The sequence below is a fragment of the Mobula hypostoma genome, chromosome X1 (assembly GCF_963921235.1).
Source record: "Mobula hypostoma chromosome X1, sMobHyp1.1, whole genome shotgun sequence".
Lineage (NCBI taxonomy): Eukaryota > Metazoa > Chordata > Chondrichthyes > Myliobatiformes > Myliobatidae > Mobula > Mobula hypostoma.
In genome coordinates, this window is record NC_086128.1 from 8,726,961 (window position 1) to 8,848,856 (window position 121,896).

The 121,896-nt window shown below is 44.3% G+C and overlaps 1 protein-coding gene and 1 long non-coding RNA gene across 4 annotated transcripts; one reads left to right on the forward strand and one right to left on the reverse strand.

Moving 5' to 3' along the window:
- Positions 1 to 60,061: 60,061 nt before the first annotated feature.
- LOC134340510 (uncharacterized) lies at positions 60,062 to 88,896 on the reverse strand. 2 transcript variants are annotated; one of them, XR_010016567.1, is made up of 4 exons: positions 88,779 to 88,896; positions 71,057 to 71,335; positions 67,327 to 67,456; positions 60,062 to 60,716 (listed from the first exon to the last, which is right to left on the reverse strand). It is a non-coding gene; the product is annotated as an uncharacterized LOC134340510 (long non-coding RNA). The 2 variants fall into 2 exon arrangements; XR_010016566.1 differs by having other exon boundaries at positions 88,765 to 88,863.
- Positions 88,697 to 118,982, forward strand: LOC134340508 (transmembrane ascorbate-dependent reductase CYB561). Of its 2 annotated transcripts, none has more exons than XM_063037823.1 (6): positions 88,697 to 88,908; positions 96,310 to 96,541; positions 104,296 to 104,394; positions 105,790 to 105,893; positions 109,473 to 109,630; positions 110,868 to 118,982. In XM_063037823.1, the coding sequence occupies exons 2-6, from the start codon at positions 96,334 to 96,336 to the stop codon at positions 111,067 to 111,069; spliced, it is 771 nt and encodes a 256-aa protein (XP_062893893.1). In that variant the 5' UTR covers positions 88,697 to 88,908; positions 96,310 to 96,333; the 3' UTR covers positions 111,070 to 118,982. The 2 variants fall into 2 exon arrangements, with proteins under 2 accessions (XP_062893893.1, XP_062893892.1); XM_063037822.1 differs by lacking the exon at positions 88,697 to 88,908 and adding an exon at positions 88,943 to 89,253.
- Positions 118,983 to 121,896: the final 2,914 nt, after the last annotated feature.

Here is a 121,896-nt window from a genome sequence, read left to right on the forward strand (position 1 = left end):
GCCTTGGTCTGATTCTATACTCCTCGGGAGCCCCCATCTGGTAGAACTGGGTTTTTTCTGTAAGATGTTTGGGGACAGGAAATTTCCACACCCTTGCAAAATGCTGGATTATTACAATGACTCCAATCCAATTAATGATTGAAAAAATTATTTTGGCAAAAAATGGTTTGCACTACTAAAATAAAATTCCTAGTTCTATTTCTAGGAGACCATTGGTGACACTAAATTGCCTTAATATTACAAAAGGGAAGTCAGCTCAACATCAAGTTTATTGCTGTCATAGGCATATTCATAGGGTATAAATACCACAATTTATTTTTTGCTGCAGCATCATAGTACTTTTAAAAATTGACATGTTAATAAACCTATGTGTGCAAAACAACAAAATAAACACTAGTATAAAAATAAGGGGAGGAAAATATAGACTGAAATAGTGTTAAGGTTTTAAGGCAGGTTCAAAAAATAATTGCAGTGGGGAGAAGCTGTTAAACCTTCAGGTACAGACACAAAATGCTGGAGGAACTCAGCAGGTCAGGCAGAATAAACAGTCAATGTTTTGGGCTGAGATCCTTCATCAGGACTGAAAAGGAAGGGGGAAGATGCCACAATGAGGTAGGGGGAGGGAAGGAGTACAAGTGGGGAGGTGAGGCTGTGAGAGGGAGGGTGGGGTGTGGAGTAAGAAATTGGGAGGTAATAGGTGGAAAAGGTAAAGGGCTGAAGAGGGAATTTAATAGGATGGTGGACCATGGACCAGCATGGAGTGTTGGGCCGGTGAAGAGAAGGGGCGAGAGGAAACCAGATTGGGTTATGAAAAAAAGGGGGAGAGGGGAGAAATCACCACATTAGAGAAATGAGAGGCTACCCAGATGGAATTAGGTATTGCTCCAACATGAGTGCGGCCTCTTTGTGGCAATAGAGAACATGGACAGACATGTCGGAATGGGAACGGGAAGGCAAATTGAAATGAGTGACCACAGGGAAATCCTGCCTTTTGTGGTGGATGGAGCAAAGTTGCTCGATATAGCAGTCCCCCAATCCACGTCGAGTCTTACAGAAACAACACTGGGAGCACTGGATACAGTAGGTGACCCCAACAGACTCATAGGTTAAGTGTCACCTCAACTGGAAGAACCGTTTGGGACCCTGAATAGTGGAGATGGAGGTGTAGGGGCAGATGTAGCACTTGTCCCGCTTAAAGGGATAAGTATCAGGAGCAAGATCAGTGCTGAGGGACGAGTGAACCAGGGAGTCATTCAGAGAGCTATCCCTACAGAAAGCAGAGTGGGAGGGGGGATGAAAAGATGTGCTTAGTGGTAGGATCCCTTTACTGATGCCCAAGTTACAGAGAATGATGTGCTGGATACGGAGGCTCATGGGGTGGTGGGTAAGGACAAGAAAACTTTATCACTGTCATGGTGGTGGGACGATGTGGTGAAGGCAGATGTACAAGAAATGAAGGAGATGCAGGTGAGGACAGCATCACTGGTAGTGGAAGGGAAACCCTGTTCTTTGAAAAAGGAGGACATCTCAAATGTTCGAGCATAGAAAGCCTCTTCCTGAGAACAGATGAGGTGTGAAAGCTTTGTGAGTTGTGGATTTTCAGGCTCCTGTATCTCCTGCCTGATGACAGCAACAGGAAGAAAGCACGACCCAGATGATGGGGATCCTGGTCAATTTCATGGTTGTGTGAAGGGAGGGGAGAATTGTTGCACCGGAGGATATCTCCTTCTTTCATAGTAGGTCTTCGTGCGCTTTCCTCACCAGTCCAGACAGTAATCTTTACCTGAAGGAAGGTCCATGTTGTTGACAAGATTAATTCCAGGACTCTCATTTCACCTAAGAGAAAACAAGAGTATCTATTATTATCAGTCTTACAAAGACTTAAAATCATCCATGTTTGATCAATTTCTCCCTGCTTAATCATACCAGATGGTGAAATGATACACAGCAAGTGTTACCATCTCCATTTGCCACAATCTCCCCCTTGCAAACCAGAGAATTTCTTTCCCTCCTACAGTAGGAGCATTTTCTTCAGTGCCTGTTTCCTCCTCTGGGGTCTGGGATACATTTGATAATCCTGGTCATCGGGATCCTTGGGGTGACAGTCTGTTCAGCTTGTACAAGGCTTAGGATAGCACAGTCAGTCACCCACGTAAGGTGTGAATTGGTGTCAATAAATGAATCTGTTGTTTCCAAAATGCATTCATTCTCTCGATCAGCCCTGGTGCTTGGGGTTAATAGAGTATGTGATATGAGTGCCTTTGTTGGCAGCTCAGTCCTCAGAAATGAGACCCATTGTCCAATTGTTTTTTTTCAGGGAATCCCATAGCAGCCTCTGCAGCCCCTTCAGTGTATGGCCATGATCAGTTTTCATATGGGGAATTGCAACTAAAACACCTGAATAGGTGTCAACCATAGTGAGCAAGTATTTAAATCATTGCTGCTGTGGCAGGGGCCCAGTGTAATCAATCTGCCATACCTGAGTGGGACCAGCCCCCCTTTAATGTGGGCAGTCGGCTTGTCGAGGAGTGCTCTCCTTTTAACCTGCCGACAAATATCACACACAGTAACAACCTTTAGTCATGTGTACAGGTGATCGTATAACTTGCTGTTTAGCCCATTCAGTAGTATCATGCACTCCTGATGGCCAGCCACGTTATGTGTCCATTGTCCCATCACACGGGATTCAGGGCTGCTGATCTGGTATCGTCATCATCATCATCAGATGCCATGCCCAGATTGAGCTTTGACTGCCATGGCCCACACACTCCTGTTTCGGGTCAAGTGGATCAATTCATTGGTATTCATTTCCAGTCCTCTGGCTGCTGTCTTCACCATCATTTGTCTTTGTCTTCCTCTTGCTTTCTTCCCTTCAATCTTTATTATTAAAGGTGGCAGATAAATATCTCTTTGGTGGGAGTCTACATGGAAGACGGTGATCTTCATCCATTGAGCTGCCTCCCAGATCTGTTTCCAGAGTGCCCACCCCGACAGCTCTTTCCCTGCACCTGCCAGTTACTCATCTGTCACCCACATGGTCATCCAGAAGTCTGTGTATACTGTCTGTGCAGCTGATCTGTTTTGTACTGCACTGGTACGGTGACTGCCGACAGTTCAGCTCGCTAGCTGGAACTACCCTCTCCCTGCTGCTGCAGAACTGTATCTGGGACTGGGTTCAGCTTTCCACCCCTGGACACTGGCTTTCCAGTGACTGGAGCCATCCGTAATCCTAGTGTGGCATTTGTCTGCTTCAGGCAGCTGTTTGTATGGCATGTCCCACGTAAGAGGACAGGCAGGCTCATTTATTCAGTTGGAGTTCAAAGGTTGTTTCTCTGGACAAGACACCTTCAGATGAAGGGAAAAATTAAGGGATTGCTTAGGGAGCTGGCACAGATGCAGTAGGCTAAATGGTCTCTCAAAGTTGTGAAGAAATATGAAAACTCAACTGCAGAATTCAGTGATGCTGGCAGTTTGAAAGGAGAAAGGAATCCAATCTGGGTATCATTCACAGAACATGTTAGCCCGGGATAAAGAAATAATCAGGAAAAGAGTAAGAGCCATTTGGAACACAAGGGCAATTTTGCACGGAGCCTGAAGGTCACTGGTATTCATAAAGGTAACTGATTTTGTAGTTGGAGAAGTCAGAGAAAAGTCACTTCCCGTAACCTTTAATGCCCTGACTAACCAAGAACCTATCAACCTCCGCTTTAAATTTACTCATTTGGGCCTCTACAGCCGTGCATGACAATGAATTCCAGATTCACCAACCTCTGGCTAAAGAAATTCCTCCTCATCTCTGTTCTAAATGGCCATCCATCTATACAAATAGAGGGTGCAATAGTTCAATCTAAAACCAGTGTATTACGACTAAACAATGGAGACTAGAATGGGATGAGGGAGGATTTGGCAAGTGTAGACTGGAAACACTGGTGGGACGGTTGAGGAACAGGGGAAGACTTTCAAAGAGATTTTTCTCAGTGCTCAACAAAAGTATATTCCAGTTAAAAGCAAGGACAGTAACGGTGGGGAGAGCCAGCCTTAGATAACTGAGGAGATAAAGGAAGGCATCAAACTAAAAGCTCATGCGTACAAAGTCGCCAAGAGTAGTGAGAAACTGGAAGATTGGGAAAACTTTAAAAAGCAACAAAGAACCACTCAGCAAGCAATAAAGAAAGGGAAGATAGAATATAAAGATAAACTAGCACAACGTATAGAAATGGATGGTAAAAGTTTTTATAATTATATAAAACAGAAAAGGGTGGCTAAAGGGAACGTAGGTTCCTTGGAGGATAACAAGGGAATTGATATTAGGTAATGAGGCTTAATTAGGCAGAGGCTTTGAATTTTGTGTCAGTTTTCACAGTGGAGAACACGCCTAACATGCCAAAGAGAGATGTTATGGATGCAATGGGAGGTGAGGACCTCAATACAATAGCTATCACTAAAGAGGCAGTGCTGAGCAAACTTGTGGGCCTTAAGATAGACAAGTCTCCTGGTCCTGATGGAGTGCATCCCAGGGTACTGAAAGAAATGCCAGAAGTTAGAGTAGAGGCTTTGCTGATAATTTATCAAACTTCTCTGGACTCTGGGCAGGTCCCAGCAGATTGGAAGACAGTGAATGTCACGCCACTGTTCAAAAAAGGATGTAGGCAAAAGGCAGGTAGCTATGGCCCAATTAGATTAACATCTGTTGTTAGGAAAATGCTTGAGGCTATCATTAAAGAAGAAATAGGCATCTGGAAAGAAATGGATCCACCAGCCAGACACAGCATGGATTCAGCAAAGGCAGGTCCTGTTTAACAAACTTACTGAGAGTTCTTTGAGGATATAATGAGCACAGTGGATAGAGGGGAACAGATGGACGTCATTTACTTGGATTTCCAGAAGGCGTTCGATAAAGTGCCACATAAAAGACTTATCCATAAGACAAGGCTGCATAGAGTTAGTGGTGATGTATTAGCATGGATAGAGGACTGGTTAACTAATAGAAAGCAGAGAGTTGGGATACGTGGGTGTTACTCTGGTTGGCAATCAGTGGTGAGCGGTGTACCGCAGGGGTCGGTGCTGGGCCTGTAACTGTTCACGATATACATTAACAATCTAGAAGAGAGGACCGAGTGTAGTGTATCTAAGTTTGCTGATGACGCTAAATTGAGTGGAAAAGCAAATTGTGCAGAGGATACAGAGAGTAATGGAATATCTGATTAATATTTAAATGGTAAAAAATTGCAGCACACTGCTGTGAAGAAGGACTTGGGGGTGCTTGTGCATGAATCACAAAAGGTTGGTTTGCAGGTGCAGCAGACGATCAAGGCGGCAAATGGAATGTTAGCCTTCATTGCTAAAGGGACTGAATTTAAGAGCAGGAAGGTTATGCTGCAACTGTGCAGGGTACTGGTGAGGCCACATCTGGAGTACTGTGTGCAGTTCTGGTCTCCTTACTTGAGGAAGGATATACTGGCTTTGGGGGCGGTGCAGAGGAGGTTCACCAGATTGATTTCAGAGATGAGGGGGGTTAGATTATGAGAAGAGACTGAGTCGCCTGTGACTATACTCGCTGGAATTCAGAAGGATGAGAGGAGATCTTATAGAAGCATATAAAATTATGAAAGGGATAGATAGGATAGAGGCTGGAAAATTGTTTCCACTGGTACGGGAGACTAGAACTAGGGGACATAGCCTCAAGATTCGGAGGAGTAAATTTAGGACAGATGAGGAGAAACTGCTTGTCCCAGAGTGGTGTATCTGTGGAATTCCCTGTCCAATGAAACAGTGGAGGCTACCTCAGTAAATATACTTAAGACAAGTTTGGATAGATTTTTGCATAATGGGGAAATTAAGGGTCTTGGGGAAAAGGCAGGTAGGTGGAGATGAGTCTATGGTCAGATCAGCCAAGATCTTATTGAATGGTGGAGCAGGCTCGACAGGCCAGATGGCCGACTACTGCTCCTATTTCTTATGTTCTTTTCTTGAGGCTGTGGCTTTCTCACCATAGGAACCATTCTCTCTACATACCCTCTAACTAAACCTTCCAATATTCAACAGGTTTCAATGAGATCCACCTTTATTCTAAGCTCCAGTGAGTACAGGCCCAGAGCCATCAAACACTCCTCATTTATACTTTTCATTCTATATTCCACTGTATTGCTGCCACAATACAATAAGTTTCATGACTTATGCCAGTGATACTAAACCTGATTCTGATTCAGATCCAGGTCATCAGAGGGTGAATCCAACATCTTTTCCATCATACAGAAACACTAGTGCAGCTCTTTGACATTTTCCCACTGAATCCCAACCTCAGGATGGGAGACTAACTCCTGGGAATCCTGGATGATTGTTTCCTTCTGTTCCTTTCAAGCTGGTATGTCAAAATTGAAGTAAGATTAATGATAACCTGAGCAAATCCTGACAGTGGTGATGGAATACAAATTCAAGGATGTTTCTTGATGTTCCTTCCAAACTTCCATCATAAAGAATTAACACCAATATTCTCAACATCAGTTGTTTCAAGTTATTGCTTCAAATTATAATCACTGAGTCATTCAATTCCTTCATTAAAGACTTAAGTTTCTCTTGCAAATTCAGCCACTTAATCATGTAAATGCATTCTCAAATTATCCCTTTCAATGATGTTTACTTGTTGGTGAATATGTATAATCAAATTCCTGTACCAATCTGCACTCTGCTGATAGAAGTGAGACAACAGTCTCTTCCTGATGAAGCAAGTCAACTGTCACATAGGGATTCTAGTAATATTATTTCCCCCCACTTAGAGCACTGCTCTTCTGGGAAACTTGACTTGCTTTCGCATAGTGATTCAATTACATTATAAATAGCAGCAGGAACACTGAGTATGCACTTCCATTCAATAAGATCATAGCTGAACTTTTATCTTGGTGTAACTTCTCTTTTCTAACTTCATATCCCTTAATATTTAAAAAAAAGCCTGAAAATTACTCAGCATGGAAACAGGCTCTTTAACCTAATTTATCTATGCCAACTGTGTTGTCCAACAAGCTAGTCCAATTGCTCCCTAAACCTCCCCTATCTATGTCATCAACACAAAATAATCTGCAGATACAGGGGTCAAAGCAACACTCACAACAAGCTGGAGGAACTCAGCAGGTCAGGCAGCATCCATGGTATTGCACAGATGCTGCCCAACCTGCTGAGTTCCTCCAGCGTGTTGTGAGTGTCTCTATCAATATACCTACCTGGATATCTTTTAAATTGTGCTAACATACCCACCTAAACTGTCGCAGTGTGCACTAGCAGAACTAGACCCCAGTGCAGAGGAATGACAGACTCTCTCTGTCATAGTGGTCCCGGTCCCGGTCCCGGTCCCAGCCCCAGCCCCAGCCCCGGCCCCGCATTTGGCAAGCTCACAACTCAACCCAAGAGCAGAGGAAAACCAGAATCCCAACAGAGCTTCAAAGGAACAACTGAATAACACCACAAAACAAATCATTCTCTACAACACAGTAACTTGAGACCCCTTTAAGTAATCATAGGATGTGTCAATCACATTAAATTGACAAGATTAATCAAAAGCACAAGGGTTTAACGGCTCTAGTTGAGATCATGGTTAGTAAATACAGGTGCTCGAGAAACTTAGATCAATGTTCTGTGGCAAGTCGCAGGGCCTGCGACAACACTACTATTTCTGACAGCTCATTCCAAATATGTATCACCCTTTACATGAAGCAGCTGCCCCTGATGTCCACTTTAAATCTCTGACCTCTGACATTTTAGCACCCCCCTGAATGGGGAGAAAGATTGTGCTTTCACCCTATCTACGCCCAATTTCTGATGAATAAACTGAGCTTCCATACACTTGAGCTGAATTTGAAATGCTGACTGCCCTCTGGGTGAAAATATCTCTTCACCCCAGTTCAGTGTAAGCATACACACACATCTACCGCCTCAGTTCACACCATCTCTAACACATTCCTACCTTCTTATATCTTGCTTTCAGTGTGGTCACAGTATTTAAACACATTGAGCTTGACATGTCTTTCTATCCTTTCCCTGTGGGTTTTGACTTTGTGCTTGCTGCCCCCATGTTTTATTTGTTTTTGAGGTGGCCAAGTGCAAGGCCAGTGTATGTGAGGAGCTCTGGTATGGTGGAGTGAGGGATGTGTAGTATTTGATAAAAAAGTTGATTGATTTCTTGTGGAGAAGCTGCCCTTTTTATTGGTTTTTCCTAAAATCTGGACTGCTCCCTCTGCAGCAGCACTTGAAGTACATTGAGAAGGGGGGGGGGGGGGTGTGGTATCGTAGGAAAAGAGGACCAGGGAGTATTTGACACTGCCTTAGAAAATGAGTGAATACACACAAAGTGAAGCAAGAACCAATACAGGAGACTAGGGCTACGTCCACACTACGCCGGATAATTTTGAAAACGCCGGTTTTGAGTAAAAACAACAGGCGTACACACTAAGCATTTTCCAAAATATCTCTGTCCACACTAACACGGATATTTGGACGAATCTCCTCCACTGGGCACGCGCAGGACACACAGAAAACAAGCGAAGAGAAAACGGCAACACACATCAAAGTTGCTGGTGAACACAGCAGGCCAGGCAGCATCTCTAGGAAGAGGTACAGTCGACGTTTCAGGCCAAGACCCTTCGTCAGGACTAACTGAAGGAAGAGTGAGTAAGGGATTTGAAAGTGGGAGGGGGAGGGGGAGATCCAAAATGATAGGAGGGGGAGGGATGGAGCCAAGAGCTGGATAGGTGATACGCAAAAGGGATACGAGAGGATCATGGGACAGGAGGTCCGGGAAGAAAGACAAGGGGGAGGGGGCCCAGAGGATGGGCAAGGGGTATATTCAGAGGGACGGAGGGAGAAAAAGGAGAGTGAGAGAAAGAATGTGTGCATAAAAATGAGTAACAGATGGGGTACGAGGGGGAGGTGGGGCATTAACGGAAGTTAGAGAAGTCAATGTTCATGCCATCAGGTTGGAGGCTACCCAGACGGAATATAAGGTGTTGTTCCTCCAACCTGAGTGTGGCTTCATCTTTACAGTAGAGGAGGCCGTGGATAGACATGTCAGAATGGGAATGGGATGTGGAATTAAAATGTGTGGCCACTGGGAGATCCTGCTTTCTCTGGCGGACAGAGCGTAGGTGTTCAGCAAAGCAGTCTCCCAGTCTGCGTCGGGTCTCGCCAATATATAAAAGGCCACATCGGGAGCACTGGACGCAGTATATCACCCCAGTCGACTCACAGGTGAAGTGTTGCCTCACCTGGAAGGACTGTTTGGGGCCCTGAATGATGGTAAGGGAGGAAGTGTAAGGGCATGTGTAGCACTTGTTCCGCTTACACGGATAAGTGCCAGGAGGGAGATCAGTGGGGAGGGATGGGGGGGATGAATGGACAAGGGAGTTGCGTAGGGAGCGATCCCTGCGGAATGCAGAGAGAGTGGGGGAGGGAAAGATGTGCTTAGTGGTGGGATCCCATTGGAGGTGGCGGAAGTTACGGAGAATAATATGTTGGACCCAGAGGCTGGTGGGGTGGTAGGTGAGGACCAGGGGAAGCCTATTCCTAGTGATGTGGCAGGAGGATGGAGTGAGAGCAGATGTACGTGAAATGGGGGAGATGCGTTTAAGAGCAGAGTTGATAGTGGAGGAAGGGAAGCCCCTTTCTTTAAAAAAGGAAGACATCTCCCTCATCCTAGAATGAAAAGCCTCATCCTGAGAGCAGATGCAGCAGAGACGGAGGAATTGCGAGAAGAGGATGACGTTTTTGCAAGAGACAGGGTGAGAAGAGGAATAGTCCAGATAGCTGTGAGAGTCAGTAGGCTTATAGTAGACATCAGTGGATAAGCTGTCTCCAGAGACAGAGACAGAAAGATCTAGAAAGGGGAGGGAGGTGTCGGAAATGGACCAGGTAGACTTGAGGGCAGGGTGAAAGTTGGAGGCAAAGTTAATGAAGTCAACGAGCTCAGCATGCGTGCAGGAAGCAGCGCCAATGCAGTCGTCGATGTAGCAAAGGAAAAGTGGGGGACAGATACCAGAATAGGCACGGAACATAGATTGTTCCACAAAGCCAACAAAAAGGCAGGCATAGCTAGGACCCATATGGGTGAAAACGGTATACTTAGTGCGCGTTTGTCCAGTTACAGAGTAGAAAAACTTTAAAGGAATTGCTCTTGGCTCTCGCGCAGGAGGACTTAAAACTTAAAAAAAAACAAATACTGGAGCGTATGGAGGCAGTCGACAGGGAGTTCATGGACAGTATGACCCAGCTGACGACGAGCATTGAAAAACTGACTAACTCTGTTGCATTAATAAAGCACCTTGTTAAATGTATAAAACATGTCTGCATCAGTGTTATCTTGTATTTCCATGCAATGTTACATTAGACTGTTACACATCTATTGTCAGAGAAGTACTTGTATAAATAGGTGAACCACCTTCATACAAGCAAGGACAGAAAACAGGGCAAAATGAGTATACTTATTTATTCAGTAAGCTATGGGTCAAAGTATTTGGTGAGTACATTTCTAACTCTTCTGGCTTCAGTCTCGTTGCCGTCTGTTCTGAAATTGTTAGGTTATGTGGGGGATTACGTTCAAGAAAACAACGAAATGCCGCAGTGCGGCAATCTGTTCCGGCACGTCATGACAGCGTTTTTAAATGGTCAAAAAAGCTCACTTTACAATTTAACTCTCACGCCGTTCACACCGACTGCGCGTTATAACAGCCGTACGGCAGTGCTTGCGCAGTACCAAGCAGAAGCAGAAAAGGCATTGTTATTGTGGTGTTGTCATGACAGCGTTTTTAAATCTCTCCATTTACCCCATACACACTACAACAGATATGAGGCGTTTTCAGATTTATTCACTCTGGAGATCGTTTCTGAAAATCTCCATTTTCGGGGGATGAAAACGCCGCTTTAGTGTGGACGGAAGGTCAAAACGAAGAGAAAAAGCTTCGTTTTCAAAATTATCCGGCATAGTGTGGACGTAGCCTCAGTCACCAGGAATGCAGTGTTGCAGACATCATCCTGATTGGGCATAGAGTGGAAGAATCTATTTATTTCCATTCAGTTCACTTAGAATGGGCATCTTTTAGCATAAACTCATTAACTCATAACTCATGAACTCATTTTAGCAAAAATCTCATGTTCACTAATGGACAAGGAGCCCACTTCCAAGAACTATAAGGAGTTGTGGATATTGAAGCTCTGCAGTGTTGAAATACTGTACTTGGTACAAGACTTTCTAAAACTGATATTCAGCCATTTAAACTTTCTAGATTGACTGTCTCATTGTTAATTGCTTTACACTTTGTGCATAACTCCAGTATTATGCGGTGCCTTTGGACAATGGAGTTGATAACTCTGCACACATTTTAGATAGCCTCGATCAGCCAACAGCTCCATGTCAGGTATGGAAATGTGGCAAGGAAGACCATTTTTCCTGCACAGTCAAGCATGAAGGATTTACGACTGGACCAATCAGAAGGCTGTCTCTTTGGGTGGTAATCAAAGGGACATCAACTTCCAGGGCTAGGATAGGATTCTTCATTCTAACATCAGATTCTTTATGGGGCAAGCATAAGTAAAACATAAATCATACCATCATCGTACTCATCTTATCACCACACCTGCGAAGCTGCTGTGTTCGGGGAAAGATAACTTGAGGTCTTGGAAGTGAGGAGGGTGTTGTGATCACTTGAGGGTCAAGTATCCCAAAAGGGTATTGGAATTGTTTGGCCCTACATGACTGAAAAGCTCTCTTTCAATTTGAGGATTGTTGTTCGCTTGTTTAAGATGCATGAAAGGGGTTTTATTTGTGGGATGTGGATGTCACTGGCAAAGCCAGTATTTACTTGTTGGTCCTTAATTGTACTTTTAACTGAAGATGAGACCGACTATATTGGTGAGTCTAGGGTTATGTAGGTCAGAATGGGTAAGAATAACAGATTTCCTTCCCTGCAAAGCAATAATGAACCATTGAAGGAAATAAAAGCACATTGTTGGAAACACTCAGCAGACCAGGCATCATCTATGGGAGGAGAGGAAAAAAATAATGTTTCAGGTAGGGGGAGACTAAGGGTTGTCTTGGTGTTTCTAACACATACGGACCAGGCTCATTTAATCTCAGGTGTACATACACTGAGAAGCGAGAACAAGAAATAGCATTTTGTCTCACCTGAAGGCTGAAATGGAAATGAGGACCAGGAGCTTGAAGATGTTCCCCCTTTCCACCACTAACCCCTAGTTATGATGATGGATGGAAGTTGAGTAGAACATGGAACGAGTTGGAGCTGGGGACATTCTCTAGGAAAAGACGTGACTGTGGATGTGTCGTAGTCAACACCTTGTCAAAGATTAGAAGAGAAATGGAATCCACTGAGGGGGAACAACATATTTGGTGAAAAAAATACTTTATTCAGACTCCTGACAAAGTCCAAGCACTTACAATTTGCACAGTATACTTTTGTTCTGCGTCCTGGACCCAGGTCCCCTGGAGTGTTACTTGGTGGTTCTCCAGTTTTTCCAGGCTTTGGTAAGGACATAAATTCTGTTTATGAACTTGTACTCCTAGGTCCCTCTGTTCTACTCCTAAAGAGAAAATGGCAGCATCTGTGGAAAGAGTACAACGAATGTTTCAGGTCAAAAACCTTGCATGAGACCAGAAAACAAATTATACTAAGAGTAGAAGGTTGGGGAAAATCACAAACAAGGGAAAACCTGCAGATGCTGGAAATCCAAGCAACACACACCAAATGCTGGAGGAAGTCTGCAGGCGAAATGTTGACTGTACTCTTTTCCATAAATGCTGCCTGGCCTGCTGAGTTCCTCCAGCATTTTGTGTGTGAAGGATGGGGAAAACATTGGATGTCTGTGAAAGAGTGAAATAATGGTGAGTCATTGACTAGACACTGCAGCTCCTCGGTCTATGTAATGTGTTGCTAAAGGTGTGAAATCAAGAATAATTGGATAGTGTTGCTGGGATGTGCTGAGAATACCAGAATATACAAATGATAGAAAAGTGGGCGAGGACTGGCAGCACAATTGGCCAATCCTAGAGCCAACAAATGATACAGCACAGGTCCAGACTCTACAAACAAATGACCCCTACAAACCATGGCCCCTACTCTGTGTGGAAACATTTCCCCTAGGGTCCATTTTACATCTTTCCCCTCTCACCCCAAATCTATATTCCCTATTTTTGGACATCCTCACTCTGGGGAAAAGATGGTTACCATCCACCTTATCGATGACTCTGATAATTTTAAATAATTCTATAATGTTGCACCTTGTTCTCTTCCATTCTAAGGAATAAAGATCTAGCCTGCCAACCTCTCCCCATAACTCAGTCTCTCTGGTCATGGCAACATCTTGAATCTTTTTTGCACTCTTTCCAGTTTGCTGTACCTTTCCTATAACAGGGTGACAGAAACTGTACTCCAAGTGTAGCCTCACCAATGAATCACACAACTGCAACATGGTTCCATTTCCTATTCTCAATGCCTGCAGTGAAAGCAAGTGTCCTAAATACTTTATTCTCCACTCGGCAACCTGTGACGCTGATTTCAATGAAATATGCACTTGTACTCCTAGGTCCCTCTGTCCCATCACACTCTCTAGTTCCTTGTAATTCATACTAGAGTACAAGTCCTGTGCTGGTTTGACTTTCAAAACTGTATAATCTCACATTTATCTGTATTGAAATCCATTGGCCACTCCTCGGCCCACTTCTATAAATGCTCAAGATCCCCTTATAATCTATGATAACCTTTTTTGCTATCAACAATATATCTTAATTTTGTGTGATCTGTAAACTTACTGATCATGCTTTTTCTAAAATACAAAATATATTCAAATTATTACATCTCAGCAATACACTGTTATACAATGTACATTACAATATAAAATACATTACAAAATATACAATACACTCCTAAAACACACAACAGTTTCAAATTAAAAATACATGTCCAAAATACACTCAAGCTCCTGAGGTGCCCACTGGTTCTGGAAAACCACCATTGTGCCTGAGGCCATCGTGTATTCATTTTCCAGCGACAGCCAGGCATGGATGTAACCCCAAAAGAGGGGCAGATGGTCCAGGCAGTGAGCAGAACCCCTGACTCGTGAATGTCAAGCTTGGAGCAAATGGACCAGGAGATCTCAGGAATGGCCTATTTCCCTCCATGCCAGGTGACTGAAGATCAGGAGTGCTGGGACTAAAGTGGGGCCAGAACTTGAGAAGCCCTTCAGATATTCAGATAGAGGCTGCAACCTCTCGCACTCCATGTACACGTGGTACACTGTCTCCTTGCGGCAACAGGAATGACAGGTGGCTGGGAGTCAGTACTGTTCTATACAACCCTTTTCCCAATGTAAAGAGAGAGAACATCTGCGCAGAGAGACTTTTAGCAGCAACCTCCCTCACTGCCAGATGGTAAACAGACCCCCACGATGTGTCCGGACTGCAAAAGGGTAAGGAAGTGAAGCATGTACAGGTGCGGCCCGTTCAAGAGCAATTTCGGCACATCCACAAAATGGCGTGGTAGGTATCTCTATGACGTTGTGTGGCTGTAGAAGCCAATTCGGAATCCATATATCTGGGGTTAGGGTGGATCTCCCTTAATGGAGACCGCATGTGCGTGACTTTGTTTAATGTGAAGAGCCTGACGCACACCTTGATAGATTGGGGTCAGGGTCCAGTGGCATGAAGGGCAAGACAACTGGGGACCTTCACTGTCACGTGATGTGTCACCATCTTCTGCCAGCTCCACCGCTGAGGTGTTGGTTGGATCGCTTTTTGTTTGAATCCACACCCCGGCCCCCAACCTTACCACCTACCGTCATGCGTGACCCTAGCAGGAGCGAAACTCCAGACAGCATAGCTCTTGGGATCTCAGGAACACACAGGCCCCTCCACCACAGCATGGTGACAATCCTCAGAGAAAGTAAAGGGTTTTGCAGCCGAGATAATTCCACACTCCAAGGCCCCCTCAAGCCCACAGCCGACTGCAATGGGATGGGTACCAGCCTCGCAACCAGAGCACTGCTCTCTGCTGTCACAGGAGCACTCTGACTGGAGGAACCCATACCCCAGACTCGGCATAGCTCCTGATAAAAACTGGGCAGCTCCCGCAGAGTGGCACGGCTGACGTTCACTATTGGGAGCCCCGTACTCCCCTGAAGGCAAGGCCCCCAGTGGAAAAAGCTGGGTTGCCAGCGCATGCCACCTCAGAGGGTGCACGGTGTACAGGTAAGAGAAAATCTGCAGATGCTGGAAATCCAAGCAACACACACAAAGTACTGGAGCAACTCAGCAGGCCAGGCAGCATCTATGGAAAAAAGTACAGTTGACACATCTGGCTGAAACCCTTCATTTTCACCCAAGGGTTTCAGCCTAAAACGTAGACTGTACTTTTTTCCATTGATGCTGCCTGGCCTGCTGAGTTCCTCCAGCATTTTGTGTGTGTTGCTCAGTGTACAGGTATGTCCCTGGGCCAGAGAGCCAAGTACACAATCGCACCAACAACAGACCACCCTCCACGATAGTGATACTCAGACCACAGCAGAGACCCAGTGTCTTCTGTCGTCCCAGAATAAGTCCACAAACTTCTTATGGGTCATAGAGACAAAGGCAGTGAGACCACAGTAATCGGCCGGTACTATGGCATAGAGGCCACCAGCTGGCTTATGACCAGCGCTTTTCCCCGCTTTGAAATTGCTCAAAGTAATCCTAGCTGGGCAAATACTTTGTCCAGTCCTTTGTCTAGTCCTGACCAGCGCTCTAGCTGGGCAGAGATTGATTCCCATCAGTTTGCCATCCAGGTTTCCTCAGTGGAATTCGGGTAGACCTCCAGCTGGAGGAGGTGTGTGGTACTCCACGGAATGGTCTTAGCTCTTTTGGCAGGGAGTCTGGTTAAGCCTTATTAGATTAGATTATGAGGACACTCCATCCTTGTTTATTGTCATTTAGTAATGCATGCATTAAGAAATGATACAATATTCCTCCGGTGTGATATCACAGAAACACAAGACAGACCAAGACTGAAAAACTGACAAAAACCACATAATTATAACATATAGTTACAACAGTGCAAAGTAATATCATAATTTGATAAAGAGCAGACCATGTGCATGGTAAAAAATAGTCTCAAAGTCCCGATAGCCCCATCATCTCATGCAGACGGTAGAAGGAAGAAAAACTCTCCCTGCCATGAACTTCCAGCGCCACAAACTTGCCGATGCAGCACCCTGGAAGCACCCGACCACAGCCGAATCTGAGTACATCCGAAAACTTCGAGCCTCCGACCAGCCCTCTGACACCGAGCACCGAGCACCATCTCTGCCAAGCGCTTCGACCCCAGCCCCGGCCGCCAAGCACAGGCAAAGTCGAGGACTCGGGGCCTTCCCTCTGGAGATTCTCGATCGCACAGTAGCAGCGGCAGCGAACCGGGCATTTCAGAAGTTTCTCCAGATGTTCCTCCGTGCTTCTCACATCCGTCTCCATTAAATCAGGATTGTGCACAGCATCCTACTTGACAAATAACAGATATTCATTCCAGAGTGGCCGCTGCACGCTGCATTCACATCGCAATTATTTCTATAATTAAAGAACAACTGTGGCACACAGGCCTCCATCTTGAGAAATAACCTTCAACCTTCACCATCTAAGCTAATATTAAATGCACCTAATTAGTTCTCTCTGGATTCCATTGTCTAGAAACTTCCAGACCAGTCTATCACGCAGGACCTTATTAAAGATTTTGCTGAAATCGGAATGGCCGTCATCCATTGTCTCTTCCTTAAATACTTATTTGGTTACTAATTCAAAATTCTGGAAGGTTCATCAAGCACTACTTTCCATGCACAAAGCCATATTGACTCCTAATCAGACTGTCTATGTGAATACCTGTGGATCTATCCTTCAGAATTCCCTCCAGTATCTTCCCCACCACTGATATCAGGCAGACTGATCTGTGGTTCCCTGGTTGTAATGAAAACTTTTTTATAATTCATTCCGTGTTCTCTTCAATTATTCTAAGGATACTTGCATATGTATTTGCAAACCAAGGGACGCACTGCACACATGTTGAAGGCCACAAATAAACTCTTTATTAGAATGATAACAAATATAACACAGAAGTAAAAACAAGTGATTAACGAGGTAGTCGTACAGAAAGCAACATAATCCATTTAATAATCTGATCTCTGCATGTCAGAGGGAACCACAAATCCTACAACCTTTCACGCCAAGTCCCCTCTCTCTCTGTTCCCTTGACGTACTCGTCCCTATCTCCAACACCGAACACTAGTCGTGACCCAGCCTGAGAGGATCTCTCCCCCAACTTGTACAAAGAACATGGCCTTTAAACTCATCAAGCTACCGTGTAACACAATTCTCAACCCAGTACATTTCATCAGCTGCATCCTCGTATTCCTTATGACCTTTGGCCATATTTAGTTAAACAGAGAAAATAGGTCTGTAAGGAGAAAAACATTCTTCACCAGTATCTCATCTCAATGATCTGTGTTCATGCACATCTCCAGGCCATCACGATATTCCAAGCTGACACCAGGTAGTTTTGAGGAAGTAGAGAAGTTACAGAAGGACCGATAAATCAGGAGAATGGGCAAAGGAAGTGGCAGATGGAATACTGTGTCGGGAAGTGTATGGTCATCCACTTTGGTAGATGAAATGAAAGGGTTGACTATTTTCTAAATGGAAAGAAAATACAGAAAAAAATCTGAGGTGCAAAGGGACTTGGGAGTCCTTCTGAAGGATTCCCTTAAGGTTAATTTGCGGGCTGAGTCTGTGATACGGAAGGCATATGTAATGTTAACATTCATTTCAAGAGGACTAGAATATAAGAACAATAGATCACCCATGATGAAATGGCGGAGCAGACTCAATGGGCCAAATGGCCGAATTCCACTCCTACTCGTATGTCTTATGGTCAGTAATCTCGGGATTGCTTCCTGTGCCACGTGCTAACAAGCTCAAGAATAGCACGATCAGGCATATTAATGCGTGGCTGAGAGACTGGTGGAGGGGGCAGGGCTTCAGGTTCATGGATCATTGGGGCCTCTTCTGGGGGAGGTGTGACCTGTACAAAAAGGACAGGTTACACCTGGACCCAAACAGGTCCAATATCCTAGCAGGCAGATTTAATAGAGCTGTTAGGGAGGGTTTAAGCTAATTTGGCAGGGGGATGGGAACTGGAGCAATAGGGCTGAGGAAGGGGAAAACACAAATACATCAAAGATAGCGTGCAACAGAGATGATAAAAGGACAGGCAGGAGATCAGGTATAATCACAGCCAGTGGGATGAGTTACAGAGCAATAGAGGTGTGGTGCAGTTAAAACAGAAAGCAACCAATACTGGACTGAAAGTGTTGAATTTGAATGCATGCAGCATAAGAAGTAAAATGGACGATCTTGATATTCAGCTACAGATTGGCAAGTATATCATCGTGGCCATCTCTGAAACTTGGCTAAAGGATGGCTACCATTGGGAGCCAAACGTCCAAGGATATACGGTGTATCAGAAAGATAGGTTAGTAGACCGAGGGATTGGTGTGGTCCTGTGTATAAGAAATAATAATAAATCATTAGAAAGGGATGACATAGGATAGGAAAGTGTAGAGTCTCTATGGGTTGAGTTAAGGAATGGCAAGGGTAAAAGGACCCTAATGGCAGTTGTATACAGGCCTACAAACAGCAGCTGGGATGTGGATTAAAATTACAGCATGAGATAGAAAAGGTGTGTCAGAAGGGCAATGTCATGATAATCGTTGGGGATTTTAACATGAAAGTGGATTGGGAAAACCAGGCCAGTACTGGACCTCAAGAGAGAGAATTTGTAGAATGTCTAAGGGATGGGTTTTTAGAATAGCTTGTTGTTGAGCCCACTAGGGGATTGGCTGTACTGGATTGGGTATTGTGTAATGATCCGGAGGTGATAAGAGAGCTTAAGGTTAAGGAACCCTTAGGGAACAGTGATCACAATATGATCGAGATCACTTTGAAGTTTGAGAAGGAGAAACTAAATTCCAATGTGTCAGTATTTCAGTGGAATAAAGGAAATTACAATGGCATGAGAGGGGAACTGGCCAAAGTTGACTGGAAAGGGACACCAACAGGAAGGACAGCAGAGCAGCAATGGCTGGAGTTTCTGTGAAAAATGAGGGAAGTGCAAGACAGATATATTCCAAATAAGAAGAAAGTTTTGAATGGAAGAAGGACACTACGGTGGCTGACAAGTGAAGTCAGAGCCAAAGTAAAAGCAAAAGAGAGGGCATACAAGGAAGCTAAAGCTAGTGGAAAGATAGAGGATTGGGGAGCTTTTAAAAATTTGCAGAAGGAAACCATGAAGGTCATTAGGAATGAAAAGATGAATTATGAAAGGAAGCTGGCAACTAATATCAAAGAAGATACTAAAAGTTTTTTTTTAAGTATATGAAGGGTAAAAGAGAGTCGAGGGTAGATATAGGACCAATACAAAATGACGCTGAGATATTGTAATAAGAGATGCAGAGATGGCAGAGGAACTGAATGTGTATTTTGCATCAGTCTTCACAGTGGAAGATATCTATAGTATACCGGACATTCAAGAGTGCCAGGGAAGTGAAGTATGTGCAGTGAAAATTACAACTGAGAAGGTGCTCAGGAAGCTTAATGGTCTGAGGGTGGGTAAATCTCCTGGACCTGATGGAATGCACCCTCGGGTTTTGAAGGAAGTAGCTGCAGAGATTGCGGCATTAACAATGATCTTTCAAGAATCAATAGATTCTGGCATTGTACCGGATGACTAGAAAATTGCAAATGTTACTCCACTATTTCAGAAGGGTGGGAGGCAGCAGAAAGGAAACTATAGATCTGTTAGCCTGACATCAGTGGCTGGGAAGTTGTTGGAATCGATTGTTAGGGATGAGATTACGGAGTACCTGGAGGTACATGAGAAGATAGGCCAAAGCCAACATGGTTTCCTGAAAGGAAGATCCTGCCTGACTAACCAACTGCAATTTTTTGAGGAAATTACAAGCAGGGTAGACAAAGGAGATGTAGTAGCTGTGGTGTACTTGGATTTTCAGAAGGCCTTTGACAAGGTGCCACACATGAGGCTGCTTAGCAAGATAAGAGCCCATGGAATTACAGGGAAGTTACTAGCGTGGGTGGAGCATTGACTGGTCGGCAGAAAACAGCGAGTGGGAATAAAGGGATCTATTCTGGCTGGCTGCCGGTTACCAGTGGAGTTCCACAGGGGTCGGTGTTGGGACCGCTGCTTTTTACGATGTATGTCAATGATTTGGACTATTGGATTAATGGATTTGTGGCTACACTTGCTGTTGAAACAAAGATAGGTGGAGGAGTGGGTTGTGTTGAGGAAACAGAGAGCCTGCAGAGAGACTTAGATAGTTTAGAGAAATGGGCAAAGAAGTGGCAAATGAAATACAATGTTGGAAAGTGTATGGTCATACACTTTGGTGGAAGAAGTAAACCAGCAGACTATTACAAGTATTTAAATGGGGAGAGAACTCAAAATGCAGAGATGCAAAGGGACTTGGGAGTCCTTGTGCAGGATACCCTAAAGGTCAACCTCCAGGTTGAGTCGGTTATGAAGAAGGCAAATGCAATGTTGGCGTTCATTTCTAGAGGTATAGAATATAAGAGCAGGGATGTGATGTTGAGGCTCTATAAGGCACTTGTGAGACCACACTTGGAGTAGTGTGTGCAGTTTTGGGCTCCTTATTTTAGAAAGGATATACTGACATTGGAGAGGGTTCAGAGAAGATTCACAAGAATGTTTCCGGGAATGAAAGGGTTGCCCTATGAGAAATGTCTGGCAGCTCTTGGGCCTGGAGTTCAGGAGAATGAGGGGAGGATCTCATAGAAACATTCCGAAGGTTAAAAGGCCTGAACAGATTAGATATGCAAAGTTATTTCCCATGATAGGGAAGTCTTGGACAAGAGGGCAGACTTCAGGATTGAAAGATGTCCATTTAGAACAGAGATACGGAAAAATTACTTTAGTCAGAAGTTAGTAAGTCTGTGGAATTTTTTGCCGCAAGCAGCTGTGATGACTGGAAGAATTGGATCAGCTCATGATTGAATGGCGGAGCAGACTTGATGGACCAAATAGCCTATTTCTGCTCGTATATCTTATGGTCTTAAAACTTCCATTTTATTTTGGTATATACCAAGAAGGAATCACATTTAACTCTTTCCTTACACTGGCTTGTCTTTGCCACCCTTAAACAATGGAAAAACATTAGCCAGCTACCAGTCTTTGTGAATCTCACCAATTTGTTGACTCTACAATTTGTTCTCTAGCCTCTCCCAAAGTCTGAGGATGCAATCAGTCAGGCCCTGGAGATTTATCTACCTTAATGCTTTTTGTGGCTGCAAATCCCTCCTCCCTAGTTACATTTATTTTCCTTCAAAACATCCCCACTAGTTCCCCTTAACTCTTGAGCAGCCATGATTTTCTCTTCAGAAAACACAGGAGAAATCACACCCATCTGCAGTTCAAGACACAGGCAGGTCTCTAAGGAGACCAACTCTCTTACTAACCACCCTTTTACAACACAAAGAAAAACAAATCATTTGTGAGGTAGCAGTACAGAAAACAACATAATACTTATCCACAAGCTGACCTCTGCAATATCGGAGGGAACCATCGACCCAACAATCTTCCATGTTCAAGTACAATGTCATTCAACCATACGCATGTATACAACGAAATGAAACATTGTTCCTCTGGAGCCAAGGTGCAAAACACAGCACATACAGTCACAAGTTTTTTTACTTCCAGAGCACCTAGATGTGACTCAAGTAGCAGCAGTACTCTCAATGGATACAATTAAATATTCCCATTTCAGCCTGATACAGCTAAAAAGCACAACTGCATCCAAGATCAGTACAGTCAACGAAGATTTCTTAATGCATTTAAGTGAACTATCGCTGCTTAAAACCAACGGAAGCATCACCAATTGTGGTCGGAAGCGCCCACGGAGGACACCTCGGAGAAAGCGCGGGCGTAGATCGGGGTTACAAGAGCGTTTAAGGAAATGGGGTTTTAATCTCCCTGTACCAACTATCTTGCTGGCGACCGTGCAGTCTCTGGTGAGTAAAATCAATGATCTCAGAGCTAGGGTGCTGAATCAGAGGGACATTAGGACCGTGTCCTTTGTTTCACAGAATCCTGGTTAACCCCTTCCATACTAGATGCAGCAATCCAGATCAATGGGTTTACTATATACTGCCAGGATAGATCCATAGAGTCTCTCAAAAGCAGAGGTGGAGGAGTATGCCTCATGATCAACTCTTCTTGGTGCACAAATATATCAGTGCTGTCCCAATTCTGCTCACCAGACCTGGAATATCTAGCAGTAAAGTGCCATCCTTTTTACCTACCACAGGAGTTCTCAGGGTCATTTTCAAAGGCTCAAAGGTTCAATTTAATGTCAGAGAAACATATACAATATACATCCTGAAATGCCTTTTCTTCGCAAAATATCCAAAAAAACAGAAGTGCCCCAAAGAATGTATGACAGTTAAAGGTGAGAACCTCAAAGTCCCCCCCCCCAGCTCCCCCCTCTCATGCGTAAGCGGCAACAAAGCAACGATACCCCCTCCCCCCAGCAAAAACAAGCGCACCCGCTACCAAGCACAAGTGTGAGCTAAGCAATAGCAAAGACACAGACCTTGCAGTTACCCCGAAGACTATTGCATTTCATCCGGCATTTGACAAACCACAGGTTCTCTCTCCCTAATAAGGGAGAGGGGGGTGTCCCCTATTTTCGCAGCGAGCGGGAGACGTAACAACAACCCGCTGGTTTACAATGTTAAAAAGTACATTTCGTCACTTTTTTTTTTACGAGCTCTGTGCCTGAAGATTTCAAAAATCTTTGGTCTTCGGGCCCACAGCGAAAGATTTTCCGGCCTCCCCAACGACACACGAGTCTCCTGCCATGACACCGACCCTCAATCCGCCCGTCTCCAGAGCCCCGAGATCTTAGGCTTCCAAACACTAGGCCACCTCTCAGGCCGAACCCTTGGCGTGCCAAACAACAGCCGGTCCTGAAACCCCGAGAACGGGTCCCATTCCCGCAAAGAACCAAAGTCAGCGTGCAACTCCAGGTCAGGGTCTTCAAAAGAACCCTGAAAGGGAAAAATGGAGATATTAAAGATGGAAATAGAGCTGTTTCCGAAGATGCAAGTAAAGGAGTCGCCATTTAGCACATTTTGGTAGCAGTTTACATTCCACCTCAGGCCAATGTCAAGCAGGCTTTAGATGATCTGAGTAATGGGATCAGCATGCACGAAACAGCGCATTCTAACGCCTTCACCATCGTTTTGGGAGATTTTAACCAGGCCAGTCTGAAAAAAATCACTAAGCAACTAGCAACAACAGATCACTTGGAATACCAGAGGAAACAACACACTGAACCATTGCAACACCAACATCAGGAATGCCTACCATGCTATTCCATGCCCTCACTTCGGGAAGTCTGATCACCTGGCTGTACTTCTACTCTCTGAGTATAGGCAGAGACTGAAGACTGCAGCACCAGCAGTGAGGACCAAGAAGGTATGGACAAGGGAAGCACAGGAGCGCCTTCAGGACTGGACTGGATTGTATTCAGGGATTCATCTTCGAAACTGGATAAGTATGCTGCAGTTGTTACCCATTTCATTAAAACCTGTGTGGACGAGTGTGTGCCCACAAAGACTTACTGTACGTTCCCAAACCAAAAGCCATGGATGAACCAGGAGGTACGTCGTCTGCTGAAGGCTAGATCTTTGGCATTCAAGTCTGGTGACCCAGGCCTGTACCAGGAAACCAGGTATGATTTGTGGAGGGCTATTTCAATTTTGAACGAGGTTGACATCATATGCACGGCAACTCTGGCAGGGTTTGCAAGACATTACTTCTCACAAAGCGAAACCCAATAACACGAATGGCAGCGATGCTTCACTACCAGATGAATTCAACGCCTTCTACGCACGCTTTGAAAGGGAGAACACAACTACATCTGTGAAGATCCCTGCTGCACCTGATGACCCTGTGATCTCTGTCTCAGAGGCCGACATTAGGCTGTCTTTAAAGAGAGTGAACCCTCACAAGGCAGAAGGTCCCGATGGAGTACTTGGTAAGGCTCTGAAAACCTGTGCCAGCCAACTGGCAGGAGTATTCAAGGACATTTTCAACCTCTCACTGCTACGGACGGAAGTTTCCACTTGCTTCAAAAAGGCAACAATTATACCAGTGCCTAAGAAGAATAATGTGGGTGTGATGGAATGCTTTGAGAAGTTGGTCATGACCAGACTGAACTCCTGCCTCAGCAAGGACCTGGACCCATTGCAATTTGCCTATCGCCACAATAGGTCAATGACAGATGCAATCTCAATGGTTCTTCACACGGCTTTAGACCACCTGGACAACACAAACACCTACTTCAGGATGCTGTTCATTGATCATAGCTCAGCATTTAATACCATCATTCCCACAATCCTGATTGAGAAATTGAAGAACCTGGGCCTCTGTATCTCCCTCTGCAACTGGATCCTCGACTTCCTAACTGGAAGACCACAATCTGTGTGGATTAGTGATAACATCTCCTCCTCGCTGACAATCAACACTGGTGCACCTCAGGGGTGTGTGCTTAGCCCACTGCTCTACTTTCTATATACACATGACTGTGCGGCTAGGCATAGCTCAAATACCATCTATAAATTTGCTGATGATACACCCATTGTTGGTAGAATCTCAGGTGGTGACGAGAGGGCGTACAGGAGTGAGTTATGCCAACTAGTGGAGTGGTGTCACAGCAACAACCTGGCACTCAACTTCAGTAAGGTGAAAGAGCTGATTGTGGACTTCAGGAAGGGTAAGACGAAGGAACACATACCAATCCTGACAGAAGGATCAGAAGTGGAGAGAGTGAGCAGTTTCAAGTTCCTGGATGTCAAGATCTCTGAGGATCTAACCTGGTTCAGACATATCAGTGTAGTTATAAAGAAGGCAAGACAGCAGCTATACTTCATTAGGAGTTTGAAGAGATTTGGCATGTCAAGAAATACACTCAAAAACCTCTATAGTTGTACTGTGGAGGGCATTCTGACAGGCTGCATCACTGTCTGGTATGGAGGGGCTACTGCACAGGACCGAAAGAAGCTGCAGAAGGTTGTAAATCTAGTCAGTTCCATCTTGGGTACTGGCCTACAAAGTACCCAGGACATCTTCAGGAGTGGTGTCTCAGAAAGGCAGCGTCCATTATTAAGGACCTCCAGCACCCAGGACATGCCCTTTTCTCACTGTTACCATCAGGTAGGAGGTACAGAAGCCTGAAGGCACACACTCAGCGATTCAGGAACAGCTTCTTCCCCTCTGCCATCCGATTCCTAAATGGACATTGAACCCTTGGACACTACCTCATTTTTTTTTTAATATACAGTATTTCTATTTTTGTATGCTTTTTAAATCTATTCAATATACATAATTGATTTACTTGTTATTTATTATTATTTTTTTAAAATTTTCTCTGCTAGATTATGTATTGGATTGAACTGCTACTGACAAGTTAACAAATTTCACGTCACATGCTGGTGATAATAAACCTGATTCTGAAGTAATATTAACACAAGTCCCTGAGTGGCATGGACTGAAGATTGACAGGTTGACATAAGTGCGAGCTTGTTGCTTATGTAAGACAATACAACTACAAGCACACTTCCTGTTATAATTAGTTTACATCCACTATTTATTCCCCAGACCCATACTTTACTCAGAATAATGTGAAACCATTCGCAACTAAGCACAGTTAAGACTTCACGGGTGGGACGTGTTATTGCACTGGAGCACATCATCTTCTATAAAAGGTCTTTGTCTGTTTTGTTCCCGCATGTCCAGATGGTGACCTGTATTCTAGGGAAGATCCGTGTCATTGACAAGATTAATTCCAGGGCTCTCATTTCACCAGGGGGAAACAAAACATCTGTTACTATCAGTTTTACAACAATTTTAAATCATTCTCGTTTGGTCAACTTCTCCCTGTTTAAACACACCAGCCGGATCTTTCTCTACAAATAATACCCAGTAAGTGTTACAGTCTCCGTTTACTGTGATCTCCCCGTTGCTGACCGGAGAATTTTGAATGTGCACCCATACTCACCCTCCCGCTATGGGAGCCCTTTCTTCAGTGCCTGTTTCCTCCTCTGGGTCCTGGGGTAGACTTGATCATCCTGGTCATCGCTGATGCTTGGGTTGACAGTCTGTTCAAGGTTTAGGATTGTACAGTCAAGTGTGAGTTGATGTCAATAAACAAATCTGTTGTTTCAAAAGTCCATTCATCCTCTCAGTTAGCCCTGATGCTTGGAGTTAATAAGGTATGTGATGCACCCAATCCAATGAATGCCTTTGCCGGCAGCCCAGTCTTTCACAGCTTGTCCTGAGAAATTAGCCCCATTATCCAATTGTTTTTCTTGAGGGTCACTAAATAATTAGCAGCCAATTAAATTCTGCAATCCTTTTAGTGAATGATCTTGACCAGCTTTTGTACAAGGAATTATCATTAGAATCATGAACGGACATCAGCCATAGTGAGAAAGTATTTACTGTGCATTGTTGCTGCTGTGGGAGGGTCCAATGTAATCAATCAGCCATACCTGGGTGGAACAAATCCCCCTTTTAATGAGGGCAGTCAACTTCTCAGGGAGCACTCTTTCGACCTGCTGATAAATATCACACGCAGCAACTACTTCTTGAATGCAAGAAGGCACTAGTAAACCACGGCGACATGTTGTGTGCAGCTATCAAAACTTGTAAATATTCTTCTTCTGAACTATTCTCACTGCAATCTGTAATTTCCCTTTAAGTAACATACTTTTGGATGTCTTAACAAACTCGTGACTTCACTATCTTTTGAAGTACTTGGCGGATTTAACTCTCAGGAATGCAGGAATGGCACCTTTAAGTGCACAAAGGTCCATCACTATGGTTGGAAAAGATGGAGAATTCCAAGCCAAGCTAGAACACAGGGGAATGAAATTCCCTCTGCCAAGCATCTTGTTATCAAATGTACTGTCACTGAAGAACAAAACTGAGGATAGATGGGCAAGATTGCTGTATGGTGCATTCTGTGTTTCATAGAGACATGGCTCATTCTGGACATGCTGGATATGTCAGTAGGGACCGAGGGATTCTTAATACACAGGATAGACCGGCTTGCTGATTTGGAGAAGGCAAAAGTTGGGGGGGGGGGGGTGTCTGTGTTTCATGATAAACTCTTTGCAGTTCTCATGTCACACTCTTGCTCCCCTGACTTGAAACATCTAACAAATAAGTGCCGACCATTCTACAGACCAATAGAGTTTTTCTCCACGACCCTGACTGCAGCTCACCATCAATCAGGCACTCAAGTTATTGAGCGCTATCATTACCAAGCAAGAAAGAGCCGATTCCAATGCCTTTCAAATCATCGTTGGGGACTTTAATCAGACTTTTTGAAAAAATCTCTGCCCAATTATCATCAACCTGCAGCACCAGGGGTCCCAAAATATTTGATCATTGCCATACTATGATTAGGAATACCTACCATTCCATGCCTAGACTGCATTTCGGGAAACCAGGTAGAGGCTAAAGGGCAACCTCCACAGATAAGGACAACAGAGAGATGGTCGTGGGAGGCAGAGGAGCGGTTCTGGGATTGCTTTGAGTCAGTGATTGGGCCATTGAGGTTCCTCCATGTTTTGTCAGTCAAAGTGAGCATAAAAGTTATTGAGCTCATCTGGGAGTAAAACCTTGCTGTCACCTACGTCACTTGATTTCACTACGTAGGAGGTGAGAGCATTCAAGTCCTGCCATAGCTGTCGAGCATCCTTCATTAATTCAAGTCTGGTCCCAAACTGCGACTTTGCACTTGAGATGGGTTTCCAGAGATTGTTCCTGGACCTCTTGTACTTCACTTGCTCACCAGACCTGAACAACACTGATCTGGCCCTCAGTAGGTTGCGGATTTTACGGTTTATGCAGGGCCTCTGGTAGAGGAAAACTCCGAATGATTTTGTGGGGACACACTCATCTATGAAGCTTCTCTATCAACATAGGCAAATTTTCTTCTCCCCCAGCTAGTCTCTCTTGCGGGGTCCCACAAGGTTCCATCTTAGGTCCCATTCTTTTATCTTTATATATATGCTTCCCCTCAGCCAAGTCATTCAAAAATACGACATTTCTTCCGCTGTTATGCTGATGACACACAGCTTTATCTCCCCCTGAAACCAAACGACCAGTCAAATCTAATCAGCCTCATGAACTGCCTTGAGGACACAAAGTGTTGGATGGCACAAAACTTCCTACAGCTGAATGAAGGCAAGTCTGAAGTTGTCCTATTTGGCCCCCCTGACTCCATCAAAGTGATTACCAACAGTCTTGGTAACCTGTCCACCCTTGTCAAACCCCATGTTAAATCCCTTGGTGTGATATTTGATTCCACCTTTAAGTTTTACAAGCAAGTTAATGCAGTAGTAAAAGCCAGTTTTTTCCAGCTTCGTACTATTGCCAAAATCAAGCAGTTTCTCTCTTTCAAAGATCTCGAGAAAGTCATCCATGCCCTTATATCCTCCCGCTTGGACTACTCCAACTCCCTGTATACTGGGATTAGTCAGTCGTCCCTGTCCCGTCTGCAACTCGTCCAGAATGTCGCAGCCAGGCTCCCAGAAGAGGGACCATATTACTTCTATCCTGGCCTCCCTCCACTGGCTACAAGTACGGTTCAGAATTGATTTTAAGGTTCTCCTGTTTGTTTATAAAACCCTAAATGGGCTGTTCCCCCCCCCCCCATATCACAAACCTTCTAACCCCTTATTCTACTTCTAGGTCCCTCAGGTCGGCTGACTTGGAGCTCCTGGCTGTCCCGTGATCTGAACTTAAGCTCGGGGTGACCGCGCCTTTGCTATTGTAGCCCCTAGACTGTGAAACAGCATTCCCCTCCCTATCAGATCTGCCTCTTCCAACGACTCTTTTAAATCCAGGCTCAAAACTTACTTTTATTCACTAGCGTTTGAATCCTCCTGACGTGGCTGATTTTTGGCTTGTGTTGTTTCTTTTGTGCCTATAAGCTGTTTGCCTTATTGGTTATGTCTGTGTTTCTTGTATTTGTGATTGCTCTGATCTGTACAGCACTTTGGTCAATGTGGGTTGTTTTTAAATGTACTATATAAATAAATTTGACTTGACTTGACTTGACTATGATTGTTTTTACAAAGACTGTGTTAACCATGGTGTAGAATGAAATGGTTACCATATGAGGAATGTCTGGCAGCTCTTGGGCTGTATTCCCTGGAGTTCAGGAGAATGAGGGGGGATCTCATAGAAATATTCCAAATGTTAAAAGTCTTGAACAGATTAGATATGGCAAAGTTATTTCCTATGGTAGGGGAGTCTAGGACAAGAGGGCATGACTTCAGGATTGAAGGACGTCTATTTAAAACAGAGATGCAGAGAAATTACTTTAGCCAGAGGGTGGTAAATCTGTGGAATTTGTGGCCACGAGTGGCTGTGGAGGCCAAGTCATTGAGTGCATTTAAGGTAGAGATAGATAGGTTCTTGAATAGCCAGGGCATCAAAGGGTATGGGGAGAAGGCAGGGGAGTGGGGATGATTGGAAGAATTGGATCAGCCATGTTTGAATGACAGAGCAGATTTGATGGGCCAAATGGCCTACTTCTGCTCCTATATTTTGTGGTCTTATAGATCTACAGATCAGTCCTTAAAATCAGCCCAGTCCACAATGGGTCCTCGATTTCCTCACTTGCAGAGAGTCAGTAACTTTAAATTCCTCAGTATTATCATTTAACCATATAATCATATAACAATTACAGCATGGAAACAGGCCATCTCGGCCCTTCTAGTCCGTACCAAACTCAGAGGATCTGTCCTGGGTCCAGCACAGAAGTGCGCACAGCACTGCCTCTACTGCCATAGAAGTCTGGGAAGATTCAGCATGACATCTAAAACTCTAACAAACTTATATAGATGTGTGCTGGAGAGTACACTGACTGGCTGCATCATAACCTAGTATGGAAACACCAATGCCCTTGAATGGAAAAAGCCTTCAAAAATCGTGGATATGGCCCAGTCCATCATGGGTAAAGTCAGGAAGAAGGTACAGGGGCCTCAGGACCCACACCACCAAATTCAGGAGCAGTTATTACCCGTCAGTCATCAGGGTCTTGAACTTCACTCATTGAACTGTTCCCACAACCTATGGACTCACTTCCAAGGACTCTTCATCTCGTGTTTTCAATATTTATTGCTAATTAATTTGTTATTATTTATTTTTTGAACATTGGTCGTTTGTCCGGCTCGTTGGTTGCAGTCTTTGATTCTATTGTGTTTACTTGGACTTACTGTGAATGCCTGCGAGAAAATTAATCTCAGGGTTGTACGTATATGGTGACACCTATGTACTTTGTTAATAAATTTACTTTGAACTAATTTAGTCATGTTCACAGGTACCTCACATATATCTCGGATATTAGCCCATTTGACTGTACCATGCACGCCCAATGGCCAACCATGTTATGTGCACATAGTCCTGACGCATTGATCCAGCACACCCTGATTAACTGGTCCACTTTATTATTAAAGGTGGAAAGGCAGGCTTCTTTCCGCTGAGCGTCTACGTGGAAAATGGTGATCTTCATTTGTGGGCTGCTTCCCAGATCTTAGCTTATCTACTGGAGGAACATTGTATCATTTCTTAATGCACGCATTACTAAATGACAATAAACGAGTGTCCTCATAATCTAATCTAATCTAATCTAATCTTTCTCGTGTTACAGCAGTACGGTGACTGCTACCAGTTCAGCTCGCTGGCTAGAACCACCCTCTCCCTGCTGCTGCAGGACTGTTTCTGTGACTGGCTTCAGCACGCAGCTCTCTATCCCTGGGCACATAGCTTTCCAGCGTCTGGAGCCATCCGTGTACCAAGAGTGGCCATTGGCTGCTTTGGATAGCTTTTCGCGTGGCACGCCCTGCGTAACAGACGACTGAGGCACTGGGGTGGGAGAGAGTGAGTTCAACAGTCTGGGTATCTATTCACGGGTATGTGCGTTGCACGTTTGTATAATTTGACAGTTGCTTTGAAAATGCTAAATGTGAATTTTCCCGATTCAGTCTGCACTGTCTGTCCCCGCAGCACATTCATCCCAATTATATTCTCATGTAACAGAGCTATCAGTACTCGGGCTTCCATTGGTGCTCCCTCCCCAATGGCCAATCCTGTGCTTTCCTATGCTTTTATTATACAGCCAGTGACCACTTTACTAGGTACACCTCCTTAATGCAAATTAGCCAATCATGCGGCAGCAACTCAGTGCGGAGAAAATACATGGAGAATAGTCCGGATGTTCAGAGCCTGAAACGTTAACTGTACTTTTTTTTTCCATAGATGCTTCCTGGCCTGCTGAGCTCCTCCAGCATTTTGTGTGTGTTGATGCAGAATACGAGGGGTGATTGATAAGTTCATGGCCTAAGGTAGAAGGAGTCAATTTCAGAAAACCTAGCACATTTATTTTTCCTACATTTACACACTTGGTCCAGCGGTCGTGGAGCATACGGATCCCTTCTTTGTTGAAGTCGGTGTCTTGGACCTCCAGAAAGTGGCTCACAGCAGGGGTGATTGATAAGTTCGTGGCCTAAGGTAGAAGGAGATGAGATATTAACTTCAAACTTTCTGCATTTTCACTCAAAGAGTTGAACTGCACATGCATGTAACGAGAGCTGTATAACTCATCTCCTTCTACCTAAGGCCACAAACTTATCAATCATCCCAGCTGTGGACCACTTCTACAAAGAAGGGAATCCGTATATTCCACGACCGCTGGACTAAGTGTGTACATGTAGGAGGGGGCGATGTTTAAAAATAAATGTGCTAGGTTTTCTAAAATTGACTCCTTCTGCCTTAGGCTACGAACTTATTAGTCACCTCTCGTAGTTGTTGTTCAGACCAAACTTTAGAATGGGGAAGAACTGTGATCTAACTGACTTTCGCCATGGAATGGTTGTTGATGCCAGACAAGGTGGTTTTAGTACCTCAGGGACTGCTGATCTCCTGGGATTATTTTTTATAATATACATTCAGAGATTACAGCTAATAATAAAGATATCATACAGATAACCAGGATTATTATACAGTGGTAAGCAGATCGGCTATTAACCACCTTCTGGCTGTTCCTGATAAATATCAGCCACATCTTCATCCTTCATACCAAAATCTTTAGGTGTTTGCTTTTTCTCTAAGCCATTGATGTTCAAACAAAATTCGAAGTGAATTTGGGGCAATACGATGCCACTGAGAGTACGACTCCTTCAGCTTTCTTCATTTCACTTTGAAATGGATCTGATGGGGTTGGCCATGGATGTCTACGTGACAGGGAAGCCAGGACAGTACGATACAGACAGCAAGCTGTTGCCCATATAGCAGGCTCCTCCTCTCCAAGCAGCTGATGAACCCAAAGGAAACGCAGAGACCCATATGGTTTGGCATCAGGGGCGTCGCAGTAGTTGTTAGTCACCGTTAAACTCAACTTTGGACTGCCTTAGGGACTCCAGCTCTGAACTTTTCCTCGGGGTTTACTCCCGAAGCCTTCCCCATGAGTGGGTGTAGCTGAAAAACAGTGGAGATTTGAGATCAGAGTTTTCCTTCTAGCCTAGCTGCCAACCACAGCTGACGAGCCCCATCTGCCCGAAGCGACTGGTTTTAAGACACCAGAAACCTGTCTTTGCTCTTTTCCTGTCAGTGGAAACAGTTCCACTGGGCTTAGTAGTTAAGCCACACGTGAAGGCCAGGAACTGGACTTGGTTGTCAGAGACTATTTGAGAAGCATGCCATTGAGAGCATTTAATAGGTAGTGGGAGCTTGTACCCATTACCACATCCAGCTATAACAACCTTAAGGAACCTGTCTTGACCTATAACTTTTAATTTAGCATATTCTCCATCTTTTTCACCCAACTAACTCAAAGGCTTTGCCTCCTCGTGAGAAGCTTTAACCAACATCACCTCACACACAACAGTCTCTACAGCGAATGGTGCGAGAAACAAAACAAAAAAAATCCAATGAGCATCAGTTCTGTGAGCAAAAACACCTTGTTAATGAAAGGTCAGAGGAGAATGGCCAGACTGGTTCAAGCTGACAACAGTAACTCAAGATAACCACATGTTAGAACAGTGTTGTGCAGAAGAGCATCTCTGAACGCACAACACGTTGAACCTTGAAGTGGACGGGCTCCAGCAGCAGAAGACCGTGAACATTCAGTCAGTGGCCACTTTATTAGCTACAGAAGGTAGAAACATAGAAAACCTACAGCACAATGTAGGCCCTTCGGCCCACAATGCTGTGGCGAACATGTACCTACTTCCAAGCACCTTAAACTGTGCCCTCTCATGTTAGCCATTTCAGCCCTGGGAAAAAGCCTCTGACTATCCACACGAACAATGCCTCTCATCATCTTATACACCTCTATCAGGTCACTTCTCATCCTCCACTGCTCCAAGGAGAAAAGGCCAAGTTCACTCAACCTATTCTCATAAGGCATGCTCCCCAATCCAGGCAACGTCCTTGTAAATCTCCTCTGCACGCTTTCTATGGTTTCCACATCCTTCCTGTAGTGAGGTGACCAGAACTGAGCACAGTACTCCAAGTGGGGTCTGACCAGGGTCCTATACAGCTGTAACATTACCTCCCAGCTCTTAAACTCAATCCCACGATTGATGAAGGCCAATGCACCATATGCCTTCTTAACCACAGAGTCAACCTGTGTAGCAGCTTTGAGTGTCCTATGGACTCGGACCCCAAGATCCCTCTGATCCTCCACACTGCCAAGAGTCTTACCATTAATACTATATTCTGCCATCATATTTGACCTACCAAAATGAACCACCTCACACTTACCTGGGTTGAACTTCATCTGCCACTTCTCAGCCCAGTTTTGCATCCCATCAATGTCCCGTTGTCACCTCTGACAACTCTCCACACTATCCACAACACCCCCAACCTTTGTGTCATCAGCAAATTTACTAACCCATCCCTCCACTTCTTCATCCAGGTCATTTATAAAAATCACAAAGAGAAGGGGTCCCAGAACAGATCCCTGAGGCACACCACTGGTGACCGAGGTACAGGAGCCACTGAGAGTATTTGCCCTTAAACCCTGTACGCATGCTAGAGCCACTGATGCTGGTCAGGGTTTCCACTTATAACTGAATTTCTGGCACCCGTGTCCAGCAGAGCATTAACCTTTTGTCTGGTCCCATCTCCTCACTGCAAAGTGATAGTTATGTAAGGTCTCGGGTCCCTGGATGGAGAGGCTCCCGTACACATCGCCTTTGTTGCTGTGCAGCTGGAATAAAGACAGACAAGTAAAGGTTTATGAAACGTGAAAGGCTTTCTTTGTTGTACTGTATTTCATTATACTTTCCAATTAATAAATAAAATCAAAAGTATGTGATTGTTCGATTTTCATGCGTATTACAAGTACTGCGCAGTTTTCAGTCTGTGTAAAAATTTTCTGCTCAGAGCGGTGGTTGGTACACGCAGCTGTGTAAAAAAAAGTAAGAAGGAATGTTGGCTGCTTGCATCATTTTTAATGTTTTATGTGCCTTCCTTTGACTTTTGTTTTCTGGTTGTCAGTCTGGTTCAATACGCGCATCCTATCTAGAACTTCACCCACAGGGTCTCCAGCTTACGATTCCAAGATGGACTCCTGGGTTCCCTTTAAGCGTGAGATCCCATATTGAACCAACCTAATTCAATGCCCTAATTCAATGGCTCCTCATCCCAGCCAACCCACACCATTCTACAGTAAATGCCCATACACGTGACTATAGCTCGAAGCGTCGCAATTCCCTTGTCTGCAGTGTGCCAAGGTCTACAGAAGGATAGACTCCCTAACGTGCATCGGACTCATGAGAAGAGGTCTGTAGAGTCACCACTTTCAGTCCGCATCTGATTATTAATACTATTTGTCGAGCATTAATACTGTTTGTACACGCACGCGCACACACATGCGCACACGCACACGCGCCAGGAAGCGAGACATTCCCAAGACTTCCTTTTCCTCAGTTTTCCATGCCCTAGTCATTCTTTCCTTTTGTGTCGTCTGCTCGCCTCTTGGGGTTGTAGTAACCTTTATCCTATGCACTGTTACCGGGTGGGCCTGTACTGCCGTGTTCTCACATGTACGTTTCTGCTCATTTCTCGCTGGGAGATCCTCAGGACCGTTACTATGCCGAGTACCAGCATTGCCATCCTATCTGTTGGAGTCCCAATCCTTAGCCATTAATGCTCTGATTTTTGTCCAATGCTCCTGCCATGCTCTATGCAGTTTACGTGCTTGGGTGGTTTGCTTGGCTTCTGCTTTATTAGCTTGTCATGGGTAGATTTGGGTGACTCAGTTAAGGTAATATTTTTTTGTTCTAGGATTCCCATTTTCTCCGTAAAGAGAGGCACTTTTTGCTGTCCAAATGTTGTTTACAAAGCACACAACAAAATCCTTTACTCTCCTCCTGTACAGGGAAACCTAGCTTAATTAGCACATCACCACTAACTGCTTTGCAACTCAGCTCTGTGAAATGAGGCAGTGCAACATGCAGGTAATGTTCGTCCACCCCAGTACCTTAAGCTCAAGTACGTGCTGTTGTTTACAAATTACAGTGCCCATTGTGCTGAATTCAGCAGACTCCGCCAATGTGTAACGAAAACTTTTTTATAGTTCGTTCCGTGTTCTCTTCAATTATTCTAGGGACACTTGCATATGTATTTGCAAACCAAGGGACGCACTGCACACATGTTGAAGGCCACAAATAAACTCTTTATTAGAATGATAACAAATATAACACGGAAGTAAAAACAAGTGATTAACAAGGTAGTCGTACAGAAAACAGCATAGTCCATTTAATAATCTGATCTCTGCATGTCAGAGGGAACCACAAATCCTACAACCTTTCACGCCAAGTCCCCTCTCTCTCTCTTGTTCCCTTGACGTACTCGTCCCTATCTCCAACACCGAACACTAGTCGTGACCCAGCCTGAGAGGATCTCTCCCCCAACTTGTACAAAGAACATGGCCTTTAAACTCATCAAGCTACTGTGTAACACAATTCTCAACCCAGTACATTTCATCAGCTGCATCCTCGTATTCCTTATGACCTTTGGCCATATTCAGTTAAACAGAGAAAATAGGTCTGTAAGGAGAAAAACATTCTTCACCAGTATCTCATCTCAATGATCTGTGTTCATGCACATCTCCAGGCCATCACGATATTCCAAGCTGACACCAGGTAGTTTTGAGGAAGTAGAGAAGTTACAGAAGGACCGATAAATCAGGAGAATGGGCAAAGGAAGTGGCAGATGGAATACTGTGTCAGGAAGTGTATGATCCCACACACCTCTTGTACAATGAACGTGGTTTTATACCCGTCAAGATTCCTTCAAAACTACACTATGACTGCCTCATTAATCATTTGTTTTCTTTCTGTGTTACATTTGTTATCATTCTAATAAAGTGATTATTTGTAGTGAGCCCCTTTGCGAATATGTATCCAAGTGCCCTTAGCTGAATTGGAAAAGAGTCATCCACCTTAATGCTCTGTAAGGCTGCAAATCCCTCCTCCCTAGTTACATTTATTTTCCTTCAAAACATCCCCACCAGTTCCCCTTAACTCTTGAGCAGCCATGATTTTCTCTTCAGAAAACACAGGAGAAATCACACCCATCTGCAGTTCAAGACACAGGCAGGTCTCTAAGGAGACCAACTCTCTTGCTGACCACCCTTTTACAACACAAAGAAAAACAAATCATTTGTGAGGTAGCAGTACAGAAAACAACATAATACTTATCATCCACAAGCTGATCTCTGCAATATCGGAGGGAACCATCGACCCAACAATCTTTCATGTTCAAGCTCAATGTCATTCAACCATACACATGTATACAACTAAATGAAACATTGTTCCTTTGGAGCCAAGGTGCAAAACACAGCACATACAGTCACAAAATAATATTAACCCAAGTCTCTGAGAGCAATGGCATGGCAAGTTCCCTGAAGGTTGCAAATCCCTCCTCCCTGTATTTTGTATTTTTCCAGTTAACTGTTTGATAAAGTTTAAAAATAGGTAAAAATACTTCCTTTATAATTTTTATGCAGGTGTATGATCTGTCATTTCTTGGTGACTGATAATTGTGTATGAGCAGTATTTACACAGCATTTGCTGCAATCAATGTTCCTCAGTTGGAACATCCTAACTTTCTTTTTTGGTGGAGCCTCAAATCATACTGATGCCAGACGTACATAATACTGACGCCAGACGTATATAGCTTATGAAAGGTGGCCTTCTCACCACTGAGTCATGTGGCTGTTGGCAGGGTCAGCTGACGAGCCAAGTATATGAGCCCCAGTGAGAGGGTTACATATTTTTATTGTAACTTATTGTAATTTTGCTTTCAACTATACTGCTGCCACAAAATAAATGTCACAACATATCAGTGATAAACCTGGTCCTGATCTGTCCAGGGTCACTGGTGCATTCAGTCTATCCAGTGTTTCTCAAAACAGTGTTGCCATCATATCCCAAGATCCAGCCTTTAGTCCATGCATTGGTACCTACATGCTCTTGTCGTTTTTGCAATGCCACCAGCTCATTCCATCTCAGATTTTCATTGAGGAGTTAGCAATGGAAAGGGTGAACACCTTCAAGCTCCTGGTCCTCATTTCCATTTGATTCTCTGCAACTTACCTAAATGAGGGAGACAATAGCCTGCAGGTGAGACAAAATGCTAGTTCCTGTAACCCCTCCTCAGCATATACCCCTGACAAGCATCTCCAAGCTATTGAAGACAAGCTGGATGAACTTAAAGCTAGTCTCACCCACCAAGAGAGTTGAGGGACTTCTGGTAACTTGACCTCAAGACATGACTTACACTTGCTTCACCTGACCATGTCATACAACCTGATGGCCTCACAAATCACACTATAGACTATAATGACATCCTCCAGCAAAGTAAGAGGTGCAGGGGTTTGCTTCCTGATCAACACCCCGTGGTGCCCAAATGTGACAGTCGTGATGAGTTCCTGCTCACCAGAACTGGAATATTTAATGATGAAGTACTGACCATTCTACTTGAGATGGAAGTTCATTTCAGCTATCCTGACAGCAGTTTACACCCTACCTCAGGTTGTGGAATGTAGTCTGCTCTATCTTGCAGGGGCAAGTCTCAAACAAACTCTTACCTCGTGCAGTGGTGACCCCACCACTGAAAATAAAGATATTGTCTCGTGCACAGTCACAGACCTCATTTCCTTGGATCATCTTGCAGGAGGAGTATCCGTATTTACATGTGCAAACCCTTTCAAAATAATCATGTGGGGAAGGAGGGGATAATTAAGGGGAGGAGGGCTATGGGGATAAAAAAGTTTTCAGTATGTCAAGAAGGAGGGGAAGCTTTAGTATCAGGGAACTCGTGGACCCATTCTACCCCTTTCAACTTTTCTGGAAGTGTGGGACACACACACCCCTTGTAACCGAGAGTAAAGGTGGTTGCACCCTACAGCAACTCAAACGTCTCAGTACTTTGTTGTTCACTTCAGATGATGGAGGTGGACAGCATGACCCCAGTTGTAGCAGACCTGGGAGGAATAGTGGAACCCGTCACAGACCTCCCCCACCCCTGGACGTGTCTGGATGTTTTCCTGACAACTCGGGACAGGCAGAACGAAAGTGGCCTGGCTGACCATAGTAGAGGCAGCACTTTCCCTGCATTTTCCAGTCCTGCTCAACTGGAGTAAGTCGAGTTCTGCCCCGTTGCTTTGGCTCCTCTGGAGGAGGTTGAGAGGAACTGGGGTGTGCACGACCTCACTGAGGACAATGAGGCTGGAGGGGCTCGAAGACTGACAACCCTAGAGGAGTCACAGCAGCGCTCTCTTCTCCTCTCCTGGAGACGATTGCCAACCTGGATAGAGCTATCGATGACAGTCTTGACTCTCCTCAAATGGGTCTCTGCCTGCCAATTCATCTTCAATTTCACCTGATAGCCCACGGTGGAACATGGCTATAAAGACTTCAGCGTTCCAACAACTCTCTACCGCTAGGATACGGAACTCGATTCCGTAGTCAGCCATGCTATGGGTACCCTGACGAAGTTGGAGGAGTCGGTTGGCTGCCTCTCATCCGCTGACTGGGTGGTCAAACAACCTCCTCATCATCCTGGTGAATAAGCATTTGTCAGCACAACTTGGGGAGCTCCTTTTCCAGAGTGCCATAGCCCAGACAAGAGCTTTGCTGACACGTGCTGTCTTCCACATATCCATTCTGTTTCACACATAGGTCTGTTTCCATTAGGAACAGTCATTTGAGAGGTAGGAGGCAGCTATGCATTATTTAAAAGTTCACTGTAATGGCATAGTCAGTGGGTGGACTTGTCTCTTTGTTTGCCTGTGTGGGTGCGAAGGTGAATCATTGTGTTTGGCCTGTTTACTAGTTGCCTCAGCAGATCTGCACAAACACTGGTGTCACTTGTTAGTAGCACAAGCTGTGACCCTATCCACCTGGGAGCGAACCCTGACTTTTTGGGCATCTCTCTCACTGTGTCTTGGTCAGCCAGCTGTGGGAGGATTACCCTCACTCTCTCTGGCTCCTTCTGATCAGTAATGTGATGCTGCTGTTTCATTCATTTCCTCAACATTTTAAGCTGGTTACAAAGATCCTTCATGCACTGGATCATTTTAACTCTACACGTTCCTGATTTACCGCAGTCTGTAATCACTCCACAAGGGAGTAATGTAGATCTCCCTGTCAGCAGGTTAATAAACACTTGAGTTACAGATTATACTCCCTTTCCATGTGTCCATCTACCATCTGGTCCCTCATTTGCTCTCTTTTCTCCACTTCTCAGCCTCCATGTCTCCAAATAATATCAATAAGTTTGACTTGGCAATTTCTTTCTCCACATCATTTTCTGCAACTTATTTTGCCCTTGGATCTGCCTACTCATTCATTCCCATTCTGTCCATATTCTCACCTTTCTGATGTGCCTTTACTTTGATCAGGCAGCCACGTTGCTTGTTTCTGGGCCTCAAGTTCTGGGAACTCCTGACATAATCCTTGCACACTGTTCCGTCTCCATTACCTGACCAGGCCGGTATGGCCCTGTGGGTCTTGTTATAGAGTCATAGAGTCATAGAAAAGTATAGAAACAGGCCGTTTGGCCCATCTAGTCTGTGCCAAATGATTTAAATTGCCCACTCCCATCAACCTGCACCGAGACCATAGCCCCCTATACCCCTTCCATCCATGTACCTATCCGAACGTCCCTTAAACATTGAACTTGAGCTCATATGCACCACTTATGCTGGCAGCTCATTCCACACTCTCATGACCCTCTGAGTACAGAAGTTTCCCTTCATGCTCCTCTTAAGCTTTTCACCTTTCACCATTAACCTGTGACCTTTGGTTGTAGTCCCATCCAAATTCGGGTGAAAAATCCTACTTGCGTTTACCCTATCTATAGTCCTCATAATTTCGATACTTCTATCAAATCTCCCTTCAATCTTCTACATTCCAAGGAATACAGTCCTAACCTATTCAATCTTTCCTTATAACTCAGGTCCTCCAGACCTGGCAATGTCCTTTTAAATTTTCTCTGTACTCTTTCAACCTAATTTACATTTTTCCCGTAGGTAGGTGACCAAAACTGCATACAATACTCCAAATTAGGCCTCACCAACACCTTATACAACTTCAACATAATATCCCATCTCCTGTACTCAGTACATTGATTTATGAAGGTCAATGCGCCAAAAGCTTTCTTTACAACCCTATCTACCTGTGATGTTATTTTCAATGAATTATTGACCTGTGTTCCCAGATCCCTTTGTTCCACCGCACTCCTCAGTGCCCTACTGTTCACTGTGTAAGACCTACCCTGGTTGGTCCTACCAAAGTGCAACACCTCACACTTGTCCATTAAATTCCATCTGCCATTTTTCCAGCTGGCCCAGATCCTCCTGCAAGGCTTGATAGTCTTCCCCGCTGTCCACTACACTACCAATCTTGATATCATCTGCAAATTTGCTGATCCAGTTAACCACATTATCATCCAGATTGTTGATATAGATGACAAACAGTAACAGACCCAGCATCGATCCCTGCGGCACTCCACTAGCAACAGACCTTCAGTCAGAGAGGCACCATCTACTATCACTCTCTGGTTTCTCCTGCAAAGCTAATGTCTAATCTAGTATACTATCTCATCTTGAATGTCAAGCAACTGAACCTTATTGACCAACCTCCCATGAGGGACCTTGTCAAATGCCTTGCTAAAGTCCATGTAGACAATATTCATTGCTTTGTCTTCATCAACTTTCCTGGTAATTTCCTTGAAAAACTCTATAAGATTGGTTAGATATGACCTACCACACACAAAGCCATACTGACTATCCTTAATCAGTTATGTCTATCCAAATACTTATATATCCGGTCCCTTAGAATACCTCCTAATAACCTGGTCCTAACATATCGATGCAGTTATAAAGAAGGCAAGACAGTGGCCATCTTTCATTAGGAGTTTGAGGAGGTTCAGTATTTCACCTAAAACACTTGACAACTTCTACAGATGTACCGTGGAGAGCATTCTAACTGGCTGCACCACTGTCTGGTATGGGGGCAGGGGGTGGCTACTGCACGAGATCAAAATAAACTGCAGAGAGTTATAAAATTAGTCAGCTCCATCTTGGGCACTAGCCTCCATAGTATCCAGGACATCTTCAGGGAGCGGTGTCTCAGAAGGGCAGCGTCCATTATTAAGGACCTCCAGCACCCAGGTCATGCCCTTTTCTCACTATTACCATCAGGTAGGAGGTACAGGAGCCTGAAGGCACACACTCAGCGATTCAGGAACAGCTTCTTCCCCTCTGCCATCCGATTCCTAAATGGACATTGAACCCATGAACACCACCTCACTCTTTTAGTATATATTGCTAATGATACAACCATTGTTGGCAGAATCTCAGTTGGTGACGAGAGGGCATACAGGAGTGAGATATGCCAACTAGTGGAATGGTGCCACAGCAACAACCTGGCACTCAACGTCAGTAAGACGAAAGAGCTGATTGTGGACTTCAGGAAGGGTAAGACGAAGGAACATATACCAATCCTCATAGAGGGATCAGAAGTGGAGAGGGTGAGCTGTTTCAAGTTCCTGGGTGTCAAGATCTCTGAGGATCTAACCTGGTCCCAACATATCAATGTAGTTATAAAGAAGGCAAGACGGCGACTATACTTCATTAGGAGTTTGAAGATATTTGGCATGTCAACAAATACACTCAAAAACTTCTATATTTGTACCGTGGAGAGCATTCTGGCAGGCTACATCACTGTCTGGTGTGGAGGGGCTACTGCACAGGACTGAAAGAAGCTGCAGAAGGTTGTAAATCTAGTCAGCTCCATCTTGGGTACTAGCCTACAAAGTACCCAGGACATCTTCAGGGAGCGGTGTCTCAGAAAGGCAGCGTCCATTATTAAGGACCTCCAGCACCCAGGTCATGCCCTTTTCTCACTATTACCATCAGGTAGGAGGTACAGGAGCCTGAAGGCACACACTCAGCGATTCAGGAACAGCTTCTTCCCCTCTGCCATCCGATTCCTAAATGGACATTGAACCCATGAACAGTACCTCACTACTTTTTTATTTCTGTTTTTACACTACACATTTAATTTAACTATTTAATATATGTACTTACTGTAATTCACAGTTTTTTCCCTATATTATCAGGTATTGCATTGTAATGCTGCTGCTAAGTTAACAAATTTCGAGACATATGCTGGTGATATTAAACCTGATTCTGATACATCCAAACTGTTAAAATACCTTCCCACTGCTGATGTCAGGCTCACTGACATATAATTTCCTGGTTTGTTTTTAGAGTCTTTCTTAAACAGCAGAATAGCATCTTCCAATTCCTCTGGCACCTCACCTGTCTCTGAGGATGACTTAAATATCTCTGCTAGGGTTCCTGCAATTTCTGCACTAGCCTCACACAGGATCCGAGAGAACACCTAGTCGAGCCTTGGAGATTTGTCCACCCTGATTTGCCTCAAGACAGCAAACACCTCTTCTGTAATCTGTAGATGGTCCATGACCTCACTGCTGCTTTGCCTCATTTCTATAGACTCTGTGTCCATCTACCGAGTAAATATGGATGCAAAAAGCCATTTAAAATCTTCCCCATCTCTTTTAACTCCATGCATAGATTATCATTCTGATCTTCCAGAGGACCAATTTTGTCTCTTGTAATCCTTTTGCTTTTAACATATCTGTAGGATTCTTTAGGGTGTGACTGTGAGTGAGGCAGGTAATGGGACCCAACAGACAGTGCTGGAGGAGCCTCAGCCCTTGAGCTTGTCCAACAGGTCTGAGATTCTTGCTCCCTACGTGGATGAGAGTGGGGGCTGTAGGAAGGATGAGCAACCTAACTGTGGCACCATAGTTCAGGGAGCCATTCAAGAGTGGGGAGAGAAGAGAAATGTAGTAGTAATTGGGGATAGTATAGTCAGGGGAATAGACAGAGTTCTTTGTCATGAGGATAGAGTATCCTGAAGGCTGTGTTGCCTGCCTGGTGCCCAGGTTCAGGACAATAGGGTCTTTTAAGAGACTCCTGGATAGGTACATGGAGCTTAGAAAAATACAGGGCTATGGGTAACCCTTGGTAATTTCTAGAGTAAGTACATGTTCAGCACAGCATTGTGGGTCGAAGGGCCTGTATTGTGCTGTAGGTTTTCTATGTTCTATGATTATATCTTATCTGACTTGCAGAGGAATTTGGAGTGGGAGGGGAAAGATCCAGTTGTCGTGGTCCATGTCGATACCAATGACATGGGTAGAACAAGGAAAGAGGTTCTGCAGAGGGAATTTGAGCAGCTAGGGAGTAAATTAAAAAGCAGAACAAAAAGGTGGTAATCTCTGGATCACTACCTGAGCCATGTGTAAACTGGCATAGGGTCAAGAAGATTAGAGAGTTAAGTGTGTGGCTCAAGGATTGGTGTGGGAGAAGTGGGTTTGAATTCATGGGAAACTGACACCAGTATTGGGGAAGGAGGGAATTGTTCTGACAGGAGGAATTAGACCCCAATGGGGCTGTTATGGGCTAGCTACCCATAACAGCAGGCTCCGTCACCTTGTCAGGGCACAAGAGCCACCCTCACTTGGCTACGGAAAGTTTAAAAAGAAGTATACCCCCAGAGTCTGCGAGAGCGGGGGTGCAAGAAGACTCTCTGACTGACCTCCCGGTAACGAACCTTGGCATGGACACGACAACGAATCAAGAAAGTGGCAATACTCTTGAGAAACCAGCAGCTGGACATGTCCTTCAGACCTGTAGGTGTAGCTGAACTGAAGTAACATCAACTCGTGGTCTAAAAATTCATCAAGGACGGAAGAAATGCTTGAAGATCTCCAACCCAGGGCTCCGCATTGACCAGATTCTGTTAAGAGGAAGGTCAAATCAGTATCGGTGGTAACCGTTGACCAAATTGTAGCCCTTTTCCTCCCGCAACCCATTTTGAGGCTCTGATAGTGAGCTCCATTGCCATAGTGAAGGCCAATGGGGAGATGGTGCACCCCGTCATGATGCCTACTTCCAGTGGTTGCCACCCTGTGGTGAAGTCTGATGTTGTGAAACAGACTTGCAGATCCTGGAAGTAGTGTTTTACCAGATTTGTTGTTGTTGCAGGCACCTGAAATAATTCAAATACAGTCCACAGTAGGGAATGAGGGACTGATCCATAGGCGTTGGCCAGGTCGAGGAACAAGACATGCAGATCCTTTCTTTTTTAATTAGCCATCTGGATTTGATGCTATATGACGCTGGTATGTTCAAGGCATCCCGAGAAACCCGCTATTCCAGCCTTTTGGATTGACGTATCAATGAAATGAATTTGTTTCAGATGCTTTGTAAGTCTTTGCGCCATCACGCTGAAAAAGATCTTGCCCTCTATGTTCAGAAGGTTTATTTGGCGAAATTGCTCGATAGTGGACGAATTCTTTTCTTTTGGGATCAGAACTCCCCCCCGCTCTTCCCAGGCTTTGGGGATAATTTGTTTTTCCCACGCAACCCTCATGTTTTTCCAAAGGAATTTCAGAACATCCGGGGCGTTCTTGTAGACACAATACGGAACACCGATGGGGCCTGGAGCTGATGCCGATCTTGCCTTCTTCACGGCCTCTTTCACCTCGCTCAGCTTGGGAGGCTGATGTTAAATTGATGTTGTGGGGGTGAGATTGGTGGGATGTCAGCTGGGACAAATATCGGTTCATCTTTTCGCTTATCAGTGTGGATGATTCTAAGGTGTCTTTCAACCTCCTCTTTTGATACTTTCAAGTATCCACTTTTCTCTTTTGTGAAAATGCCTTTCACATATTTAAAGGGATCTTTGTAGAAGTCTGTTCTTGCTTTTTCCTGCTTTTTGCATCGTTTCCTTAAATTCTCTGCTCTGCGCAACTTCGAGAGCCTCTGTCTTAGGTCCTCTTGAAGGAGGTTGATGCCCTCCCTTTCTTCTGCTGTTGTCTTTTTTCCACACCATCCTCAGGCCTCTTCTCTCTTTAACAGGTCGTTGGATTTCCTGGAGACGACGGGATTTGGGGGGAGGAGGCATATCTTTCCCGCTGACTTGTTCCTTCACTCCAAATTTCTCCTTTCTGTAGCTGTACCCTGCACCAAGAGACTTCTGGAAAAGCTTCATCAAAACATCACATGGGCGAGGATGAATATCAAGCCCAGCAAGTGCGGAAGCATCTCCATTGTCAAAGGTCAAGTCACGGATCAAAGATTTCAGATTGACGGAACCCCTGTCCCAACTGTGTCAGAAATGCCAGTGAAGAGCTTGGGCCGATGGTATGATGCTAATCTCAAGGACACTGAGCAGTTTGAACAACTCAAAAAGGATACCATCATGTGCATAGCTCGCATCAACAGGACCTGGCTGCCAGGAAAACTCAAGCTGTGGTGCTTCCAGTTCAGCATACCCCCAAGACTCATGTGGCCTTTAACAGTGTATGAAATCCCCATCAGCAAGGTTGAAAAGCTCGAAAGAATGATCAGCACACATGTAAAACAGTGGCTTGGACTTCCGTGATGCTTAAGTCCTGTTGGATTGTACAGGAACGGCAAATTGGAATTACCAGTTGCAAGTCTTGTGAGAGAATTCAAATGCGCCAAAGCAAGATTGGTCATGACCCTCACTGAATCTGAAGATACTGTTATTCGAACAGTGGCCCCCCGTGTGCTAAGTTTTGTCACCAGAACCACTTATGACCTCCTACCCACACCCCAGAATCTGAACCAGTGGTGGGGAGAAGACCCTGCTTGCTCCCTTTGTCAAGCACCTGGATCACTAAGGCACATTTTAACAGGATGCAACACGAGCTTCACCCAGGGGCGGTATACTTGGCGGCATAATCAAGTTCTCAGACAGCTGGCATCAACCTTGGAACAGAGGCGAATCACCACAAATGCTCTCCCACAAACATCAGCAGGAAATGTCCACATCACACGATTTGTACCAGCAGGCCAACCTCCAGAGCACCATATAACATCAAAAGATGTAAGCATTCTGCAGGTTGCTCGGGATTGGAAAATGGACGTGGACTTGGTGAAAGAGCTTGTGTTTCCCCCAGACATTGCAGCTACAACACTCTGGCCAGACATGGTCCTGTGGTCCACAACAGCCAAGCTGGCATATGTTGTGGAATTGACAGTACAATGGGAAGATAGTGTCGAAGAAGCTTATGAGAGGAAAAAGACCAAGTACTCTGAACTGGCAGCTGAAGCTGCCCAGAATGGCTGGAAGACCAAGATTTTCCCTGTAGAAGTGGGATGCAGGGGATTCATTGCTACATCCACGACCAGTCTATTGAAGAAGATGGGGGTGAGGGGTCACTTCCTCCAACAAGCAGTCAAGTCCTTGTCAAATGCAGCAGAAGAAAGCAGCAACTGGATTTGGATTAAAAGGAAAGACAACAACTGGGCTTCAAGATGAAGACAGGAGGGTATGGAACTGAGGGGGGTGTATCTGGAACACCAGGTAGCACCGTTGACTCCTCTGGAGACATCGTGGGCTTATCAACAAAACGTCAAAGAAGGAGGGTGCCCACCTGAAGAGCACTTCTATGTACTGATGAAGGAAACTTTCCTGAGCACATTTGACAAACTCTATCCCATCTAGTCCTTTTACAGTATGGGAGTCCCAGTCAATATACTTTATACTTTATAATTTACTTTATTGTCGCCAACCATTTGATACTAGAGCATACAATCATCACAGTGATATTTGACTCTGCTCTTTGTGTTCCCTGGAGTACAAATCGATAGTAAATATTAAAAATTTAAATTATAAATCATAAATAGAAAATAGAAGCTGTTCTCAAATCTGGCCATATGAGTCTTCAAGCTCCTGAGCCTTCTCCCGGAGGGAAGAGGGACGAAAAGTGTGTTGGCTAGGTGGGTCGTGTCCTTGATTATCCTGGCAGCACTGCTCCGACAGCGTGCGGTGTAAAGTGAGTCCAAGGATGGAAGATTGGTTTGTGTGATGTGCTGGGCTGTAAAGTTAAAAATTAAACACAAAATAATCTGCAGATGCTGGGGTCAAAGCAACACTCACAACACGTTGGAGGAACTCAGCAGGTCGGGCAGCATCCGTGGAAAAGATCGGTTGATGTTTCGGGCCGGAACCCTTCGTCAGGAATGAAGAGGGAAGGGGCAGAGGCCCTATAAAGAAGGTGGGGGGAGGGTGGGAAGGAGAAGGCTGGTAGGTTCCCGGAGAAAAACCAGTAAGGGGAAAGATAAAGGGGTGGGGGAGGGGATAGGCAGGGAGGTGATAGGCAGGAAAGGTGAAGAAGGAATAGGGGAAAACACAATGGGTAGTAGAAGGAGGTGGAACCATGAGGGAGGTGATAGGCAGCTGGGGGAGGGGGCAGAGTGACATAGGGATAGGGGAAGGGAGGGGGAGGGAATTACCGGAAGTTGGAGAATTCTATATTCATACCAAGGGGCTGGAGACTACCTAGACGGTATATGAGGTGTTGCTCCTCCAACCTGAGTTTAGCCTCATCGTGGCAGTAGAGGAGGCCATGTATGGACATATCTGAATGGGAATGGGAAGCAGAGTTGAAGTGGGTGGCTACTGGGAGATCCTGTCTGTTGTGGCGGATGGAGCAGAGGTGCTTGACGAAGCGGTCCCCCAACCTGAAAGTTAAAAATTACCTACTCTAACGTCATTATGTTTCCTGCAGCAGTCTGTGACCTCTCTACAAATTTGTTCCTCTAAATTCCATGAACTGTAGGGTGGTCTGTAACATAGCCACATTAATGTGGTCATACTTTTCTTATTCCTCATTTCCACCCATAAAGTCTCACTACACGAGCTCTCCAGTCTGTCCTGATGGAACACTGCTGTGACATTTTCCCTGACGAGTAAAGCCACCCCTGCTCCTTTAATCCCTCCCGCTCTGTCAAGTCTAGAACAATGGAATCTGGGAATATTGAACTGTCATTCTTGCCTCTCCTGCAACCAAGTCTCACTAATGGTTACAATGTCATAATTCCAGGTGTTAATCCATGCCCTGAGCTCATCCACCTTTCCAACGATATTTCTTGCATTGAAATACTTGCAGCTCAGGACACTAGTCACAACATGCTCAACTTTTTGGTTCCTGACTTTGTCTGAGGTCTTACCAACATCTATCTCCACAACCTCTCCACTAACTGTTCTGACACTCTGGTTCCCGTCCCCCTGTAACTCTAGTTTAACCCCACCCCCCGTGCAGAACAGGTGCAAACCTTCTCTTCTGTACAGGTCCCACGTTCACTGGGAGAGAGCCCAATGATCCAAAAATATGATGCACTCCCTTCTACACCAACTCTTTGATCATGTTAGATTGTATGATCTTCCTATTTCTGGCCTCACTAGCACGAGTACAATCCTGAGACCACAGCTCTGGAGGTCTTGTTCTTTAACTGAGCACCTACCTCCCTGAACCCTGAATTTACTTTGCAGAACCTTGTCACTCGTCCTACCCACGTCATTGGTACCTACATGGACCATGACATTTGGCTGTTCACCCTCCCACTTAAGAATGTAATGATGCTGAGGACTTGATCCAAGATGTCCCGGATCCTGGCACCTGGGAGGCAACATACCACCTGGGAATATTGTTCTCACCCACAGAACCTCCTGTCCATTCCCCTAAACTATCAAATCCCCTATCACCACAGCTCGCCTCTTCTGCCCCCTTCCCTTCTGATTCACAGAGGCAGCCTCAGTGCCAGAGACCCGACCACTGTGACTTTCCTCTGTTATGTCATCTCCCCCAACAGTATCCAAAGTGATATACCTGTTGTTGAGGGGGATGGTCACAGGGGTACTCTGCACTGACTCCTTAACCCCTTTCCCCTTCCTGACTGTCACCCAGTTTCCTGTGTCCTGCACCCTGGGTGTAACTACCTCCCTATATTGTTGTCAGGTCTGTGTATTTCATGGTCTGTCCATGTAATCTCTCCCTTCTCTAAGTCTGTTCCAGTGTCGGCCTTTGCTCAGTGTACCTGTCCCCAGTATAGTGCCCTCAATGATGGATGCAGCTTTCCTGTGACAAAGTTTTATGTAGATGTGCTCAATAGTGGAGAGTTTTACCCATATCCACTACTTCTTGTAGGATTTCTGATCAATAGCATTGATGTTTCTATATCAGGCTGTGATGCAGCCAGTCAATATACTCTCCACCACATATCTATAGAGTTTGTCAAAGTTTTAAATGTCATGCCAAATCTTTGCAAACTCCTAAGGAAGTAGAGGCACTGCGGAGCTTTCTTTGTAATTGTATTTGTGTGCTGGGCCCAAGACAGATCCTCTGAAATGATAACACTGAGGAATTTAAAATTGTTGGCCCCCTCCACCTCTGATCCTCTGATGTGTTCTGGCTCATGGACCACTGGTATCCTCCTCCTGAAGTCAATAATCAGCCTCTTGGTCTTGTTGACATTGAGTGAGAGGTTGTTGTTCTGACACCACTCAGCCAGATTTTCAATCTCCCTCCCATACAGTGATTCATCACCACCTTTGATTCAGCCAATGACAGTGGTGTCGTCAGCAAACTTAGATACGGCATTGGAGCTGTACTTAGCCTCACAGATGCAAGTGTAACCCTTAGGTTTGGCCGGCAGTGTAAGTCTGGGGAAGACAGTCTCTGGCCCTGCCAAACGCGTGAAATCTGAGGTGCAAAACCTCCTGTTTGTGTGGATGCTGTGTGATGTGTCACCCTGTTACAAATCAGTACCACATAGTAACAGACAGTACACCATACGCAATTAAACGATTTAGCTTTATAATTCTTAATTTGACTAAAGGGTTAGTAAAGTAAAACAAAAAGAAAAGGGCCCATTTTAATGAAACAGTCTAATGTGCACAAGTTGGAGCTCACGGTTTCCCTTCCGCTGGTCCTCCATCGATTTCCCCGGGCTTCGTCAACTCCCGGCCCCACTCCAAGTCCACTCCTTCCTGCTGTCTACGACCTCTCCTTCCTGGCATCTTCTCTCTCCATCTCCTGCCGAACAAAAGACCCAGATTGCCTCGGTGTCAGGCACACAACAAGTAAAAACACTCCCCTCATTGGACAGCTCACATTCCAAAGCCCCCATTATCTCCAGCCATAACCCAAACACTGCTGCTACAGAAAAACCATGACATTAGCAGTGAAACCTTTCCCAGGGTGTTACACAAGTGTAAAGTGAGTAGAGAAGGGGGGCTAAGCACACAGCCTCGTGGTGCACCTGTACTGTTAGTGATTGTAGAGGAGATGTTGTTGCCTACCTGCACAGACTGTTGTCTCCCAAAGAGGAAATCAAGGATCCAGTTGCCGACGGAGGTACAGAGGCCCAGGCTTTGGAGCTTGTTGATTGGAACTGAGGGTATGATTGTGTTGAACGCTGAACTGCAATCAATAAAAAGTAGCCTGATGTACTGTAGGTATTGCTGTTGGCCTGGTGATCCAAGACAAAGTGGAGAACCAGTGACATTGCATCCACTATAGACCTATTGTGGTGATAGGCAAATTGCAATGTCTCCAGGTCCTTGCTAAGGCAGGAGTTAATTCTGGCCATGACCAACCTCTCAAAGCACTTCATCACAGTAGATGTGAGTGCAACTGGGTGATAGTCATTGAGGTAGCTCAACCTGCTCTTCTTGGACGCTGGTATGATTGTCACCCTCTGGGCCAAGGTGCAAAACACAGTACGAACAGTCTTACATAGCACAAAACACATACAGCATGTATAAGATAGCAGTAAACATACAATCATAAAAAAACATAACATTGCCCAAGTACCAGAGTCCATAGCTATTATTGGCAAGAACAAGCCTGGAAAAATCTGCAGACAAATGTAATCCAGCTTGTCTGTCACCGGCAAACACAGGAAGGCAGTACCAACGCCAGCATGGATGCCGTGCCACACCGCCTCTGGCATCACCTCTACTAAGCGGCTGCAACAGCTGATCCCGCGGCAAGAGGCTTAGTCCGCACTACAACTGAAGCCACATTGCTCGCCCGTCATTGGTCCCATCAACAAAGCAGTGAACCAGACTTTCAGCATTCCACATTACCAATGTCCAACAGGATCTTGCAATCACAAGAAAAATGTTCAAGACAATCACTTACTGTTAGACTGCACATCTCCTTCATGTACCAATTCCAACACTTCTCTGTAGCAGGCAGCTACATGGTCCACACCAAGTCCAGCTCGTCCACTAATGAGCTGCCCACTGGTGGGGTATACCTTGAAGTTCTTGATACCCAGTAGTATCTTGTGATCATAAAAATATTTTTTTAAAAAACAGTAACACTTTTGGTTGGCCCCATAGAGGCTGCCTCTTTCACCTCAGATGGTTGAGGAAGTTTCGTATGGGCTCCCAAATCCTAAGAACTTTCTACAGGGGCACAATTGAGAGCATCCTGACTGGCTGCATCACTGCCTGGTATGGGTACTGTACTTCCCTCAATCGCAGGACTCTGCAGAGAGTGGTGCAGACAGTCCAGCGCATTTGTAGTTGTGAACTTCCCATGATTCAGGACATTTACAAGAACAGGTGTGTAAAAAGGGCCCGTAGGATCATTGGGGACCCGAATCACCTCAACCACAATCTATTCCAGTGCTAACATCTGGGAAACAGTACCACAGCATAAAAGCCAGGACCAACAGGCTCCGAGACAGCTTCTTCCACCAGGCCATCAGACCAATTAACTCACGCTGACTTGAGTGAACTCTATATTACATTGACTGTTCTATTTATTATAAATTATTATTAATTACTATGACTGCACATTGCACATTTAGAGCGAGATGCAATATAAAGATTTTTACTCCTCATGTATGTGAAGAAAGTAAGAAATAAAGCCAATTCAATTCATTTCAATTCTTACCAGAAGACCTTTCCAAACTAAAAAAAGTCATTTGCAGAAAAGTGGCTTTACACTTTGACTGAATATTAGTATTTGGGAGTTCAGATTTCCTTCTCCAGCTTGTACTTGGCCTTTTTGAACTCCCCTTTATCTCCACTCCAGAAGGTCTCTTCCTTCTCCAGACACAGCTGTCTAAGCTCTGCGTTGAACAAGGGTCCAGCATTTTGTTTTACCTATAATTTGTATACCTGGTCAGAATCAATAATTGGGGTATATACCAATGAGTAAAAATTTGGCTGACCAACATCTATGCTCTAACTATATCTGTGTTAGTTTTACAGGAAAAGTCTCCAGCCATTTAGTAAAAATATCCACAACAAAAATGTTGAACATCTTGGAAAATGTACTTCAACAAAAGTCTTGGGATGGTGTTTGCCATTAGCAGGGATAAAACCCCTGGCCTCACATGTCTGGAGAGAATCAGTAGACTATTACATCTGTACATGTCAGCAGGTGAAGGGAAAGCATCAGGCTGAGTGACAACATATATTGGATTGTTCGTGTGATCTGGCACTTAGCCGTCTCTGAGAGCGTACCACGAGGCTGTGAGCAAAGCCTGCAGCAAGGAGGCCGAGAAGCCTGGAGACGGGGCAGGAGCCCATGATCAAACTCCATCTCTTGCTGATCTCACCGATTAAAGTGCCGAGGAAGACTGAAATCATCGAGGTGAGTGTTCAGTGCCATCTACTAACTTCTCACTCACTGCTGCCGGAGGAAGGTGTCTGCATCTGCCAGCCTTTCTCTCCTTCTTGCTGTAAATATGGATACACTTTTCACACACACATTCATACATTGCCCAGTAAAGCATTAAGGTCCTGCAAACTTACTTCACATCAAGAAGTAGAAACTTTCAGTCAACTACATCCTAGTCCCTCTGCAGCAACAAATTAATTCAAGCATCTTCCAGCACAGGTTGACAAAGACCCTACAGCTCTTCATTCTCTCAGTCATCTTGTGCAATCAGTCCCAAATCAAGGAACCCAAGTTGCCACATGTCATACAGCATTTTAAATCTCTCAAATCATTCACACTTCAAACAAACAGTTCAGTAGATGGCTTGTTCTTCATGGATTAAACTGTTTACAAAACAGAATACAATCACACGAGGTTTATGACTTTAAAACAAAGAGCTGCTGGAAGTTATTAATCATTCACAAGGAAATATTCAACATATTCCAGCATATTCACAACAACAAACTCTCCCAGCAATTTCCAGGATTTCTCACATTTCAGACTAACATATGATAGGACACGGATTAGAAGTCGTGTTTGTCGTACAGTTCTGCACACAGTGACCCATGTTACTACAACTGAAACAGATCGGGGAACTGTTCTGAGGTGTTTTCCCCTCGCTTGACTACCTCTTAGATATGATGCAGGCATACTCCTGTGTTCTGATATCTCCCATCTCGCAATCTCTCGGTTGCTCTCAACTCGGACCTGCATTTCTCTACGCCATGCCCTGTAGATTTCTTGGATGCGAAACATACTAGTTGCTCCTGAACTCTTACCTGATTTAAAATCTGACTCCTCCCTTTCCTTCTCTCATAATCTAACCATTCATCTTAACACCCACACTCCTGTATGTGTAATATTAGATGGATCTAAAGGTATACATGCTTTCCTGATGTATGTTCAGTGCCGCCAGGCTGTGCCATTTCAACCCAGGTCCATTAACCTCCTTAAACGCTACCCACAATGGTCAGCATAAGTGGTGGGTTCTTTCCTTTCACTTGTTGCCAGCTATTCAATCCCTCTATCACACTTGTGTAGTTTTGACTTTTATTGAGATACAGCATGGAACAGGCCTTTCTGGCCCTTTCAGCCATGCTGCCCAGCAACCCCCGAGTTAACCCTAGCCTAATCACAGAACAGTTTACAATGACCAATTAACCTACCAACCGGTACATCTTCGGACCATGGGAGGAAACGGGAGCACCTGGCAGAAACCCACTTGGTCACAGGGAGAACGTACAAACTCCTTACAGGCAGTGATGGGAATTGAACCCGGGTCGTCTGCACTGTAAAGAGTTGTGCTCTTGTGTATGTACATAAATGAGGTAAGATTTTGATGGTGGAATGGGAGACAAGAGCCTGCAGATGCTGGAACCTGCAGCAACACTATCTGCTGGAGAAACTCAGCTGGTTGAGCAGCATCTGTGGCAGGAAATGAACTGATGTTTTGAATTAAAACCCTACATCAGGATCAACTGGTAATTCCTTTTCTCCAACAGATGCTGATTTCCTCCAGCAAGATTGTGTGTTGCTGGTGGAATGCAGTGGGTCAAACAGCATCTGAGGAGGGGAAAGGAATTGTTGACATTTCAGGTTCTGATGCAGGGTCTCGATTCAAATCATTGACAATTCCTGCCCCGCATGTTGCTTGACCTGGAGTTCCTCCAGCAGATTTTCTGTTGCTCCATGTTGCTCTTGTATTTCCAAAACACTGCTGGATATTTTCATTTTGTCCATTGCGAGACCAGAACAAATGTATGTCTTGTGTAGATTCACAATGATATCCTGTGGGTCCTAAAAATCTCAATCTCTCTCTCTCTCTCTCTCTCATAATTATGTGGTTTTTGTCAGTTTTTCAGTCTTGGTCTGTCCTGTGTTTCTGTGATATCACACCAGAGGAATATTGTATCATTTCTTAATGCATGCATTACTAAATGACAATAAAAGAGGACTGTGTGTCCTCATAATCTAAATAAAGGGGAAAAACCCTCTAAATCTTTCCTATTCATCTACCTGTTCAAATATATTCAATGTTGTTATTAAATCCTCCTCTACCACTTCCACTCACAACTCAATCTATATACCCAGTACCCTCTGAAAAAGTTGCCCCTCAGATCCCCTTTAAATCTTTCCTGTTATGTCCCTTAATTCTATTTTACCATCTGAGCCAATGTAATGTCACAATTTTGCTTATCTTGTTCTCCCTGATTGATGTGGATTGTATTCTTGGTGTTTCTCGCCATAGCTCAAAGTTCAAAGTTCAAAGATTCAAAGTAAAATTTACTATCAGAGTACATACATGTCACCACATAGAACCCTGAGACCCTTTTTCCTGCGGGCATACTCAGCAAATCTATAGAACAGCAACTGTAAACAGGATTAATGAAAGAGCAAGAGCATAGAAAACAACAAACTGTGCAAATGCAAATATAAATAAATAGCAATAAATAACGAGAGCATGAAGTAACAAGATAAAGAGTCCTTAAAGTGAGATTATTGGTTAAGTCAAAGTACATTTATTATTAAATAATGTATAAATTATATAACCTTGAGATTTGCCTGCTAACAGACAGCAGCAGAGCAAGAAACCTGAAAGGACACAATTAAAAAAAATAAAGACCAACCCCCAAAGTGCAGAGAAAGAGAAAAAAGAACAAATCATGCAAACAATAGAAGCGATCAACAACACCAGCATTCCAAACTAAATTGAGTCCTTAGATCCAAATCCTTGAAGTAGCTTGGAGCAGGCCCAAAGCCTCGGTATTTAGTTCATCATGTTAGCGGGGCAAATCACTGCAAAGTTCGCAGACACGAAGCACAGCAGCTGGGAGCAGTTTCACAGCCTCAGTGTCGTGAAGAGAGGCTGTCCCAGACTATCTGGGCCAGTGTTTAAATTGCCCAAACAGCTGATCGTACTTTGCACTAGTACTCGGGCTCTGCCACGGCAAATTGCTCCGGGCCTAGAACATGTTGCCCAACGATTCACTTTGGGCCTAGATTTCACTGCCGAAGAAGCCGTTCTCGACCTCTCCAAATCGGTTCGGCTAACCTCACACCCGGGTTAATTGGATGGACATCAGAACTCCTCTGCCTCGGTTCCTCCTCTCTGAATTGTTCACTCCAACCAGCTCCAAGTGCATTGATCTTGCAGCGTTCTTGACACCTCAGCACAGCACATCTTTCTAATTCGCTTTGCCTTAGATCGCCTCTTCATAGTTTGTGGTGATAGTTTACCACAATTTACTTCAAAAAAGTGTTATTTGTAATGTTTTTAATTGAATGTCTTTGCTTTCAAACTACCAGTAAGCTGAAAAAGGATCTAGTAAGCTGTCACATGCCTTTGGTAGTAAGTGTTCTTGAACCTGGTGGTGCGAGTCCTGAGGCACTTGTACTTTCTATCTGACAGCAGCAGCGAGGAAAGAGCATGGCCTGGGTGGTGAGGATCTTTGATGATTGATACTGCTTTTCTACAGCAATGTTTCATGTAGATGTGCTCAATGGTTGTAGGATTTTCCGTTCAAAGGCATTGGTGTTCCCATACCTGGCCAATCAATACACTTTCCACTACACATCTATAGAAGTTTGTCAAGGTTTTGGATGTCATGCCAAATATCCACAAACTTCTGAGGAAGTAGAGGCACTGCCGTCCCTTCTTTGCAAATTTATATGATGGGTACCAGGACAGGTCCTCTGAGATAGTGACATCCAGGAATTTAAAGTTACTGACCCTCTCCTCCTCAGATGAGTACTGGCTCATGGGCCTCTGGTTTCCTTTTCCTGAAGTCTACAATCAGTTCTTTGGTCTTATTGACATTGAGTGAGAGTTTGTTGCTATTACATCACTCAGCCATGTTTTCAATCTCCCTCCCATATGCTGATTCATCACCATCTTTGATACGGCCCACAACAGTGGTGTTTTCAGCAAACTTGTACATAGTGTCGGAGCTGTACTTAGCCACACAGTCAGAGGTGTAAAGCGAGTAGAGCAGGGGGCTAAGCACACTCCCTGTGGTGCTCCCGTGCTGATGGAGATTGTGGGGGAGATGATTTTGCCAATCCGAACTGACTAGGGTCTGCTAGTGAGGAAATCTAGGATCTAATGGCACAAGGGTGTGTTGGGGCCCAGGTCTTGGAGTTTACTGATTAGTTTTGAGGGGACAATGGTACTAAATGTTGAGCTGTCATTGATAAAGAGCATTCTGATGTATGCACATTTACAGCTCAGACCCCTTTCTATGTCTGTTCCCCAATATCTTTCTCTGCTAAGCATACAACCCCCAGAATTAGTCTTCATTACAAACTGCAATTATCAGAAATGTTTTTACAGAGAGTAATGGATACAACCCAGTCCATTACAGGCAAAGCCCTCCCCACCACTGAGCGCGTTTACAAGGAGCAGCATCCATCATCAAAGACCCCCACCATCTAGACCATGCTCTCTTCTTGCTGCTGCCATGAGGAAGGAGGTACAGGAGCCTCAGGAATCACACCACCAGGTTCAGGAACAGTTATTACCCTTCAACCATCAGGCTCCTGAACCAGTGTGGATAACTTCAATCACCTCAACTCTGAACTGATTCCACAACCTACAGACTCACTTTCAAGGACTATACAACTCGTTTTCAGTATTATTTATTTATTTATTTATTTAATCTGTTTGTTTGTTTATTTTGTTTGCACAATTTGTCTTCTTTTGCACATTGGCTGTTGGTCAAGTTTTGTTTATGTGTAGTTTATCATCAATTCTATTGTATTTAATTTTCCTGTGAATGCCTGCAAGAAAATGAATCTCAGGGCAGTATATGGTGACATATAAACACTTTGATAGTAAATTTACTTTGACTTTGACCCCTGCCACAGCAGCAATGATTTAAATACTTGCTCACTATGGTTGACACCTATTCAGGCATTTTAATTGCAATTCCCCGTATGAAAACTGATCATGACCATACACTGAAGCGATTGCAAAGGTTAATCTGTCGTTATGGGGAACCACAAACAATCCAGTCAGATAGTGGGCTTCATTTCTCAGGACTGAGCTGCCAGCAAAAGCATTCATTGGGTGTATCAGATACCTTATTAACTCAAGCATCAGGGCTAACTGAGAGGATAAATGGATTTTTAAAGCAACAAATTTGTCTGTTAACACCAACCCACACCCAACAGGGTGGTTGACTGTACTAAATCAAGGCTTGTACAACCTGAATAACAGACCTTTACCCCAAGGATCACTTATGGCCGGAACAATCAAGTGTACTACAGAACCCGAGGAAGAGGCAGACAGTGCTTCCCCCGTGGGTGGGAAAGGATAGATGCACATTCCAAATTCTCCAGTTTGCAGGGGTGATATTTTAGCAAACAGAGAAGGCAACATAGAAACATAGAAAACCTACAGCACAATACAGGCCCTTGGGCCCACAAAGCTGTGCCGAACATGTCCTTACCTTAGAAATTATCTAGAATTACCCATAGCCCTCTATTTTTCTAAGCTCCATGTACTTATCCAGGAGTCTCTTAAAAGACCCTATTGTATCTGCCTCCACCACCATCACTGCCAGCCCATTCCACGCACTCATCACTCTCTGCGTAAAAAACTTACTCCTGACATCTCCTCTGTACCTACTTCCAACCACCTTAAAACTGTGCCCTCTTGTGTTAACCATTTCAGTCCTGGGGAAAAATCTTTGACTATCCACACAATCAATGCCTCTCATCATCTTATACACCTCTATCAGGTCACCTCTCATCCTCTGTCGCTCCAAGGAGAAAAGGCCAAGTTCACTCAACCTATTCTCATAGGGCATGCTCCCCAATCCAGGCAACATCCTTGTAAATTTCCTCTGCACCCTTTCTATGGTTTCCACATCCTTCCTGTAGTGAGGGGACCAGAACTGAGCACAGTACTCCAAGTGGGGTCTGACCAGGGTCCTATGTAGCTGAAACATTACTTCTCTGCTCCTAAACTCAATCCTACTGGATATCAATCCAGCAGAAAGACCATCTGGTGTGTTTAAACAGGGAGAAATTAACAAAATGGGAATGATTTTAAAATGCTGAAGAACTAATAATCACAGATGTTTTGCTTTCTTTTAGGTGATATGAGAGTGCTGGAACTATTCAGTGATAATAGGCCTTCCTTCAAACAGAGACTACCATCTGGAGGTGTAGGAAGGACACACCTGCTATGGAAGAAGATGTTTTTAATGCTTAATGTTTAATGTTTATGTTCAATTTGTATTTAATGTAGTTTTTTTTTGATGCAGTGTTTGACCTGTCTTTTGGGTATGATGTTCTAATGAGGAATCAAGGGATGGAGTGTAAGGAAAGAGTTAAATTTGATTCTTCCTTAGTACATGCTAAATAGTCCGTGAGCCAGTAGGGTTGGTCGATACCATCTGAGGGAATAATGCTCATAGTGATTTTCCGCAAGGTATACATCTCTAGAGTTAGACAATATGTGATAGCATTGCACCAGTGGTAGCTTTATGTGTGCTATCATGCATTTTATAACACTACCCTAAAATAAGCGTTCCTGAAAAGTGGCCAATATAAAGTACAACATATATATTCAACCTAGTGGTATTTTGTCATCAGTGATCCCTCAACATTGAAATTTCTCACAATGATAGCTGAGTTCGAGCACTTTTCATCAAATGTTGCTATAAAATTCTACATTGAAAACTATGTCATTGGTGGCACTCGCAGTACAGTGCCCAATTTCAGGAGAGTGAATCATTTCATTTTTAAAAAAATATTCGGCTGTTGTTTATTTTGGAAAAGTCAATAAAAAACCCTTGGACACATATAATCACATGGATTTGTAGAGAATGTATTCAGGAATTCAAATAAGTAATCACTTTTTGTATATACTCCATATTAACATCAGTACAGCAGAAAATGTTACCCCAGCCCCCAAAAGCTTTTTACATGGCATGGAGCCTTTCAGAAATTTCACCTTATTACAAAAAAAGCAGATTTGATTATACACCCCTGCTTCGGATGAAGATCTCCTACTTGGCCTTTCTGATGTACAGGTATTCTCACCAGCTTCATCAGTAATGCTCTCCTTGGCTTTCCTTTTCAGAGTTTCTCAGTCTCTCTTCATGGTGAAGAGGCTTCTGCATCTTTGGTGACAGTAGATTCTTGGGACTTCTCTTTCTCCAAGTTCTTTAGCAACATCTAAAATAGGGGCATAGTTTCTCACTTTGGCTGATTCAAGTAATGTTTTCCAGGATTCATAGTCTCAAGGACTAACTAAATGGTCATCATCTTCTTTTGATGTTTTCCGGTGTATGATACACTGCTTCTGAACAGATTCTTTGTGCTTATGTCTCTCCATTCTGAAGAAAAGTGATTCAGCTACTCGAGATCTAAATCTACTCCACTCTTCTCTCTCCTCTCTTGTGTAGGACTATCCCACCACCACAGTACCTGAAACAGAAAAAAATCACATTAACATTGCTGGTGAAAAAAGCACCTGCTGCAAAGGTGATATAAATGTACGTATAAATGGTGATATACAAGATATAAATGTGAAACAGAACATGAAAACAGAAGTACATCTTGTGTAATGTATAGTCACTGTGTTGTCACTGCCAGTAATAGATGACATTTGTAGAGATGCTAATTTTAACAACTTTTCTGAAAAGCATATAGTCTGAGCTATATTCCCACCAATTTTCAAAGACAGGGTGTCAATAATAAGAGAGAACCATCAGTTTGAAGTAGAATGCTTTATTCTGTGCTATGTATAGTTTTGAAAAGTGTGTTTTGTCGTGGGGTTATAAATCGAGTGATGACACACAGAAAGCTACCCCTGCTGCAATGCTATCACATATTTTCTAGCACTAGGGGTGTATACCTTGCCAAAAATCACTACAAAAATTATTCCCTCCAGATGGTACCGGTGGCCCAAATTTGGGGGTCCTGGCTCACGGACTAAAACTGTGTAACACAAAATGGAAGTTTGTAACATAAAATGGTGTCAGTTTGGAATATGGTAATGGCCTGTTTTCTCTCTTACTGACCAATGTTGTCTCTATTTTGAACACACATTACTAAGATTAGATACTGAAGAATGTTTTCCAGTGATGGTATTGGGTTTGCTGATCGCAATGCTTTAAATTCAAATGACGCTCTTAAGTCCTTATCTGATATAGATAACCACGGGTACCCTCACTAAAGGGAGGTTATATTGTTACTACCTGATTTTCAAAAATTAGTTCACTTCCCTGTTTACCCTCTACAGCAAGTTTCACTGCCAATAGCCACTAATTGAGCGGTGGGAATCTCCTCCCTACCAAGGAGGAGATACATCCAGCTAACAGAGTAGTTTAAATGCAGTTCTTTTATTTTTAGTGATACAGGTTTAAATTTAGATAAGATTATTAAAATACATTTACAACTCATAGATGACACTTTGAAGTTAGTAAAGTAATTATCTCCTCGTTGGTGTGTGTTTTGCATCCTTCGATGATATTGTTGTCTCTGTATGCCAAATGGCTCCGATCCAATGCTGTGCAAAGGAAAGCTATCTCTTCAAAGGCCTCTCTTTCCTGGGCTGACAGCTCACTATCCACAAACTATCCTTGTCTGGATATTATCTTAACCCTTGCCTTGCTGCAACTTCCACAATAACGCCAAAGAATTTAAAGTTATTCACCCTTTCCACCTCCAGTCCCCTCATGAGAACTGGCTCATGGACCTCTAGCTTTTTCCTCTTGTATTCAATAATTAGCTCTTTGCGTTTGCTGATATCAAGAGATGTTGTTGTTGTGATACCACTCAGCTAAGTTTCCAATCTCCCTCCTATATGCTGATTCGACACCACCTCTGATTTGGCCAAAGCAGCAGTAAACTTGAATTTGGCATTGGAGCTGTACTTAGCCACACAGTCATAGGTATAAAGCGAGTAGAGCAGGGGGCTAAGCACACAGACTTGTGGTGCTCATGGTGACTGTGGAGGAGGCGTTGTCAATCTGTACTGACTGGGGTTCCCAAGTGAGGAAACAAAGGATCTGGTGCACAGGGAGGTATCGAGGCCCAGGTCTTGGAGCTTAGTGATGAGTTTCAAGAGGATGATAGTATCGAGTGCTGAGCTGCACTCCATAATCAGCTTCCTGATGTATGCATCTTCATTGTCCAGTTGTTCTAGAGCCGAGTGAAGAACCAATGAAATGGCATTTGCTGTTGACCTGCTGTGATGGTAGGCAAAATGGTGTGGATCCAGGTCACTCCTCCGGAAAGAATTGATATGCTTCATGACCAACCTCTCAAAGCACTTCATCACAGCGGATACAAGTACGACTGGATGATAGTCATTGGGGCAGGTTACTACCTTCTTCTTGGACACCGGTACAATTGATGACTGCTTGAAGCAGTTGGGTACCTCACACTGCCAAACTGAAGATGTCCAAAAACACTCCAGCCAGTTGATTAGCACTCGGCCAGCAAAACCGTCTGGGCCGGATGCTTTCCATGGGTTCACTCTTCTGAAGAATGCTCTCAGACCCTGAAATCACTGAGTTATCGGGAACTGTGGGAGTTCGTGAGGTGCCTCCATATTCTCTAGGTCAAAGCAAGCATTGAAGGCATCCTCATCTGGGAGTGAAACCTTCATGTCATTTATGTTCCTTAGTTTTGATAATGGCATTCAAGCCCTGCCAAGCACCATCAAGCATCCTTCTGTGATTCACGTTTGGTCTGGAATTGCCACTTTGCATATGAGATAGCTTTTCAGAGGTCATACCTGGACCTCTTATAATTTCCTGGATCGCCAGTCCTGAATGCCACCAATCTAGCCCTCAGCAGATTGTGGATCTCTTGGTTCATCCTGGGCTTTGAAATGGGGAAGTCTCTGATGTAATCAATCTGCCATACCTGGGCTGGAACAGACCCCTTTTAATGTGGTAAGCCAGTCTTTTAGAGTCACTCCTTATCCATCACTCCACCAACATATACGTGTACTTATCTGGAGGGTGGAGCTTAGTCAAGATGGCGCTAAACAGCGACTCCTTTGCTTGCATCTTCGGAAACAGCTCTATTTCCATCTTTAATATCTCTATTTTTCCCTTTCAGGTTTCTTTTGAAGACCCTGACCTGGAGTTACACACCGACTTCAGTGCTTTACAGGAATGGGACTTGCTCTCGTGGTGTCACGACTGGCCGTTATCCGACGTGCCAAGGGTGCGGCCTAAGAGTTCGGCTCTCCTTTGGAGGCCTAGGATCTCGGGCCTCTAGAGACCAGCAGATCGAAGGTCGGTGTCCCGAAAGACCAGTATGTTGTGGGAGCTGGAAGATCTTAGGCTGTGTGCCCAGAGACCTGAGATCTTTGGGCACAGAGCTCGGAAAAAGCAACGCAATGGATTTTTAACATCGTAAACCAGTGAGTTGTTTGTTATGTCTCCCGTCTCGCTGTGAAACGGAGACACCTCTTTCTCCCTTATTAGGGAGAGAGAGAGCCTGTGGTATGTCGAATACTGGGTGAACACGCAGACTTTGGGGTACTGCAAGTCTTTGTCTTTGCTGTTGCTTTTGCTCACGCTTGAGTGGCCGGTGCTGATGCTTTTTTTGTTGGCTGGGGGAGGGGGGATTGTTGCTCACTGCCACTTACACATGGGAGGGAGGGGAGTTGGGGGGACTTTGGGGTTCTAACATTTAACTGTCATTCATTATTTGGAGGCACTCCCCTGTTTTCATGGATGGTTGTGAAGAAAAAGCATTTCAGGATGTATATTGTATACATTTCTCTGACATTAAATTGTACCTTTGAACCCTTTGAAACGATAAGCGGAATCCAAAACAAGAATCCATGAAGCCAATTTGACAGACACTAAGAAAGAATCCACTAACAACAAAGATTAGAAATTAAGAGACCCACAGTGTTTACTTTGTACAGACACTCTACAAGCTGCAAGCTCAAAGAGTTAATGTCATTTTGAACTGTTCAGTCATTCACTGTTTTACAAAAGTTAACACAATATAGTAGTGTTAATATTGTATCCTGTTGCTCTGTTTTATGTTCCATTAGCTCTATTGCACCTTACTTTATGTTTAATGTTCTGCACATACCTAGTTCAAAGTTCATGTTTATATATTTAGAAAATAGTTCTACTATTTGAATTAATTACTTAAGCTTTACTGATGGATCGTATAATTGCACATCGTCCATGTATAGGTGTGTAATTCGTTTGCTTGTTTCTGATTTGATACCCTATTTTTGTCCAATTCAGTAAATTAGAGAGCGGTTTTAAAGCTAGACAAAACCATTGTGGGATTAGAGAATCGCCCTGGAAAATGCTCGGTTTATTTTGATAATGGTGGTGGTTGTTTTTGGGTGTTGATAGACAGGGTGATTACAGTACGCCAGATGATGTAGGAATTTCACAAGTATTGGGTGGAGTTTATAGATATTAAGAGCTTCTATTAACCATGAATACCGGACAAAATCAAATATTTTTTGGTAGTCAGTATAACATGAAAGATTTCTGCTTTTCCGCTGGGTTTGCTTTAGAACTATGGAATCTATTTTCAGTTGTTCTTTGCATCCTTTCATACCCTCACAGCATCCTTTCTACTCTTCTGAAAGTATATTGTGGTTATCTTAGTGAGTGATGATTCAGTGCAAGATGTGTGACGTTACAATAGTTTATAACTTATTGTTTATTTACTTATTTTTTTCTCCTTTGCATTTGCACAGGTTGGTGTTTTTTCCACATTGTTTGTCCGTCCCGTTGGATATGGCCTTTCATTGATTCTACTGTGTCTCTTGTATTTATTGACCACGCCCGCAAGAAAATGAATCTTAGGGTTGTATATGGTGACATATATATACTTTGATAATAAATTTACTTTGCACTTTGTACTCTGTATCTGCCAATGATTCTTCTGCCACCCACATGGTCATCCCATTATCCAGAAGTCTGTGTATACTGTCAGTGCAGCTGATCTGTTTTGTACTGCACTGGTACGGTGACTGCCGACAGTTCAGCTCGCTAGCTGGAACTACCCTCTCCCTGCTGCTGCAGAACTGTATCTGGGACTGGGTTCAGCTTTCCACCCCTGGACACTGGCTTTCCAGTGACTGGAGCCATCCGTAATCCTAGTGTGGCATTTGTCCGCTTCAGGCAGCTGTTTGTATGGCATGTCCCACGTAAGAGGAGAGGGAGCCACTGGGATAGGAAGTCCAGTGGTCTCTGTGGACTTATCCACAGGTGGACTGGCCACGTGTTCATATAATTTGCTGACCCTCCTTGAAACTTTACTTCCTTGTAACACTTCCACTTCACAAAGCATGCTTGCTGTGCTCTCCCCACCCTGTTGGTGGAGCTCTCTGAGAATACCCATATCAAAATGGGGAGATAGAGTCTCATGGTAACCTGGCGTCCCTCTGTGCAGGTGTCTGTCCCATTAATGCCCATTAAGAGCTTGGCAATTGTCTTTCAAAAGGTGTGTAGCGTTCAGCCACAGCAGGCAGGGTGCAGGAGCAGAATGCCAGGGGAGTGTTCACTCCATTTTGTTTCTGCCATGAGCTCCATACAGTGGTGTTCTGATGTACAGATACCTGTAGCTCAAAAGGCAGCCCAGATAAACGAGGAGCCAGAGACAGGACCTGAACCACTGCTTCCTTAGCAGCATCGAATACCTACTTTTGCTCTGGACCCCCTTCAAAAGTTGCCCTTTTCTGAATTACTTTGTATGGGGGTCATAGCAAGACAGTTAAGTGTGGTATCTACTGCCCCCTACTGGCTTTAGCTCTTCAAGTCTTCAGCAAAGAGAGGCTTCACTCAGAGAAAGCAAGCGAAAGAAAAGCTCACGTTTTTCCCTATTCTTCTTTATATCTGCTCAGCTAGGGGCAGTAGGGATGACAGGCGGGATAGCGAAATGCTCTTCTTGTGGGACGTGGGAAGGCAAGGAGACCTCCAGTGACCCTGACCACTACAACTGAGAGAAGTGCATCCAGCTGCAGCTTCTAACAATCTGCATTAAGGAGTTGAGCTGGAACTGGATGAACTCCAGGTCAGTTTGGAGGCTGAAGGGGTGATAGACATATAGAGGTAGTTACACCCAGGGTGCAGGGCACAGGAGACTGCGTGACAGTCAGGAAGGGGAAAGGGGTTAAGGAACCAGTGCAGAGTACCCCTGTGACCATCCCCCTCAACAACAGGTAGATCACTTTAACTCCCTATGCAGAACCTCGTCACTCGTCCGACCCATGCTATGGGTACTTACATGGACCACAACTTGTAATACAGTGTCACAGAGGTTATGAGTTAAGGGTGAAAGGTGAAAAATTTAAGGGGAACATGAAGGGAAATTTCTTTACTCAGAGGGTCGTTACAATGTGGAATGAGCTGCCAACGCAAGTGATGCACACGAGCTCAATTTCAATGTTTAAGTGGAGTTTGGGTAGGTACATGGATAGCAGGGATACAGAGGGCTATGGTCCTGGTGCAGGTCGATGGGAGTAGGCAGTTTAATTGGTTCAGCATGGACTCGATGGGCCAAAGGTCCATTTCTGTGCTGTACTTGTTTATGACTCTATACTTTAATCTTCTGTTCTGTTTCCAAATTTTGCCAACTACGGCAATTGTTGCACTGAAGCAGATTTGTGGATTCACTAAATGGGACAGAAGACACCAACTAAAGGTAAGTATTTTAACTATTTATTAATAAAACCAAGACAAACACTAAAACATTCACTAAAACATTCAAATTACACAGATGCTTATCTAAGTGTGCACACATGCCCTCTATCTACAGCACAGTTCCAATCTTTCCGATGCACAGTCCATCGGGGATCCCTAGAGAGATCCCAGATGTGTTACATTTATACTGCAGTACTTTGATGCTCGAAAACAGTACTGAGGCACCAGAGGCAGTGAATGGAAGGGGTGCAGTGTTCTTCAAATGGGCCAGTCGACAACTAACGCAGTGGCGGTGGCTTTCGGCTGGCAGATAGTATTAACCCTTTACGTTGCAACCACTGACCCTGAACTCATTCTCACTACACTAGCAAAAGAGAAACATACCAGAAACTTACCTGAGTTTCCATCTCTTCTCACCAAAGCCTCAAGCTTTCCAGTCTACCTGTGCCCTCTCACGCAATGGCCATTCTGCTTGACTTTTCACTTCCAAACATGTGACCTCCAGGGACTGAAGCTGGTGAATTGCTAACAGGAAACAAAGAAATGGTAAATATGTTAAATCCACTTTTTTGCATCAATCTTCACTATAAAAGACACTGCAGATATTCCTAAATCAATGTGTTAATTTCAATGAATATAGATTAACCTATAAAATTCCCAACCACTGAATATTAGTATTAGAGAAACAAACAGGGCTAAAGGCAGGTAAATACAGGAACCAATGACCTGCACCCCAGGATTTTAAGGGAAGTGTCTACAGAAATAGTAGATGCCTTTGCTAAAATTTAGCAAACCTCACTAAATTCAGGGAGGCTCTAGAAGACTGGAAAACTGCCATTGTGATTTCCTTGTTCAAAAAGGGAGGAAGATAGAAGGGGAACTATTGGCCAGCTAGTTTAACTTTGATTATTGGTTGGATGCTAGAGTCAATAATCAGAGGAAATAGCTGATCAGTTAGGAAAGGTGAATATAACCACACCTAGTCAATGAAAGGCAAGTCAAGTTTGCTCAAATGTTTTGAGGGCCTGACAAAAATTTGAGAACAGGGTTTGCAGTTTAAGAATAGGGAGGTTTTATTTCAGTTGAACAAGATGTTGTTGAGGCCTCGTAAAAATATAGTAACTTTGCAGTCTATACAAAGGAGAATCACTAGGCTAATTTCTGGGATGAGAGACTTGGCCTACCAAAAGATGGAATACAGAACTAAACTGTCTACCTTGGAGTTCAGAGGAATGAGGGGTAGCCTCATTCAAACATAAGATTTTAAAGGGTTTTGACAGGGTATGTTTTGAGAGGTTTCCACTAGTGGGAGAATAATAAACAAAGGGATATAGTCATAGTCATACTCATAGTCATACTTTATTGATCCCGGGGGAAATTGGTTTTCGTTACAGTTGCACCATAAATAATAGTAATAAAACCATAAATAGCTAAATAGTAATATGTAAAATTATGCCAGTAAATTATGAAATGAGTCCAGGACTAGCCTATTGGCTCAGGGTGTCTGACCCTCCAAGGAAGGAGTTGTGAAGTTTGATGGCCACAGGCAGGAATGACTTCCTATGACACTCTGTGCTGCATCTCGGTGGAATGAGTCTCTGGCTGAATGTACTCCTGTGCCCACCCAGTACATTATGTAGTGGATGGGAGACATTGTCCAAGATGGCATGCAACTTGGACAGCATCCTCTTTTCAGACACCACCGTCAGAGAGTCCAGTTCCATCCCCACAACATCACTGGCCTTACGAATGAGTTTGTTGATTCTGTTGGTGTCTGCTACCCTCAGCCTGCTGCCCCAGCACACAACAGCAAACATGATCGCACTGGCCACCACAGACTCGTAGAACATCCTCAGCATCGTCCGACAGATGTTAAAGGACCTCAGTCTCCTCAGGAAATAGGGGAGTAATATAATTACTGAATAAAGGAGATATTCCTTTTGAGGTGATGAATCTCTGGAATTCTCTGCCCCCAAGGGTGGTGGAGGCTGAATATACTTAAAATGACGATGGATGAATATTTGAAAGATTCAGAAATTGAGGGCTATGGGAAACAGGAGAGTTGAGGTCAGTGTAGGTCAGCTATGATCCTATGGAATGGTGGGGTAGGTTTAAGGGGATGAATGGCCTATTCCTGCTCATACTTTGTGTTCTTCTTGTCATTTTGGTAGTAATTTTTGGGATTTCAGACATGAAAGGTGATGGGGAAATACCTGGAGTTGGGAAGAGCGTTGTATAACACCAAGTGGCCAGATATGAGCAACACACATCAAAGTTGCTGGTGAACGCAGCAGGCCAAGCAGGATCTATAGGAAGAGGTACAGTCGACGTTTCAGGCTGAGACCCTTCGTCAGGACTAACTGAAGGAAGAGCTGGACTCCAGCAACGGCTGTGTTGCTTGAATTTCCAGCATCTGCAGAATTCCTGTTGTTGGCCAGATATGAGCTTGGATTGTATTTATTCAAGTACAGGGGTAATGTTATTTGCTGAGACGTTTGTTTGGCCATTCTAATTGCCCCAGAGAAGGTGGCGCTGAGCTGCTTTCTTGAACCATTGCAGTTTTTGAGATGCTGTTAGGGGTTCCAGGACTGTGACCCAGAAACAGTGCATTCACATATTTATTATAGAGTCCACATGAGATTTTGCTATTGTTTTCTGTGTGCCTAGGTCAAGTTTTGTTTCTTTGGTTTATTGCGACCAAATAGTTTCTTAGACCATTTCAGAGAGCAGCAACCACTGTGCTGTGGGTCAAGGTTACATGTAGGACAGACAAGGTGAAGATGGCAGGTTTCCTTCCCTACTGGACATTACTGACCCAGGTGTGTCTTGACAATAATTGACAATGGTTTTTATGACCATCATTGGACAATTTATTTCCAGTATTCAAATTCATTATCATCTGCTCTGGTGGGGTTCAAACCCAAGTCAGCAGGTCATTGCCCTGGATATCCAGATGATTAATCTACTGTTAATACTACTGGGCCATTAACTCCCTGTCTCAATGGCCTTCCTCTGCTGTAGGAGTCTCATTCTGATGCCAACATGAGCTTGATATACTTTGGCAGAATTCACTCAATGCCATCTTGCTGGATCCCGAAGCATTTTTGCTAAATCTGCACAGGTTCCATCAAATGCTCCTTTCTAGACCTTTCATGATTTGAAATAGTTCTTCATCTTCTTTTGTTAAAAGCAACAGCTACAGTTTCTGTAGTCTTGCTACAGAACTGCTGAAGTCTCTTCTTTCTACCATTATTCTGCTGACTCTCTACGGCCTTCACATCTTTTGAAAAATCTAGGGCTAGGTGCCAGACATTATACTCCCAAACATACTGCGGTGGTGGTGGTTGTCCATCGTGTCTGATGATGACAGGAGACCTGTGCGGGAGAGTTTTTAAAGTCGAAAAGCCGTTGCTCTGGGGCAATTCCTCTCTCTTGACCGCAGAAGTCCAGGTCCAGTGGTACGAACAAGCTTCAAAGACTGGGGTCTTCCTTGGTTGCAGTGGATGATCATGACGTCTTCTGTGCCTCGTCATGTCCTTCACCCTCCATGGAGAGTTGCAGTACTGCCGTCCTGGTCATTGGATCTCCCTGTAGATCTGATCCGCCCAGCCCGCTAGGGCCGACTTTGCATGATAGGACAGGCATGTCTCTATCTCACCAGGGTATGAGGCCCGCCAGCTACCCTCACCTGGTTTAGCCCACCTGGCGAATCGGCGTACCAGCGTGTGGCTGCTGTCACGTGCAGACAGCTACTTGGAGCCACAGGTGAGAGATAAGTGTCCAGTGGGGACCAAAGGTGAGTGAGCTGCCCGGGAATGGACATGACAAGCCCCTTCACCAGACGTGCTACCCCTCCCTGAACACCCCATACATCTCAACTATACCATTGTTTCATAAAAAGGTTTATCATGCTTTCAATCTCCCTCTGTTCTCCCCTGTAAAGTTCAAGTCCAAGATCCTGTATGCTTTCTTGCTCTGTCACAGTCAAATGGATCAACTGACATGGCTCAGAAAGTCATCTTTTGAAATGTATTCTCCTCTGTTTTATGTCCACCCATTAACAGTGTCATTACGGAGAATTTAAGTGATGAACACCAGTCTGCTGCTTCAGATATTCTTCCTTACCTTTAGCCCCATCACCCCTACTGGGGCTTAGACCATTGATAGCAACTCCCCAGAGTCCTCTGTCCTGGGCCAGTCTTTCATGTTATCCCAGCTGCAGCTCATCTTCGAAGATCCTTCCTCTCCAGGGATGAATGAGGTCATCTAGAGCTTCTGTTGGCCTTTCTGTAGCACTGGGTTTTTACAGGATGGGGTTGCTAGCCTTACATCCAAACCCTCCTCCTTTCACAGCCGGGCTTGGGACCGTCCACGGCAGAGTTGTTGCTTCAGATATGCATGCTCCTAATGGAAACAGACCAGTGAGTGAAAAAGATGGAAGCACAAATGCAGGAGACACAAAGAGTGCATGTCAGCAAGCTGTGAATAAAGTGGTTCAAGAATAACGGTAACTGTGCTTTGTAATGAAGGCTGGTTCTGGGAGGTAAATGATTAGTTATATAGATAAGAATAGAAGGATATGAGGAAGATAAGATTGGAAGGGATCCGAGTTATGGCAGAGACAACAAGTTCCACAACCTGGATAGCAAGGCACACTGAGAGAAAACAAATTGCAGAGAGTGTGAAGGCAGCCTCCCCAGCCTAGGATGGGAGTGGACACAAATGGCTGGACTAGCAATCGAAAGCACAGTCTGGGAGGGGGTGGCAAAGGCATAAGGTCCTTGTAGCCATTCAAGTACAGACCACCTCAAACTCTCCCGTAGATTGGCATGGTAGCATAGTGGTCAGCAAAACTAGTTACAGTACCAGTGACCCGGAGTTCAATTCCGCCGGTGCCTTTAAGGAGTTTGTACGTTTTCCCTGCATGGGTTTCCTCCAGGTGCTCTGATTTCCTCCCACAATCCAAAGACGTACCGGTTGGTAGATTAATTGGGCATTGTAAGTTGTCCTGTGATTAGGCTAGGATTAAATCAGGGGGATTGCTGGGAGGCACGGCTCAAAGGGCTGGAAGGGCCAACACCATGCTCTGCATCTCAATAAATAAATAAGTCACATAGATCAAAGGGACTGAGAGATTTATTGTCAGATTATTCTGACAGTTTTCTGCCATTGTATGCAATGTGAATTGCTGCCTGTAAACATGAAACTAAGTTATCTTGTTGATGCTCCTTTCCCATAGAGTACTACTGACAGCCATGTCTGATAGTTTCGGTTTTCAGAAATAGCAGGGGCAAAGATAAGGATGTGACTAAAGAGCTATGGACTAGCAGAGAAGGAAGCAACAAGCCCGTGAGCAACAAAGCTGCATTTTAAAGACTATTTAACATTGAGAAGACAAATGTGTCCATGAAGAGTATGTGATCAAATTTCTGGAACGTTTTATTGCCATCTCTGCTTAGCCTTATAGATAGCCAGTTAGGGATGCAGATACACATAGGAACATGAGAGGTAAGTAATAGGGGAAAGGATTTAAAGTGAAGGGCATTTTGGCTGCCCTACTTAATTAGATCCTCCTTAAAGTTTGGTACTCCCGCGACGGGTTTCTGTCCAGGGGCCAAGAGTAGGGTATGTTAGGGAGCATTCCAGAGTTAGGTGAATATAGAAGATGTTAATTCGGAGAAGAACCAGTCTTCAGTTCTTAATGTAAATTGCAAGCTGTAAATTAAAGTTAAAAGGACACCTTTGAAAATAAACAATACTGTCTGTGGAGCATAGGCTGGCCCACAGCACGGGCTGGCTACTCCAGAGGTGCAATCTATAGCAATAGGGTTATATTAATTGGGCCTGTATCAAACCAGGAAACATGGCCAAGTTACTTTGCACCATTGTGACTTGAGTAAAGGAAACTTGCAGACCAGACTGATGTTATCACTCAGCACATCAAATAGCTGATCTATCAGTAGTTTTGCGTGTCTGGGATCCCTCTCCCCAGAAGCTTTTAGAAAGATGTAAGACGATTCAGAGCATCTGTCACTGTAGATCTGTAATATTTTTGGATTTGTGAGGCTCTACCGAGAGGACCTCCAGAAGAATGCCTGCTTGATGTGCTGAATAAAGATTTCCACTGTATATCACCTGCTTCAGTGTCTCTCCAGTGACTCTGATCACAGTCACAATGGCTCGGAAGCCTAATGGTTGTCGGATAATAACTATTTCTGAACCTAGTGGTGTGGCACCTAAGGTTTCTGGTGGTAGTGAGAAGAGGACATGGCATGGATGGTGGGCATCTGCCACATTGCCCATTCTTCTAATCTGTTCAAGTCTTTCTGCAGACTCCCTGTTTCCTCAACACTACCTGCCTCTCTTCCCCATCTTTGTATCATCTGAAAATCTGTCCTCAAAGCCATCAATTCTGTCATCTCGATTATTAACAAATAATGGGAAAAGCAGTGCATCCAACATTATTCCAAAACCACACCCTCCCCCTGCCACTCCCATCGTGGAACACCTCTAGTCACAGGCAGACAACCAGAAAAGACCTTCTTTATTCCCACTCTTTGCCTTCTGCCAGTCAGCCAACCTTCAGTCAGATCAAGTGGGTAATATGATGCTCTTAATGGTTATGGATAAACTGTTGGAGATTTGATACTGGTACAACCTCCTTGCCCGTGTTTCATTTAAACTGATCAAAGTCCACTGGCAAATGTCCTGACAGTTCCTCTGTCCCCTGCACAGTCTGTACCCAGATTTTAAGCTGATCACTTCTCCCATATCCACAACATGTCTAACCTTGTGCAGGCACCCATGCCTGGGGAAGTGGAACCAGTGCTGCCCTGTTTAAACCAAACAGCAGACACCACTTCTGGGCCTTATCAAAGCCAATCATGAAGGCTCTTGTTCTTAAACACAAAAGGTAAACTTCTGCACTTGCCCGCCTGATGATCCCTTGGCCAATATTTTGCCCTTAACTGGGAGGAGTGGAAATTCCATCAGTCTCCACTGCTAGATTACCCCACCCACAGGAGTTGTTTCTGTGTGCTTTAGACTTGATACTCTTTGCTCTGCACTAACACTGTTCCTCTTCCCTCACTCAGAGTTCAAAACATTATCTCTATCTGCAGCCCCTGCCGTTGCATAGTCACACCTCTTTGCCTCTGCAACTCGCACTGAAGAGTCAGAACGTACTCTAGATTCTGTTTGCTGCTCTTCATGTATCTAGAACACTGGTTTTAAATTCCCACACTGCTGAAACTCTTAACTTCTTCCTATTTACTGTTTCATATACAGTAAAACGACTAATATACAAGAACATAAGTAAGTGGGAGCAGGATGAGGCCATTCAACCCCTCAATTCCTTTCAAACTGACAATGGCTAACCTACCCCAGGCCACACCTCCTCCAAGCCTGCTTCCCATGGTGCTGAATTCCTCGATCTTTCATGTTTCTCCACCTCCCCTAAATACCTCCCAATGACCTATGTTCCACTACTCTGTGGAGTAGAGAATTCCAGACATTCACTACTCTCCGCTCCTAAACATCTCAGTTTTAAATGACCAACCCCTAATCTTTACAGCCATGACCCCCCCCCCCCCATTGGAGACTCTGACTTGTGGAAACATCTCAATGTCCACCCTGACCTCCCCCAGGGTCCTTCCACAAATGGGGAAGTGTTCAGCATTTTCCTTCTTTATTCCTGGTGTCCATCACCGGTGGGATTGATAGGTGGGGAGAAGGCATGATTTTAACTTGTTGTCTGAACTAGCACTGCACCAGGATCTTGCAATGAGGCACACTCATGACTTCATTTGGTCAAGTTTTGTGCTCTTACTACAGCAGTGTTGTCCATAATGTTAGTCAGTCATGATATTAAATAATTAGTAATCCAGTTACGACTAATGGGATTTTGTCAGCAAGTTAGATTTAATTAAATGTTGACTAAATTGTGCAATCTGACAAGCATGTGATGTGAGCTGTAAATGTTAATCTTTCAGAGCTTGTTAGTAAAATGATAAGAGACACACACAAAATGCTGGTGGAACACAGGACAGGCGGAAACTATGCAAATGAATAATCAGTCAACGTTTTGGGCCGAGACTCTTCTTCGGGACTGGAAAAGAAGGGGAGAGATGCCAGAATAAAAAAGGTGTTGGGGGGGGGGGGAAGCAGGATAGCTCGAAGGTGATAGGTGGGAAAGGAGAGGTGGCTGGAGAGGGAAGGAATCTGATAGCAGAGGAGAGTGGACCATGGGAGAAAGGGAAGGAGGGGTATGGGGGGAAGTGATAAGCAGGTGAGGAGAAGAGTTAAGAGGCCAGAGCAGGGAATGGAAGAACGGGGAAGAATTCCACTTTCGGCAGATGGAGCAGAAGGTGCTCAACAAAGTGGTCCCCCAATTTTTGTTGGGTCTCACCAATGTAGAGGGGGCCGCATTGGGAGCACTAAATACAATAGATGATCCCAACAGATTCACGGGTGAAGTATTGCCTCACCTGGAAGGACTGTTTAGGGCCCTGAATGGAGATGAGGGAGGAGGTGAATGGCCAGGTGTAGCATTTCTGTCACTTGTAGGGATACGTGCCAGGAGGAAGCTTAGTAGGGAAAGATAAATGGACAAGGGAGTCATGGAGGGAGTGATTCCTGCAGAAAGCAGAAAGTGGAGGGGAGGTATAAAGATGTGTTTGGAGGTAGGGTCCTGTTGAAGATGGTAGAAGTTGCAGAGAATAATGTGTTGGATGCAGAGTCTCATGGGCAGACATCCCACCCTGCAAAAACTCATTTCAGGGAGGTAGCACCATCAATTTGCGGGAGACTCCTGGAACTTCCGGCAGAGATGGGATGTCTGCAGTAGAGTAGCTCCTTAGCAGCTAGCCAGCTAGTTTAAATAACGTTAGCTACACTAATGAACGAATGACACCTGTTAAACTCACCTCAACATGTCTTTTATAGTCTTAACCCACCATGGGCAAAAGAAAAGTCACTGTTGCAAACAGTGCAGCGAGCAACACTGTCATTATTTTGACTCCTATTAGGCAGGGGTACACTTTAGGGTAGTCTGGGGTGACGTACGTTTTATATTTTGTTTTTTTGGAACACTCTGCCATGGTGCGCTCTCACTCGCTCTCTCGCGCTCTCTCTCAAAAAAATCGATTTCCAGGATATTGTATATAATTTGCGGGCATCAGGGAGCCACTATCAATATGCGGGAGTCTCCTGGAACTTCTGGGAGAGGTGGGATGTCTGCATGGGGTGATAGGTGAGAACAAAAGCAACTCTATGGTGAGATACAGGTGAGGACAGCATCAATAGTGGAGGAAGGGAAACCCCATTCTTTAAAGGAGGAGGACATCTCTGATGTCCTGGAAAGGAAAGGCACGCTGTGGGAACAGATGTGGTGGAGACAAAGCAACTGAGAAAAGGGAATAGCATTTTTACAGGAGACAGGGTGGGAAGAGGTATAGTTGAGATAACTGTGGGATTCAGTAGCTTTATAAGTGTTGTTGGTAGGCAGTTTGTCTCTAAATATGGAGACAGAGAGATCGAGAAAGGGGAGAGAGAGGTGTCATAAATGGACCAAGTGAATTTAAGGGCAGGGTGGAAGTTGGAGGCAAAGTTGCTGAAATTGATAAGCTCAGCATGAGTGCAATGAACAGCCCCAATGCAGTGGTCAATCTAGTGCAGGAAGAGTTTGGAAGTATTACCGTGGAAGGCTTGGAACATGGACTGTTCTCTGCGGCACACTAATAGTCAGAGGTCTCCAGTCAGGGAGACAACCATCTCTATCACTCTCTTCTCCTGCTATGCCAATGCTGGATGTTGAATTAATACATTCTGAATGCCAAGTGACATCAGTCTCACCTGTTTTGGATGTCATCCATTGCCTCCTAGAGAACACAGACAGGATAGCCACCTGCCTGGTTTCATTCCCTAAGATTAAGTCCAGTACTTCCCCTTTTCCAGTGTACTGGTCCAAAAACCACTGCTGGTCGCACTTTGGAAATTCCACCCGCTCCCCACCCTGAGCCTTTTACCCTTGCATCCCTTTGTGATTTTCTACTTATCTGCCCTTCTATCTCCTGTGGTATTTTAACAGACCTGTAGTATACTCTTTTTCTTCCCTAAGCTCTACCCATTTGGCCTCATTTGAAGAACCTTCTAGGACAGGGGTTCCCAACCTTTTCTATGCCATGAACCAATACCATTAAGCAAGGGGTCTATGGATCCCAGGTTGGGAACCTGGAGTCTAGGATACTTCTCTCATTCCCACAGTAATTGATGTCGCAATGCTCTGTCCTCTTTCGCATCCCTCTGCACCCATTAGGCCTGAGGATTCTATACCCTGAAATACTGAATTGCCAGTACTACCCTTTTAATCTTGTTTCTGTAATAGCAACAATATCATAATCCTATGTGCTGATCAGTACTCAAGTTCATCTCCTTTACCAGTCAAGCTCCTTGCATTAAAACAAAATACATTTTAGCCTTCCAAGTCTCACATGTTTGCCCTGCCTGCTGGGCTAACTTAGTTTTCCTTCTATACTTGGCTACACTCCTTACCCTAGCATACATATATTCGGTCTCATTTCCCTGCTAAATTAGTTTAAAATCATTCCCAAAAGCACCAGCAAACCTCTCTGCGAAGAGGTTGAACCCAACAAGTTCAACTGTCCCTTAAAGGATCCTGTAACCTTATTTCCCAGCAAACAAAACAGAATAGTTTCTTTAGTTGCCTCCTATTCCCTGAGGCATATATAAAAAAACAAAACAGAATAGTTTCTTTAGTTGCCTCCTGTTCCCTGAGGCACAAATATCAAAATGTCCTTTCATTTCCTCATTCCATCACTCACACATTCTCTCTCCTCCTTTTGATCTCTCCCTCTCCCATTTTTTTTTCTCTCTTGTGTGAAAAGGAATTCCCAAATTGCCGCACTTGGTGCAATACCTTAAAACTCCTGTAACATTCACACACTTTAAATCAGTTTATAAAATGAGCTCTGAAGAATTAAGCAGACAAAATTGCTGTGGGTAGATACAATCACATGCACTTGAAGGAGACTTTTAAAAATAAACTGTAAAAGAAGTGTTGGAAGTCAATGATTATTTTCTCCATTTTCAGCTTTTTCATCTCACAGCCTGTTGGAAAGGACCCATTCCACCAATGGTGGTGTAGTTTCTGATACAGTACTCTGACTTCAGCCTGAATCTGTCTGGGGAGCAAACCAGCTCAGACTCCCAGAGCAAAGTCACTCAACTGTATTAAAAATTTTACTAAAACCTAAACAAACACCAAGAAGAATCGAAATACAGCATGGCACATAATGAAATTATTAAAGGACGGTCATATTGTAATATAGCCTCTGTATTAAAGGATTGACGGTGGATATGCAATGGCAAGCATTTAAAGGTTGCATGGATGAACTACAACAATTGTTCATCCCAGTTTGGCAAAAGAATAAATCAAGGAAGGTAGTGCACCCGTGGCTGACAAGAGAAATTAGGGATAGTATCAATTCCAAAGAAGTAGCATACAAATTAGCCAGAGAAAGTGGCTCACCTGAGGACTGGGAGAAATTCAAGAGTTCAGCAGAGGAGGACAAAGGGCTTAATTAGGAAGGGGAAAAAAGATTATGAGAGAAAACTGGCGGGGAACATAAAAACGGACTGTAAAAGCTTTTATAGATATGTAAAAAGGAAAAGACTGGTAAAGACAAATGTAGGTCCCCTGCAGACATAAACGGGTGAATTGATTATGGGGAGCAAGGACATGGCAGACCAATTGAATAATTACTTTGGTTCTGTCTTCACTAAGGAGGACATAAATAATCTTCCAGAAATAGTAAGGGACAGAGGGTCCAGTGAGATGGAGGAACTGAGTGAAATACATGTTAGTAGGGAAGTGGTGTTAGGTAAATTGAAGGGATTGAAGGCAGATAAATCCCCAGGGCCAGATGGTCTGCATCCTAGAGTGCTTAAGGAAGTAGCCCAAGAAATAGTGGATGCATTAGTGATAATTTTTCAAAACTCGTTAGATTCTGGACTAGTTCCTGAGGATTGGAGGGTGGCTAATGTAACCCCACTTTTTAAAAAAGGAGGGAGAGAGAAACCGGGGAATTATAGACCGGTTAGCCTAACATCGGTGGTGGGGAAAATGCTAGAGTCAGTTTTCAAAGATGTGATAACAGCACATTTGGAAAGCGGTGAAATGATCGGACAAAGTCAGCATGGATTTGTGAAAGGAAAATCATGTCTGACGAATCTCATAGAATTTTCTGAAGATGTAACTAGTAGAGTGGATAGGGGAGAACCAGTGGATCTGGCATATTTGGATTTTCAAAAGGCTTTTGACAAGGTCCCACACAGGAGATTAGTGTGCAAACTTAAAGCACACAGTATTGGGGTAAGGTATTGATGTGGATAGAGAATTGGTTGGCAGACAGGAAGCAAAGAGTGGGAATAATTGGGACCTTTTCAGAATGGCAGGCAGTGACTAGCGGGGTACCGCAAGGCTCAGTGCTGGGACCCCAGTTGTTTACAATATATATTAATGACTTAGACGAGGGAATTAAATGTAGCATCTCCAAGTTTGCGGATGACAGGAAGCTGGGCGGCAGTGTTAGCTGTGAGGAGGATGCTAAGAGGATGCAGGGTGACTTGGATAGGTTGGGTGAGTGGGCAAACTCATGGCAGATGCAATTTAATGTGGGTAAATGTGAAGTTATCCACTTTGGTGGCAAAAATAGGAAAACAGATTATTATCTGAATGGTGGCCGATTAGGAAAAGGGGAGGTGCAACGAAACCTGGGTGTCATTATACACCAGTCATTGAAAGTGGGCATGCAGGTACAGCAGGCGGTGAAAAAGGCGAATGGTATGCTGGCATTCATAGCGAGAGGATTCGAGTACAGGAGCAGGGAGGTACTACTGCAGTTGTACAAGGCCTTGGTGAGACCACACCTGGAGTATTGTGTGCAGTTTTGGTCCCCTAATCTGAGGAAAGACATCTTTGCCATAGAGGGAGTACAAAGAAGGTTCACCAGATTGATTCCTGGGATGGCAGGACTTTCATATGAAGAAAGACTGGATGAACTGGGCTTGTACTCGTTGGAATTTAGAAAATTGAGGGGGGATCTGATTGAAACGTATAAGATCCTAAAGGGATTGGACAGGCTAGATGCAGGAAGATTGTTCCCGATGTTGGGGAAGTCCAGAACGAGGGGTCACAGTTTGAGGATAGAGGGGAAGCCTTTTAGGACGGAGATGAGGAAAAACTTCTTCACACAGAGAGTGGTGAATCTGTGGAATTCTCTGCCACAGGAAACAGTTGAGGCCAGTTCATTGGCTATGTTTAAGAGGGAGTTAGATATGGCCCTTGTGGCTAAAGGGATCAGGGGGTATGGAGGGAAGGCTGGGGCGGGGTTCTGAGTTGGATGATCAGCCATGATCATAATAAATGGCGGTGCAGGCTCGAAGGGCCGAATGGCCTACTCCTGCACCTATTTTCTATGTTTCTATGTTTCTATGTATTCTGTACAGACATCACACTTATAACAATCTGACTGACAGAGCCTCTTGTTTCTACCATTTCCATCTGCCTGATGCAAGGAAGTTTGATGTCCAACTACTGGCAGAACAGAGATGCTGCTGCAGAGAAAGGTAAACGTTTGAGTTTATCAGCAGTCTAACATGTCAACAAGTGCTTCTCCTGGGACTATTGAATGCTGCTGAGGACAAAGCCATACTCAGTAAGTTTAAAGTTCAAAGTAAACTTATTATCAAAATACATACATGTCACCATAAATGGGCCTGAGATTCAATTTCTTGCAGGCATTGACAGGAAATACAAGAAACACAATAGAACTAATGAAAGACTGCACCCAACGGTGGACAACACCGAGATGCAGCACAGAGCATCATAGGAAGTCATTCCTGCCTGTGGCCATCAAACTTTACAACTCTTCCCTTGGAGGGTCAGACACCCTGAGCCAATAGGCTGGTCCTGGACTTATTTCCTGACATAATTTACATATTACTATTTAACTATTTATGCTTTTATTACTATTTAATTATTTGTGGTGCAACTGTAACGAAAACCAATTTTCCCCCGGGATCAATAAAGTATAACTATGACTATGACTATGACAAACAACCAATATGCAAGAGACAACCAATGGTGCAAATACAAAAAGAAAGACAAAAATAATAAGTAATAATCATAAATAAATAAACAATAAATATTGAGACCATGAAATAAAGAGTCCTAGGTTGTGGGAACAGTTCAGTGATGGGGCGAGTGAAGTTGAGTTACGTTATCCCCACTGATGGCTGACGGGTAATAACTGCTCCTGAACCTGGTGGTGTGAGTCTTGAGGCTCTTGTACCTTCATCCCAATGGCAGCAGCGAGGAGAGAGCATGTCCTGGGTGGTGGGAGTCCCTGATGATGGATGCTGCTTTCCTGCAACAACGCTCCATGTAGATGTGCTCAATGGTGGGGAGGGCTTTACCCGTAATGGACTGAGCCGTATCCACTACTTTTTGTCAGAGTCACGTTTAGTGGAGCCACCTTGTTGTTTAACATGATCACCTGTTACTTTTACAAAGCAGGAATGCAGAAAAACCTGTTTATGCAAAAACAAGTACTTCTGAATTTCGTTCTCAGCTTGTAGTCTGTTTGAAACGTTCAGCACTGACAGTGGATTGGTTCCCATGGTACATTGGGATGGGAAACCACTGTGGATTTTTTTGTTTGCATGAGTTGTGTTCCCACGAAATGAACCTGACCTACAGTCCATGGGTTGTGCTGCATCCTGAGGGGCCTGTATATTGGGTCAGCAGAAAATCAGCCTAAGCCACAAAGCCCGAGTTAAAGGGAGAGGCTGACCAGACTAGGTCTTTATTCCTTGGAATCTTTAGTTTTATTTATTGAGATATAGCCCTTCCTGCACTTTGACCCACTCTGCCAGCAACCCCCGATTTAACCCCAGGCTAATCGCGGGACAATTTACAATGACCAGTTAACCTGTGAACCGGTAAGTGTTTGGACTGTGGGAGGAAATCGGAGCACCCGGAGGAAACTCACGCATTCCACGGGGAGGACGTACAAACTCCCTGAAGAGGATGCTGGGATTGAACTCTGAACTCCGATGCCCTGAGCTGTAATAGCGTCGCACTAACTGCTACACTACCTGTACCGTGGCAAATGTAGGGGTGACACTATAGAAGAACTTAAAATTATCAGAGGCATAGATAAGGTGGATGGTAACAGTCTTTTCCCCGGGGGTAGGTTCCAAAACCTGGGGGAATAGATTTAGGGTAAGAGGAGAAAGACTTAAAAGGGACCTGAGGGGCAACTTTTTCATGCAGTGTGGTGAATATATAGAATCAGCTGTCAGAAGAAGTGGTTGAGGTAGGTACAATAGCATCATTTAAGAAGCACTGAGATAGGTACATGGAGGGACAGGGCTTAGAGGACTATGGACTGAACACAAGAAGTTGGGACTAGCTGTGAGGCACCATGATTGAAATGAAGGGCCTGTATCCATGCTCTATTGCTCTAAGTCTCACTCTTGCTTAAATCACTCACTGTTATAGTTGAAGGGAGGAGAAGGAAAGGTCTGGGGTTGGGGGAGGTTCAGAAATTTCAGGCCTCATTGTGGGCAGAGGCCTAGGTATTAGTATGCACTCCCAACCACTGTGACTCCTGTACCAGAGGCGCCATGGTTACCCTCCCAGTGCCCAAGACAATGGATAAAAAAGGATTCAGCCAAGGTGCCCAAATGGAGCAAGCTAGTCATGTGACCCCTGCCTCTGACCTTTCTTGTGCCTCTGAGAGGTCGCCCTTTAGTTGAAAGGCTTTCCTGAATGAGAGACACAATCCAGCTTCTGCCTGATATACAAAGATGAAGCAGTACGGTGTTTGAACCACCATCTCTCCATCCTGTCGTGCCAAACTTGGACACTGGGCCTCCACCAAGGCTGCTAGCACATGGACACATGCGACCTGTAGCAAGGGGTTCACCCCTTGACTCTGCCCTGCCATTTCATAAGATCTTAGTTAACCTCGGCTCCACATTCCCTCCTCCCTCTGCTAACTTCTCACCAAGAATCTAACTATAAACAGAAGAGATTCTGCAGATGCTGGAAAACTTGAGCAACACACACAAAATGCTGGAGGAACTCAGCATCAATGGAGGGGAATAAACAGTCAACCTTTTCGGCTGAGACCCGTCACTAGGACAGGAAAGGAAGGGAGCAGAAGCCAGAAGAAGGTGGGAGAGGGAGAGGCAAACGAGCTAGGAGGTGATCGGTGAGACGAGGTGAGGTCATATTTAACTACTCTGCTTTAATATTGACTGTAAGTGTGTAACGGAACAGAGGCCCGTAGGAATACAAGTACACAGTTCATTGAAAGCAGCATTACAGGAAGGTGTTTAGCACATTGGCCTGTATCAGTCAGGGCATTGGGTATAGGAGTTGCAATTGTATAAGCTGTTGGTGAGGCCACACAGTTTTGGTCATCTGTTATAGGAAAGATGTGTTTAAAATGCAAAGCGTGCAGAAAAGACTTACAAGGACATTGTCAGTACCAGAAGGCCTGAGTTAAAGGGGGAGGTTCCTTAAAGTACAAGAATAAGGGACAACCTTATGTAAATGTTTAAAATTCAGAGGTATAAATAAGGAAAGGCTACCGAAAAGGTTTACCAGGATGTAGTAGTAGATTAAAGGATATGAGCTGTGAGGAAAGGTTGGACAAGCTTGTGCTGTTAACTCTGGAGTGTTCAAAGCTGAAGGAAGACCTGATAGAAGCTCATAAAATTGAGAGGCATAGATAGGGTAAGTAATCAGAATCTTTTTCCCAGGGTAGAAATGTCAAATACTATAGACGTGCATTTAAGGTGAGAAGGGAAAGTTTTAAGGAAATGTGGGGGGTGTGTTTTTCCTTACATAGAAAGTGGTAGGTGCCTGGTATGTCCTACCAGGAGTAGTAGAGGAATCAGATAGAAAAATGATATTTAAAAGACTGCTAGATAGACACATGAATACCTAGGGAATGAACAGCTATGGACCACGTACAAGCAGAAGAGATATAGTAAATTGGTAACTAGGTTTTTATTGTCACCTGGATCGATGTACAATGAAAAACTTGTCTTGCATACTGTTCATACAGATCAGTTCATTACAACGTCACATTAAGGTAGTACAGTACAAGCAAAACAATAACAGAACGCAGAATAAAGTGTTACAGTACAGAGAAACTGCAGCGCAGGCAGACAGGAGACGTAGGAGTCAATAGAAGATCTGCAGATGCTGGAAACTCAAGCAACACACACAAAATGTTGGAGGAACTCAGCAGGCCAGGCAGCATCTAGGGAAAAGAGTAAACACTTGACGTTTCAGGCCAAGACCCTTCAGTAGGACTGGAGAAAAAAAGCTGAGGAGTAGATTTAAAAGGTAGAGGGAGGGGAGAGAGAAACACAAGGTGATCGGTGAAACCAGGAGGGGAAGGGATGAAGTAAAGAGCTGGGAAGTTGATTGGTGAAAGAGATACAGGGCTGGAGAAGGGGGAATCTGATAGGAGAGGACAGAAGGCCGCGGTAGAAAGAAAAGGTGGGGAGAGGCACCAGAAGGAGGCAATGGGGAGGCAAGGAGATAAAGTGAGAGAGGGAAAAGGGAATGGGGAATGGTGAAGGTGGGGGGCATTACCGGAAGTTCAAGAAATCAATGTTCATGCCATCAGGTTGGAGGCTACCCAGACGAGTTGAGGAGGCCACAGATTGACATATCAGAATGGGAATGGGAAGTGGAATTAAAATGGGTGGCCACTGGGAGATCCCGCTTGTTCTGGTGGATGGAGCGTTGGTGCACGGTGAAGCAGTCTCCCGATCTATGCCGCTCTCACAGATATACAGGAGGCCACTCCGGGAGCACTGGACACAGTATAAAATCCCAACAGACTCACAGGTGAAGTGTCACCTCACCTGGAAGGATTGTTTGGGGCCCTGAGTGGCAGTGGGGGAGAGGGTGTAGGGGCAGGTGTAGCACTTGATCTACTTGCAAAGATAAGTGCCAGGTGGGAGATCACTGGGGACGGACGAATGGGAGTCGCATAGGGAGCGATCCCTGTGGAAAGCAGAAAGTGAGGAGGAGTCCTTCTTATTGTATTGAGGAGGCTGATTTTCCATGATTTGCTGAGCTGTATTCGCAACTCTCTGCAGTTTCTTACGGTCACTGGCAGAGCAGCTGCCATACCAAACCATGATGCATCTGGATTAGATGCTTTCTCTGGTGCATCAATAGAAATTGTTGAGGGCCAAAGGAGACATGCCAAATTTCTTTATCCTCCTAAGGAGGAAGAAGCGTTGGTGAGCTTTCTTTGCTGTGGCGTCAACGTGGTTGGAGTATAAGTGTTTAGAATAATCATGACAGCGGTATTGCTGCCTATCCATACTGATTGTGGTCTGTTGGACAGGAAGTCAAGGATCCAAATGCAAAGGGCAGGGCTGAGTTCCAGGTTTAGGAGTATGGAGATGAGCTTGCTTGGAATTATACCATTGCAGGTGGAACTGCAGTCAATAAACAATAATCTAACATGGGTGTTTTTATTATCCAAGTGCTTCAGAGATGAGTTTAGGGTCTTGGAGGTAACATCAACCATAGACCTATTTCAGCATTAGGCAAATTACAGTGGGTTGAGATTGTCTGGGAGCCTGGAGTTAATGTGTGCCACGATTAGCCTCTTGAAGCACTTCATGTTGGTAGATGTCAAAGATTCTGTGTAGTAGCCATTAAGGCATAATGCCTTGTTTTTCTTAGGTACCGAGATAATAGTGGCCGTCTTAAAGCAAGTTAGAACATCTGTCACAGCCAAGGACTCTGCTGTGAGGTCTGTGCACCCGTGTAAGCGCTCTGCGGAACAAGTTCCCCAATCGCACGCATCAGTATGCAGGTTCCAGCGAATTAGTGTTTCATTCTGGTATCATTTAACTCCCTTCTTTCCATTCTAGCCTTGTCAAGACTTAACTAAAAGCCAACAACACTTGCACTCCCTGCTTACCCGCATCCTTGTCTGGGAAAGTGGCCTATCATTTTGATGGACACTGTAAAGGAGTGGTGTTCATTTAGTATTTAGCTATTCTTCCAGCTACAGTAATGGCATTTAACTTTCAACTCGAGCGCTTCAGATAATGGCCCTGTTGACCTAGCATTTATGGTTTTTCTTTTCCTTTAAACTCTGCAACAATTCTCATTAAAGTCAGTGAACTGTTAACCTGCTTCAATGTCTCTTTCTCTCTCTGCACTTGGCCATATCCAAGTATTTTGACACCAGACTGAAGCAGGGAGAAGCTAAAGTTCGACATGGGGTTTGGTGCAGACGTTGTGGGCCAAAGAGCAAGTTCTTGTCTGTACTTACTGGCCCATGTTCTAAATCATGTGACCTTCAATCCAGTCAATCAATTTTTTTATCCAACTCCAATAATTTAGCAAAGGCTTTAAATAAAGTGGACAAATCCTTAATTTACTTGGATTTCTTGCAGATTTGCAAACTGCTGCTGAGTGTACTATATCCACAAAAGGTAACTCTCACTTTACGGCCGTTCGGGTTACAGAAATCTACCCTCGCAGAATCTGAAAATCACTTCACTAAACTTTAATATACAGAATAAAAATCACTCTTACAAAATGTTAGGGAGAAAGAAAAGTAAATGAGAAAACACGATTTGTTTTTCAACCTGCTTTCCTCAGTGTTGCAGACAATATGGCTTCATGTTCTGGGAAGTCGTAACACAGCCTGGATTCCTCAGAACATAACTGCCCCCGCCCTGGCCACAAGTTGGGAGCCACCTGTTCTGTGGGACAACCCACACTGGTCTCTGTTCAACCCCATTAAGCCCTACAGAGAGGCAGCACAGGGAATACGGTAACTGTCACAGAGCAAATTGCACAGTCACGGGTCAATCAGGTTCCTTGTCATGTGCCCAGTACAATGAGCTACAATGAAAAACTTGCTTGTAGCAACATCACAGGCAAATAGCCCAACACAGCAAGAAACTGTAGATACAGCTCAGTCCATGACAAAGACCTACCTTCCGTGGACTCTGTCTATGTTTCTCGCTGCCTCTAGAAAGTAGCCAGCATAATAAAACACCACTCTTACCACAGTCATTCTCTCTTCCCCATGTTGGGTATTTAAAATTTCAGTAATATTTGAGTAATATTGTAGGGTTCCTTAAGGTTGTTATACCCAGTGGTGGTAATGGGGACAAGCTCCCACTACCCATTAAATGCTCCCAATGGTGTGCACCTCAGATGGCCTCTGACGACCAAGTCCAGCTCCTGACCTTCATATGTGGCTTAGCTACTAAGTCTGGTGGAACCGCTTCTTATGACAGAAGGGGCAAGGCAGGTTACTGGCATCTTAAAGCCGGTCGCTTCGGGCATATGGGGTTTGTCAGCCGTGGTTGGCAGCCCACCTAGGAGAAGGAAAACTCTGACCTCAAACCTCTGCAGCCTTGCAGCTACACCCACTCATGGGGAAGGCTTTTTTTTAGATTTTTTAGACTATGAGGACACGCAGTCCTCTTTTATTGTTATTTAGTAATGTATGCATTAAGAAATGATACAATGTTTTTCCAGAATGATATCACAGAGACACATGACAAACCAAGACTGAAAAACTGACAAAAACCACATCATTATTATATAAAGTTACAACAGTGCAAAGCAATACCGAGGTTGAAAGCAAACCTCGAGAGAAAAATCTGAAGCTGGAGTCCCTCGGCAGTCTTACGTTGAGATCAATGCTGAATGGCAACTCCTGCAATGCTGCTGGTGTCAAACTGTATCGGTCTCTGCCGTTCATTTGAGCTCATCAGATGCGTTGGGGGGGGGGGAGCTTGCTACATGGGCAACAGCTTGCTCCCCATATCATTCTGCCCAAGCTTGTCTAGACAGCTAGCATGGTTGACTCTGACCGACAGAGGCCTTCACCCTCACCCATCGTAAATATATTGTTTGATTAAGCATTCTTGTTCATTTAAATAGTTCCAGGTAATATGTAAACATACGTCAATGCCATATGTCCTCATACGACCATATTATATGCGCATGCCTCGCTTAAAATTAAAAATGAAACTTCGGCGTGCATTCCTGGCTCTGTGTTTCCTTTCAATTAGTTTTATGTTTTGGAGTTAGAACACATAACACTCTAGAGCATAGAAAGCATTGAAAACACACCCACCAGGCTCAAAGACAGCTTCTATAGTGCTGTTCTAAAATCACTGAACAGACCTCGTGTACAATAAAGATGAACCCTTGATCTCTCAATTTACCCCATGGCGGCCTTTTCACCTTATTGTCCACCTGCACTGTTACACTATATTCGGCATTCTGTTATATAGCTTTTCCTTTTTTCTATCTCATTTTGAAATGCTCTTTGGATGACATGCAAAACAGTTTTCCACTGTAGGTGGGTACATGTGATGATAATAATAATAAATCAGTTAGGTCCAGACAACACCCAAAATTAAGTATTCAAGACAGTGAAGAGAAAAAAGTGCAATTTTTGCAAGTGAATTTCAACTTTGTAAAGGTATGACTCAGAATTCCTCAGTGCAGACACTAGATGCTAAAACTGAGTCTGCCTTCAGCATCACCATGACAACCTCGGGGTCTAGATTCTGTGACCAGCCAGCCGCTACACGTACACTGTACGACACAATTAGGTTGGACAGATAACACTGACATGCATAAAGAGGTTTGGCAGGCTCAGTGTCCTGCTTTTTCATAAGTGAGCACGCACTGTACAGCCAGATCTGCGGACGTTCTCAAGCAAAGCTCTCACCCAAAGTGACTCACGTAAGGCCAGCACCTCCTTCCCTTGGCAGCAACAGCAGTCCCGTAGCTCTTGTGCTGTCGTTTAGGTGTGTCACTCTGTGCCGGCTGGTAGCAGGGACAAGTCAGTCTGGAAGCTTGCTCGCAGGAACAGGTTAGTACTGCATTCACATGGGAGGCGTCACGACCTGGGTCAGTGCGAGTCTCCGGGAGTTTGCAACCGGATCTACTTGAGAAAAAGTGTATGCTTTCTTAAAGATATCTTGCACAGATTATGCTGTTCATATGGGAATGGCACATTCAGATTAACTTTTTGAACACGCCCGGGTGCGGGACAAACGTCACACAGTGTTGATTTCACACGCCTGTTTACTTTTTTTGTGAGGCTTTGATGTGGCATATCTGAACCGGAGAGGCTGTCTCCACTTTGCTTCTAGTTCAAACGTTCTCGGGCGTCCTGTTAACCTCAAGAGCTGTGCGTCAAAACTGCAAAGTCAAGGTAGGTTCAAAGAATGTAAAGCCAATGCAAAAAAAACCATCTGACCCCTGCAGAAGGAGGCCGATCGGCCCATTGTGCCTGAGTCAGCCCTTTGGTAGTTATGCAAATGTTCTTGAGCAGTGGACGATCTACCGGGGGAATTCGGCGGGTCGAGCTACGTCTGTGGGGGTGCAAGGAGTTGTCGATAATTCGTGTGGAAGCCTGGCGTCAAGACAGTCTCTTGTGATTCCGGATACAGTAATGTTTCCTCCGCTAATGGGGCAAAGAACTGAAGTGACGTGACTGAATAGAGGTCCTGCAAAGTGCTCACTCAGCCTGCAGTTGGTTTCTCCACAGCAGAGGAGACCATATTGTGAGGACCGACTGTGGTCCACCAGTTTGGAAGAAGTGGGTGAAGTGTTTGGGCCCTGGATGATGGGGAGAGAGGGGGTTGTTGTGTCTTGACACAATATTGTGAGAGGGTGCTGGGATGTAGATGAGGATTGAAAAATGAACCAGTGAGTGGTGGAGGGAACAGTCCTTTTCAAGATTGTGAAGGGGGTAGATTGGGAGATGTGTGCGGTGGTGATAATCAAATTGGAATTGATGGGAGATGATCTACTGAATGGAAAGGATAAGGGGAAACGTGCTCTGGATGGGGCGACAGGTGTGGGGAATGGGACTCTGAGCACTTTCAGCTATGGTGGAAAGGAAACCATGGCAGAGGGAAAAGGGTGATAATCAGAAGGTGGTGTCTTGATGCAACAGTGGAGGACAATGGATTGCAGCCTTTTTGCAGGAAGAAGGGTGGGAGGACATGTAGAGACAGCCGTAGGAGTTTGAGGGTTAACAATGGACATTGGCTGCTGAGATAGAGATGGAAAAAGAGAAATCAAGTAAAGGATGGGGTCAGAGGTGGACCTGAGCTAAGTGAGAGCAGATGGAATTTGTGAGCATTCTCAGTCTGGAGTCGATGCCATCACTCCTCCAAGTCAGAGTTGTGGTTTCATGGCTCAACGAGCAGCTTTTTTTTTGCATCAGATCTTGCTTTCTATTTGTATAATCAAAGCAATGTACCTTCTTCACTGTGCATTAGCCCTATCAGACCTGAGGCGTTTCTGGCAGGTTGGTCATATGAATGCTTACAAACCGTGATGACTGGCCATGTTGCCTTTTCCTGATGTTGTTCAGGGCTCCCTGGTGTTCAGTACTTCTGTGGGGACAGTAGAGCCACCATTGATGGGTGAGCAATTCCAAGAAATAGGAAAGCAACCAAGAGAGGTCAAAGCTGAAGGTAGGAAGCCAAGAAATTTAAAGGCAAATATTCCCAGAGCAGGAGAAAGATAAGAAAAACTGAACACTTGGATTCTGAGAGCAAGGAAATTTGAACATAGGGATTCTGGGAAAGAGGAACCCAAGGCTGGTCACTCTAAGGCTTGGGACTCGGGTGGAGGAACTGTACATTTGAGGGATGGTTCATGTGGCGGGGGGGGATTGGAGGGGAGGATCTGAACTCCAAGTTTGAGGACACTGCATGGATGGGGGACTGAAATGGGGGCACTGAGGGTGACTGTCAGCAGTGTTCTGCCTGGCATTTCAAGCTTCTCTATCCAGGAAGGTATATGGAGTGTCAGGGAGGGGTAGCACCTCTGGTGGGGGAACATGTCGCGTCCTTTTCAGGGCGGTTAGTCCACCTTTGGTCCCCACCTGGCACTCAGCTCTCACCTGTGGCTCCCCGTAGCTGTTTGCATACGACAGCGGCCACACCCCGGGCAACGGCTTCGACAAGCCGGCTAAACCAGGTGAGGGTAGCCGACGGATCTCAAACCCTCGGTGAGATAGGGAGTTGTCTATCGCAGCATGTGAAGACAGACTCCGGCGGATTGAGCGGACGAGACCAATGGAAGGTCCAACGGTCAAGAAGGCGGTCTCTGCAAGCGTCGTGGAACGTGTAGAGCACAACTGGACACAGAAGGCGTCCTGGTCATCCACTGCGCCTAGTCCCATCTCCAGCCGTCTAGACTCTGTCTTGCCACTGGACCCAGATGGGAATTGGGAAGAGAGAGTGAGGCTGACGCTGTGCAACTCTCTCTCACTTAAATCCAAATCATGCGCTAGTCTCGACACCATCATCATCATAATGGTGTCGAGGTCCTCCTCGACGTACGATGGACGAACAACAACAATCCAGGAAGGACACCATATGAACTTAACCTCCTTCCCTCCCTTTTCCTTGAGAATACATTAGGGTTAGGATTAGCCCTGTAAATTGCCCCCTGCTCTTCATCTTAGCTGTGAGTACAGATTAATTTCTGCAGCAATGGAGTGCCAGAAACTTGACTTCAATAATTAACAGTGGACTCCACTGCTCCTGTTTAACAACAGGACACCAATTCTCTGACTACTGGATTGTTTCACACTAATATCCCCTTCACTGTCAGTTTTATCAAAGGATTAAGTGTAACAATCAAAGCTCCAAACTATTTTCTTCAAGAACTATGCTGTTGATGTTTCCTTCCAAATCCTTTCCCAGACGGTAACTAAATTACAGCCATTTGAGCTGCTGCTGATTAGTTGAATGATAATTAACTAGGGGAGCCGCCAGAAATGTCAAGAAACAGCCCAGTGATATTGCTTGACAAATAAATACTCCCATGGTGGACGGTGGACTGTGGAATCTCAGGTTGGTAAAGATTAGTGGTAAGCCAGGAAAAATTTTAGCAACTAATAAAGAATGGCTAAGAAAACAGAGGATGAAAATCAGTTTTGAGAATGACAAAGAATAACCAGACAATAGGATCTCTTACATGTACTTAAAAATGAAAAACATTACTAGAGCAAAGGTCACTTCTGTAGAGAAGATTACTGAGAATTAATAGTAGGAAACAGGGAATTGGCAGAGATTGTGGACAAACATCTTGTAACGGTCTTCATGTTAGAAAACCCTAAAAATATCCCAGTAACACTGGGGGATGAAAATATAGAGAAGAACTCAACATAACCACAACATAAAAAAAGTTTGCAAAGGGACATACTCTATATCTATAGGTTTGCATACAAGGGAGATATTGGCAGAAAGAGCCTCATGTGAGGAGATCTGAGGTTATCCACTTTAGTTGAATAGAAGAGTAGAATATTGTTCAAGTGGGGAAACTACAGAACAGTTTGCAGGGCTCTGAGAGTAGAACATAGAAGAGTACAGCACATGACGGGCCATTCCGCCTACAATGTTGTGCTGAACCGGCTAAAAAGCAAATCATAAACACCCAAATGCTAATCCCTCCTACCTACACCATGTCCATATCGCTCCATCTTCCTCACATAAATGTGCCTATCCAAACGTCTCTTAAAAGCGTCTCATGCATTTGCCTCTACCACCATACCAGGCAGTGTTTTCCAGTCCTCCACCACTCTCTGAGTAAAAAGCTTAACCCCCACATCCCCCTTGAACCTACCCTTCCTCACCTTCAAAACATGCCCTCTGGTATTAGACATGTCAACCCTGGGAAACAGATACTCTCTGTCCACTCTATCTATTCCTCTCATAATCTTATAAACTTCTATCAGATCTCTCCTCAGCCTCCGTCGTTCTAGAGAAAACAACCCAAGTTTATCCAGCCTCTCTTGTTACGGCATGCCCTCTAAACCAGGCAGCATCCTTGTAAACCTCTTCTGCACCCTCTCCAAAGCCTCAACATCCTTCCAATGGTGGGGCGACCAGAACTGTGTGCAATACTCCAGATGTGGCCTAACTAGAGTTTTATAAAGTTGCAACATAACCTCCTGACTTTTGAACTCAAACATACAGTTGAAGTCAGAAGTTTACATACACCTTAGCCAAATACTAAACTCAGTTTTTCACAATTCCTGACATTTAATCCTAGAAAACATTCCCTGTCTTAGGTCAGTTGGGACCTTTACTTTATTTTAAGAATGTGAAATGTCAGAATAATAGTAGAGAGAATGATTTATTTCAGCTTTTATTTCTTTCATCACTTTCCCAGTGGGTCAGAAGTTTACATACACTTTGTTAGTATTTGGTAGCATTGTCTTTAAGTTGTTTAACTTGGGTCAAATATTTTGGATAACCTTCCACAAGCTTCTCACAGTAAGTTGCTGGAATTTTGTTCCATTCCTCCAGACAGAACTGGTGTAACTGAGTCAGGTTTGTAGGCCTCCTTCTCACACACGCTTTTTCAGTTCTGCCCACAAATTTTCTATCGGATTGAGGTCAGGGCTTTGTGATGGCCACTCCAATACCTTGACTTTGTTGTCCTTAAGCAATTTTGCTACAACTTTGGAGGTATGCTTGGGGTCATTGTCCTTTTGGAAGACCCATTTGCGACCGAGCTTTAACTTCCTGGCTGCTGACTTGAGATGTTGCTTCAATATATCCACATAATTTTCCTTCCTCATGATGCCATCTATTTTGAGAAGTGCACTAGTCCCTCCTGAAGCAAAGCACCCCCACAACATGATGCTGCCACCCCCATGCTTCACAGTTGGGATGGTGTTCTTCGGCTTGCAAATCTCACCCTTTTTTCATCCAAACATAACAATAGTCATTATGGCCAAACAGTTCAATTTTTGTTTCATCAGACCAGAGAACATTTCTCCAGAAAGTAAGATCTTTGTCCCCATGTGCACTTGCAAACTGTAGTCTGGCTTTTTTATGGCGGTTTTAGAGCAGTGGCTTCTTCCTTGCTGAGCAGCCTTTCAGGTTATGTCAATATAGGACTCGTTTTACTGTGGGTATAGATACCTGTCTACCTGTTTCTTCCAACATCTTCACAAGGTCCTTTGCTGTTGTTCTGGGATTGACTTGCACTTTTTACGCCAAAGTACGTTCATCTCTAGGAGACAGAATGCGTCTCCTTCCTGAGCGGTATGACGGTTGCGTGGTCCCATGGTGTTTATACTTGTATACTATTGTTTGTACAGATGAACGTGGTACCTTCAGGCGTTTGGAAATTGCTCCCAAGGATGAACCAGACTTGACATCATTTTCTGACCTCAATCCAATAGAAAATTTGTGGGCAGAACTGAAAAAGCGCGTGCGAGCAAGGAGACCTACAAACCTGACTCAGTTACACCAAACAACAGGAATTCTGCAGATGCTGGAAATTCAAGCAACATACATCAAAGTTGCTGGTGAACGCAGCAGGCCAAGCAGCATCTATAGGAAGAGGTGCAGTCGACGTTTCCTATAGATGCTGCTTGGCCTGCTGCGTTCACCAGCAACTTTGATGTCAGTTACACCAGTTCTGTCTGGAGGAATGGAACAAAATTCCAGCAACTTACCGTGAGAAGCTTGTGGAAGGCTATCCAAAAGGTTTGACCCAAGTTAAACAACTTAAAGGCAATGCTACCAAATATCAACAAAGTGTATGTAAACTTCTGACCCACTGGGAAAGTGATGAAAGAAATAAAAGCTGAAATAAATCATTCTCTCTACTATTATTCTGACATTTCACATTCTTAAAATAAAGTAGTGGTCCCAACTGACCTAAGACAGGGAATGTTTTCTAGGATTAAATGTCAGGAATCGTGAAAAACTGAGTTTAAATGTATTTGGCTAAGGTGTATGTAAACTTCTGACTTCAACTGTGCATGGAAATGAAGCATATGCAGGTAGCAGTTTGGAAGGCAAATGGAAAGTTATCCTTCAATGCAAAGAGATAGGAGCATAAATTCATGGAGTCTTGGCATAACCGGGCAGTACAGGTAGCTCCCACATTAAAAAGTTGGGGCAGTTACATTCCTATCTGTTTTCAATATTCTGTAAGGCAAAAACATGTTATCTGTACATGTGTCGAGAATTGCAAGTTGAGAGAAAACTGTAAAGATTTACTTTTTCTCTCACAGGTTCAATGACAGTGAATTCATTCTGTATCTCAGTTTTGGGTGGTGATTTGTGAATTCTGCAAGGGCAAATAATCTGATCCCGAATAGCCGTAGCAGAGATGTCACATACTACATGCAGTTTCAGTCAAGAAAGGGAAATATTTGTATTGAGGATGACGCAGAGCAGTTTGATTCAGTTGAGGTCTAGGATGAAGGGGCTAACATAAGTTAAACAAGCTGGGCCTATTCTAGGTGGATTTCAGTGGGATGACAGGTGATGGTATTTAAACATGTCCAAACCTCTGGGGACTTGACAAGGAAGATACCAAGAGGAGACCCCAAATATGCAGCAGCATCTGTGGAAACAAAAACAATTAAAATTTCAGAATTGAGCAAATAGGAAAACAAGTTTGTTTTAAGTTTGCAAATTGGGCGAGAGAGAGAGAGAGTGATGGATGGGACAGAGGGAATATTTGAGACAGAGTAGCAGGGGCTGCAAGGGGGTGGAGGAGGGAGAGGGAGAGGGAAAAAGGCTGCAATGAAGTCACGTGGCCAGAGCTATGGTTACAGTTCCAGTCTAAATGCAATGTTTTCATACCCTGGGCCTTACCTATTAAGGAAAGTGCCACACGTGCTTTTTGTTCCAAAGCAGCCATATTACCCTATTCTGCTACCTTTATGGGTTTGTGGATGTACACTACAATGTTCCTCCATTTCTCCACACTCCATTTCTGCGTATTTATTGCAGATTCCCTTGCTTTCTTAATCTTCCCCAAATATATCACCTCAATCTTCTCTAGATTAAATTCCATTTCCTGTCTTTTTGCCCTACTGACCAGACCATCTATATCCGTTAGCTTTCCTCCTCGTTGCCAAATACATAGACAATTTTTGTATCATCAGCAAACTTCTTTATCCTTCTCCCTATATGTAAAGTTTACATCGTTATTGTATATTACAAACAGCAAGGGACCCGCGACTGAGCATTGTAGGACCTTGCTGGTAGCTCCATTCCAGTCACAAAATAACTCCTTGCTTCCTGTGACTGTGCTGATTTTGGATCTGATTTTCCTCTCTCCCTTGGATCCCAGAGGATTTATTTATTTGTCCAGCTTGCCCTGTGGGACCTGGTCAAAAGCCTCATTGACTCCATCAAAAACGCTGCCTCATTAACCCTTCCTGTTACAATTTCAAGCATTCAATCGGCTTGGTCAGTAATGATTTCTTCCACAGGCCTGTGGACTCGAGAAGCCTGGGATGGAAGCCAACTCGGTGGAGGGATGTTGCAGAGGCCGACTGCACTGGTTGGTAGCTGGGACCCAGATCCTTGGGCTGGCTTCAGTGATCATGACTGGTGTATGGCTAGGTCACTATCAAGGAGGCTTTGCATGGGATGGAACTGCTAACCAATTCAATGTCCACCCTCTGTGCATGGTGATTGGAATGGTCTTCCTCTATGGAGATGGTGAGTACCAGACTCTCTTTTTCTGCATGTTATGCATCAACTAGCCTTTGTTCAAAGCAGGGTTGTGCAGTTGATGAAATGTGCCCATCACTCTGACAAGGATGACAGTGGCAATCACCTCTCTGCATCACAACACAACCTGGCTAATTTATCATTGAATGAAACAGTGAGATGTGATCTATAGTCCTGAACATTTATTAAAATTACTAAACTGCACAGACTTACTGTGTGACCTAGGGCAGTAGTCTCCCCATCCAGAGCTCAGGATATATGGTTTAGTTTATTACTGTCACATGTACCATGATAACAGTATCATGCATACTGTTCACACAAACCAAATCAAACAGAGCATTGAGGTAGAACAAGGTAAAATGATAACAGAATGCAGAATAAAGTGTAACAGTTACAGAGAAGCTGCAGTGCAGGTAAACAGTAAGGTGCAAGGTCATTACAGGGTAGTCTGTGAGGTCGAGATACCAGAAGTTTTTTCAGAAAGAATAAAAAAGAGGTGAGAGTAGATATTGCACTGCTGGAAAATGACACTGGAGGGGTAGTAATGGGGACAAGGAAATGGTGGATGAACTAAATAAGTATTTTGTATCTGACTTCACTGTGGAAGACACTAGCAGTATGCTCGAAATTCAAGAGTGTTGGGGCAGAAGTGAGAATAGTTGCTATTACTGAGGAAAAGGTGCTTAGGAAACAAAAAGGTCTGAAGGTAGATAAGTCACCTTGTATAGATGGTGTACACCCCAGGGTTCTGAAAGAGGTGGCTGAAGAGATTGTGGAGGCATTAATAATGATCGTTCAAGAGTCACTGGATCCTGGCATTGTTCCAGGAGACTGGAAAATTGCAAATGTCACTCTGCTCTTCAAGAAGTGGGGGAAGGCAGAAGAAAGGAAATTATGGCCAGTTAGTCTGATCTCAGTGGTTGGGAATACATTGGAGTCGATTGTTAAAGATGAGGTCTTTAAGGGAAATTCTTTCCTGACAAATCTGTAACAAGCAGAATAGACAAAGGAGAATCAATGGATGTTATGTACTTGGATTTTCAAAAAGCCTTTAACAAGCTGCCACAGACAAGGCTGCTTAACAAAATAAGAACCCATGGTATTACAGGAAAGGTGCTAGTATGGATAAAGCAGTGGCTGATTGACAGAAGGCAGAGTGGGAGTAAAGGATGGCCTTTTCTGCTTGGCTGCCAGTGACTAGTGGTGTTCCCCAGGGGTCTGCGATGGAACAGCTTCTTTTTACGTAAAATGTCAGTGATTTGGATGATGAAATTGATGGCTTTGTGACCAAGTTTGCAGACAATATGAAGATAGGTGGAGAGACAGTAGTGTTGGGGAGGCAGAGAGGCCACCTAGACAGGTTAAGACAGACTTAGACAGATTAGGAGAATGTGCAAAGAAGTGGCAGATAGAATACAGTGTGAGGAAGTGTATAGTCCGACATTTTGGTAGAAGGAACCAAGCTTAGACTGTTCTAAATGGGCAGAAAATTCAAAACCCAAGGTGCAAAGTGTCTTGGGAGTCCCTGTGCAGGATTCTCTAAAGGTTAACTTGCAGGTTGAGTCAGTGGTGAGGAAGGCAAATGCAATATGCCATTTCGAGAGGACTAGAATATAAGAGCAAAGATGTAATGCTGAGGCTTTATAAGAGCACTGGTGAGGCCTCACTTGCAGCATTATGAGCAGTTTTGTGCCCCTTATCTAAGAAAAATTATGCTGATGTTGGAGAGGGTTCTGCCAAGGTTTATAAGAATTATTCTGTGATTGAAAGGGTTAGGATATCTGAGGAGCGGTTGATGGCTCTGGGTCTGTAGTTGTTGGAATTTAGAAGAATGTAGGGGGATCTCATTGAAAATGATTTAATGTTGAAAGGCTTAGATAAAGTAGATGGGGAGTGGGAGAGTTTCCTGTAGTGGGAGAGTCTAGGACCAGAGGGAGCAGCCTCAGATTCTACTTAGATTAGAGATGAGGAGGAATTTCTTTAACCAGAGGGTGGTGAATCTGTGGAATTCGCTGCCACAGGCGGCTGTGCAGGCCCAGTCATTAATGTATTTAGGGCAGAGGTTGATAGATTCTTGATAAGTCAGGGCTTGAAAGGTTACGGGGAGATGGGAGGAAAATGGGATTGAGATGGAAAATGGATTAACCGTGATGGAATGGCAGAGCAGACTCGATGGGCCGAATGGTCTAATTCTGTTCCTACGTCTTGTACTCAGGGACAATTCCGTAGTCTTTTATAGTCGGGTAGAAGCTGACCTTGAGCCTGGTGGCACATGCTTTCGGCCTTTTGTATCTTCTGTCCAGTGGAAGAGGGGAGAGGAGAGAATGTTCAATAGAGCAACACAGCAAGGAAACAAGCCCTTTGGTCTATTGAGTCTGCACTGACCATCAACCATGCAATTACACTAATCCTGCTTTGTACCCCCTGCATCCTCATCAACCCCCTCCAGAATCTACCTCTCACCTCAGGGCAAATTGAGAGGAGCCAATTAACCCACCAACCCGCACCTCTTTGGGATGTGCGAGGAAACTGGACCAGTCAGGGAGGACTCACCTGGTTACAGATGTAATGTGCAAACCCAAAACAGGCAGCACCCGAGGTCAGGATTGAACCTGGCTCACAGTAGCTGTGAGGCAGCATCACTCCCAGATGCACCACAGTGTCACCCTGGATACCTGCTGGGTTACTCTCCTTACATGTGTTCGCTTTAACATCTGCTGAATATTTGTTAGATTTTACTTATTAAGTAATATTTGATTTTTTTTGATGTTCTCAGGAATCTCTCACATATTTTGGGAGAATAAGATGTGTGACATTCACTGTTACGAATATGAAGGTTGGGAGTCAAGGGTGCAGTGTCTAAGTAGATTTGGATTTGTTAGGGGTGGTGGACTGGGTGACTTGCACAGATGGAGATTAGAGAAGAAAAATGTAGACCAGGACTTGACACTGGACAACAATTTTTTTCAGAATTTTTTTTTGGTTATAATAGACCGCTTGAAGCTGAACATAAATATAACTTCAGGCTACTTTTATCACATAAGAATTTGGAGAAACAAGAAATTAACTTTGATTGAATATATTGAGTTTAATTGCTTAATGGTGCTGACGCTTTGCAATAGTTTAACTAAGATAAAAATGTTTTGTTGATTTTCATTTGTACTCTGTGTCTGAGGCTTCTTGCTTAAGTGTCCAACAATAATCAGCCAGCATTGATGGATTCCAGTTGCCCTGATACTGTTTCTTCATGACCACAATGTCCTGGTGAAACCTTTCACCATGCTCGTCACTGACAGTGCTAAGATTTACAGGGAAAAAGTCTAAATGGGAATGCAGAAAATGAATCTCATGTTGCACTTCATGGTTTTGTATGCTTGAAACATATTGTCAACCAGTTGCATGTAGTTTGGTGCTCTGTAGTTGCCAAAAAAAATTTCAACAATGTCCTTGAATGCCTTCCATGCAATTTTCTCTGGTCCCACTAGAAGTTCTTCGAATTGCCTGTCATTGATAACCTGTCTGATTTGTGGACCAACAAAAATGCCTTCCTTAATCTTGGCATCAGTTATTCTGACTTGAATTATGAATTAAAATAACAATTAGAGGCAATTTAAAAAAAAGGTGTGTGATAGGAGAATTTCATGGTGATTTTCATGAACAGCAGCCAAGAATCCATAAGATACACAAAAGTATTCAGGAAGCAAAATCATTTTTGCCCAGTGTTATCACTGCTCTCAGTGATTCTGAGTGGAGCAGGTTGACATCAGGAATCTTACCTGTTGCGTCCATACTTCCCTTTGAAATATCCCATTGTCCTATTGATTACCAAAAAATGAATGTAGACTAACCAGGCTGTTCGAAAGTGAACTTTACTGGAGGCCATATGTGTTGTTGGCTTGCTACTTGACCCTGGTGGATATTCTTATGGTGGTGGAGAATGGGCTGATCTGATTCAGATCCCAAGTAAGGTCATCAGATATCAATACTATATACACTCAGCAATCAAATCAAGAGCAAACAGGCAAGGTCAGTGGATAAGGTAGAGTCTGCAGAAAAAAATAGGAGATGGGAGTTAGGAGTTGATAGAGGACGGGGAATGGGGGTTATAGGGTAGGATCATTTGTCCTCTGGAGTTTTCTCAACAAAAGTTGCATTCTTTGAAAATTATGAAATATTTCTTTAAGAATTGTCACCACCATTGGGATGTTATGTTGAAGTTGTACAAGGCATTGGTGAGGCCTAATTTGGAGTATTGTGTGAGGTTATAAATGCGAGAAATGCAAGCAGGCTTTTCCCACTGAAGTTGGGTGAGGCTAGCACTAGAGGTCATGGGTTAAGAGTAAAAGGTGAAATGTTTAAGGGGAACATGAAGGGGAAACTTCTTCACTCAAAGGGTGGTGAGAGTGTGGAATGAGCTGCCAGAAAAGGCTTCAGCGCTTAAGAGACCTTTGGATAGGTACATGGATGGATTGGGTATGGAGGCCGCAGGTCAATGGAACTAGCCTGATTAATGGTTTCACATGACTAAATGGGCCAAATGGCCTGTTTTTGTGCTATAGTGTCCTATGACTCTATACCGTTTGATCCAATGGCCTTGGTTAGCTTGCTCCTCGAGCCGATGCAGTTGATCTTACTTGCTGAATACTAAAATTTATACCATATTCTGATCACATCTCCCTGTCATTTTCATAATATCACCTATTAACTCTGTTCTACCAAATGAGACAGAATCTCAAGTAGTCTTGTGTCTTGTGGATTGACAAAATGTATGCAGTCTATGAACAACACACATCAAAGTTGCTGGTGAACGCAGCAGGCCAGGCAGCATCTCTAGGAAGAGGTACAGTCGACGTTTCAGGCCGAGACCTCATCCTGACGAAGAGGATGAGGTCTCGGCCTGAAACATCGACTGTACCTCTTCCTAGAGATGCTGCCTGGCCTGCTGCGTTCACCAGCAACTTTGATGTGTGTTGCTTGAATTTCCAGCATCTGCAGAATTCCTGTTGTTTGCAGTCTATGAACTCTTGTTTCAGATCAGTTTGCCATTTTGATTTGCCTAGTCTAACAGATTGCAATGCATAATGCTGCCTACATTATATTCAATTGGGCTAGTCTTCTTTATAAATTGATACTTTATTCAGCTGTCTTTAGTTTCTGTCTGTTTTTATGTTATTTCCATCCATATTAAACAATTTCCTTTCATTAATTTGACTGCCTATTCTTCCATGGGCCCTTGTTCAATGGCCAATGAGAACACCTTGTGTGAGCACTGATAACATTGGGGCTAGTGCCTCTTGTCATCAACATTTCTGGCTGTCACCATTGGTTTATGATTTCAGCATTTTGTAGGGTTGCAGCTTTCTGGCAGTTCCCAAGTGCTAGATTTAATGATGCACCCCTTCTGTCTTTAAGAATTACTAATGCCCACTAGCTCCATGCTCCAAAATTCCCTTGCCAAGCTCCTTTGCTTCCTCATCTCTCCACCCTCACTGAGATGCTCTGTCTTTGAACACGCTTTAGATAACCTGACCTCCAATTTCCCTTGTGCCTTTTTCCCCTGATAATATTTCTGTGAAGCACTTCAGTATTTTAAGAATGCAATCATTATAAATGGATGCAACTGTTACTGTGTGCCTACAAGCTCAGTGAGACCAAAGTCAGGCAATGAATCTGAGCCCATCAGTAGACTTTGTGAGTGCTTCACAGCAGGCTAAGACCTGAGACTAACCATCAGGTTAAATCTCTGCCACCATCACTGTCTACATTACAATAGGAAGAGACACACATACTGTCTGCACCCTGGAGCTCAGCAATAAACCCAGGCAGGCCTTGTTTGTTGATGAGAAGTGTCTGCTAACCCAGCACAGGTCTGGTATTGCCTTGGGGCTGTTGCCTTTAATGAGGTTTCCATTCAATCTGGGAATGCTAAATGAGCTATTAGATGGCTTGGTCTGCTGACTATGACGATATCCAGACGTGAGGAATAGGAAACCAGATCAGTTTGTAGCCTTAAGCTAACTGAATTCAATTTTATTTGCTTGTAAAAAGGAAGACGGTTTGACGTACAATCAGTATAATTGTGCTTTTTCATTTATGTCTCAAGGATAAACATTAATCAATGGTACTCACTCAGTTTATGGCCTGTTGGGGTGGGGGGGGGAAGCGCGGGTGCACTTGATGGAACTACAGACTGAGAGCTTTCCCTTCTTTGATTGAACCTGGGGCTGTCCTCTGAAACCATGTCTCAAAACAAACTACTACCCTCCTTCACCAACTCCCGTCTCTAGTTGCAGACCATAGTGCAAAGTCCCAGTGTGAAAGCATCCCTGGGATCTCAGTCCCTGGTTGTTGGGATCAGGTGGGAGATTTTCTCTCCTCTGTGTAGCTGACATAATTAATAAAAGCTACTTCTATATGTCATTACGTTAGAGAGAGAGAGAGAGAGAGAGACCCTGATCATGCCAGCTTTTAGAGATTCTAATTCCTCACCAAATTTCCCTGTAACCACAATTTTCCATCATTTCCCCACAGATTCTACCACTCACCTCTTCTCTTCTATTCCCCACTCTGGCCTCTTACCTCTTCTCCTCACCCGCCTATCACCTCCCCCTGATGACCCTCCTCCTTTCCTCTCCGACCAGATTCTTCCTTCTCCAGCCATTCCCACCGACCTGGCTTCACCTATCACCTTCTAGCTAGCTAGTTCTCCTTCCCTTCCCCTCCCAACCTTTTTTATTACGGCAACTTCCCCCTTCCTTTCCAGTCCTGAAAAAAAGGGTCTCAACCTGAAACATTGACTGTTTATTTATAGAAACATAGAAAGCCTACAGCGCAATACAGGCCCTTCGGCCCACAATGCTGTGCCAAACATGTCCTTACCTTAGAAATTACCTAGAGTTACCCATAGCCCTCTATTTTTCTAAGCTCCATGCACTGATCCAGGCGTCTCTTAAAAGACCCTATCTTATCCCCCTCCACCACCATCGCCGGCTGTCCATTCCATGCACTCACCACTCTCTGCGTAAAAAACTTACCTCTGACAGCCCCTCTGTACCTACTTCCAAGCAACTTAAAACTGTGCCCTCTCATGCTAGCCATTTCATCCCTGGGGAAAAGCCTCTGACTATCCACATGATCAATGCCTCTCATCATCTTATACACCTCTATCAGGTCATCTCTCATCCTCCGTCACTCTAAGGAAAAAAGGCCAAGTTCACTCAACCTATTCTCATAAGGCATGTTCCCCAATCCAGGCAACATCCTTGTAGATCTCCTCTGCATCCTTTTTATGGTTTCCACATCCTTCCTGTAGTGACGTGACCAGAACTGAGCACAGTACTCCAAGTGGGGTCTGACCAGGGTCCTATATAGTTGCAACATTACCTCTCGGCTCATTTCCATAGATGCTACCTAACCTGCTGGGTGACCCCAGCATTTTGTGTGTGTTTTGCTCTGGATTTCCTGCATCTGCAGAATCCCTTGTGTTCACCCCAGATGTTGCTACTTTACCAAGAGTCTTGTGCCATACACTTTAACTTGGACACAGTGGTGGAGAGAAGAGCCAGTGAGAAGAGTGTGTATCCACGTCCCCTTTGTTGGTGTTTGGCTGTTGGTCATATTTAGGTCTCCTTTTGAGTTTCTCCTCGAACAAAAAACCATGAAAGTCACCATAGGTGCAAGCTTTACTCTGCAACACATCACACCCTCTGAACATCGCCACTAACTGAGTGTCTCTCTTGCAGCAATCCTGGTGTACAGAACACTCAGAAACGAGGGTAAAACCACACTGAAGCTGCTTCATGCATTCATCCATCTGATTGCACTAGTGGCCATCATTGTAGGTGAGTCTGTGGCGGCAGAGATCTGCGGGGGCATGCAATGGGAATGGGAGCGTGCCCCAAGAGTAGGGGCATGTGCCAATGAAAGGGCGAGGGAGGCAGGAATGAGTGAGGGTGACACAGGGGAAATGGAGAAAACCCACTGGGAAGGTAGAATGGTTTCTAAATTGCGTGACTTTTTTATAGATGATGTAAAATGTTTTTGCTTTTAATTTTGTAGTCCCTCTGCCTGAATCATTAATGGCCCTGAATCAGACACTTCATATTAAAAGATACAAAGTACATTTATTATCAAAGTATGTATGCAGTATACAACTGTGAAATTCATCTTCCCACAGACAGCCACGAAACAAAGAGCCATGGAACCCATTCAAAAAAAGCGATCAACTCCCCCCACGCGCAAAAAAATACCGCCCAAGCTGCAACAAAAAAAGAGCCAAAAACACAGGCTATTAAACACAACATTAAAAGGCATAATTCAGTTCAGTTCAGTGTTCGTTATCTGCAGGCTGCCCCGATTCAAAATCACCTAAGCTAGCAGCAAAAAGAAGGAACGACCAGAAACGGGAGCACATCATAAATGTGAATTTGAGTCCACAATCCACAAACCACATCAATTAAGCTTTGCTCCGGCACCACCCTCCAACAGCATCAAGGAAGAGAGAGAGAGAGATCATTCGAATGCAAAGACCTGTCCTTGGAGCAGTGAGCGAGAAGGAAAGAGAGGCCATCACATGTAGACCTCCTCCGGCAACAGCAAGCGAAAGGCTTGTAGATGCCTTTGAAGGCTCGCTCGTCTCTGCACTGGCCTTGATGATTTTGATTTTCCTCGGCACTTTAATCGGTGAGATCAGCGAGAAGTGGAGTTCGATCATGGGCTCCTGCCCCGTCTCCAGGCTTCTCGGCCTCCATGCTGCACGCTTTGCTCACAGCCTCATGGAACCCTCTTGGAGACAACTAAGTGCCAGATCACCCAGTTGACCCAAAAACATACTGCCAGAATGTAGATAACAGGCTCCAACAGTAGCAGAATCACATCTGAAATAAAAAGAGGAGTTAAAAGAAGTGAAAGAAGTTGCTCTGTGATCCACCTTGAGGATGACGCCTTTGGTAGCCTTGTTTGCTGGCGCTATCTTCTTCCGGTGCCAAGTTATTGTGGGTCAGTGAAGGGATATGGTAGATATAGACAGTGTCAGGCAGCAGTTGGGCTCTGCTCAAGCACTCAGGGATGTCCGAGTTTTGGATTGGTGACCTGGCCTGGAGCTTTATTGGGAGAGGGTCAGTGGTTTGAAGGAGCTTGCCCTTGGTGGGGGTAACTGGGGTTGGTGACCAGGGCATCGGTTGTGATTGTTCACTGCTGTAACACTGCAGGTGTTCTTTGTGTTTTCCCTCTCCTAGGTGCAGTCGCTGTGTTTGATTTCCATGCAGCGAACAATATCCCCGACCTGTACAGCCTTCACAGCTGGTGTGGCCTCTCCATCATCATTCTCTTCTGCTTACAGGTAGGTCCATCACTGGACCACCCTGTCCTTTGGGGTGGTCACCCTTAGGTGCTCCAATGTGAGGAGGATCACCTTGACATCAAGAACCCCTCTTCCAGAAATGTTTGAGATCGAGGCTGAGAGGGAACTGTCTTAACTTGCATTGGTCGATTTGTTAGGGAATATGGCATTAAGGGATATGGACCCAGATGATCTTTGATGTCTTAAGCGGCATGTTAAATTGGCAGTGTGGCAAAAGTTTGATTTTAAAATGGATACATTGCTAGAAATGTCCATCTCGCACAAGACCTGTTCTTGCAAACTAAGCGCTGAAAATCCTGACTATACATTTATGTGTGTAACTATGATAGCTTATAAGGGTTTGTTTCTCTCATAAGAGGGAAGAAGCGCAGTGTATATCATGTAGGGGCAATGCTTAGACATTGCACTAGGTAGAGCTTTAATACAGCTCCGAAGTCGGCATGTGAGTTTGTCAGTCACATGAGATGGATGACTATCAGGAAGAGACTGATTATGGATATTGGTGATCCAATGGGTAAGCTTGATCATTTAGATTGCACCTCAATATTCTTACATGCTGAACTTGAAAGCAATTGTCATAGTTGGACATGGTGAGCTTTCAGGCACACACATGATTTAAGCCCAGATCTGAACATGAATACAGCTTGGTGCTGTACTCGGTGAAGAGCCAGGAAGAATAGTTTGAGATAAAGTTGTCTTCTTTTTCTTCTGAGGTTTTATGGCGGTTGGCAAACAGCTTTAAGGTGCATTACTGCCACCTTCTGAACTGGAGTGTGGGTCAGGATATCTAAGTCCTATATATTTATATTTGCAGCAAATCCTATAAAAAAGACAAGTATTCTTGAGGAAAATCAACCATCCCCTCTCTTGATTATACCTTGGACACCTCACCAGTACATGCTCAACTGTTTCTTGTTGACTACAATCCTCACACCTTCTATTATTGTGTTTTTTTCCCATTTAAAACAATATACTATTTAACTCAGTGTGTCCAAACCTCAATCTCAATATTATCATCCCCTCCTTGATTGAGATAAGGTCATTGAGCAAATAGTGATGGAATTACTCCAGCATGTGGAAATTTTGACATGCTGTGCCATTGCAGTTCTGGATGTTGGTCAGGGTGTGTGTTAACTGTAGGGTAAACATGGAGCATGGAACATAGAACAGTACAGCACAGGAAAAAGCCTTTCAGCCCACAATGTTGTGTTGAACTAATTAATCAAATGACACATAATCTGCACGTGGTCCATATCTCTCCATTCTCTGCATATTTATGTATTTTATTTGCCTCTGTAATATCTGCCTCCACCAACATCCCTGGCTGCCTATTCTAAGCAGCCACCACTCTGTGTTTAAAGAAAACTTGCCCCACACTTGTCCTTTGAGTGTTTACCCTCTCACCACCTTACCTCAAATGCATGCTCTCCAGTATTAGACATTTCGACTCTGGGGAAAATTATACAAGCTGTCTTCTCAACCTATGCCATATATCATTTTATAAACTTTATATCAGGTCTCCTTGCCTCTCTTCTGCCTGAGAGAAAATGGCTCTAGTTTGTCCAACCTCTCCTTACAATTCATGCCCTCTAATCTTGGCTGCATCCTGGTAACCCTCTCCAAAGCCTCCACATCCTTCCTGTATTGGGACAACAAGAATTGAATCCAATACTCTGGATGCAACCTAACCAGAATTTTATAAAGCTGCAACATAACGTCCTGACTCATGAATTCAGTGCATCAACCGCCAATGGCATGCTTTAAACTCTATCAGCTTGTGTGGATACTTTCAGGGCGCTGGAGATTTGAACCTCAATATTCCTTTGTTCAGGTTGAATTGGATTGTGGAGGTTGAGCAGGGTGTGTATGGAACTAGTAGGGCAACATCTCTGCTCAGGCTATCGCACGCTAGTGCACAGTTTACCAGTGTTCTCATGGCTAGCAGCCACAGAGGGCTGTGAAGAGGTACCAGGCCACCACAGTTATTTATTTATCAATTTATTGAGATACAGCGCATAATGGGCCCTGGCACTGCGCAGCAACCCCAAATTTAACCCTTGCCTAATCACGGGACAATTTACAATGACCAATTAATCTTCCTAGTACGTCTTTGGACTGTGGGAGGAAACCAGAGCGCCTGGAGAAAACCCACACATTCCATGGGAAGGATGTACAGACTCTGAACAGATGACATGGGAATTGAACTCCAAACTCTGCCCCATGTTATCCACTGCACGAGCAATTCACCCCATGGAGTGAAGTCAGTGCAGAAGAACTTACAAATGTGGATACAATCATATAGGGATTGAAGATTATTTATTTCATTCGTAGAATGTTGGTGTAACTGGAAGGCTGTGCTGCATCTATTACAATAATTTCCATGGGGTGGGCGATCCAGGTGATGTTGTGCACACAGAAGAGGTTAGGCTATTACGCACCAGGGAGATTTGCCACTGGGTTTTCCAGGGAAACTGTGTCTTTAAAGCTGGTACCAAACAAGCAGGCTTGGAAAGCCATTCAACTAACTGGCACCTCCCCGGGCCCTTGTCCTTGCACAGCAACAATCTCCCTATAGCCACCCTTCGTGATTGCCCAAGTCCACCTTTGCTGCTGGTTGCAATATTGCTCTATAATTAGTCCATATCTGTGGTAAGTGGCAGGTAATATTCAAATGTGCCAGATAGTGACTTATTCCAATAAATGACAATCTAACCACCTACCCCGACATTCAGTGTGAGTACTTTCAGCAAGGCTTCACACTATCAGTGTCTTGGGGGACTTCACTGAATAGAAACTGAGTTGGACCAGTGACATATACTTACCCACCTCTGCAAGAGTGGGTCAGAGGTAGGGTATTGTCCAGTGAGTGATTCGCTCTAGAATACCCAACCTCTGACCCACCACTTGCCTGGATGAGTGCAGCTCCAACAGCTGTCAAGAAATTCTATTATCCAGAACAAGGGAACATGCTTGATCAACATCCCGTCAACCTCCCTAACCTTTCATTCCCTTCACCGCTGCTGCAGTGTGGCTGTATTGTGTACCATGTACAAAATGCATTGCAGTTCCCTGTACAGCCTGTTCCAAAACACCTTCCAAACCCGTCACCAGGTAAGGCAAGGGCAGCAAGTGCATGTACAGGCTCCTGTTGTTGTCATATACTATCCTGATCCAGATCAGATCATTGTTCCTGTATCATCTCTGTGTCTAAACCCCGGAACTCCCAGCACCTTCACCAGGCGCAAGTGGTTTCAGGAGGCATCTCACCCCCAATTTCTCAAGGGCAATAAGCCCTGACATTGTTATCATTAAATAATTTTAAAAAACAGAAAATTCAGCAAATGCAAGAAAGTATGGAGATTCATGTACAAATAATATGTTCTGGAAGACAAGCAGATAGTTGTGAGAATACAGAGAATTTTAAAGCAATCAGATGAAGACAACAGAAATCACTCTGTTTCTTCAGTGACTGACTCTGATAGAGTTCTGACGAGTTATTATGACAAGTCAGTGTTAGGTTAAAATATAAAATATCTTTCACCGACTCTTCTTTTGCAGTGGGTTATGGGACTGGCCTTCTTCCTGTTTCCTGGCGTGACCTACTCACTGCGAACTATCTACTACCCCTTCCACGTGTACTTTGGACTGGCACTTTTTATTCTGTCTATTGGCACTTGCCTGATCGGGATCACAGAGAAGCTGTTCTTTTCTGTCAGGTAAGAGTCAGTGGGACTCGTTAGTTAAATGAGGTAGGAGTCGCAGGTTCAGCTTAGCTCAATGTTGCAATCACCTCAGGGCCAACAGTTCCAGAGGAGAGATATTTAACTGAGTTCCACAGTACTGGTGAATGCAAGGTTTTCCACAGCATCACCCCAGGGGAGTTGCTTCTCTGAACCAGCTACAAGCAATCAGAACCCAACTACAAGGGGGAGGGTCTCCCATTCCCCCATCTTGTCCTTGTGACCACTGGCCAGGGTGGGACTACCCCTACTCCCCAACCCAAGGAGGAGCAAACCCTTCAGTAAGGCAGATTAAATGAAGAAAATGTAAAGTTCCTCACTTGTACAGAATGTACATTTTGATTTAATTTAAAATATGACTTGGATCTCATATGATTGGCTCCATCTACCTGTATTGTGGCTTCAGCTGACTGTGAATGGAGCTCCAGCGACTGGACAATTACCCACTTATACACTCAGGTTTAACGATTCTCAGAGTCACGCAGTGTGTTTGATCAATGCATTTGTTGCAGCTGTACTTTCAGAGAAATACACCCTTTGTTTTCTTATGGTGAACCTGGAGCTCCAACTTGTGTTGGTGAGGAGGGGAGTGAGTGGTGAGGGGAAAGTGATTGTCCTCACTGCCGATATTGTATCAGACAATGCCACGGTGAGCTCTGTATGCACGTGCCCAATTTTCCACTGGGTGTGACCTCACCTAGAAATGGACTGCCAGCATGATCTAACCCAGATTAACCCATTCATACATGAAATTTGTGTGACTCTCTCTTCACTCATTGTTTCACTGAGATATCCATAGGATAGTTCTGGCCAACAGTACACCAATACACCAACCATCCCTACCCTAAGAATTTCCATTGTTGTGAAGGTTTCTTCATTTTCTCTGCCAGTTTCTCATTTGTGGAGTTGTTGGTGCTGAGATGGAGAGTTTAGACACTGGGTAATTATAACTCTGCTTGCCTTCTAATTATCCATGAGAAAGAGAACAATGTATGATGCAGGGACATTGGAGTGGGGTGATCTGGGGGAATAAGTCTTGGGTTGAAGCAACCAGGGTAAAAAGCTCTCTACCAGACAATATCATAGAAACATACAGGCCCACTAGCTGCTGAACCAGTGGCAAAATGTAAGCACCCAATCTATACTGATCCTGTTTTGTTCCTACGAACCAGTTTTTCATGATTAAGGATCAATTTAATTGTTTCCCTTGCAGAGACACATACTCTAAGTTTGACCCCCAAGGAATCCTGGCGAACACCCTGGGGCTGGTGCTGGTTTGCTTCGGGTTTCTGGTCACTTACATACTGACCCGCAACGAGTGGAAACGTTCAGCGAGCCCCGAGGAGGAGGCCCTGTCCCTGCACTTCAAAACCCTGACTGAGGAAGGAAGTCCCGACCCAGTGCCGAGCCAGTGAAGGTCAATGATCAAATCGAGAGCGTGGAGTTAAAAAGTCATAACAATGTGGTGTTGCTGTGTGAGTGAGTGTGTGCACATGTATGAAAGTAACAGAAAAATGCAGCAAGTCCGTTAACATCTGTGTTGTTTGTCGGTTCATGATGTCCACACTTGACTTTCTTCCTAAATGCCAAGTTGTCCATTTCTCCTGCCAGGTTGCAGTTTGGGTCACTGAATGGGGCAGTGATACTCTGCATCTCCTTTCTGGCCACATGCACAACTTCCTGCTTGAGTCATTTGTCCACCCTGCTGCCAGTCTTCATTTAGCTCTCTGTGGGCATGTATTGTGCCACCTTCAATGCCACCGAGTCGGAAGTGGCGGACAAGCCTGGGTTGCAGCAACACTGGCACACCAGTGTTGTAAGGGAGGGGCTGGAGGAGGTGTCCTTGATTTCAGGCTTGTGAAACGGTGTGAAGCTGAAGTGAAGGAGCTCTGTCATCCTAGCACCAGCCACAGCGACATATTCACCCTGGTGCCCAGGGAGATGGTTGACTTGGACTGTGGTTCCAAACAAACTATCCAGCATTCTGCTTGGGGTCTCCTGAGACAATAGACAATAGGTGCAGGAGTAGGCCATTCTGCCCTTCAAGCCAGCACCACCATTTACTGTGATCATGGCTGATCATCCACAATCAGTATCCAGTTCCTGCCTTATCCTCATAACCTTTGATTCCACTATCTTTAAGAGCTCTATCCATCTCTTTTTTGAAAGCATCCAGAGACTTGGCCTCCACAGCCTTCTGGGGCAGAGCATTCCATATATCCACCACTCTCTGGGTGAAAAAGTTTTTCCTCAACTCCGTTCTAAATGGCCTATCCCTTATTCTTAAACTGTGACCTCTGGTTCTCGACTCACCCATCAGCGGGAACGTGCTTCCTGCCTCCAGCGTGTCCAATCCCTTAATAATCTTATATGTTTCAATAAGATCCCCTCTCGGCCTTCTAAATTCCAGAGTATACAAGCCCAGTCGCTCCAATCTTTCGACATATGACAGTCCCGCCATCCCGGGAATTAACCTTGTGAACCTACGCTGCACTCCCTCAATAGCAAGAATGTCCTTCCTCAAATTTGGAGACCAAAACTGCACACAGTACTCCAGGTGTGGTCTCACCAGGGCCCTGTACAGCTGCAGAAGGACCTCTTTGCTCTTATACTCAATTCCCCTTGTTATGAAGGCCAGCATGCCATTAGCTTTCTTCACAGCCTGCTGTACCTGCATGCTTGCTTTCAGTGACTGATGTACAAGAACACCTAGATGTCATTGTACTTCCCCTTTTCCAAACTTGACTCCATTTAGATAATAATCTGCCTTCCTGTTCTTACCACCAAAGTGGATAACCTCACATTTATCCACATTAAACTGCATCTGCCCACTCACCCAGCCTGAGGTGGTGAAGGTCACCACATTGATTTAAGACTGCTGCAAATGACACACTCTTGTCGAGAGGCATTATCACTTGTCAATTTTTTTTCTGCACAGTTTGCTGAGGGATTGATGAGGAATCATGCTGTGTTCCTGGGCAGCCCCCGGCTTGCAGCTCAATGAAACACACACAGCCTGACATATAAACAGAGACCTCATTGATCCCAGGAGACTCTCCCTCCAATTAATCCTAGGTCATTAACTTAGAAAATGACGTGGGACCAGTTCTCATGCAGATGATGCCAACCTCAAGCCAGTTCTCTAATAACGCCCCCTCTCTACACTACTATCCTTTCTCTTCTCCCTCCATTTTTCTTGCACCCCTTCCCTCTCTTCCCCACCTCTTTTCCCCCACCTCTCTTTTTACCACTTCTATTTTTCCCCTTCCTCAACCCCTCCGTCTATCGCCTCCTCCACCTCCTTCCCTGACTACCTGTGCCTGCCCTCTGCTGCCCTGCAAGATGGATGCCTATTATGAGGCCAGTCACATTGTTCAGTGAACCAGCCCTGAGGCAGGCAGGAGAGTTAAACGGCATCGGATGCAGGAAGATCTGTTGGTGTCTTCTCTCCTGTGGACTCAAATTTATTCAAAGAAAATCAGCACAAAGACAAATAATATGGAGCAATACGTAATGTGTGCTTGGAATATGTGTACCAAATCAATGGTTCAATTTAATATCAGAAAATGTATATAGTATACAACCTGGAATCCTTGCTCTTCGCAGACATCGACAAAACAGAGAGAAAGAAATAAAAACAAAGACTGTATGACAGAAACATAAGATCCTCAAAGCCCCCCTCCCCCTCCCAAGCACAAGCAGCAGCAAAAGCATTAACTCTCCCCCCACTTGCTCCGGCAAAAGCATCACCCCTCACAACCCCACCAAGCAGTAAATCCCCCAGCAACCATGAGTCCATCAAAAACCACTGTCCATCCCAGCACTTCGACGTCTCAACAGGCCCGCTCCCTCACGAGAGTGGGAGACCAGCTGCTCTCTTCTCTGAGCCCCTCCCCCAACTCGAAGGAAGAGTGGAATTAGCGCACTCAGTGTAATTTCACTGAGTGAACAGGCATATTTCCTGTTAAGAAATAACTCAGAGTAGAGAAGGAAAACGCTAATAGCCACATGAGTACATGTATTTTGGGAAGCCTACACTGCCTACTTGGGTGGTGGGATGGAGGTACATCTCTACCAAAGGGGGTGTAAGGTGCTCCTTCCCTCCGCTAGCCTGCAGGTCACCCTCGAGCAAGGTGTAGTACCTGCTTAGCCTCCTGATCAGGGTCACGTGAAGCCATGGGAACAGGTGGTGGATATCGTATGAGCAGCTGGTGCACATCGCAAGACCACTAACGCCAGGCAGACAATCTCTGAAGAGTAGTGATAATGACTGGGGTGACCTTTCTTGTAAAGACACTGCCCAGAAGAAGTCAGCAGCAATCCATAGTCTCATAGAGAATGCAACATGGAATAGGCACTGTGGCCCATTGAATCCAGACTGACCCATTTACACAACTCCAATGTTAATCTCATTTCTTATTCTCCTCGTGTTCCCATTAGCCCCTTCAGTGAACTGTCACTCAGGAGACTGCAGATGCTGTTTTGGGTCAAGAGCCTTTGTTGGACTGAAAGATAGAGGGGAGATGCCCAACATAAAGAGGTGGAGCAGGAGTTGGCAGGTGATAGGTGGATCCAGGTGGGGGGGGGGGGGGACAGGCAGATGGTTCAGTGGTTCAAAGGTTCAATTTAATTTCAGAGAATGTATACAGCATACAACCTGAAATTCCTTTTCTCCACAGACATCCGCGAAACAAAATAAGACTGTATGACAGAAACATAAGATCCTCAAAGCCCCCCTCCCCCTCCCAAGCACAAGCAGCAGCAAAAGCATTAACTCTCCCCCCACTTGCTCCGGCAAAAGCATCACCCCTCACACCCCACCAAGCAGTAAATCCTCCAGCAACCATGAGTCCATCAAAAACCACTGTCCATCCCAGCACTTCAATGTCTCAACAGGCCCGCTCCCTCACGAGAGTGGGAGAGAGAGGTATCACTCCTGCAATAGACGAGAGGGGAGACCAACAGCTTGCTGTCTCCATATTGCAGTCTGCAATTTCAAAGCTACAATCTAACTTTTTTTAAAAAAGGAAAGCATTTTATTTTTCCATGGAAAAAGACTAACAGGACAGGAACCCACAATTGTTGGAAGTTCAAAAATTTGTTTTATTTAACAAGGAGCCAAACCAATGACTAGAGATCAATATGCTTCACCTAGGTACATGTTCTTCAACTATGATTCCCTCTGTTTATGCCTCTTCTTCCTCCCATTGAAAGGTTCATACCTCTTCGGCTAATGTATTGTCACCCTCGAGCTGCAATTCTCCCCATCTGTGGATAAAGTTGTACTCTTCCCAAAGGTTTAGGCTGTGTGATGGCAGCATCAGCTGAACTAGGAGGAGGATCCTGGCTAGTGGATGGAATATCAGCTTCGTCTGAAGGCTGTGCAGATTCTTCCTCCTGATGTCCTTCAATTTCTAACATAACATCTGAACTAAGTCCTTCTTGGTCTGCTCCTTCAATAAACACTTCATCACCATCATCACCACCTCCAGATTCAACTGTGCTGGACAGACTGCTCATGGATGTTGCACCAATCTACGTTTATAACTTATTTTGATTTCCATATTACACTGGACAACAAAGATTTTGCTTCCTGAATACCTTTAGGTGTATCTTATGAACTTTGGGCTACTGATCATGAAAATCACCATGAGATTTCCCTATCACGCACCATTTTTTTAAAAAGCTTATGTTTATTATTTCAATTCATAATTCAAGTCAATCAAAATGTTGCCTGCAATGTAAGCTGGAAAGTTTCCTATCTTGTCCAGGCGTGGGCATGCTTAGGCAGCGCAACTGCTGCATGGCAGGACAGGTTTTAGTAATAATTATTGGGTTCATAGAAAATAGGTGCAGGAGTAGGCCATTCGGCCCTTCGAGCCAGCACCGCCATTGAGTATGATCATGGCTGATCATCCAACTCAGAACCCCGCCCCAGCCTTCCCTCCATACCCCCTGACCCCTCTAGCCACAAGGGCCATATCTAACTCCCTCTTAAATATAGCCAATGAACTGGCCTCAACAGTTTCCTGTGGCAGAGAATTCCACAGATTCACCACTCTCTGTGTGAAGAAGTTTTTCCTCATCTCGTTCCTAAAAGGCTTCTCCTTTATCCTCAAACTGTGACCCCTCGTTCTGGGCTTCCCCAACATCGGGCACAATCATCCTGCATCTAGCCTGTCCAATCCCTTTAGGATTTTATACGTTTCAATAAGGTCCCCCCTCAATCTTCTAAATTCCGATGAGTATAAGCCTAGTTGATCCAGTCTTTCATCATGTGAAAGTCCTGCCATCCCAGGAATCAATCTGGTGAACCTTCTTTGTACCCCCTCTATGGCAAGGATGTCTTTCCTCAGATTAGGGGACCAAAACTGCACACAATATTCCAGGTGTGGTCTCACCAAGGCCTTGTACAACTGCAGTAGTACCTCCCTGCTCCTGTACTCGAATCCTCTTGCTCAGTACTGTAAGGATGGAATTTGCTATCACCAGGCACAAAAATTTCTGTGAAGGATTTTGATATTTGAGACAGATGCTTCCCAGAATAACTGATGCCAAGATTAAGCAAAGCATTTTTGTTGGTCCACAAATCACTGGAGAAAATCACATGGAAGGCATTCAAGGAAGTTGTTGAAATTTTTCTCGGCATCTACAGAGCACCAAACTACATGCAGCTGGTTCAAAGCATGCTTCAGGCATATAAAACCATGAAATGCAACATGTCACTAAAGATTCATTTTCTGCATTCCCACTTAGACTTCTTTCCTGCAAGTCTTGGTGCTGTTAGTGATGAGCATGGTGAAAGGTTTCACCAGGACATTGCGGTCATGGAGAAAAGATACCAGGGCAACAAAATATTTTTAACTTAGTTGAACTATTGCAAAGCATCAACACCTTTATGCAATTAAATACATTATATTCAATAAAAGTTAATTTGTTGTTTCTCCAAATTCCTACATGATACAAATAGTCTGAAATTATGTTTGTGTTCATCGTCAAGCAGTCTATCATAAACAAAAAACAATTCTGAGGAAGCAACACTTTTGAAAAAAAATTGTTGTCCAGTGTTATTTGGTACACATATTCCAAACACTTATGTGTTGCTTTATATCATTTTTGTTGGTGCTAATTTTCTTTAGAGGGCCAAATTTGCCCAACTCTGTGCCCCTGTAAATGGGAATCCACATTCTAGCTGCCCCTTTGCTATCACAACATCTGGGTTAAAGTGGTCAGTGGTGTGAATCTGGTTCTGATCCCACATGTACGTCCATGAATTTTGGATCCTTTGGGCTTGTGTGAGAGATATTATTGAACATCTTCTTTTGCTGATCTTTGAAAATACTGAAGACATTCCCATCATCCTGATCTTGTGTTACATATTCCTAGTGATTTTTTTTTCAACAATGATTCCTGCCATTGAGTATTCCGTTTGCACTACTGGCCATCAGATAAATCCATTCCATTTCAGTCTTACCAAGGTAAATGACTTGAATTGAATAATTGTGAAATTATATAGCACAGAAACAGGCTCGATATCTGTGCCGACCAAGGTGTCTGTCTGAGCTGTTGAATATTCTCCAGCTCCAATGTTTTTTAATTTTTAAATGCCCTTTTATTTTTCTCCTGGGAAATTTAAGGACTTCAGGCAGTCCTGGAGAAGTGAAGGCCTAGGTCCATAAGACCATAAGACAAAGGAGCAGGTTGGCCATTCGGCCCATCAAGTCTGCTCTGCCATTTTATCATGAGCTGATCCATTCTCCCATTTAGTCCCACTCCCCCGCCTTCTCACCATAACCTTTGATGCCCTGGCTACTCAGATACCTATCAATCTCTGCCTTAAATACACCCAATGACTTGGAATTGAGGAAACCATCTGCTTGAAAAACAGGAATTATTTTCCGTATTTTCTGTTGCTCCCTTTTGCACATCTCCAAGAGCGAGGCAAGTGGTTCAAAAGTGAAAGCAGGGATCATGGAATTGCTCATCAGGGCAGGCAGCAACTGTGGAGAGAGGAACGGTTTTGGGTTCAGGAAGACAAGGCCGGAGTCTGCTTTCTCCACAGGGAGACCCAAGAGCTCAACAGGAGATCCATAAATCCCATCCACTGGGAGTGTGGAGGACCGTCCTCAGGGCACCCTAACTGCACTTCACCGATGAGCTGATGCAAATCATGTTCCAAAAAGAGACGGTCCATGTAGCGATGTCAATAACCCACCTGAAACACAGACCAAGGAGTCTTAACACATGCGCAAGTCGAGGGGCGCGATGAAACCCCACAGTGTAGTGAAGGTGAAGTGTGACTCTAGCGCTGTACAGCCCTGTTTTTGACATCCCAACAAGATTGCATCCGCTCCTCTGCAATTATCCCCACATCTCCATGTTAATTTAAAATGGGATTATTTTAATTTAATAGGATTTAATTTAAAGGGATTTGGTGGGCAGTGTGGAGGGAGCTTTACACTGCTGCTGGTCTTGCTCTGAGTGTGGTTAATGGGTTGGTATTTAACCCAACCTGGATTAACACCACCCAGACAATGCTGGAGGAAGTCAGAATGCCATGCGGCATCTATGGAGGGAAATAAACAGTCAAGACTTCAGACTCCTAATGAAGAGGCTTGGCCCAAAATGTCACCTGTTTATTCCCCTCCATAGATGCTACCTGACCTGCTGGGTTAGCATTTTGTGTGTATTGCTCAAGATTTCCAGCATCTGCTGAATCTCTTGTGTCTCTGGATTTGCTCCTGTAGCATTTGCAGGTACTGCATGAAGGGAGATTTACTGTACAGCAGCTGTGGAGAAAACAGACTGCTTCAAGCACAGATCCACTAATAAAGGGCCTGGGATTGAAAGGCCAAATCCTTCACCATCTTCACAGACATTGCTTGAGCAGCTGACTGACTACTGTATTTTCTAGGCTAAGTTACATGCCATTTCTGACTGTCCTGTTTGTGCAGTTTTTAAAAAAGTGTTGATACTTTTGTGAGGTTCCAGGTTTTAGAAGCAGAGGATACACATCAGCAATGAGAGGGTTTCAACAGTTTGCCTGTAATTCATAGAACTCGCTCACTGGGTTCAGCTCTGGTAATATAGCCAAGTGATTTTGCAGGCAGTATGTCTACTTTTGTCTTAAATGTCTAATACCAGGAAGGAGCAGTGCAGGTTTCAGCAGGCTGCAAAAAAATTGGATTCTTAGTATTTATTTATCTTTCCATGAACAGTTTCAGCTGCAGATGTATGTCTATTGGTTTAGAACTTGTGTACTTTGTTCCATGTAATATTATTATCGTCTTAAGTAAATGTTGCAACACAAAAGAATCTGTGTGCTGCGTGTTTCCTCCTGAGATCTGGTTAAAGCCTTTTGTTTGGATTTTTTACAGCCCAGGGGAGCTGCCTCCTGTTGTGTCATCACTGTCAGTAGCCAATAAAACATTGGACCTGGTGCAACCAGGCCTCTGCACGGAAGTTTCTGATTGAGTACCATTAGTATTCTTGGACACCCTGTTTACAGTTCCACCTGAGACCTCGCTTGAAACTCTGCCAAAGTCACGTTGGACGAGTGGGAGAGATTTTATTATCACTGACATATGTTGTGAAAATTGATGTTTTGTGGCAGCAGTACAGTGCAGGACATAAATATTACTGTCAGCTACAAAATCAATAAATAATGCAAAAGATGAATAATGAGATCATCTTCATGGCTTTATGGACTATTCAGAAACCTGTTGGTGGAGTGGAAGAGGTTGTTCCTAAGATATTGACTGTGGGTCTTCAGGCTCCTGTACCTACTCCCTCATGGTAGATATACACTCATTGGCCACTTCATTGGGTACACCTGTACACCTGCTCATTGATGCAAATATCTAATCAGCCAATCATGTGGCAGCAACTCAATGCATAAAAGCATGCCGACATGGTCAAGAGTTTCAGTTGTTGTTCAGACCAAGCATCAGAATGGGGAAGCAATGTGGAATGATTGTTGGTGCCAGGCAGGGTAGTTTGAGTATCTCAGAAACTGCTGTCCTCCTGGGATTTTCACATAGAGTTTACAGAGATTGGTGTGGTAAGAAAAAAAATAACATCCAGTGAGCATCAATTCTGTGTGCAAAAATGCCTTGTTAATGAGAGAGATCAGAGGAGAATGACCAGACTGGTTCAAGCTGACAGGAAGGTGACAGTAACTCAAATAACCACACGTTACCGTAGTGGTGAGCAGAAGAGCATCTCTGACCACACAACACATCAAACCTTGAAGTGGATGAGTTACCACGCCCAAGACCACAGGCATACACTCACTGGCCACTTTACAGGAGGTACCTAATAAAATGGCCACTGAGTGTAAATTACATAAATAAATAGTACCATAAAAGGAAGAATAGGGTAGTGTTCATAGGCTCATGGGATATTCCAAAACCTCATGACAAACAGCATTAAACTGTTTGAGATTTACTATGTGTGGATCTTCGGGCTCCTGCACCTCCTCCCCAGACATAGCAATGAAAAGAGGATATGTTCCAGATGATCTCAGAATGGGTAACACACACCAGTACTCATCAAGGGATCAGAAGTGGAAAGGATGAACAGTTTTATGGCCTTGGGTGTCAACACCGAGATGCAACAGGACTTGGGAGTCCTTGTGCAGGATACTCTTAAGGTTAACCTCCAGGTTGAGTCGGTGGTGAAGAAGGCAAATGCAATGTTGGCATTCATTTCTAGAGGAATAGAGTATAGGAGCAGGGATGTGACGTTGAGGCTCTATAAGGCGCTGGTGAGACCTCACTTGGAGTACTGTGGACAGTTTTGGGCTCCTTATTTAAGAAAGGATGTGCTGACGTTGGAGAGGGTACAGAGAAGATTCACTAGAATGATTCCGGGCATGAGAGGGTTAACATATGAGGAACGTTTGAACGCTCGGACTGTATTCCTTGGAGTTTAGGAGAATGAGGGGGGATCTCATAGAAACATTTCGAATGTCAAAAGGCATGGACAGAGTGGATGTGGCAAAGTTGTTTCCCATGATGGGGGAGTCTAGTACGAGAGGGCATGACTTGACGGGCGCCCATTCAGAACAGAAATGCAAAGAAATTTTTTTAGTCGGAGGGTGTTGAATCTATGGAATTTGTTGCCACAGGCAGCAGTGGAGGCCGAGTCATTGGGTGTATTTAAGGCAGAGATTGATAGGTATCTGAGTAGCCAGGGCATCAAAGGTTATGGTAAGAAGGCGGGGGAGTGGAACTAAATGGGAGAATGGATCAGCTCATGATAAAATGGTGGAGCAGACTTGATGGGCCGAATGGCCGACTTCTGCTCCTTTGTCTTATGGTCTTATGGTCTTAACATCTCTGAGGATCTATCCTGGACACAACATATTGATGCAATTACAAAGAAGGAGCAACAGCGGCTATATTTCATTAGGAGTTTGAGGACATTTGATATGTCTCCAAAGACACTCGCAAATTTCAACAGATGTACCGTGGAGAGCATTCTAACTGGCTGCATCACCGTCTGGTATGGAGGGGGGGTCACTACACAGGATCAAAATAAGCTGTGGAGAGTTATAAACTGAGCCAGTTCCATCATTGGCACTAGCCTCCAGGACATCATCAAGGAGCGATGCATCAAAAAGTCAGCATCCATCATTAAGGATTCCCATCACCCAGGACATGCTCTCTTCTCATCAGGTAGGAGGTACAGAAGCCTGAAGACACACATTCAGTGATTCAGGAACAGCTTCTTCCCCTCTGCCACCTGATTTCTGAATGGATATTGAACCCATGAACACTTCTTCAGTACATTCCTTCTCTCCTTTTGAACTACATATTTAATTTAACTTTATACAGTGGCATGCAAAAGTTTGGACACCCCTGGTCAAAATTTCTGTTACTGTGAATAGCTAAGCGAGTAGAAGTTGAACTGATTTCCAAAAGGCATAAAGTTAAAGGTGACACATTTTGTTAATATTTTAAGCAAGAAAACTTTTTTATTTCCATCTTTTACATTTTCAAAATAACAAAAAAAGGGAAAGGGCCCAAAGCAAAAGTTTGGGCACCCTGCATGGTCAGTACTTAGTAACACCCCCTTTGGCAAGTATCACAGCTTGTAAACACTTTTGTAGCCAGCTAAGAGTCTTTCAGTTCTTGTTTGGGGGATTTTCGCCCATTCTTCCCTGTGTTGGGCACGTGGCCAAGTGGTTAAGGCATTCGTCTAGTGATCTCAAGGTTGCTGGTTTGAGCCTTAGCTGTGGC

Bases quoted from the DNA above. Each gene is read 5' to 3' on its own strand.
- LOC134340508 (XM_063037823.1), top strand. From the start codon at position 96,334: ATGGAAGCCAACTCGGTGGAGGGATGTTGCAGAGGCCGACTGCACTGG. The intron at 96,542-104,295 runs GTGAGTACCAGA...TCTCTCTTGCAG, and splicing joins GGTCTTCCTCTATGGAGATG to CAATCCTGGTGTACAGAACA. The intron at 105,894-109,472 runs GTAGGTCCATCA...CTTCTTTTGCAG, and splicing joins TCATTCTCTTCTGCTTACAG to TGGGTTATGGGACTGGCCTT.